Source organism: Syngnathus acus, chromosome 8 (genome assembly GCF_901709675.1).
Source record: "Syngnathus acus chromosome 8, fSynAcu1.2, whole genome shotgun sequence".
NCBI classification, from domain to species: Eukaryota; Metazoa; Chordata; class Actinopteri; order Syngnathiformes; family Syngnathidae; genus Syngnathus; species Syngnathus acus.
Window position 1 is genome coordinate 4,473,116 of NC_051093.1, and position 104,303 is coordinate 4,577,418.

A 104,303-nucleotide genomic window follows, 5' to 3' on the forward strand; every position below is an offset into this window, starting at 1 on the left:
GCTGCGGGCAGGCACCAAAGCGAAGCAGCGCGTGTGTGTGTGTGTCTCTGTGTGTGTGTGTGTGTGTATAATGTCACTTCCCATTCTCACTTTCAAAGCCAGCAGGTGGAATTAAAGCAATTCCGAGTTGGTTTTGTGTGTTTGCGTCCACATCGTTCGTGTGTGTGTGTGTGTGTGTGTGTGTGTGCTGGCGCATTAGCTGCGTCGTGACGGAGCTAAAATCTATTTAGATATATTAACTGCGGGCCCGAGTCGCTGGTCAGTTATTGCAGCCCCGTTTGTTTTGTTTGCTCATTTTGAGCAGTCCTCCCTCATCTGGCTTGTCGTCGGCATTTGCGGCCTAAGTGTCACTTATCCTCGGCCCTTTTGTTCGCTTCTTCTGCTTTCATTACATTTGTGTCCTCGGCTGCACGTGTTGCTGGAAAGTGCATGCGCAAAATACATCGTCAGTGTCATCCCTGCATTCTCTCTTCAGTTTGTTGGCCCGGATACAAAATTAAAGTCACGTGTGTCACAATAAGATTCGTTATTAGTTTTGCTGAAAGTTGCTGAAAGTGGGAAAAAAAAAACTGCCCCCCTCCCCTCCGCCACAGTAATGATACTCATTGAAGCCCGTCCTTCCTCCATGCTTCTGTTCATCCCCCCCCCCCCCCCCCATCATGCCAAAATGAAAAACACCCTTTGAGTAGATAGAGAACTGACATCTGTATTAGTTCTAAAAGTTAGACAAAGCGCATTCATCACCACTTTGCCGTCGATTTGTATTCCGCACGGCTCTCCGAAGGGGAATTAATCATAGTACGCCTGCGAGTCATCTCGCCTTGCAGAAACTATAGTGCCATTATGTTGTTTGTCTATTATGAGCCATAAGGAACGTCTGTCACGGTGACTGCGTAATGCCGCGCGGCACGGACAAGCGCGAGCGGCGCGCTAGCTTAGCTCCCCTTTTTTCGCCAAGTTTGGAGGAGGCGCGCCCACACACACAGCGCACGTGCAACTCTCGCACGCTAGTTGTGCTAATATGTTTTTAATGTCTTTGGGAGGCTGTCGACATCTCTAATTTGTTTTTGTCTAAAGCCGTGTGCTTATGTGCATAGGGGACATCAAAGCGGTAAAAATAGCATTTCTCATTACCGAGCCTTTCCTTCTCATTTATTTCCTCACAAGCCAGTTTGTCCATACCAGTTGCCCCCCCCCCCGCCCTTAACTCCGAGAAGTATCCAGAAGTTTCCGCGGGAACGATAACAGTCCAAAGCTGGGTCGCTGCCGGGCTGCTTGTTGTCGGTCCTGATCATTTGCTTGAGGTCAACCGAAAACGAGGTCTGCAAATGAGCCATCGGATACCTTTTAAATGGCGCAAATGAGGCCCAAGAGAAATAGTGGACATGTTTTGCTACTCTCACCCCACCATCATTACATTTTTCTATCACATAGCAGGCGAGGTAAGATCCCCCCCCCCCCCAAAAAAAGGTCAATTTTCCAAATATTTGATTTAATGTGAATACGTTTGCAAACTGTGCTCTTTTATTGAGGCTTCTTGCCTCACAATCTTTGTAATTTGTTTTCCCCCAATGGCAAATTTAAATCTGCCATTAAATCTTAAAGATTCACCTCTTTGATTGTTTTTTTTTCTTTTGGGGGGGGGGGGGGCTTTAGCAGTTCTGTAGTGAGTGCTTCATCCTCACAGGCCGCATTTGTAATTCATTTAAATTTAATTGCCCTCGTCGGCTTTCAACTACTGTGAAACACGTTTTTCGTCTTTAATCAAACACGATGGAACATTTTTGTCATGGGTCTTCCGCCCGTTTGATCTCCATCCGTATGATGCATGATTTAAATTCCACGCTAAAAATATTCCACCTGGTCGAAAGCATTGCTCAACATACACATGTTGAGCATACAATGGCTGAAGTTGAACGACGAGTTTATCTAAGATGCTGGACATCACCAAACCTTTTGCAGTCCAATTAAAGACACTTATAGACTGCTTTTTTTTTTAGTTTTGCAGTTTACTTTCCATGTTATGTGTTTGTGCATGCAGTAAAATACAAATAAATAAAACATAAAATAGCAAAGAGCAAAATTTGAAGAAGCAATATATTTCAAAATCCTCGGCCCTACCTGCCACCCCCCCAAAAATGTGCTGAGCCGGAATGAATGGGCACCACTGCTATAGAAAATGGATTATGGGTGTTACAGTGTGACTATTTTGCAGCCAATGAGTGCCGAATGCCAGAATTGGTATGTTTGAGAGATATCAGCTTGGCCTAAATTTCTGAATTGCACTCCGCATTCTGTTTCCATAGTAATGGCCAGAGACGAGTCCAGAGAACAGCGCTTTCTGATTACTGTTTTCAGCCGATCGGGATAGTTTTCTATCCTCCTGAGCATCTCTCCCTCCAATAACTGTTGCATCAATTCCCTCCCCCCCCGACACCGGCAGGGAATTTTGTCTCTCTGGTTCGCTGGCCAGTTTTCAAGTCAATTTGGACGTGGCTCTTTTTAAAACGATTACGCCGCCGGATGAGAAGAAAGCGAGCGGGGCGATGCAAATCATCCCTCGCCATAACGGAATACATTACCGTCGGCCACTTCACGTTGCTGTGGAAACTGTTTAAGAGTCAGCAGGTCTGCCAAGGGCGTGCTGATAAATGTATGTGAGCGTGTGGGCGTGTTGCCTTTCCTACGTTTTGTCAATTGACAAGCCGGGCGCGATTCGTTTAAGGGAAGCTGGTGAAAATAATGGACAGATGATGAATTGTGTTGTATGCACTTACCGGACACTTTATTCGGCGCTAATGAGCTTTTGTCAGTGCGTTGGATAATTCCTTCGAAACAATGCTCAGGTTGGATTGACACTGAGTGTGGTTACGTAACGAAACTGTCATGCTAGCTACTTAGCAAAAATAATGGCGGTACGCACATTAGCATAACTAAAGACAAGAAAACAAGAGAGTGTCGGGATAAAATGTGGCATATTTCTGCTAGCGAGGTAGCTAACTAACCAGCTAACTAATTAAACCGCTAGCTCATGTTTTCCCTCCATAACATTATTTTGTTTTGTATTGTTTGTTAGCATCAAGCTAAACGTTCTTCACGAAGGCAAATACAAAATTGTTTACGTTCTGCCAAACTGCTGCCGAGTTGAGTTGACTCCACAAAAATTTGGCTCACAATCGTGACTCTTATCTGGAAACTCAAACAAATCTTTAGTATCTCAACGCCCGCCGTATTTTGAACCGCATATTTAGCAGTCGCAGTCCAAACTAATTACGTTTTAATAGCTTTTGCGACTGTTCCTAATATTGTGGCTGCTGGGTGCCGTAATAGAGTGAGCTTTAAATTCCTCTCTGTGAAGTACGATTAATTGACTACGTTAATGAAAGTGTGAGGCGCGTGGTCACTGATGCAACACACACGCACACACACACGCAGCGTGCACATATGCGCTGTCCTCCTTCTGGAGGCTCATATCATTACCCACCATTACACCCCCCATTTGGCATCCGCCGGCCAGATCGATGGAGGCCGATAACTCTGTCTCACTCCGGGCCGGCCCATCTATCTCTATCTCGCCAATCCTCATACCTCGCCTTCCTTGTATCTTTTTCACAGCGCGCTCCCCTTTCCCCACCCCGCCACGACGCCCTCCCGCCTGCAAACTGTATCAAAATGACTCTCCGCCCCGCGTCTTTGTCACTTGCGCTCGGCACCAAAGTGTCTCTTCATCTCCCGGCGACCAAACGCGGCCATCTAACGCTCGCTAATCTCCCGAACGGTCCCTTGTTTCCAAGACATATTTCCCTAAGTCGGAGTGTGATGACGGGCATATCAATCACCTCGTATTTCCATTTTGCTTCTGACCGGCTTTCGGCTTCACTTGAATCCACCTCCTCGTCCTCCCGAGGTCTTTCATCTTCCTCGCAGTCTGTCACCCATCTTCTCACAGTCGCCGCAGCTGCGTCTTTGCACGCCGCTCGTCCGCCACCGCTGCCGTTGTGTAATATTCAATGTGATTCTTTGTCGATGGAGTCAATCAACAAAACTTTGGTTGCAACTCTGACCAGCTAGGATACAAATTAGAATTGACTCCGCCCCCTCTATTATACAAACCGGATTCGGTTGAAGTTGGGAAATTGTGTAAAATGTAAATCAAAACAAAATACAACGATTTGAAAATCCTTCTCGACCCGTATTCAATTGAATACACTACAAAGACAACATATTTAATGTTCAAACTGATCAACTATATAAGAATTAACTTAGAATTTCACGCCCTTTCCCAACTACTACTGCGCGTGTTGCAGCCATGAAATTCTAAGTTCATTATTATTTGAAAAATAAAATAAAGTCTGAGTTTGAGCATTAAATATGTTGTCTTTGTCGTGTATTCAATTGAATATAGGTTGAAAAGGATTTTCAAATCATTGTATTTAGTTTTTTTTACATTTTACACAATTTCCAACTTCAACCGAATCCGGTTTGTCCTTGACATGATCAAATGTTATGCCATGGAAACAGGAGGACATAAAATTCCCATCATCGTGATGCTTAAGAGAAGTCTGAAAAAGACGCAAGGCACACAACTCCGACCGTCTCTGTTGCGCCGACTCTCCTTCCCTTTACTCACTCTGCAGAGCGATCTAATGACGCTCTTGCCTCAACTGCGCCATTCTCTGATTCTAATTTCATTTGGATGGAGCGAGTCTTTCAGACGTCTACAGTCCGGCTCCCCTTCCATGGATTTTTAGCTTGGCCGGTCGCCGATTTAATGGCAGGAGGCTGCGCCGCGGGGTCGACCAGAGCAACAATAAACACATCTGTCACCGCGTGTGCTCACGGACAAAAAGCCATGATGAAGGGAGAGTACGGCAGATTTTTAGGGGAGGAAAACACGGCGGTCAAAATAGTCTCTTGCAACATACGGGCACATTTGATAATGTTCTGCGGCGTGTTGTAATCAAATCTAAATTTAAGTGCGATATGATTGTTGACACTCACGAGGGTATTAGACTTAGTACATCTTTGAGACTCCGCCTTTGACGCACACGAGAGACAAAATGCCCCTTTGTGCGTCACATCAAGTAAAACTGTCCTTCCATTTTTATTTTTTTTTTAACGCAGTGGCTCCTGTAACTGATTATCGCTTTGGGAGGAGCCCGCCGCAGTGGCGAGAGCCTGAGTTCCTCCTGAAGAAAACTTTCCACATTAAACGAGATGAAACTGTTTGCGTACTTTAGTTAATGAGAACAAATGTGGTCACTTGAAGAGAGACGACCCAAGCATCTTTCGAATTCATCTGGACAAAATGTCCTCCAGCTAGCGTTGAATACTTCGGCCAACGGAAAAAAAACAAATCGCTTCAACCATACAGCAAGAATAATGATTCACTGGTCTTGAAAGATAACGAGCATTGTGGAGGTAGTAAAAGGCCCGAGGGACCTTGTCTACGACTTCCCCTGTATCGGGAACTGTCTGTTCTAGTTTTTGAGCAGAAAAGCGAAATTGGTGCGTTAACTAAAGAGCCTTGAGATAGAAAAGGATCGTACGGAGGCTGGAACGCTAGTTGGTAAACACTTATCGCTATTATTTCGAATTCCAAAAATGTTCTCGTATTTTGGAACTTCATCACCGCGCTGTAGAGAGCTAGTTATTTTTAGCACCGAGCCAACGATTTGACTTCAAGGAAGGACTTGGCCTGCTCAGCTGTTTTGGCTTTGTTACGCTGCAGAAAGAATATTTTACAAAGCTGTGCGGCTACAGTTCCATATGTCCAACCAGGAGACAAATCACTCGCTTTGATGCCAAGGCCTGAAATAAAGCCACGGAAAAGGCCATAGATCTCGACACAGAGATAAAGGTAATCGGGATCTCCAGATTAAAGGCCTGCGAAATTTATTGAGAGCTTCGGGTGTAGCACTCCAGTTGTTTCTTGGCGGCGGCTTCGGCATCGCCATTCAAATTTATATCGGTGGATGTTGAACGGAGTGAGATTCCCTCTGCTGACAGAATTCTCCCGAGATCCGGCTCCATCAGTATGTGCCAGGGGTACAGTGGGATCTAAAGGACGGATCCCATTTCAGCTGATCCAGCACTCTTGAGAGTCCGAAAGACCTGGACAAATCTATGAGTGTGATGTCATTGTTGAAAGTGAGAAATGAGAGCCGGCGGGATATATAGTGGAATCTACTTGGCCTGTTCACACCGATCTGTTTGTGTGGGAGTGCATTAACATGGATGTGGGCGGGAGGGGAGGCAAAATATGCAAAGCAGAGCGAGGAAAGGCGAGTAGCTCCTTAGCAGCTGCGCTAAAAGCACTAGGCGTTTCCTTGACTCTTGGTACCTCTCGGAGGAGGTTTCTATTATTTCCCACAAAGAGGGAGACAACCTGACGGGAGAATTTGAAGCTTCGTAACAATTGCCCAATTTATTACATTTCGTCGTCGAGTGAAGGAGGTGTAAAGAACACACAAAACGGCATCTGTGGTGAAAGTCTGCCGATACATAAATAAAGCAAAAGTGACAATTAGAGGGTGTCGGATTGCGTGATGCCAAAGATTAAGACAACAAATCAGGAGCCAATTAGTTATAAGCGTCTTATATGGCGAGATTTGAGGAAAGAGTTTGGAAAGGTTGGACAAAAACATTTTTTTTGATTTTTTTTTCTCCTGAACTTTAACAATATTAGTATTTGCTGCGGTTGACAAACTCATTAATCCCCCAAATCAAATAGCACCAGAGCTCCCCTCAACAAATAAATGCAATGAATGTGTTTGTTATTCAAGTGAAAAAGCGCAATCCGATCGACACAAAGTTTTCCAGGAACAACTCAATTACCACATTTTTGACACAGTTAATTAGAAAAAAATAACAACACAGCATTTTTGAAAAAATATGGGAGAGGTGTGCTCACTTTTGTGAGGTTGTTTATATACCGCATTTGTGCTACGCAGTACGTGTGTTAATTTCTATTCAATTATTCAGCTACTCAAATCTCACAAATGCTATTTATGTGCGAGTGCGCACTAAAAATTCTCTCGGCTGTCTCGCGTTGCGTAAGAGGCGGCTCGTCTTATCTCGTGATTCGAACGCCGGTTTTCGCGGGGTGGCGCGCAACGCTGCAAAAATAATGAGCTTGCGTGGCCAACCCGAGTTGAAGTGTACGTGTTGACGCGTGTGTATTTGTGTGTGTGTGTGTGACTGCCCGCTCGCTTCCTCCTCTCTGGCAGCGTTGGTTGGAGGCTTTCTGGCAGTAAAAAGCGGTTTTGAAATCCAAGATTTGAACGTCTTCATGTAAGAAGTCGGTTTGATCAATGTCTGCTGCGCATCTCGCTCGCTTTAGGGCACAGTGAACCGCTGATAGATGAAATCCTCTGAGCGTGTGTATGTGTGTGTCCATGTCTTAATGTGTAGGTGTAAAGCCAGTACAAAAAAACAAAAGTCTAAGTCCAAATGTGTGTGTTTGATTTCACACTCGCAGTAATAGCCGGTTCAGCTAGCGTATCGTGCGCGAGCGCTAATTGAATCGGCTCATTGCGAGTCTCTCATTAGGATTGTCTTACTCAAAGCTTGCATCAGCAGACCCCGGCGAGTCTGGACTCGATCGGCCGCCCCAGTCCCGGCGGTCGAGCCTCGTCAGGAGGCCCCTGAGCCCGGGTTAAAAAAAAACTTTTAATGGAGCCGGCAATCCGATTACAGTCGTCGCGCCGTGCTGTTGAGATAAGTGTTGGAGCGAGGATCAGCTCTGAAAGCACTCCTTCAAAAGACCCCAAAAAAAATCTGTCTTGTTTTCCGGTTTGTTCGTACGTCTTGAGGCGATAAAATGGCGAGGGGGGGGGGGGGTAAAAACGCGGACACGCTCGGCCGCAGCGGCGATGCGAAATAATGACGGCAGATAAAAGGCGCCGCCGCTTCTGCTGACAGACCGATTGGTGCTTGATGAATGAAGGTGCGCGAGTTTATTTTTACTCTTTTGATTCTCAGAAATATCTCAGCATGTTTGTTGATGTCTGCGCTTTTTTTCTTTTCTTCCCCAAAACAGGTAGCACTTGAAAAGCCTCCATATTTATACTCAGAGATTTCATGCAGCTAGGATGATGTCCTCACCGGGGGGGGGGGGTTAATTCTTTCAAGTTGCGGTTTAATGGCCAGACTCAAAAACAAAACGACTTTTAATGGACGTTCACGCTCGTCGAGAATTAACTGCAGGCTAAACGCACGCAACTTAAAAGACCATGACGGGGACTTCCGTGAATAAAGCACGACGACTAACAAGTACAGAACTTGCGCCTTCCTCCCACTTGGATGCTCAACGCGACCTTTAGGCTACGAGATGTTGCGGTTGCCTGACCTTGCATTTCGGGTTCTGTGTATTGCTGCGGGTGTATTTTGCAATAATGCAGAATTCTACTGCATCGTACAGAGCTGTTTGGTCCCTCGTGGATGCAGAGGTGAATTATTAGATTGGACTTTCAATAAGATGTTGTGCACTGCTACTAATCCAATACTGCCCGGAGACGGTATTATTTGTAGATACGGAATTTGGATCTCATCCCTAATGATTGGACAGGGCGCCAAATTGAGCGTCGACACGGATACATGTTAGCAATATGCGATGTCGGTAAATTGAGAATTTGCAAGAGGCGGTCGGAGGAACAAAGTGAGGGGAAACTGGAAGGTTGTCATTTGATTTGATGATCAATGTTGGAAAGTTTGTTTCGAGCTCATCCATCGAAACAAGGTTCCTCCCCCTCCTTATCCGATGGCGACGTCAACAACCTCTCTTCTCTTTAATTAGGAAGTGAGCTCAGCCAGAGGAGTCACTAAACAAGTACGCCGCTTTCCTCTGCCCTCCTTCATCCGGCTTTGACCTTTCCGACGTGGCCTTTCTCCTGTATAGTTGTCCTCGGGGCCTGAGGATGTGGGCAGAGCCGGACTAGATCGATGGAGCCGCTTTCAGACACACCCGCAGTACCCGGGGTGGCCTTTGTGACACGCAGATAAAGACAAACCTCTCCCCGGGCTGTGTCGGCCCATCTCCCCCCGAAGCCCGCACGGAACAAAACGGATAAATCAAAGACGGGATCCACGCGTGTGGGGACTCATACTAATATTTCCAATATGACAGTGACAATATCGTAAGTTAACCTTTTCTTAAAGGCAGAATAGAATCCTTCCATCCATCTGTGCTGAGACAGCCGAAAGAGCCGGAGGGGCGGGGTCCATGTATATTTACCAAAGCTTCGCTTCATCCATCATCGGACGCAGCGTGCCGCCTCCACCTGTCTTTCGGCATCCTCTCACATTCCCGTGCCACTTCCTCTCCTTTGGCTACATCACAAGACTGCCTTACACTTGATATGCGGGAGATACACCCCACTCCCCACCCACCCAGCCACTCGCCATCTTTTCTGACACCGGGCTTTAGCTGCTGACGCCGGTCTTTCACATTTTCTCGCTCGTCTTTATCCCTCCGTTCCACGTCCGGTCCCCGTAAAGCTTTTGCAACAGAGGGAGTGTGTCAACGTGCTGTCCAAGCAGGTTGAAGAGGGTAATTTGAGTCCCAGAAGCGGCCGTGGGGGCTTGAATGTAGTTTTGAAAAGGTGCACTGACAGTCAGAACTCTGCCGCTGATGGCAGCAAGATGGCTGAGATGTGTGAAAGTCCGGAGAGGCCAAGTGTAAATGAGCTCAGAAGAGAGTGAAGGCCGAGTGATTGGACGGACTCGACGGCTGATGGCACTTTCCACGTTTGACTACGTTTGGCCGACTTTGGCCCGCAGTCCATTTGCACCTGACAAAAGATGGCGACGAGTCTGCATTAAACAGAAAGGTGTCGAGAGTTTACACTAGGAAGCAAAAGCACCTTATTGATTGATACATGACACAACTTTTGCCATCATATTATTGTCGCGTGCACGGAAAAAAGTTTGCCAAGAACTGGCGCGCGCACGCCGCAATCCCGAAAAGTGAAGAGGCCTGGAGTTTGAGTGGAGTAGACAAGCGTCTGCTATAGAAGCCGTTTTAATATGTTAGCCCGTCTCCCTGCTGGCTCCCCCTCCCCCTCCCGGGGACGGCACTAATGCCATTAAGTGTGGGACAGATCTGTTCCATGTCTGCAGGCCTGCCAGTCTACTGGTCTGCCTTGAGACCACTCTCCATCTAATCCCATCCTCGCTCTCCCACTCTCATCCGCACCAGAGACAGGAAGAGGCGTCCGGGAGAGAGAGAGGGAGAAAGAGAGAGAGAAAAAAAATCTAATAAATAAATGAGAGGATGCAAGAGGAAGAAAAAAAATATATAAATGAAGTTCTCCATTCTCGTAAATCATGTTGCCAACTTCCAGTAGACAGGAGGGCGGAGCTTAAGGGCAGAGGGAGTATGAGAGGAAGGCATGAGAGCGTTGGAGGGAATACGGGAAGTGTTTCTCTTCCACTCCTCAACCTAAAGCCTTTCTCTGGAGACTTGGTGGCGAGGTGTTTTTAATTGATTTTTGATTAGGATGTTGTGTGTGTGTCGGGGGGGGGGCGTGTTGTCCATTAGCATCGATATGGAAGAGAGAGCAAGGCTGAGATACTCCCTCAAAGATGCTGCAACGCAAATGACAAGTAAATAAAAACGCATTTGATATGCACCAATGGGACAAAATATTATTCTTTCATTCGGCGCTGCTAAACGCTCGGCTTGAATTATGCACCTTTTTGCTTGTCTTTGTTTTCAGTATTTTAACATTGACGCTGATGTCTTTTTACCTCACCGTTCTTGGGAGCAATTTGCAAACTTCAGGAACACAAATGGTGCAGCAACTTATGGCGACAGACAAACTGCTTTATCCTCTGCAAAAAACGACGAATATTTTGGCTCTACTGACAAGCTCAGACTGTCCTACACTGCCCTCAGGTGGCCAAGGATTTGGAATTTCTGCTCCGCCCACATTCCGAAGACTTTAAATTGACCTTATTTCTACTGATCTTACATCTGTTGGGCTTTGCTTCCAGTCTGCTGCAGCTCCATTTAAAAAAACCAACTTTTCTTACATAAAGAATTTCTCTTTGACAGTGTCAAATGAAGATAACTAATGAGGTGGCATTAATATTCAATTCCTTCCCGATAGTTTTCATCTTATTGCAAAGTAGATTGTGCTGGTGTACCTAATAATAAGAACAAGAATCTTTGACGAGACCTCAAGATACTCTTTTGTTCATAGATGATAGCAGGAAGTGGCTTGTACAGTGGGTGTATAACAAGGGAGGGGAGAGAGGGAGGGGGGGGTCAACTAAATCGCCGCCAGGGACTGTTCAATTCCCATCTCCCATCTTTTCACGCAACTTTTCTTTCAATCTCTTTTCCTCTCTCTCTCTAATTCAGTCCTCTTTCCAGTAGATCATTTACGTGTGTTTTGGTGCAATCCATTGCTGCGCCTATTCCTGCACGATCCTGAACTCTCCATCACCCCATTACGCAGCCAACATTGCTCCACGCGCGCCAACAGCCTCATGTTCTCAGCTTCCCAGAATGTGTTGTTTTATTTTCCGACACACTCCACCCCCCCCCACCACCCTAACCACACCCGTTGCTTTTATTCTTGTGTTGTTTTTCTCATCTGTATTATCAATCTGTCATGGAAGGTGAGAGAAAGCGAGAGTCCTTTACTCTTAAGTCACACACACGCACGCACACACATTTTTGCTTGCACAATGACTTGAAACATCCCCAAAAAGGCTTTCATTGGAACCAGATGTTCCCAGCATTCCGCCAGGATTCTCAGCCAGATGACAAGTCTCCAGTACCGCCGCACAGTGCACATATTTACCCGGATACAGGACCATAATGAGTCTCAAGTGCAGTTTTTCCCATTTTACGATATTTTTTCCCGCCTACGATCTTGTCGCGCTCATGAATAATACAGACGATTTTTACCTTTGGCTTTTCAAAACAACACCCCGTTCCCGGTTATGAAAAAAAAGCTCAGGGTTAATAGCGTAACCATGACGACAGAAGACACACACACTTAAGTGCCACTGCTCTTTTGTAATGAAGCTATCTATCTATTTTCTTTGCTACTTAAACTTTCTTGTTCAAGGTTGAGGCAAGCTGAAGCCGGTCCCGGCTGAGTTAATGCGTGATGCAGGCTAAACCCTGATTGGTCGCCGATCAATCACAGGCTATGTGCCGTGGGTATTGTCGTTTAGTATTTGTTTAACTGTACAACAAAGAAGAATCCGCATTTTCTTGCAATTTTGTTTGGTATTTTTTGCGGGTTTTGTTTGTGTGTGGATTTATTTCACATTCTTTGCATATTTTGGCATTTTTGTGGGCAGTCCGCTAATGTTTTAATTTAATTATCTTTAATTTAATTATCTTATGCTGTAATGCGTGTTAAGAAAATCGGCACGTCAGCAAATTTTAAAAGAACTAATCAGCTGATTAAATCGATTAATCGGTTGGACTTGCTCGGCAGAAACGTTTTTGGGCAGATTTGCTCATTTGTCTTTATAATTTAAATTTGGCTTTATATAGTGATCTCATAAAACGTAACTTAACTAATAATAATAATAATAATAATAAATAAAATAATAATAATAAAAAAATTTTTGTCATATGTACTTTTCTAATAAACTGAGAAATTCCATTGTGTTCATGAATTTGAGCGGAAGCAACCTAGGACAATTCTAAGGGCGCTTACTTTAATGAGCCAAAGTAAAAGAGTGCAAGGAGCGCTTCATTTTGATGGCGCAAAGTGATTCTAAGTAAAGAGTCAGTGATGACTTTGAACGTGTCATTTGCGAGGCGACAAACGCGCCTCTCAGCATTTAGATGGGCTCACAATTGCGCCGGCGCAGATCACAACCAGAGTGTTTCTCTCCTATCTGGTAATTAGTTCTCCCTCGGTCCCGGCGCAGCCATTTGATGTTATTTGGAGACGGAGTGCCATCATTCCGCCGCTCCTAAATTAAACCGTAATTGTTCCGCAGTTTCAATGAAGCGCGGCGTGCGCTCCGGCTGACAACAAACATCTGAGCCGGGCGCCCGAGCTAACGCCTGATCACACTGTTTCACGCATCTCGTGGGAATCCACTGGGGTTTTGTGCAAAAAAGTGCGATGCACTGTAATTGCGAGAGCACATGCCGCTTTTTGGACGACTTGTAAAAGACTCACACATCTTGAAAAGTACGAGGATCTAACACCATCAAAGTGGCTGGATTTGCGTCACATATGAACAAGAACCCATTTGGTATCAAAATACGTACAATTGAATAATGCATCGAAAAAAAAGTCATTTAAAAAAAAAAAAAGATACGGAAAAATTCAAATATAGTCAATTGTTCTGATCCGCTGTTCTTGCTAGGTCATTCTAATCATGCTCATCGAATCACATGCCGCAAATAAATGTCAGCTTCCAAAAGGTCAAAACAGTAATGGATGGAATATCGGCGAGAGTCATTTTCCTCGATTACACGCTAAATATTTGACTTGACTGTAGATGTTGTTCAGCCTGTCATCTCAAGACGATACGAAAAGGGAAAAAATAAAGAATTATAGATTGCGTTTATTGCCACGGTGGAAATATAACTGACCGTGGCACCCCCCAAAAAAAGACACTGATAAATGACCTCCCACGTATTGATTGCCTCACGCAGAATAATAACAAGCAACGCCGAGGTCTTGATATTTGCTGCGCCAAGGCTTTTCTTTTTTTTCCTCCCCGTTCTTTCATTTTATTTCCTATTTGTCCTCAGGTTTAGTTTTAATGGCGGCGCAAATCAAGGCTAGAAACACAACACGCTCTCCTCTCAAACCATAAATTACATTTGCACCTCCAGCTAACTTTCACTTTGCTGCTCGCTAACTTTATCCCACTCCTCATAAGTTTTCTCATCTCCACACATCCCGGTCAGCGAAAGCGGTCCCAGCTGTACTTCAAAAACCCGGCGCTAGCCAGGTAGACACATTTGCCGTGTTCTCGCAGCTTGGAGTAATATCCAAAGTGCAGGTGGGACCAAAACTAGCCAAGTGCGCCCGGGCCAAGTTTGGAGTGATGATCACTGCATAGATTGAACAATCATTTTGGGGGTGGGGGGGGCTGCGGACTTGGGGTACTTCCACTGTAATTGGTAAATTAGCGAAAGCCTATTTCCGAGCGCCAGGCCCGGCTTTGGGGGACACCCACAGCTCATTATAGACTCATATTGTGGGTAGAGGAGGAGAAAAAAAATACAGGAAATGATACAATTGCTCAGGTGAGGATGGCAATTAAGCGAGTGCTTAAGAAGAACAGGAAATGATGCCTCATAGAAGCCTAATTTACTGTTTTGTCTCTTGTGTCTGCCTTTAAATCACTGCTGGTCCACGGCATTTTTTTTTTTTTTGTCAGAGGCAAGGGGGGCAATTACTGTTGTTTACTCATTGCATGCATCTTTATATATAGCTTTTTACTGCATGTGTCACTTCATTAGTTACACCCCCACAATCTAACGAGTTCCAATACCGCAGCTGGATGGTAATTGATGCCCTCGCACGGGTAATAGAATAACATTTTGACTGCCATTTAGCAAAATATGCTGTTGTATTTTGACCACAGTGCATCATCAAAATCGAGTTACTTCCGATTTAAATTATAGTTATTTTCCAATCTGGACTGGTTGCTAGCCAATTGAAACACGATGAAACAGATTTCTACTTCAGCCATTCGACTAAATTGTACTTTTTTTTTTTTTTTTAATTAGAGATTTGATTAAATCATGTCGTGTTACGGGAATGAGTATTCGTTTTACGATTGTCTGCAAGGCAGCGAAGGTGTTTGGATGTGAAAGGAAAAGCAATGATTGGAGGAATAAGTCAGGGGGCGGAGCTTATGCAACCTAGCATGATGGGTGAGCCAGCGAGCTTGAAAAAATATCAATCACGTCTTTGATCAAATGTCGACTAGACTGTCGTCACGTTATCGTTGACTGCAAAAAAATAAAAAATTCGGCCATTAATACATTATGAATTTTGTTTGAACAGCGCAGCAGGTTTGAATCCATTTTTTCCAAATGGCTCAATCCGGGCCAGTTAGCTGCACGTGTCATTAAACCCCAAATATTTGAAGCGCCTACACGGATGAGAAGCCCGCCGCTCGGCTTTCCCAGCTTTGAGCGTCGGCTCGTTGCGTTTCTCTAATATTGATTGACCGCCCGTCGACCGCACAAATTACACTGCAAATTTGGTTTAAGAAGATTTTCACCCGCTCGCTCATGAGAAATGGAAGGTAGAAAAGAAAAAAAAATTCCGAAATACACAAAAGCACCGTGAGGCTCAAATGGGCACAATCAATGGAACCAAAGCCACGTTGTTGCTCTAATGCACGGCACTAATTGTCGTAATGGTGCCTCGTGCTCTTCACCTTTACTCGCAGCTCGCCGCAAGGACGCCACTGATCCTTTAGCGCCCCCCCCGTATCAACGCCCCCACTCCCTCCACATTTTCCGCCAATTTGCCAGCAGTAAAACTAATACTAATCGCCTTCCAATTACAACTCATTAAGACTCTAATGCCATTAAGGGAAGTCACAAGGAAGCACCGCCCAGGTAGCTAACCTCCCCACCAACAGGACAAATTTATTCCGTCTTTCCCCCTCCAAAATATTCCGACATATTCTGTTTTGATCAGCATCACTCGCCGGCTACAAAAACCCGAGCTATCTGATTTTCTTCTTTTACACTCGAACAAAGACGCATTTATTGTACAGTAATTGCGGTTGTTGGAGAACAGAGCCTCCCCCCCCTCCCCTCGTCCATCGCTTCTTTCGCTCGGCTGAAGAAGGACTACGCGCATTGATCTAATCAGCTTGTTTGGAGCTTCAAATGGTATCTTTCAATGCCGCATAAGTGAAGAGCTCGCTGATTGGCATCGAGAACAATCGGTTGAAAATTGCAACGCGTCGAGTGCCGATAGGGGGAACGATAAACATTGGACGACCTGTGGCCCAACCTTGCTTCAAGCTTGGATACTATTCGCATAATCAATAGGGCTACTCCACTGACAAAACAATATCAATAAGTTTGAAGAAGGCGGATTGGATCAAGTGCTGGAGAGTGGCTTGTCGCTAAAAATAGACATCCATTCCGAATCCATAGGCGAACGTTATGGTAGATATCCTTCAGAATTTTCTTGATGATATGGAACGGTAGCACTCGGTCGGTTGATGACGGGAAAACCACGCCGGCCATGTTCGGCGGCCATGTTGTGTTTGTTGTTTTGTTGAAAAATGTTTTAACAAGACTCATTTGGATTAGCTCGTCTCTCGATTAAGCTCCAGAGCAGTTCCTCATTGATTCCTGCGCCTGCTGCTGTGGAGTTGTTTTTTCTTTCTCCCCACCTCAAAACCTGAAGTGAGAGCACGCTACCTTGAAATAAATGTGCTAAAGGCGCACAGACATGGCACCCTTGATGGATTCAAGCGCTCTCTTTGAACGCTCGCACCCTTTTCTCCAGGCGGATGAAGAAAATCTTTGAGCTTGGAATGTTAGGAATCTGAAAACTTTCAAGTGCACCCTCGCGCTCATAAGGCCCCGTCGAGTCAAACATGAGTCGGCGAACGATTTTCTGACGCCAATCGGCGGTGATTAACATTTGAGGGGGTTTTGGTTTTTCCCCTTCCTCTTCTAATTAGCCTTTGCCGTCAATCAACAAGTGAATTCGATGGCGGCAGAAGCGGCGGTGGCGCCACTATTGGAAATAATCGAGTAAATTAACGTATTTGAGAAGTTGGCTGCGCGGGCGCCGGCAGGGGCGGAATGCGAGCGCACCGAGCAAGGACGGAGAAAAACGGAGCTTAATGGTAATAAACAAAACACCCAGCCTTCGTTCTGTTCCGCCCTCCGGGATGAATCCGCTTATCTGAATAATCAGCCCGCAGACTCGTCGCTGTCACATGATGCGAATGCGCCTTCTGATCCGCGCGTCACCAAGCAGTCGCCTGCGAGGCACGCATCCGGACCCCCCTGCAGCGCGGCCAACGTGCACCTGTGCTCCCGTCGCTGCATATCATTACGTGCGCGTGGATTCATTGCTTCATTGCATGTGATGAGAATAAAGCAGAGCTCTGCTCCATCCCTTAACGGCGACATATTATGGGAAATTGCCTTTTAAATGTCTTGCATACAAATAGTTGAGTCTGTGGACTTCCTGCCCATAAATCAGACATTACATAAATGAGTCATATTTTGCCAGCTACCTCTTTACAAAATTGAGCTGTCACCATAGAATATTTTTAAACTCGATTATTCGATTACCGTATTACCCGGACTATAAGGCGCACCTTTTCTCAAAAGCCGACAGTGCGCCTTATAATCCGGTGTGCCTTATATATGGACCAAATTCCTAAATTTAAACTGGCTCAAAGCATTGTGTCATGAAATCAATTATAAGTGGCCCGCTGAAGACTATGAATCATGAATCAAAAAGACTATGGATCATTATTTTGTGATTATAAAGTAATTTGTTGCGTCTGAAGTTGAAATAAAAAAGATAAAATGGAGAATGATTTGATTTGGATTAAAAATCTGACAGGATGCATTATAGTCCGGTGGACCTTATATAAGGACAAAGTTTTAAAATAGGCCATTCATTGAAGGTGCGCCTTATAATCTGGTGCGCCTTATAGTTCGGAAAATACGGTAATCGAATAATTGTTTAAAGAATTTATTTGTTGAGTTTAATTAAATAATGTTCCACGATTACTGTTTATTCCTTATAGTAGAATATGAAATCACCCCCACAGTATATCAAAATGATCACATTAGTTATTATATTAAGTAGATCCTGTGCATGATGTACAGAAATAGTTGCGCTGGCAGGCGGGGCATGCTGGAGGTGGAGATCAGTGGTGGGCTGTTATTTATTCCACTTGCCTGAGGTGCCGCGGACCAGCCTCCTCGCATTTGCGTTCGGCCGAGGTAATTAGAGAACGTCCATTTGTGCAACAGTTTTAATGACTCGCGGAAATGTAATGTGTAAATGTGTGCTACTTGAGGCACGAACTTTATTGGGGGGCCTCCTGGTGTGTGCGCGCACATCTCTCTAACTAAATCAACGTAATCCGACAAAAAGTTCACCCGTGGGTGGCTTTGTGCTTCACTTTCTTGCTTTTCTTCAGCTTCAAAACTGCTTCAAATCAAAATGGCTGACTGATTCCGTTTTTGCTGGGCACCCTTAAAATACATTTTCACCAGGACACGTGCCTGACAAAATTGGCAAGATTGATGACATTTCAAGGCCTTGGAAAAGCTATTAACTTGTCAAAAAAAAAAAGGGATAAACAGCGATTCCAGTCGTGCTTTCATAGTTGTGCCCTGCCCCTCCCCTTCCAGTTCTTAAGCACTTGTGCAGCTGAAAAGATTTACCTTGTCCTCCTCTCGTCGGTCTGCAGAGTCACGCTGCCCCCCCGGAGCCTCACTCCCACCCTCTCTCATTCATTCTGTATCCCCCTTCTCCCCCCCCCCCCCCCGCTCTGGCTGTGTCACCCACAGCATGGCGTTAATACACCAATTAGTGCTAAAAGCAGATAATGGACTATGTTGGACCGCAGAAGTGGGAAAAAAAAGACACGGAGAACGGCGTAGAGAAAAGGAGGCCGATCGAGGCGGCGACGGCGGAGGTGTCTTTATCGTGCACGTGTGGTGTGAAAACGATGAAAGTGCATGATGGGAAGGAGCGCTTCAGCGGTCGCGGGGTTGCCGCATAAAAGCCGAGATGTTACACCGACGCTTTGCCGGCTCCCGTTGCCGAAATCTATTTGGCTTTGTTGGACCCTTAAACTCTTTTTCAGCTGCTTCCTTCCCATTGCACTCCTGGAAATGCCATGCAGGTTGTTCTTTTTTTTTTTTTTTTTTCCCTTTTCTTCTTCTTTCTCATATCTACGCCTACAGGCCTCCTTCAACGGCGAATATAAAGGGCATGCATGAAAGCCCCCCGAAAAGACTTCCTCCAGGGATGCTGAGTGCGCACCAAAGTGTTTTCATGTTTCTCCAACAGCCAACACAAATAGGATATTGATCCTTTTATTATGAAAATATGTCTTTGGTTATGCTTTTAGAAAACATCAGCATGCCCAGCACAATGCGGGGATTCGTACAAAGGGCTGCGTTGGACAACAGACCGAGCCCCGCCGCTAATAGCTAATTTACGCAAATCAGGAAGTACAAATAATTAAGAGATACATTTTTAATGCTAATTGAAATCTATTGCAGTTAACACAAATAAAAATATCAGATTATAGATGTTTCAGATTCACACAGGAGTTTAAACTGAGTATTGTTATCATTATTTCCCCCCCGAATGAAGCGAAGCTAAACAAAGCTAGCTAAACATATTGCTAGTGACTATTTTTAGCATGGAGTTTACGTGTGCCAATAACAGCCACTATTTCCACGAGTATTCTCGACAACTGTGATCATTTCTGTAAACAGTTTGAGAATTTGTAACCCCAGAAAGCCTCTAACAAGCACAACATATCTGCCGTTTTGTGCTACAGGAGATAATTTTCCAATCATTGCTAAATAAGAAAGCTGTCTGCTGGTAAAAATAGAAGGCGCTTGCAAACAGGCTAAAGGTGTCGCGTAAACAGCCGTGCTGCTTCAACGTGAACCCTGACTCGGAGAAATTGACATTCACCAAACATGAGGGGGGACAAATAAAAAAATGGCAGCCGGCCTTAATATACTTTAAAAGACAAAAACAACCGACGCTCGGCTAAAGAAGATGGAAAACGGGCGAATGAGAATAATTAGTTTTAACAAAGCCGAGATTGCGCGATAAAACCGCCACAATGAGAAACAACGGTGACTTTCTTATCTTTAGATTTGCTTTCATTTTGCCTGCGCCGCTTGTATATTTTTTTTCTTTATCAAGTGACATCTGCACGAAAGCAGCAAAACCTATTATGATGTGACAATCGGAGGTCATTTTGAATGCGACTGTGATTCAGGGCCGCGTCTATCAATGCCAAAGCCCGTTTGTACAAGGAGTCGCGAAATATAATATCCTCTACAATATTAATATTGGAGAGTCGCCATAATAGTTGTGTGCTTACTGTAGATGACAATCGGAATGTTGTGGATGGATAGATGATGATATTTGAAGCCGCTGACCTTTGCTTTGCAAAAGGTTTTGTTAGCCGGTTTAAAAATGTCAACAATCAATTTATTTCGGGGATCGATCCCGATCGTCTCCCCTTCAGCAAAAGACTTTTCAGAACTATAAAGAAACGTAGCTTAATTTGACCATTTTTTTTTCCCAATTTGCCGATGATGAGAGTCGAGTCGCATTCGATTAAACGGTGACTTCATTGTATATCTATGTGTATGTATGTATAGCATGTATAGAATAGTTTATCTGTGTTTTGGGTTAAAACGACAACATGATGCACATTTTTTTTTTAAAATACATTTAAAAAAAATAGGGCGTGACTGGATGACAGAAAGGAGGAGCAACGCGCTCAACTGTGCGTAAGCGAGTCACGACTGGTAGCCGTCACGTACCCCGCCGCCGACATCTGTCACTTAGACTTGTTACGCCTCGCAAGGAATACAAACATCTTCAGCACCGAATGTGTCCTACATGATATTGTATAGATTTACTGTCAGCTGCCTGAATGCTGGCAATCCGGCTTTCTACTACGTCGGCAGAGAATAGACACCGAGCAAGGGTTGCAATTGTGTACTATTTAATCGTGGCGACGGAACAATAGTGTTGGCATTGTGTCGTCACTGTTGTTGTTGCTAAGAGACCAGAGGGTGGGATGTACAACCTACTGTGGGTACACACTGGAAATGTGTTCACGTTTTGCTTGGGAGTGGGAAACCAGTCCGCGGGGGCTTACCCTGGAGTCTCGTCTGATCTCACACACAAGTGCATTCATGCTCTCTCTCTCTCTCACACACACATACACACACATCATTTATCGTTCAAGTATTTCTCATGTGTGTGCTGCAGAGTACATTGTTGCCCGTGAAGGTCAGTTGAGAGGATTGGAGATACACAGACTCAAGACGTATCAAGTCCAATCCGGTTATTTCAGCGTTCCGTTTGCAGTCCTAATAGAACCCGACAAATAAAAAAAAAACGCCGACGATACTTCAATTGGATAAATCCATTTGGCAGCGTAACCTATCTTGTGTTTAGAAAGCAAATACTGCTGTTTATCCGAATGTATGAGCTTGGCAAGGTTATTGTCGTTTAATTCAGTCCTTTGCTGTCGTCCCCGCTGCGTATAAACGTAGTGGCAGTTGTAATGTATGACCCCGCGTTAAAGTGCTGAGTAAGAGCAAGAGAGCGCATGCGGCAGCTTTTGCATGCACGCAAACACGCGCAAGGGGCCGCTGAGTAGCTTCCCTCGTCACCCGCTGACTCACAAGCGCGCCGGTTCCACCACCTACCCAAACAGTACAGCGAAAGGACTCTGGACTTTTTGTTTGCCCTGCAGACATCAAGTGCCGAGCTAAATTATGATAACACTTGCTTCGCAGTATTTGAATAGGAGGGTTGACTTTTTTTTTTTTTTGGTGCACATTTATTTGACTAAAACTATTATATTAAAACTATTAGGTCAATCCTGCACAATGCACATGAACAGTTTGACAGGCGGAAGTGTCATCTACGTTTTCCTTTTTTGGACATTGGGGGGCGTTTCACAACTGGAAATGAGACGACGAGAAGGCGCCACCAGCTTCGAATGTCAGCCCGACGAAGAAGTGCACTGGTGCAAAAGGAGCTTGAGAATTTCTTCTTTTTTTTTTTAGTGCAAGTGTGTATGTGTGAGGCAGCTTGTGTGTGTCAGCTGTCTGTTGACTAACCGCGGGAGGGGGGGAAAGAATCCCGCGAGTGTGTGCGTCAGTGCGCAGCGTTTCGGCGCATGCAAGAGCGAGAGAGAGCGCACACGCTGCGTCCTTCCTTCCCCTCCTGCTCGCTTTGCCTCTTCATCGCCTCTCATTTGAGGCTGCGAGCGGTCGAGGAGACCGCACACACTCTCCGGAATCAAGGACATTTCAACCCAAAGAAAAAACAAGACTTATTATTGTGTTGTTGCGTATGACGCTAACTTGCGTGCCCACTGCGCGTCCTTCCCGAAGCGGGACGATGCGGTCGTTGTTTATTTTTGATGCCCGCACGGGCGCGTTTTTATCAGTGAGGAGCCAAACCTCCCTTCCCTAAACTACCTATTTTTTGACTTTTTACCTTTTTTTTTTTTTGGGTGGAGGGGGCAATTTTGTTTTGCCTTTAAGACATCAGGCTGCCGTTCATTTTTCATTCGTATGCATCCGCACGAAGGTGGCATCCAGAGAGGAGGAGAGAGCAAGGAAGAAGCTGCAAGAAAGTGAGGCGGGACGCCAGAATGAATGAATGAACGAACGAATGAATGAGCCACACTGAGCTTCCCCAGCAAGAGCACATTGCACGACCACAGGTAGGACGCTTTTCATTCTTGTGATTTTTTTCATGTGACGTATGTGCATCGACTTCTCCGACTGGGCTTGTGTTACGTTTATACATTATTAATATAGATGGACTCCGATATGCAAAAGATGGGCTTTCTTTTAATGCAGCCAACAAGGGCAAGCGTGCACAGAATATTTCACCGTAGCGCCCCCCCCCCCCCCCCATACTCCCTAGAAGTGTTTTTGAATTTACAGTGCAGAGCCACAAAGTGAACTACTCTCAACATCCCGTACAGAGTACACCATTAATCCTCCACCTTGTCAAATCATGACCTGTGGGCCGCTTGCCCTCGGCAGGAGGAGGAGGAGGAGGAGAGATGGAAAAGGGAGAGAGAGAGGGAGAAAGAGAAGGGCCACAAGAGTCCTTGACAAACGTCCCCATGGCAAATTGAGTTGTACTTTAATTTCCCTTTTAACTTTGGCAAAGTAGTCTAAAAATGGAGGTGAGGTTGACAAATGTCTTGTTTGGCTGCAGAATAAGCCTGGAAAAAAAGACCCCCCCCACCCCACACACACACCAGCTCCTTCTTCTTCCGCGCAGTAATTAAACATTTCATCTCGGGGTTCACATGGTGAAGCTATGCTGATCTAATTCCCCTGCATAATAAAATATGTAATAAAAATATGAAGGAAAAAAAGAGAGGCACGGGCGGCCCACGGAAGAAATTAAACCTTTTGTCTTGGTGTTGTTGTGATAAAATTGAAGCGGTAGGTAGGTAGGAAAACAGAAAGAGAGCAAGCCAGGCATGTTATTTCCTTTTACTCATTTCACCAGGCTACATTGTGTCGGTTCTGACAATTGGCGTGTCTATTCCAAGGTGGGAGGGGGGGGGGGTTGTTAAATGAAATTCAAATTCTTCAGGTGCTAGAAAAGAAGAAAAGAAAAAAAATAGCAATATTGGAGCTGTCTGATGGCGTTATCTGGCCGTTCAAGAAGCCAGACTCGGAATTGGTTTACTGCCAAACCCGCCCTCCCTAGGAAGACAGAGGGATTTATTCCCCCCCCCCCCCCCCACCTCTCTCCCTGCCTCCCCACCTTCTTGTCTGTGCGTCACATCACTATCAGAAAAATTATTCTCGCTTCTCTCTGGCTGAATAATATTCATACATTAGCATGGCATTAATGGCCGTCAGACTTTTAATAAGTCACCGGCCGTAATTAGATTTATTGCCGTTCACGATCGAAACACTGCCCTGGTCCGATTGGCCGACTCTGTTGCCAGAGGATGGAGCAAATATAGACGGCCTATATCATTTTTTTTGCTCGTATGCTAAATTCATTTGCCGCCTTTGCGCTCACGCGCGGGTGAGCGAGCAGCCGTGCAAAAGGCAGATGTGCGCACACACATTTCTACATTTTTAATTTAGACGCATACATAAATGGAGGTGAAATGTCCCAAAAGTGAATCCTCTTGTTTCCTTCCACGTCTTTTAATATGCATGCGCTCCCCCTACAGCTCTTTTAACAAGGCTTCCTCGATGAATATGTTAATAGGAAATCATCAGAAAGACAGCCACTAATATGAATTTCAGAAATTGACCCACGACACTGAATTTCCTTCATGTCCTCAGGACAGCTACGTTGTTATTTTTTTTTTGTCCCCCTCCACGTGAATCCGAGTGATGCAAGGCTTCTAAAATCCAGGCCAGGCTTAAAATTCTGAAAAGAATAATCATCATTTATTGGAGGCACACAAAAAAAAAAAAAGCTTTTTAGTCAGACTTTTGTCAGTGAGCTTTCACGGACGCATTGAAAAAGTTTTCAAGTCACGTTGGCCTTTGAGCTCGCCGAACAGTTTTAATTAAAAACATAATAACGTCTTGCGGCGATGCAACAATTCCACAAATATGCGGACCATCTGGGCAGCGTTTTGATTTTCAAATCTCACAGTCTGACTCACAAACATGTCACTTAAGTCATAAAATTTCCATCAGTACTCTTTGTGCCTTCTAAAAACACTGCCGTGTTTTTATGTTTCATTTTATGCTAGCTCCCTTTTAGGCCAATAGCCCAAAGTTAATAAAAAAAAAATAAAAAAATATATATATGTAAAATTTCATGCCTCTGTCCAGCTGACCTCCGAGGAAGTTATTTTCGTGCTAATCACGTCCGTGCTCTGTATTGATTCTCTGTAATTCTGACGATTGTTTGCAATTATAATCTATTCATAACAATCCTTGTGCAAATTGGATTTTTTTTTAATTTCTATTCTCCGCTGCCCAAATAAATAACCAAGTCATTTTGTCTTCGTAGCGAACCGGGTTTTCATGATATTTGTCGGCGATTTCTTTTCAGAAGCGTTAATGATTTAAGTGTTTTAATTGCGAGAAGTGATTAGGGAGTTTTCCACCAGCAATTCCTTCCAATTAGACTGCAGGCGTCTGTGATGGATGCCGTGCGGCGTATTGTGAGCTGTTGTGTGCATTTTCTCCGCTACAGTCTGTCTCCAGATAGTTTGGGAACAAAGAGCAGCTATCGGTTTGTCTTCTCGTATTGGCGAGCGGCGTCTCTGGTGAGGCAGGACGGGAAGGCCGTTGCCATCGGATCAACGGTTTATTGCGCTTCAGTGTTGAACAAAAACAGCTTACGCCACAAGTCATTGCTAGCTAAAATGGCTAATTGTGCTTTTGTAATGTGTTCCTTTTTGTTTTGTTTTATTTTTGTCATTTGGGGCCAGTAGTGGATGGTTTGTCCACCTCACTGGATTCAGGCTTTGAATCTCCTGTACATCGTCTTACCCGTGCTTGTGTAGTTTTATTTGTTGAATATGAATATTTACTCTATTATGTTTATTGAAGTCAAGTCAAGGATATTTGATACCACTTTTTTTCCCAGACCGATACGATACGAGTACTTAGTTCTCAAGAAGTCACTGATACCAAAAAACGATACCACTAGTAATTTTGATACATCATTTTTGACCTTATTAGCACACAAATTTTCCTTAAAATTGCATAATATTAACAGCAATCTAATATTCTTCTAATTTCTAAATTCTTGTTCCTGATTGCAAAACAACCTCAATAGGGCGGTCGATACTGTTATGCTTGTCAGAATAGTTCTAATGCAAAAATCCTTTTACTCAACTACAGTATTACTCCTACTCATATAATTATTTCGATGATTCATTTTGACTCGGATCACAGTGATTGTCGTGTCGCCGTGCACACGACAAGCCGCAGTTGAAAGCTGGAGGTTTAGGTTCCGAGTGATCAGTTTTCCTGGAACCCATTTCACGTGCTAATTCAATTCCACGGCTGCCGGCCTTCCGCGCACTGGCGCCAGCGTTGGCGAAAATAAGCGTCGACAACAGGAGAGCACGGACACGCGCACATTAAAAAAAAAAAAAGAATCGATAGGGACTGTTTTTCATAAATTGAGTGGGTGTTAAATTAGCCAAACGGGGCTGGCGGGCAACACGTGGGATTGAGTGAGCGGTATATTTGGGTGGTGTCTATTGACTGCCACACCGGCTGAAAAGACCCCAACCCTGATGCTCGATCAATAAGGAACAATCAGGCCTGCCGCCATTTGTGTTTGGACTTCTTTCAGAGTGAAAGCCGGTGCAATTTTCACCAGCAAATACTTGCAATGTTACTGTAATCTTGTAATGGCCACTTCTGATTGCCCCTTTGTCGCCCGCCTGATTTTCACTATTCATCTCCAAAGCGCTATTCGGATCGCTATGTTTTCTCACACGTTGAATGGGCTTTAAAGGCACCGTGCAAATATTCTTTCTGACGCCACTAGAGAAAACGCCCCCCCCCCCCCCCCCTCTTCCCTGACGGCCCACCCCACCTCGAATCAATATAACCTTGCCCTACTGGTTGTTTGGCATTTCAGCGAAGTCGGTCACGGCTGCTCCTGCCAAAGCTTTAGAAGGGCAACAGCGCTCTTAAAGCTGCAGGATCGATTGCCATGCTGTTGCTCTAATAGCAAACCGTATTGAATATTGCCGCGCAGGAAGCCAACAGCAAAAAAAAAGACCAACCAATATGAATGTTTGGGAAAGTCGACCGCTTCTGTGCCATTTTTTGGTTTTCCGTGGTTGCCGCTTGAGCAACAAATGCACAATTGACATCAGTCAAAGCAGCTTCCCCCATGTCCCCTTTAAAAAGAGGAGTCACCTGCAAATGAAAGCAAAGGCTGATCAATTGACCTAATAGCTCGCCCCGATCAATCTCCATGTTTTTCTGACGGCCCGACACGAGGGCGCCGGCGTAATTGGCTTGAACACGGGAGAGGCACTGTTAATGGCAGGAGTCCACTCCTTCCTTCCACCTCCTCCCGAGCTCGGCGGTCCTCGCAGCTCTTGCGGGCGGCGTCAATACTGTCACCTCTTTGTCCTCGCAACCGTCTTCTTAATAGCGTGTACGACCCCTTTTAAAGTCTAACGCTCAACATCGACACGTTCAGTCAGGCTGTAAAATTAGGAGAGACAGTGTATTAACAGTGTGTGTGTGTTGTGTGTGTGCTTTTGACTACCTGTCTGTTCTCTACAGGCAACAGATGTTCAGAGTTGTTTTGTAGAATGGAGGTTCTCAGAAGTTTTTTGTCCAGCATTAGCAAACCTTTCCTTAAACACATCATTGTCAAAGTGTAGTGCGTGTAGCACTGGAGGTACATGAGCTCCCTCTAGTGGTACGCAAAAATAAATCACGGAATTAAATTTTCGAACTACGCGTCACGTTACAGTGGCTTCATCTTTGTTTTCATCCGGTGCAGTACAGTTCAGTTGTATACAATTTTAGAGTTGCATTTCAAACAGTTTTGCATATTTATTTATAAAGTTTGTACTTACGAACGTGTATGTATTATTTGTGCATATAAATAAATAAATAAATGCAAACAGGACTTAAATATCAAATGAAATATTTGCATATTAAATTGCAAATATAGTAGTGAGGGAGGAAAAAAAAATAGCACTTGGTTGATGGACTACTACATAAGTGTGTGTGTGTTATGTGTGTGTGTGCTGGGGGTAAAAAGAAAGAGCAGAGCACCAGAAGAGGCCGCGTGATGGAAAGTGAGCTCAACGAGCAGGAGAGCACATCACATCCGGGGTGGATTAATTAAGGATTATAATTACATTGGGACCGTGCGGGCCTCACCTGAGACTGCCCCTTTGCCGCCGACGCTTGGCTCCTGGTGCCCTGTGTTAACCCCGCCCGCCGTTCTCTCCCGCTTCATAACAATGAGATGAAAACACGAGCCTCACTTGCGGTGCCGCACGTTCACCTCTTGTTGACCACCGCCGCGCTCGAATTGTATCTAAAAGCCTCTCCGCTGCCTTTTACAATCTGCTTCAGCATATGTTGCGCTTGCGAATGCTTCTCTCCCGTCCATATGTCCATTTTGTTGCCGGCCGGCCGGCCGACTGCATTATTAATACATCTACTTGATCTTCTTAATTCAATTCACTGGGATTTACAAGCTGCTGTAGGTCCTATAAAGCGCAAACCTCCAATTGTTGGTCGCTAACTGGCTAATATCCTAGCACAAAAAAAATGTAGGCTAATAATAATTTATTACAGAAATTGGTTGTGTCATATAATGTTTAGCAAAATGATGCTAACTTTTTATTTTGAGGCTGATTTGATACATGAATGCACATGTTTGCAAGCATGACAAACTATGTTATATTTTCCACATTACTGCCTGTTTACCCAGTAAATGCCTGACTTTTTACACGTCTCTGCTGGATATTGAACGACAAAATAATAGGAATAATAAAAAAAAAAAAATCATTCCAGCTTTCCCACAGCTGCACTTTAACCCTGGAGCACACAGAAGCCGCGGTAATGAGCTCTGGACAAACAGGCGGAAGTAGCCTGTTTTTTTTTTTTTTTTTTCCACCTCCACCCCTCAGGAGCAAGTCTTTCCAAGTACAAAGATAGCACTGAGGCTGCAGTAGTCCTTTTGTGACGTTTAAAAAAAAAAAAGATTGTCAGGTTGTTAAAGCTGCTGTATCGATTTATTACACACTCAGATGCATTCAAACAACCATTCGCATGATATTTTACTTTAGCATGGGTTGTTAGCGGAAATTCCAGAGAGTGTACTCCAGAAAATATCGTTAACATTAACGCAGTAAATCTGAACAGGTCGCAGTTGAAGACGTATTGCTCCTTCACGCACGGCCGACTGGCGTTATTGACGAACCGGCGTGTTTTTTATTATGACGCGCGGCTCGCTTATTGTTTAATTGATGAATCCCTTTCATTCCAAATGGCAAAAAACAAGTGCGTTATTCCCTTGGGGAACGGCAGCGAGGAGAATTCTAATGTCTTCTCGCTGACCGCTTGGCTGGAATGGTCGGTGCGACTTGATTTATTAGAAAATCTTATTGATTGGCTGAATTAATGCGGTGCCAGTTTAATCAGTGCGCAATGGGAACCGCGCCGCGCGTCTCTGAACTCGGAATGAATTGAGTGTACGCTATCGATCGTTTATCCGCAGTATTTATACAGCTATTTGTCCACTCCTTCATTAATTCGCTGTGTACAAAACAATGTCGCCAAGGCGTCGTGGGGTTAAGTGAGTGTTGGTGTTCCGTGTCTGCATGCGATATGAGCGACAGATTCTGCAACCTAAACATTTTTTTTTGTTTATTCAAAAGGTAATGAAATGACAATCAAAACCGTAGAAGACTGCGCCCATAAATATTTGCTACGATTTTTTAAAACGTTGTAACTAATAGAAGATTTACTTTTAATTGAAAAAACGTATTTTTGATTATTTAAAGATTGTTGTCCTCAGAATATTTTTACTCCAAACAAGTTGTTTTAATAAGGTTAGCCTGTTTAAAAAAATATTTTTATGTAGCCGCCTAAGCGCCTCTTTCTATTCAAACCTGCTTCAATAATTTAATACTCAATACTCAATGTTAATTACCCTTGCTAATGCTAGTTAGCTTAGCCGGTATACAAGTTAGTTAGCATTCAGAGTTCAGTTATTTTCTATATTTCTATCAGGTTCCAGTCCTCTTTTTGGCAGGTTGAAACTTTTCTTTTGTTGTTAAAAATTCCTGTTTTAAATCCCTAGTTAATCAACAATGGCAAACTTTGCAGCCACCTAATTATACTCCTCGCAGAATGAACCGTTCTTCCTGTCAGCGCACTTTGGTGTGTGCCAAATGCAGGAAATGGCCAAACCCTTAATGATGAGGCTTTTCCCATCTATTTTGCAAAATAAGCAGGCGTTGGCGCACAGCGTGAGCGCTCCCGCCCGCTTGTGCGCGCGGCGAGAGGTGTCATTGTGTAACAGCGGTGGGGGCCCCGACGTAGCACCGAGGCGGCGATTGAGCGGTACCTGTCAAAGGCGGGAAAGTAGCGGCCTAATTAGAACTAACTGTGGACGGATGATGCTTTCTGACAGCTGTCTCATCTGATTCCGCCGCCTGCTGATGGGGAACATTTATTTGGAGGTGTTTGTTTAGGCTCATTACAGTTCTAAAAGGAGAGGCTTCACTCGTCTGGCTCCCCCGTGTTGCGTGGGAAACCGCGGGGCCATTGATATTACTCTTCCGGACCTCGGAATCTGAACTTTCAGTGATTTTCTGCACTTTGCTATGACTCGTGTCACTCTGATTAGCAAAACAGCTCGTACTGGAGCAGTATATATATCATCATTTATAGACTTGAAATCTTTTTTTGTCGGGAAACTACTTTGAAAGTTTTGCTCGAGGAGAAAGCAGATGATGTGGCCGGCCTTGAGTTGGATATCTGCGCGATGTGATTTTATGTGCATTAGCTTCCCACTTGAACAAACTCTCCTATATGATACGTATATACAGGGAGAGTGCAGTTTATGAATACCTTCCATAAGTGTGTGAAAGAAAGAAATCATTGCGCTCCATTTGGCATTGTGTGCTTTTTCAGAAAGGCTTTTATTATGATCGTAGATTGCGGATGCTTCTTTAATTCACCTTCAACTCCCTCGAAGCTTTTTCGCTTGGGCTCAGGTAACGCAATCTTAAAGCCACGCTTCGACCGCAGCCGCACGCTAACAAGATTAGCTCGTTAGAAATTAGCCAAACTCATTTGCATAACCTTCAAATCGATCTTTGTCTGCGAGGCGCTTCGTCTCGAGGTGTCATCGCAAACAAAGCCCGACAGCGCGTTTCGGCGCCGCTTTCGTGTTCCGCCCTTCGAGGACGCCGTAAAATGATTATCACAACAAAAACATTGTCGCAACCCCTCCCTTTCTCCATTGTTCGAGCGAGAATAAAAAAAAAAAAATCACCCGGCCGTTCAGTATCAAACAAATCATGTTTGTCTCCGGCAGCTGCACGCTCCCAATCGAGTTACTGCGAACTGCGGTTGCCTTGATTTGTTCCCAGTAAACAGGTTAAAGGTTTTCTAATTCACACAAATCTTCTCCGTTTGGTCCTACAAGGCTTACATTTGACTTGTTCCATTCCATAAACATGCATTTTCCCGCCCCCGCCCTCTCGTGTTCCTTTTCATCCAAAAACAATTTGCTCTGCCCTCGCTTGCGACACGGAATAATCACGCTACTTCAGCCCACATCCGCTCGACGACCATTTACATTTCACACGAACTAAACATGTGCCGTTTGCTCCAAAAGTGCGTTTGTTTACACCGCAAGTCGTCCACCGCTCCACCCCGGCGCCCGGCATGATACGGATGAAAATATAAATGACCTCTGATGAAACTCCATATTGAGCCGTTTTAAAGCTGGGAGGCTTTAGATCGTATCCCGTTCACCCTGGTTCAGGTGTGGGAGGGGCGAGCGGCTCCTTGCTCGAGCGGGGCTAGAAATCTGTGAGACCCTTCCGGAAAATATTAACAAACACTTGCTAAGTGTGCTATGTTTTAACCACAGACCGCCATATAGTGGAGGAAGACAAAGACATCTTGCTTTTACGGGATTTATGACCCCTGTCTGGAGCCGCTATCGCTCCCTGCGCTTGCACTCGTTAGCCGGGTAGGACAAACAAATTAAAACGGAACAAACGCGCCGGCTAATAAGCGGCTAGTGACATCAGCGAGGGAGAAAGAAAGAAAATGAAGAGAAGGCCAAGGTCAGAATCGTCCCTCCGAGCTCGCCGTTTCTCGCCGCGCCAATTCGGCTCTCCCGCAGGAGATCATCTCCGAGCGATGGCTGCCCGAGACAGATGGGCGGATGATGGATCTGACGTGATAGACAGCGGGGTGACGGATGGATGGATGGATGGATGGATGGATGCTTTGGCTGATAGCGGATTAATGCAGTGCGGGGGCCACGGAGGCGCACTGGATAGCTTAGCGATAGATAAAACCGGACGAGCAGATAAACAAGAGAGTGCTAATCCAAGAACCCCCTCCCCCCCTTGATGGACAGAAAATCAAAGCCAGGCAAAGGAACCACAGAGGGAGGAACAGTCGACCCTTTTTAGATTACCCTGGTGGGGTTGAAGAGCTTTTAATGCGAGGGAGAGTGGAGTCGGACCACTGCGGGGCGACGGCGTCTTGGCGTGGGGTCAGCGATAGCGCACATCTGTCCGTCCAGGCTTGAGGCTGGATCTATTGGACAAGAAAGTACGACGGCGCTTAGCGATATGACACCGCAGGCGACAGTCAGGGACGGCGATGGGCTATTTTGAGTGATGTCCAAGCGTGAGATCGGGCGATGCGGCAAATTGGCAGTGGCGGGAAGCGATGAGATGATGGCGACGGTCGGGGATTGCAGGAAGATGACGGCCATGATTGCCGTGTCGATTCCCCTTGGCTTGTGCGACGGCGTCACGTCGCGCGTCAACAAAAGCGAACGCTTTGGCCCGCCGCTTTATGTTGATGCCGCTCGCTTGAAAAAGAACCCGTCACGAAACGAGCGAGGAAGAGGGGACGCGGGAGGACGAGCCCGCTGAGAGTTCATCTGAAAATAGGGAGCGAGCCGCCCGTCCTCGTGCTATTATCGAGCGCTAAACTTTGTCTGGGTTCATCGTTTCAGGGGGACCCCCGGGGGCCTCTGGCATCGATCCGCCGTGCTCAGAATGCACTCCGGTGTCACCTATTTAAGCGCAGCGAGCTGCCAGCCAGCACAGAGGAGCCTTTATTTATCCGGCCTCTGATTTTGGCCTGCACGGATGACAACCTGATTAGCACTTAAAGGAGCTTCTAAATCTTTTATTGAAAGCAATCGCTATGAAGAGAAGAGAAAGACGGCGAGTTTGAGGAGATGAGGTGAGCTGAGGGTCTGTGTCATCCTTGGAGGAGGCTTAATGAAGCAACGGAGCGGCTGAGAGGCGTGTGACGGAGAGAAAGGAGAGTGCCCGCGGGAACAATGGCTGAGAAACCCAGATTTGGGGGAGTAGCAAACAACAGGACAAGTAGAATCATGTGGAATGACTGGGGAGCTCATCCCAGATCATCGTCACTGTCCCGTAACAATTACACGGCCGCTGGACGGATTTCGTTCCCAAAGTATATTGAACATGCTCAGCCTGAACTGTGTGCTAGTGTGCCGCTAATCGATGCTAACACGGTAGTAAAAACATAACTACAGTCAATATTTGTATGTAAAACACTTTGAGGCCGTAAATGTAAAACAAGCGAGCAATCAATCCGTTTTTATGTTCTTCTCTGTAGCCGTTTGCTGCTACATGAAGATCAGCATAATCCAAAGGCTAATAGCTAATTTGGCTAGGCGATTTTTAACCTGAATATATCAGTCCGGCAGGAAATTTGACTTTCAGCAACTCTAAAAATGTCTTCAGTATCCATTGTCGTTGACTCCCGTTCAGCTCGAGTGCGCCCGCATGCCGCCTGTTGCTTAACGGCAAAGTCAGGGCACGGGCGGGCCAACCCGAGCGAGCAAGTAATCGGGGTTAGAGACGGATGTGTTGACAGACCGCGTCAGCTTTAACCGCGTTGACCCGCCAATCTGGTCGGCATGCGCAAGTGGCGGGATTCGAGTGCCACCCCGGACGTGCGGCAACTGCAAAATCGGACGTGTGTTTCGTCGGCTTGGATGTGAAATGAATGCAAATAGGCGAAAGTGCGAGAGAGGTGTGTGCGGCGGGTGTTTGCACATCCATCTCCATGTGTCAGTCCGCGAGCGCGCCGGCATCATTTTTGATGAGCCCAGGGGAGGGAGAGATTCTGTGCATTCTCGGCGCCACATAATTGTTGCCGCATCTGAGCGCCCCCATTTCATCTTCTCTATAATTCCAGCCAATTTGTTTCATCTGCTTTTTGTTTTCTCCTCGCTCTTTTTTTTTGCCTCGCCTAGACACCCAAATGACGTCTTGCATTTTTAAAATGGTCGATATTAAACCCTAAACAGCCAACAGAATCTATTTATTTTAGTTTACTTAATGAGGAGTCGTGACTCTCTGCTGAATTACACAAATGAGCATGTGGAATGCTAATGAATGATATTGAAAAATATGAATTGTTGAACAAGATATTTAATTGGACAAAGTGGAACTTGTACTGGTATCAGAGTTGAGATACAAAGCTCGACTTCCCATTTCGCCACCAACTGAGCTCCGGTCAACTACTGTATGTACTTAGAAATACGCAACTAACATGCTAAGCTAACGTTAGCCTCATAGCATAGTTAAATTAAGTCACACATAGCACTTGCCTCTTTGGCTGCCCACAATTAAAAAACACCATAGGATATGCACTTCTACTGTATCATAAAGTAGCGTCAGAGATTAATTGATTTTTGATCCCCCCCGTAGTCGATCATGACAATCGCGTTCGGTACCTGCAAATCAATCCGCTAACGAGCTACCGTTGCGCGTTCCATCATGATGACAAAGTCAGGTGATGCTCGGGTCAATATCGTGGAGTAGAACCCCGCGCGTCTGCTTGATTGAAACTCTTTGTACTATAAATCAGCGGGAGCCGTTTCATTTTTCATGTAATCACTTGTTTACTGGTGCGACTCCCGCCGCAGCTCTTATTAGAGAGCGGCGAGATACAGTCGTTGATCCATATTCAACGCAAACATGCGCATACATGAGTGTCACCGCAGATACACTCTGTTGGGGGGAGGGGGGGGTCGTCCCGTAACAAAAGCTTATTGTGCTTCCTAATCAAATGCTTTCCCCCTCTGTCATCTTGTGTGTGTGTGATGGCAGTGCTAGTGTAAAATGTCAAGAGAATTAGCATGGCATTAATGCACACACTCTGTTTTCCGTCTCCCTCTCTTTTGGCCTTTCACTTCGCTCTGCTCGCTTGTCTTCCTCGCCCTCCTCGGCGCCCTCCCGTTGCCAAACGCTTGTCCGACCCGTCCCGTTCCCCTCAAGGGTGGCGGGATATTTGATGGTGGTTGTGGTGAGGTGGGGGGGGGGGGTCACACCTCTCGGTGATCAAACTCGATTTTTCACGCTTTCGCTATCAATTGGTGCGACGGGACAATCGAGACGGATTTGGCCGACTGTCGCGAAAGCAGCGAGACTCCTTCTGCCGAGGTCCGGGCAATGGGATTAGCTTTAAATGGAATTTAATTCCCGCTATTGTTAATGTCTGAAGCCTGTCCACCTCCCAGACGGCGTGACGCGTCGCGCCACGCTGCCGCTTTCACCAGTCACTGCTCGCTAAATCACTCGGAATTTAATCGGGCTCAACTTTTTGGTCTTTGGCTGACAATTAGCTGTCTAAACGTGAGATGTCAATGTCACAATGCTGACACGCTCGATGCTATTACAGTAGACGATGGGGGAAATATGTTTGTTAATGCACTTTAATTTAGGTCCAATTGAAATCGTTTCTTGTTTTTCTTCATTTTAATTGGAAGAAATTACACAATTGCAGCGCAGCAGTGAACTCATTGGGACCAACAATTTCTACAATAACAAAATGGTGGAAAATAAGTCAATTTGTAGAAAATGTATATGGGGGTTAAAAAAAATGACAAAAGCTTTTTGAGTGCAGCGTCATTGAAAGGTTCCGCACTCTGGGGAAATAGAATAAGATCACAATAAACTTGAAGGATGTTTTGTAAGGACAAAAATAAATTAGTCAAGATATTTTTGTGCTTGTTTTGTCGTGAGGTAAAAACAGGAAATGGTGCACCAAAAACAAAGGATTTGATTGATTGATTGATTGATTTTTATTTTGTACAATTCGTGCATTGGATAAAGAATTTTCTTCAATAATAATAGCTTGACAAGAGTTTAATTTGTAGAGCAGTGACATGCAGAAATTGAGGGTTCGGACAAAGAAAAACAAAAAAGACAATGGTGAACTTTTCAAACTACGGAAGAAAACGGAATAGCAGCTCTTTAATGAAATCAATGTGAAGAAAATTCGGTACCACAACTGCTTTGAGTTTGTGGAAATAAAGTTGTCAGTGCAACTTTTTTTTTTTTTTTTGTATCAACTTCTGCAAAACACTCACGACATAATGTTGAATTGGCATAGGAGGACGAAAATTGTTGAAAATCCAATAAATACAAAAGCCGTCCGTTTTAGCCACAGAGGCCGATTCTTTTTTGGAGGAGAAACACATAAGTGAACGAATGAGTAAATAGATAAACGAGTAAGAGCCGCTGAAGCGTGAATCGATGTTTATAGATCGACACCCAAAGACTTGCTGTGCCGCTGATGAAATGAATGCGGGGAGAGTGTGTGTTTGTGTGTGTGCGCAACTTTTGAAGCTTGCGGTGATGCCGTGGTCTCGCTTATCCATTTGAATGACGCCATCAGCATTTTATATTGCCTCGCGTGTCTTTTAGTATATTTCATCAATTTCTTTTAAAGCTCAAACACAACCTTGATCAATACTTGAATTAAAATGCGTGTCAAATGCTGCCGTTACTTTTTTTTCATGAATTCATAAATGTCAACTCGCATCTCAAAGTTAAAGACACATTTCAACTTTATTTTTAGAATTACATGGCCCATATTTCCGTTTGAACTCATTCACTCCCATTGACGGCTAAAGACGTCAAAGTTAAATTTTTAACTGGGCTGCCATTGAATGAGTTAAAAATCAATGTAGCCCTTGAGTACGAAGTTTCTAGTTTTTGAGAATAACGGGCTTGTCTAATGAACACAAAATGGGGGTCAATTAGTCAATTTAGCTTTTTGGTCCTTTTTTTCAGCTTCCATTTTAATTATTCGTGAGAACATAATTAGATCTCATTGCACGGGTGAATGGATGCGAGAGATGAATAGGCTCCACTGTCAAATGACATTCGTGTATGATTTTGAAAGGATTTGCATTTGTGTAATCTTCTCGAATCAAAAACTGCGACACTAAGTCCCACCTTTTTATGTTTTTAGTCCGCGCCGCTTTGTGCTTCCAAGCCTCTTTATTTTCCTCTCCACTGCAGTGCGAGTCTGCTTTGCTGCAGAGGCGAAAGATTGAGATAGAGTCTTGAAAGAGTTAGATGGATGGGCTAAAATGGCGTCGGCGAAAACACACCGGAGGAAAGCGGCCGAGGCTTTGCTGCATCCTAATGTGCCATCAAATAGTGTTGTCCCACTGTGCAGACACACACACACAGGTCGCGAGTGCTCGTGTTTGTTTGCAGCCAGAGCTGGGTGGAGCTTGGCACAGCAAATTGGGGGGCCTAACAAGTGCGGCATCTGTCTCAGCAGCAGGAGCGTCCCGCCTCCCCACCCGCCAATGACCCGTCCCGCTTTTTAGTCACGAGCTCAAGATGGGTCTCCACCTCCGCCGCTGGCCGCCGCATCCTTTCATCCCGCTCCTCGCCACCCTGCCAAACACTACCTCTGCTTCTGGCCCTCCTCCTCTATAAGCAGCAACCGGGTTCTTACCGATATGGGTCGGTGCAAAACTGCTGAACAGTATTAGAGCAGCAGATCTAAGTGCAACTAAGTCTGCTGCCATCTAGTGGTGATTACTGAGATTGCAACTCAAACTACATTCAACTCATACTGTCAGTTCCGCCATATGGTTTCGTAACAGTTTTAAGGAAAGGCGGAATGGTTCAAAGATTTTGTTTTTAATTTACACACTTGATGGGTGCGCTTGCACTTGAGAAGTCTTCAATTGTCATTTGAAACCAAATTTCCGCTCCTCAGCGGAATACAATCCCAATCCGTCGGTGAAAAAGATGTCTTAATACACACCCTCATCCTTTGTCTTCAGCCTCCCCTCAGTCAAGGCCAACCACTTTGAACTGCATTGCAAGCCCCCCCCCCCCCCCCCCCCGGGGAGAGCCGGGGGTCGTGCAAACTAGCACGCATGCTAACTACACGCTGATGATGAGCCGTATGGTGGCCTCTGAAGCGAGGTGAAAGTTGGATCTCTCACAGGAAGCCAGGATACACATCCGGGGGCCCCCTCGCCACTCTCATCCCTTCGTTATAACTCCCTATCCTTCTCTCGCTTAATGAAAACCCTCCCTCATCTTCTCCCCTCTGTCAATCTTGTCTTTCATTGAGCCTTCCCCTCTCTGCCTTTATCTCCGCCCGGCGCTCCTCTCATCACGGAGGCCGCCCGCCAACTCAGAGCCTCGCATACGGCCATTGTAGCTCCTGATTATTTCTCGTGGGGGGGGATCTCCTATACGCGCTCGCTACCACGCTGAGTTATCTCGCTCATCAAGTGGGCTTGAAGTGGATCAGGGTGGGCGGGGTCGAGCCTTGGCGGAGGAGCGGGTACAAAGCTCGACGGGTTGTGGGAACTTTAAGTCTAATTAGCATGGGAATCGTCGGCCGTCACTCATATTGAAAGAAAGAAAAAAAATCGGTGAAGTTGTTAAAAAAAAATCCTTTTTTGTGTACCCATCTTAAGACATCACATGGCCCACGTGCCTCAATGTGGGTCGATAACGCCGCGTTGCGTACTCCTCTTAACAGCTTGTCTTTTCTCCGCTTCGGCTTTGTGTTTGTGTTTTCCTCCCACATAACGCCGGTGCCTTTGTGTCAATCACACACAGAAGTGTCTTAGAATGCAAAACGCTCCCTTTCTCAACACAATCGCACTCATTGTCTCACGTCGTTGCGGACGGTAACGACGGCGAGCGACGACTTGTTTCCTTCCCGCGGCGGTCGATGCTTTGTAAATCAACCTGACGATGCTTTGTCAATATCATAAACTCTCCAAGTATAACAACCGTCGGCTGGATAAGATAGCGACAGGAAATAAAACACGAATGAAGGAATTTGAACCTTTATCCCCGAATAATCCGTTCTATGGACAAAAGTATCGCTGCGACGTTTGACCCCATTGGCTAATACTTTAATAAGCATATAAGGTTAGTTCTGTCCTTTAGCGGCTAAAACAACTTTCACCCTTATTGATGAAATACTACTGGATGTGTCTGACTATGCTAACCAATTAGCCATTAGGGGCCCGTCTCAAACTCCACATTGATTAATGAGGTTATTAAAAGGTTTGTCTGAGTTCAATATAGTCATCCAACATTAGCTTGCCTTTATTAGCTTGTGTTTATAATTTTGGGGGCCGGCGTGCCCCGTGCCCCCCTCGCCACCACCACCACCACCGCTTCTTAAATGGCAAAGCTTGTCGTCCAAAAGGAACGGGAGTATGAAAAACACGGAGCCCTTATTAAAGCTGTCCTCCAAAGGCTGCCCGCTGACTGATCCCCCTTGTAAAGCTCCCCATTAATTGGGAGGACACGGCGGCGGAAAAGGTGGATTCTCCGTCTTGCCGAATGGACGGACAGACGGCTGGAGAAGGATGGCGACGACCTGAGCCAGCGAGCGAGGCGGGCGTGGAGCTCGCAAGTCACAGATATAAGCATGATAAAGGGTAAAGAGGTGAGAAGATGAACAGGTAGCCGAGTAATGGAGAGCCGTGGGCAGACGGGTTTATGCCGAGGATGCTGCAAAGGAGAGCAGAAAATCTACAAGGGTCGAGGAATGGGAAGGAATGGAGGGAGACAAAGAAATGGGTGAAAGAAAAAGAAGGTGTGTCAGTGGATAGAGAGAGAGAGAGAGAGGAAGAGGCTGATTTTCACCAGAGTTGCAGCCTGGAGTGGCTCCCTTAATGGGGTTGCCATGACAACAGTGTATAAGAGAGTCAGACTCCTGCAGGAGGGTGCGCGTGTGTGTGTGTGTGTGTGTGTGTGTGTGTGTGTGTGTGTGTGTGTGTGTGTGTGTGTGTGTGTGTGTGTGTGTGTGTGTGTGTGTGTGTGTGTGTGTGTGTGTGTGTGTGTGTGTGTGTGTGTGTGTGTGTGTGTGTGTGTGTGTGTGTGTGTGTGTGTGTGTGTGTGTGTGTGTGTGTGTGTGTGTGTGTACGTGCTCCGCTGCCCGAGTGATTGATTGCGTGTGAGATAACAAACAGCACAATGCTGCAACGCCAGCCAACTCAGGGGCATGAGGGGAACGGCCAGTTTGTTTCTTCTCCCCCTTTTGTTGTTCAAGTTAAACAGACCGACGGCGAAGGCCGCCGCGGCCCCGCCCCGCCCTCACCGAGGTGATGTCACAGCGGGCCCAGCTGTCACGGAGCTGGTCCCACAGGAGCGCTAATCTGTCATCATTATATTAATGACAAGCTTTGCACGACTCGCAATGTCATCGCTTGTGTGTGCCGCGGCTAACGAGCGCCGGCCTCATTGTGGAGTTAATTGAAAAACATTTTGATTAAGGCCCGTTTTTTGTTTTTTTCTCACCCCACTCCAACTTCGTATTTTTAAAGCGCTTAAGCGTTTGGGCCCCAGGTTGGAAGGTACAATACAGTTTTTTTCATTGACACCCACGTCACTCACCACACCAGGCTCCACCTTTCAAAGTCTCCCTCAGCCATCTGAGACAGACTCAAGCTTGCCCACGACCCGAAAGACTTAACGAGTCATAAAAAGTGACGGAAGTTTGGTTATTGCCTCAATATTTCCCAGCCCGCCAATTTTCGGACTATTTCCCGCCGAACACGCTCGTTTGCGACCGGCTGTCACTTTGGTTAAGCAAATTACTCGTAAGAGCCCGATCCTCTCACCTCTTGGCCCGTTTTCCTCCTCCTTTTTGTCTTTTCCCATCAAGCCTCCCCACTGTGACGCCGTCTCTCTCATCTTCTCTCCTCTCGTCTCCAGAATTTCCCTCGTGATGACTTTACACTGTAATTTGACTTTACAGTCGGTCAAAACATATTCCGCTGAGATTAATTTGGATTTCAAAATATTGGAATTTGATCGGTTTCATACGCGCATGTCCATTAGGTCGCTTTACAGAGTGATTTTAAAAACGCAGCATGTACGAGAGTCTGTGAACGATAATGGGAAGCGTGGAGCTCGATAATCCCATTCATCGCCATGATGATACAGACAAGAGGAGACATTGATCACCGGCGATCAATAATGGGCCCTATTGATCAGGACAGCGGCTTGTCACCATGCAGATCGCATTCCCCGGAGGAGTCCCGCCTCCCGGGGTGCAGTCCCGCCGCTTCATCATCGACTTCGTGCGGCAACAGACGACAGGAACTCTGATGAATGCATAACAAAGAATTGTTTAAGCTGTGATGAACGGTCCTTTGCCGCTTTTTCTCGGTGTATACTCGAAATAATCATCGGACTTTGATGACACGTTCCCATTTTAGAAAAGCTTAGCTGTTCCGTGTTGCCCATCTGTCTCGAATACCCGCTCGCAATTACGGCTCGTTCGGGCAACTCGTCCCAGCGCGATCCCGGCTATTCTTGGAACTCACCCAAAATGGCCGCCTCCTTTTTGGATACTTGCAACTTTTCAGTTGGCGTGCAATAATTCAGAAGACTAGGACTTTAGGACTAAAACCTTTTTGATTTGTGTTTAATGAACACTAAGCTATTGAATTTTAACATTTGACTGTCCAAGTATTTCTCCAGTAGCACTTAGTGTCAAAAAAGTTTGAGAAACACAGATTTAGCACATTGGTCTCTGCGCCTTTTACAGTACACACGCACTGACAGCAAACTGTAACACAGCGAGTGTTGCCGTAGAAACGCAATTGGCACCATCGCCTGTGTCATGATCACCACATTGGCGGCGAGAGAAGGCAACAGATGTGATGGAGCGTTTTCCTTAAATATTAGCGAGGAGAAAAGAAAAGAAAAAATGGAATCATCCGGTTAGTACAAGATGTTGACTGTGTGTCGTCTGGTTTGGACAGACCAACGGACAGCTGCTTGCGAAAACACTTGCTCGCTTTTATCCATGACGCACTTGGCGTCCGGTACCAGCCGATTCTCTCCAACAGCTACATTTCTGGATGATTATTGCTTTATTTAATTATGTTCATGAACAGTCAAGAGTGCTGGTAACAGTCGGGCAAATTTATTTTGGCCCCGCAGTGAAACTGTTAGTGTTTAAGTCAATAAAAGGCTTTCAAGAATCGTTTTTTAATGGGCAAAAGTGAATTTTAATACTCACTACTACAGAGTCAATCGGGAAATCAATTCTGCCTAGCAACTCGTGGCAAAGGCGGGAAAAGAGCACTTATATTGCTGCAATTGTTTACTTTGCAAGTTTTTATTATATTGAATTAGAATGGTGTAATATTTTGGGTGTTGAATTACCGAAACAATGTCCCCAGGGGGTTTTGGAAGCACCCTGCTCCAAAGTGATCTGCTCAAACATGCACAGGTGCAGCAGGGGTGGGAAGGGGGCGGGGCTAATGTTCTTCTCCGCTCGCCTCGAGGCTCTGTGGCAAGGGCGGCCAAGAGTTCTCCTTTTTGCTTGTGGAGGATTTAACAAGAGGAAAAAGGTGCAGCTGCAAGTGTTTGATCAGCCTGCCAATACAACTCGAAAACGGGCCAAGCCCGAAGATAAAACGGAAACAAATGGAAGAAATAGAGGGCGGGGAAGAAGAAGCTGTAATGAGTATTTTTGCCAGAATGAGTTAGAACGAGGATTCTTTTCAGTATTTTTTCTTGCAATATTTCCGCGTACACTTTAAGGTTGCAAATGTCTCGATCGGGGAAACTTTCCAAAGTGCCATCCGTCATTCCTTTGCTGTATTTAAAAAGAAAAACCTCCGTAAGCCTTCCACTGAACCTCACAGCAGCGTTAGCACAGTAGCAGCTTCTAACCTCCCACATCCCCCCCTGTGCCCTTGCTTTCTCATTGGCTTTATGTCTCCCAGGACAGTGCTCAGAAATGTTGAAACGGGGCCTGGCCCGCCGAGCAAAGAGGCGAGAGTCGTGGAAGCCAAGTTAAACAAGGGCGCTTCCGTTTTTAAAGAGTGATCAGCTTCAGAACGGAGCACTTTAAAATCTATTGACAAGAAATAGAAAAGATAAAATTATTGAGAGCAGTTGTCGGACATTAAGTGGCTTTATTTTGACCAACGAGCGTGTGTAATTAATTCATGTGTGTGTTTGTTGAATTAAACAGGTGCGGACCGATTCGTTCAAATCAAAATGGCCGACTTTTAGTTCCAGTCTTTGAGATTTGGGATGCGTCTTATGATACAAATGTCCACCCAAATTTGTGTCAACGGACCTCGCCAATCTTACTACTGAGTGAGTTCGGGAAAATTAAAATAAAACAATTCCGAGCTAAATAAGTGAAAAATCCAGGATTTGATAGTTGCTCCCGCAGCCAGCCGCACCGACATTGATTGTGATTGCAGCCTTTGAGGGCATCAGTCATAACGTCTGAGGCCGAGAGAGATGATAGATTTCGAGGGTGCGCGAGCCTGTGTGCGTCTTTTAATGAAACCAGAGCGAGAAAGGAAATTCTTATCGCACCGCTCCGGTGAGGGCAAACGTTTCTAATTATCTGCCGGTCTGGCGGCAAAGAAGAAAACACCTGGTGTCAGTGGTGCGAGCACACGCGTCCAACTATTGTACACGTGAGCGATTACTCCCACACACTTTCTCTCTCGGCGGGTCGTCTTGTGCTGACTCTTTGTTGCAGCCGCGCCTCACGCAATGCTGTGAAGTGTGTGTGTCGTCTGTGTGCGTGCCTCCTGTTCTCTTACGTAGAAGGTGATGTCGACGCCGCGGGGCACTTGTGTCCTTACCTGCATTTTTTTCTCGTCTTTGTTCTATTATTATTACGATCAAACATCGTCATACTTTGAGGGACTTTTACTTTCGATTCTGGGTTTGAATCTCAATGTTAGTATCGGTACTAAAGGTAATAAGGTATCGGCACTCTTTACGAAGATTCAAGCCTGAGTCGTGGTATCGGTGGATCCAGAGTTGCTGTTGATGTTCCCGCCTCCCCGCATGCGTGACCACGTCTACCGCATAAGAGCTTGCGTGCTCCGTAGCGTGCCGCCGCCACCGCCGCCGATGTTTGTTCTTGTCATGCCAATTGAACACGGCTTATGTCCCGGGTTTGATATTAAATCCCGACGCCGAGGGGCTAGCTTGCTTTGCTGCGCTGATCAGATAAGCGCCAGAGGGAAGGAGGGTGGATTTAAATGCTTTTAGTAATCACAATCCAAACAATCCAACCCCCCCACCCGCGCTACGTTACAATCCGCGGGGGCTCTACTCCGCATCCCAACTTGGGGATTTCCATTAATACCATTCGGGGCCTCGCTACTACTGAAAAATTTCTTCAGCAAGTACGGCGGCGGCGGCGTGGCCGACCTGCTATATTCGACAAGTCGCTCAAGGCGTGATGAAATATTCACAAGGTTGAGTGTTACGGCGTTATGTGGCGCTGGGAAGCTTTTTAAGGTCAACCTTCACCGAAAAAAAGTCTCACTTGCCGAGCTTGTCCTCTTTCCCCTCTGCTGATCTCGCATGGAAGGGGAGGGCGGCGGTTGTGACAGTCGCTATTCTCCTGTGACTTCCTTCTGTGTGTCACCAACTCATACGCCCCACCCTCCCCCTCGCTAAGGGCGTGAAAGTTGGAAGAGTTTCCACAGAGACGGTCTCGGGTCGCCGTGTGTGTATTTGTGAGTCATGTGGGATTGGCGCTCGCCTTCCCTCACCCCGACTGTTTTACATTAGCGAGGCACGCGGAGGAGTCTTGCAATATTCATCACGTCGGAATTAACAGAGCTGTCAGTCACAGCGGTTAGCGCGTGTCCTCCAGCCCTTCTCACGTCGCATCCTGGGCCGCCGCCATCTTCTCCCGCTTCCAACGCTAAACTGGTTCATTTAATCGCGACACTTTGTCACTTTCGAATGAATGTGGAGAATCTAAAATAGCGAGGTCGATTGCCACTGGAGTACTTTTAATAAAACAAGTATAGTGACAGTGGATTCTTTGGAAATCATAATGTCCCGTTACTAGCGAGTTAGTTCGGGCACGTTTTCCATGAAATTCTTTTCCTTCCAAAACACGGTGTGACAATCTGCGGGGCGGCACGGGGCGATAATGAAACTTCCTCCCGTCGCCTTCATTAGGGATAATCTCACTTTGGAAGACGCCACGGAAACAGCGAGAAACCCCGACACCTTCCTACCTTTATCTCACTTCCTCCCGTCGTTTTTCACACCTCGGAACTTTGCGGGTTAGCGGCGGGTCAAGGCGAAGGCGGGTCTGAAGGGGTCTCCTGCGGGCATCTAATTGAGCGCTGTCTAGTTAATTGTTTGTGCGTGGGAGGGGGAGCAATCAATCTGTTTTTTTTTACTGCCATCACTTGAGGGGACGTGGTGGGTGGCGTCGGGGAAAAGGGGGCGGCTGACAATGAAGTTGGCAGACGCTCGAGACGCAACACGCAGCAGCTTTGCCAAATCCTGCCTCGCAGACACACACACACACACACGTGTAGACCCTGGTCCTGCCAAAACACCACGGCCAGACGCTCCTGGGAGGGCTCGGTGAGTCGGCCCCGAGTCAGAGGCCAACTATCGATCGGAGGCGGCAACGTGAGAGCGGCTCGGGTCATGCGGGGCCGGCAGGCAGACAGATGAGAATGCCGACAACGAAGACCCCCCCCCCCCACTTCACTGCTCATCCTCACCCTTTGCAACACACAGCCGCCTCTTTATACATTTATTTTTTTATTTTTCATAACTGACTGTCTCTGCTCACAAAAGGATCAGCGAGCCGCATTTGACACATCAATGGCAACCCGAAATGAATCCTGACTAATGGTATCTAATTGTCGTCTTCATCTTTTCATCTGGATCCACTGGTTCAGATTATTACGCGCTTAATATATAATATATATAATTAATGTGAGGCGCGCAACTGGCGTGACAATTAACATATTAATGGCGTCTATGAATAATAATACCATTTGCATATTGGGCTAATCAGCTCATTTGCATGTGTTTGCTTGTCTTTAAGGCTGTTTCGCTCCACGACGAAGTGTTGCAAGTCAGTGAGAGCTGATTTGCATTGTAAATCTGTCGTCCCCCCCCTTCCCCCTGCGGAGAGTGCCAGAGAGGTTCCTGTGTGGTTTTCAGAGTGGGGAATTTCGCAGCAAAAACTCACCTGAATAATTTAGTCCTGCTTTTAAGGGGATCATACGCGCTCGTGATCTCATTTGCCCGCCTACCACCAGCGTATTTTCGAAAAATGTTGCCATTATTGAGCCGGAGATCTAATGACCAAATATGGATATAAAAAAAAGAACTTATTTGGTGGAATGTGAGCTCGGACTATTCTTCCAACCGTGAGGTCTTGTGGGGTCCTTCCACTTTTTTTCTGCACTCGTCTAGCGACCTTTTTATAAGCGAACAATGGCCGACCGGGCCGAGCGATTCAGAGTGACCAGACGCCTGAGACTCGCGGGATAAAGGCGGAGAAAGGTCACTTGAAACGGGAGGATCCGCAGAGACCGCCGCTGTGTCCGTGTACTCGGCCCTCCAGAGACGGGAGACCGAACGGCAGATGAATGCCCACTCATTGGAAACTGTTTGAAAAAAATAGTGTGCTTGTAAAAAGAGAGCTGTAGCTTTTGTGGAACTATTGTCATTGTACGTACACCTGATAACACATAAAGGTTTGTTGAAAAGCATGTAGGGCAAAGCCGTGGGCTCATTTGGAAAGAAATAGAATCGTGTCGCAAGCTAAAGCTAGCCCATTCGCCTCTAATTGTCATAACAGCAGCAGCCGGACAACAAAATGGCGGCGGGGAGCAAAGGCAGCAATACAAAGTGTAATTTTATCACCAGATCATTAAATCCAATAATGAGCCAACACCAACTATGTTCTAATCAGAATTTAGACGACACTTTTTAGAAAATCGCTGATGCCAATATAGCTAATATAGTGGTGATATATTCAATTTTCAAAATATGTCTTCACATGAAAATAGGTCCTTTATAAAAAAAATAATACTAATTAATAATTTTATAATCGAGTTATCAAGGGAATAATTTTAAATTGTGTTGAAAAAATGTACATTTTTTGCTCCCTGCGCGGTTGGAAGAAGCTCACAGCTCGTAACTAGCCGTTATCGTAAGCCGTTAGTTGGCGTGCTTGTAAGTCCGCTTGTAAACATTTTAAAGCATTGATTGATGGAGCTCTGTTGTTGAATCCGTCCAATCTTGTCAGTCGTTTGTAGTCTTTTTTTTTTTTTTTTTCATATGCCGTCAAACGCTTTTTATCTTGGCCCCAATTAAAACAATAATTTCTCCTTGGACGCTGACAAAAAGCTCGTGTTTTCGGCAAGGCTTGTGTTCTCTAGCGTGTGTTCCCCAAGTCAAGCGACTTTGGTCAGGCGGACCCTCTGGATCCTCTCCAGGCGCCGATGGCTGTTCACCTGGCTCGGCGTTTGGCTTTGGTAATTAACAGAAGCAAGCAGTGGAAAGTCCCACCTGTTCCTGCCTGACTAACCCGAAGCCTCCAACCACCCGGCTCGAGCTCCCCTTTGATAATCCGAGCGCCCCGACTCGTGGGACCTAACGGCACTCAAGTGTGCACTTGTGCTGATTTACCATCCGAAAAAAAATAGAACAGGAGGAGCATTAGCAAGAGATGAAGACAAAGGAAAGACTTGCCCTTGCATGATGTATTGTAGTAATTACCTCCTCCAAGGACGAGACGTTATATATTTTTTCTGAGATCATGCACCAATTTGGATTTCGTAAGATATCAATTACTGCTGTACTTATTGTTCAATCGAATCATTTTGACTCCTCTAGTTCAAACTTTGACTCAGGGCCTCCCGTGTGAAGTTTAGCTCCTTGCAACCATAATGAGGACAATGCTATTGCTAATCGACTGATATATGGTTGAATGACAGGAGACATCTGTTTTATATATGCCTGGCCCGAGGCTCTGATGTGAAAATATTTATTTTTCCAAATGCCAGTCGAGTTTGGGGGATTCCAAATATTTTAGCCTTGGCAGTTATTTTACCTTCCGAGCTTGAAGGCCGCTACCACGAAGCCGCTGTATGTAGGCCAAAGTCGGCGCACCTTCAACTCTCGTCTCGTCGCATATGTGCGTGCTTGACCGAGGTAGACGAGAGAGGAGGTAGGCGAGTGACAGGCGCGTTTTGGAAATTGGGACGTGGCAGCCGGGCCTGCTGTGTCAGGATCTCCCGATGACCACTCGGCCCATCCCGGAGCCGGGGAACCTTGGCAGGCAGATTGGGGTCACTACCATCCGATTGGATACATCACAAAAGGCACACCGTTGCACAATGCTTCACGTTCCCTTGTTTTATTTATGAAACGACGCTTCGTGACAAAAGTTACTCCAAAGCACTTTGAATTTGGGACCGTGTTCTTTTTTCTGATGTAGAAACCAGAATCCAAAAATGAATAGTATCAACAAGCCTTCTAATGTGACAAATGGAGTTGCGGAGCCCCCGACTGCATTATCCACAATGTGTGCATCTCCGCAAAACATCTTAACACGCCGCGTGTAATCAAACCTCGTGAATAACAGCAGACGGGCACCGAGCTTCAAAGGAGCCGCGGAAAGTTGGGTTGCCTTGCGAAAATGGCCCTAAATTAGGATCTTTACAGTCAAGGCCTGTCTTGTTGGGGGGCGCGGGGGGAGTACGCCGCGTTGATAAGCCCCAGTGCGCTCGTTGTCGGCCTAATTTATGTACGCGCACATTAAAGGCTGGAAGCTGCCCGAGCCGGAGTTACGAGTGCAAACTCGACTACGCCCGTGTGGGTCATTTACATGCGAGCGTGAAGGGAGTGGCACCGACACACAGCAAGTTCGATAACGATATTGTAGATTATTTTGTGATGTGATACCTGAGGTGGATTAAGTCCCCACGAGTCTACCTGACAAATAACTTGAAATGACGTCCCATCGGCTGCTGTCCAAGTGGCCCGCTGAAGATGTGACAGAATAACGAGATGAAGTTCTCAATGACACAAAAGATGGATACTTCCATTGTGCGGCGTGTGGAAGGGATGAAAAGAAACCCCAGCCTATTTTTAAATGTCACTCTCTCTTTTTTATGTTCTGGATCCCTGCTCTACTTTGTGCCACACATCTAAAGTGGGTCAACATCACATGTGGCACCCCTGTGGGCTGCTCTGTGTGCATATGAGAACGCGTGTGCGTGTCTGTGACAATCAACTCACGATCATGTGTTCATTTCCTGAACACACACACAGACACACTCAGTTACAGCTTGTCTTTAGTTTACGAGCGATTCCCAAAGGTGACTCAACAATTATGAATCCATTTCATTTAATCACCTTTTATCTTGGCCAGTTAGGAGTGAACACGCGTTATCTGCGAAGGGGTTTAACTCTATTGAGACCCTTTTTAATGGAAAGTGATCTATGGATGGGCTGCCGTAAAGTTCACATTAAAAGTCACCGATAACATTCGAGTCAATGCGCTTCGTTCTTGAGCTAATCTGGCAGTGAAGGACAGAAGGAAAAAAAAAATGCATAAAAGTTTGTGTAGCCAGCAGAGGCAGTAGAAATTATCGTGAATCAACACAACAATAATTCAGTCTATGTCCCGATAAAAAAATGATAAAACCCCTTCCATTGAGATTGAAATTGTGTAATGAAAATGTGTTTCCCTAAAATGTCTTCTAAGTATGTTCAATTCTTTACATTTCACTAAACTGGCAAAAAAAAAAAAACGTGTCATATTTATGTGCGTATGGTATTCCACAGGGTTCTATGTTGGGGCCCCTGCTATGAAAGTTATATTTCGTTTCACTGCTGTTATGTGGCTAGGGCGACAAATTCAATAGATTCTCCCTTCTTAATCAAATATCACAGAAATGGGTTGTGTAGTCTTTGCGAAACCTTGCATACCGTTTGGCGAAAATGTGTCCCGTGGGGATGGATGGGGTGTGGGGTGCAACTCAAATCATCAAAACAATCCCTTGTGCTTTTGCCTCGGGGGAGGTTATAAGGATCGGATCAAGCAGAACCTGCCAGTCGCAGCCGCCGGATAACGCGGGAGCCGCGATCCGACCGAAGCGTAGGCGGAGTTCCATTTCATAACATTAGCATAATCACGCTATCGTCGCTGGCTCGCCGTCTTGTAAGTTATCACTCACTCTTGTTGTTTAGCCCTCACAGTTAGGGTGAATTATTCATTTGCCTCTATCGATTTGCGAGGCTGACGACATTGACGACGCAGGAAGACTGATAATTCACCCGTGTCTAATTTGACCCTGGCTGCTTTGGAACTTCCAATTTGTTGGAAATACATGTCCGTCATTCCAACCTCTATGATATCAACTCTACAGCAGGCGTTAGTGTGATAGCGCAGGTGGACCGCCGAGGTCACTTCCCGGCGGGGCGTCACGGGGCCGAGCGTTGATGGGTGACGCTCGCCGCCTCCTGTCCCAGCAGACGTAATAAGCGCTGACAAGGTCGGCGCTTGCCACGAGAGATCACAGGACCGCGCCGGAGAAGGCCGAGCCATATAGAGAAAACAATCTGACCGACTGCCGCCGCTGCCACTACGGAATATTCACACGCTTTGCAAACCTGACAACCTGTGTGCGTGTTCGCCTGAAGATCCAATTTGTCACCCTGAAAGTGACAAAAAAAATTCACACTGACGCTTTTGCCGGAATTCTGCTCGATGCAGGAAATACGATTTCCACCCCAAGTCGACACAAAAGCCATAAACTTCAACATCTGGTCTTCTTTTATTGTGCCCAATTGAATTTGGACCAATTCACCGTGGATGGCCGCTCGGTTGCTCTTTCCACAAACTTCTTTGCGAAGGTTAATGGGATGTGTAGAAAGTTCACCTTGTAAAGTGGCTTTAATTCAAGCTTAAACCTTAATAAAGTTAGCGCACCGTGACGTAAGGAGAAAGCTTCTATTTATCTCACCATTAAAGTTGGAGAGGCTACTCTTATTTAATAGTTACTTGGCATGTTCATATGATTGCATTCCTGAACAAAACTACAACGTATACAGCAGTGCAGTATGTCATCCATACGATCGTATTGGCTCCTTGTTTTTTCAAAGTGACGAATCGGTTGTCGGCACGCACGCGCGAGTGCGTGTGTGTCTCTCCGTTGAATAAAGTGAGAGGTCTCTCTTCTCCTCCTCTTTCCCTTTCGCGTTTACCTCTTTGACAACCTCACCAGTCCTGTTTGATATCCTCACACAGCTCTGCACATTCCCTTGTCTCATTTACATTCCCTTAAAGCACACGTCCATTAAAGTCGCTCCGTCCCCCCCACCATCTCGCCCCCTCATTCCCTCATGCTGCTGTCGGATAGCCGACTCGTCTTTTATTCCCTATTGCCGCAGCTTAAAAAAAAAAAGATTCAAATATGCATGTAGTGTTAGTACGTGGCAAAAACAAGGGATTTCACCGATTGTTGTCTTTCGTGGCAGAATATTTATTCTATTTCTGCGAGTGTTGTGAGTCTACGTGTTGCTCCACCTTTTGTGTTCAAATTTCAGTTGCTTAATTAAAGTGGTGCAACAGCATAGTGATGCTAATGCTAATATAAGACAACAAGCTAACAATTACGTTGTTGTCTTATGTTAGCATTGTTAGCGGACTCTAAATCAAAGCTATTTGGCTAACACAAGGTGCAAGTCTGTTTATTTTTTTTTCGTCTTTAATTTGTCAGTAAACTCCAACTGACTGTGCAAAGAAACAGCTTGAAGCCTTGATAATTTTGTTTTCAACAATGACTAATTCTACCTGACAGACTGCTGCTTACTGTGAGTTGCTTGAGTTCAGGATCTCAAATCACAACAAAATGGCCTCCAGTGATGTAATTTGCCCAATCAGTATTCAACCCTTTACAAGCCTTTAAAGCCCTCGTTTATTGAAGTCTGTCTGTTCTTTCACTCCTCGCTGCCTCACGCCGCTGCCAGATCGCCGACTCGGAGGGAGTCTTATATTCCCGGTCGACGCCGCAGCCTCTCCTCGCCGCTCACGACTCGGTAATCAAACACACGAGTCCTCATACGCGGGCCATTACAAGAGCGCGGATGTTCCGTCTACACGGGGCCCAGCTTGATGGTGTCATTATATAAACAGCCTTGACTAACACATTCGAGTAAAATGGAGACGCGTTAGGATGGTCTGACCCCCCTCAAACTTGCCAGATGAGCGGCATTATCCGTCCAGGCGATTGGTTCTCGCCGCCGAGTGTCAATGCAAATGTAAAAGAATCGGTTTGTTTTGAAGCAACGATATCTAATGCTATTATGTTGCCTTTGCTAGCGATAGCGTCATCGAAAAGGATTTGGGAGATTAGAGATATGGACCCGACGGGAAGATAACAGAAAAAGGGCGGGGGGAGACAGGAGGGTGCCGCTTTATATGAGATGCTATCATATTCTATGCGGTGGTATTGATTCAGGCTTTCTACTGCAGCTGTCCACTGTACAGATGGAGGATTTGAAAGGGGAGGGGTTACACAATAGTGCTTCCTTTTTTAAAGTTTAAGGGTGCATACAACTTCGACTCCAATGCTTTGGCCCAATTTACGATAAGCGCTGCTAATTTGGTAGTTTTGTTTTGTAGCTGAACTATAATGGCCTTGGAACTTTAGATCAAAATAACTTCAGTAGCAGAAACGTTTCAGGTCCCATAAGCAGAAGCTGCATTAAAGTTCGGTTGCGAGGACTAAAAGATTCCCTGAATCAAAAGTATGTGGCCTTCCGCACTAAGGTGGGGAAAACGGCGCTTTATTGCTTTAGTGTGATAGTCATTTTTTTGGTTTCGTTTTCTTGGTAGAGCTTATTAAAACATTAAAACACATTCACAGTTAGATACCAGCATGCTTGTTTTTAATACCAGATTTTGAAAGACTTTGCAAAGTGAATTCAGAGATTTGTTTCTTTTTCGTTTTCTGAATTTTTTTTTCTCTTCACCTTAATCCGTGCTCAGTGACACACTTTGTGGTCTGGCAATGAGCCTCCTTCGCTCACTAAATAATTTCTACCATCGCGCATGCAATTTGCCAGCTTGGTATGCCTGTTAGCTAGCTTGCTAGCTGGTAGCTAGCTGCCCATATTAAGCTGATACATTTTTTCTTTATGTACGTTGTTAGTCAAAGCTTCCTTCTATTTCCTTGGTTTGTTTCCAGGTTTGTTTACATTTCTCTCATTTTACAGGGACTCACGGTAAATGTTTAATCTGGCACCATATTAATTTGCATGTTCATGTTGTGGTCCAAATAATCCTTGCGTCTGTTGTGCCAAGAAATTCTGCATTCTTCTCTCTAATGTCAAAAGTGGGATGACAGGCAAACTTTTATCCTCCTGCTAACCGCCGCCTGCCATCGACCAAAACAAAGGCCGATGATAATTGGATTTTCTTGGCGGAGTTTATGAAACCATTAAATCAAATTGGCGTCAGACGTCAACTTTTTGACAGCCGACACTCGACGAGACCGGATGGCCTCGCTTGGAGTGGTGATGAGGATTACCGCATCACTCAGACGATTATATCCGTTTAAGAAAGTGATTAGTTTTATGGCTAAGGTGTAATTAATGCTTTCCTTTCTGCTTTTATTGCACCACCTCCTTGTATTGCTCCCTGTAGTCCAAAGGCGGGTCGGTGGAAGGGGGTGGGGCTCGGGGTTGAGTACAAATTGTGACAAAGTTTCAGCAGCGATGCGTCACGGGCAGAATTAAAGCCCCCTCGGCGACGTGTACCTCTTCTGTCATCCTCAGCGGTCCCATCAAACTGCGATAATCGTCGCCGTGTCTGAAAATAAAAAAAGAGAATTGTGTCTCCGTCTTGATTTATTCCAATTTGCGTCCGAATCGCCGCATTATTTTTCGCCGTGATTACTAATATTTCATGCGGCACCGCTCTGTGATTTGTAAGGAAAAAGTGATTGTGCCGTTTGCTCGCCGCCTGTTGCTAGGAACCAAATCATTGCCTCCCTTTTTACTGTCATCTTTGGCACAAACAGGAAATGGAAAAGACGTGATGGAAACATTCGGGGTGACCGCCGGGCTAATCTGTCGACTATTTCCTAAACAAATGCGTTTCCACGTTTTCGTTCCACTTGCCACTTTGCCTCCCTCAGGTCTTCGTTCACGCCGAGACAGAGCCGGTCTTGAAATGTGTTGAGATGCCGGCGGGCTTTGTGTGCGCGACGTCTTTGGCACCCCTAAATTGTGAAACCCAAACTGCAATCAGCAGCAGTGCGCAGGAGAAATGACTGACACACTCTTAAATTTTTTTTAGCGCCTAACGTCGTTTGCTTTTGTCCACGCAGCCTGTCCGTCCGTCTCTCCGTAGCTCAAAGACCCCAAGCCGAACTTCACCGGATTTTCCTCATTGTTCAGCAAAACGCTTCGACGCGAGCCCTTTGTTCCTTTTCCATTCGCGTCGGGTAATGTTCCGAAAAGCTTCTTCTTTTTTTGTGTGATGGAAAAATGGCCCTCGTCAGCCGCCCTGCATTAAGAGACACCCTGTTCTGGATGGAAAGCAAACTGATCTTAATGATCGCGGTGATTATCAAAATGATCCAGCGCAAGAGGATAATGAGGCTATTTGCTTTGGATCAAGGCCACCCCACCCGCAAATGAAGAGCGGCTGGCGGGCGGGCGGCGGGAAAAAAGATAACGCCGGCCGGTCGGCGATGCCACTGACACTTTCCGTCTCCTCGCCTGCGAACGTTCCCGATGGCGGCGTGAAATCGCTCATCTTGTGGCCAGTGCTCTCGTGGGGATGTCGTGTTTTCTGCTCTATTAAAATAGCGCCGCATGCATTCTGGGGCCAAAGGTCAGTGTGCGGCCTCGGGCTCATTGTATCTCGCTACATTGGAAGTTGGTTCAGATGCACGCAGACGTAGGCTGTTTTTTTTTTTTATCTCCTTTGAGACTTGTTTTTCCTATAAAATAAAGTAAATCATTTGATTAATAAAATATATATATATAATTATATTTCATATTATATCGTCATATTATTTATATAATTATATTATAATTTCCTGTCAAATAAAATATAAAAAATTATTTAATCAATTCCATTTTCGAACCCAGTTTATAGTGCACTAAAATGGTATTTTCCGCCAGAAGAAAACATTTTTCCAGAATGCTTTTCACCGAAACAAATCTCCCCCGGTTCATTTGTCCGAGAAAAACACTTCCTGAGCTCATTTGTTGCTGGCTTTCTTGCGTTTGCTATTAACTGGGCTTGCCCTCCTTTTCTCTGCTTTCCTCGTCCTGTCGCGCCGTTGTTTCCCGCAATCCGTCATTCCTTCCTACTACATTAAAAGCGCACCTTGCTCACTTTCCTGCTTTTTTGGGTCACAAAATAGAAACCATTTTTCCACCTCGCACTTTTCCCTCCATCGCTGTCATTATGACCTCCCTCCCTACTCTCCTCATCTACTGAGGCCACAGGAGAGCTATTGTCCAAAGGTACAGACTGAAGCAGTTACCAAGGAGAGAGGGGGGGAAGACTGATTTTTCTTATTAAGAGCTCAAAAGTTTAAGAGAGGAAAAGAAACAAGGGGCCTTGGCTCGACGGGGTACGGCCGATTTCTGAGCGTTAAATTGCAGAGAGGAGGGGAGCCGCCATCCTCGGGCACATCTATTACCAGTTATTACTGTCTCTTTACTCTTGTTTTTCCTCTTGTCTTCACTCCCTCCGGGCTTGTCCTTTTCTTTCGGCTGCTGGTCAACCTCGCCGCCGACACAAACACCTGATTTAAAGCCTGAACACACGTCGAGTACGTTCGGAAAGATGCGGCTTCCGTCTCCCGTTTTTTTCCCCCCTTCCTCGCCCTCTTCATTGCATCGGTGCTCGTCGCCGGCACACTAATCCGCCCGGCGACACCCAGCAGGTCGCAGCTTTGGGCCGGGCAGTGCCACCGGGGAGATGGGTAAATATCAGAGAAGGTCAGCGCCAGGAGGGGTGCGAGGAAGAGGAAGAGGAGGGAAAGCCAAATGAGGGATGATGAAGGGATGGCAGAGCGATGAGCACATGGCAACTTGAAACCAAATAAAACCGGCTAATTCCCGAAAATATTGAAGGTCTTTTCTGTCGGCTATTTTAGTTTTTTAGTTCTGTTTTGTTGGTTTGTCAATTCATTAATTATTGATCGAGAGGTGACTTTCAGGGGTGTCAAACTCGTCTTTTTCGCGGGCCGCATTGTAGTCATAGCTTCTTTCGAAGGGCCATTATGACTGTCAACCCAAATAAATGTATGAGCACCTCATATTATATACAGTAAAAGCTACAAAACAAACTGACAAATAACTCGTTTTCAAATCAGATGAGTAAAAACTGGTCAAATTAAAAAAAAAAAAAAAAGATATTAAAAGTGAAGACAATTTGCAATTCTAGTAATGACACACGAATTTGTCTTCGCGGGCCACATAAAATGATGTGGTGGGCCGTATCTGGCCCCCGGGCCTTGAGTTTGACACCTGTGGCACAGTATACTTGTATTAACAATTTATAAAGATGTCGGTGGCGTCCATGAAATAAACAGGATCGAGGTTGGCGGGGATGAAAGCAATCCTCCGAAATCCGTCCAATCCGGAAAAGACGAGCGGCGCAGACGGTGGCGGCGAGCTCAGCAGGAGCGAGCCTCGGCACTCACGTCTCGACTGTTTACGCTCTTTAAGCCCCCAGAGGGCCGGAGCGGGCTTTACTGTCAAAAATCAAGAGCTAAAGTTCCAGATTGTGCTTTATTTCATTAGGCAAATGAGATGTGCGAGTCCTGCGGCACTGCCGACTCACACACACAGACACACACGATGAGTATTTTTCATAGCGCACATGTTGAATATGGCCGCATTAACGGCCCCGCGACATATGTCGCATGTCTGATTCAATCAAGCATCCAATCGTAGCGGAGTGACGAACCGCTCGTGGTGACAGCTGTCGCCGCGGCGGGCCGCACGCCACCGCCTCCATCTCCATCAATCTACCTGAGCGTCGCGGCTACGCCACGCCGAGCTGTAAACCAACAACGCTGACATATTCTCTTCTCTCTTCCCTTTTAGGTTGTCCCCCAGAGAGGGTGTAAGCTGAGCCCGCCCATCGCCTTCCGCCGCTCCCCCTTCACCGACCGCCATCCATCATGGCTCTCGCAGTCTGGATTTGGTTGACGTGCGCCGTGGCTCTCAGCAACGTCGCGCCGTCCTCTCAAGGTACCTCAGAACGATTATTAGCGGTTAATACGGAAGCCGATATCAGTTGCCGTACCAAGACTGACCTGTGGGCGGCAGTCATGTTGCTGTAATACACAGCAAAGAAGAAAAAGTAGATTTGAAGGAAGCTAGGCTAAATGTTAGCTTATACACGAGTACATTTGTGTGCTTTGACATTTGCGACTTTTTCACTTCACAATAACTCATATTTTCACTCTCAACACAAAGCAAAAGAAAATTGGACCCAGCTTGTAACTTTCAAAACTAACCGGCTAATTAGAGCACGCCAAAGTACATTAAAGAGGAATAATACGGGTTTTTTTTTATAGTTGTGTGTTTATATTGCTAATTTGTTCGAAGCCACAGCTTCAGAACTGTGTGGCAGACATGCTGGTACAATCGCAAAAAAAATAAATTTGGACTCTTCTTCATAGTGCTGGCTAGCTAAGCTTGTGGGGGCTTGTGTTACATTTTGGCTGTGTTCCACAATGTTTATGTGAGGCTTCCAAAAAAGTGTCACTTGAATTTCCTCAATGAGGACCATGGTTTTTTTTTTCTCTCATGAATGGATTTTTCCCCCCCCCTTCCTTGACGTAACGGACATATTGCAAAGATGACAATGCCAGGATTCATCAGGCTCAAATTATGAAAGACAGACATACTTTTTTTCAGTCCGGCCCATAACCACATTAGGATGTTTTTGGGAATGGTCCAACACAACCCGACATCAATCAGATATTGGCCCAAAAATGAAAGAGAATCTTGATGAAAATGAATCGAGTGACACGCCAAGGCAAACGAATGCTGTAATCAAGGCGAAGAGTGGCTGAATGAAACGATGTCATTTTTTTTACTCGCCTCCTGCCGGACAGCATACTCTACATTCAATATTGTTTATTTATAAACTGCAAGCCGCATAATTCGTTGCTTCCTTGACCCACTGCGACTCGCCCCGCCATGCGTTCAGACGAAGGTTATCGCAAACGAGCATGTAATATTTACACGTGAGCCGCGCCGTGTAGCTTGTAAGCGTATCGACTTGCTGACCAGGCTAGAAAGCAAACGCGGTGCAAGCTTGTGGAGGGAGGGGGGGTCTGCGTGTGAATGTCAAAAACGTTTGCCGACGAGTCGGAGCGTGGCCGAGGTAGAGGAGCGCAATCCGTGCGTGTAATGATAGCAGATGCGCAGCTCATCGCGTGCCCTGCACCGTAATGCAATTTCATTTCATGATTGTGTGACTGCGGAAGAGCATTTTTCTTCATGTTTATTATTTTTTAGGTCATTGCAGCCGTGTCTTGATCAGAAAAGGAGTGTACAGCAAAACAGTTTTTGCTTCATTTTAATGGAAGTCGTGCTGCTCCTTCTGGTATTTGTCACACATCTAAAATCCCCAACGATTATTAACCGATTGACTCGATTCCAACCAATTCCCATCCTCCCCATGATTTTGTATTCACCGGTAAAAAATCCCATTGAGGGACATGCTTTTTCAGATTTTCAAGTTTTACATTCTAATCATTTCAAAATGCATTCCACATCCTTCCCGCATTTTTGAGACCAGCTGCACTTTCTAATGTGTGTGAGTGTACGCGATGCTTTTTCACGCCTGGCAGCAGGTGACCCGGTTAGGCAGCGTGACGCTGGAGGAGGAGGAGGAGGGGCTGCTGGGTGTCCTGCAAGTGGCCTGACACACAGACGGCAGCTCACCATCTGCTGCAACGCTCCCAGTCAGCGCCGTGCCAACTAGCCTCTGGGTGACGGACATTTAGCAAGCAGAGGGGGCGTTGGGGGGAGGGAGGGGGGGAGCGGTCGCCATGGTGCGATGCCAGTTGATGAAGCCGTAGCGGAGCTAAAGTAGGAGGGAGTGGGGCCGGGATGTAAATATTTGTTGTTTGTGCTTGTGTCAGCGGCGCGATTAGCATTCCCCGCCGTGTTCGTTGACCACCAAGTCGAGTAGCAGCCGCTTTGTTTTGGTTCTGCTCCTTTTGTGGCGTTACACACGTTCGCCCTCTGTCACATTTGCCCTTTGGCGCTGTTTTGTTCTGCAGTGGAAGCTCATTAACAGACTGCTTGGATTTCCGTATGTGACGTACGTTGAATTCTTTCATTCTAGATGCCCAACAATAAAATCTTCAACAGAAAATGTTTAAAGGGGACAATTATGGAAAATGGACTTTAGAGAGCTGTGCATACAAATCGTTGTGTCTGGAGTGGCTGCCCACTCATCAAGTGTGAAATTAACAAACTTTGGGAATCTTTTGTTCTTTGCTTATTTCTGAAATTGTGAAAATGCCAGCCGTTTTGACCCTTTCGTTACATAACATTGCGATTATTCATATGAAATCTGCGCCTACGCCAAGTTTTTTTTTTGCTGTGCGTGACTTGGCAGCTAGGTGAAGCTAGAGAACTCTTTTCAAGTGATGGCTATAATCCGAAACTCGACTGAGACGTAAGCAGAGCTGCGCTGATTTTAATTGGCTGCAAAAAGGGTGATCTGTTTTTGGCAGGAGGGTAGGAACTCCATCTTTGTTATTTTCTGCACTATCAATATGCAATAATATTTAAAATAGGGCTGGCGATTAAAACTTTTTAATCCAATGCATCAAATTATGCTAGCAAGTGATGGCGCGCGTATACCGCAGCGGCTAGCGAGGTCATGCGTCTTGCCTGTCCATATACAGCGCATTTGAGAGGGTACAAGGCATCCGGCTATGCGAGCCGACCCCTCAGACAGCATTAATAATGCATTCCTAATCAATTCAACGTGTACCCAGGCCTGAGGCGCTAGCGCAAATCTTTTCTCCACGCTAATGGACTCCGGCACACGTGTATGTAAAAAGATCCACGCTCGCCCCCGCAGCACCGTGCTGCTCATTTGGGCCGCACAGTTTTAATTAATTTATTTAATTTCCTTTTATTGCCATGACCCGAGGATCGGGAGGAGAGAGGAGGAAGAACAACAGAGATGGAATTTAGCCGAATAGGCCTTTTTGTGATGGGACGAGAACCTTTTAAGACGGCTAATGAGAACCTATTTCGGAGGCGGCAGGTTCATTGCACTTGGCTTCACCGTATAATGCGCACGCCTGCCCCTCTTGTCTCTTCAAACCTAATATTATAGCCGATTATCATTCGATAATATAGGGGTAACTCAAGCGTGACCGTAATCGGCATTTTGCTTTGAGATCAATTCAATTTGAATTAAAAAAAATAATCAACCTAGCGTCTTTTTTATATTTCATAACCAGAAACAAACAGTAAAGTTGTGTGCGGCCTAAGTGCAAGCTAGCTCCCTCCAACCTGCCCCACAAGCGTCCTAACAGAATGACACGTTACCTGACAAATGTGGAACGTACCATCGATTGTTCATGACGTCGAGCCCCCCAAACGCACACCAACCTCCCTCTGAAAGTCCATTAGGCCGGCCTAATGCGGCAAACATGGCAGGCCCGCCGCGGCGTATGTGATGGAGCCCCCCCGACGCCCCGGCTTTCATTTAGCACGCCGCTAACCTCGCCGCCGTGCGCTATTTCACGGCGGTGGCAGCACGGCCATTATAAGGCTATTTGTAAGTCATTTCGCCACATAATGCTTGTGACATGTTTCAATTTGCAAATGCGCTCACGTAGCCTCATGCGTCTTACTTGTGTTCCACGCCAGGGCGGGGACTGGCTTACTAGTTTAATCTCGTATAATATAACCGTCCTCCCCTTCTCGTCCCTGTTTTTTTTTTTTTTCTTTTCAATTACATTTTCTGTTATTCACGTGCGTCCGCATTCTATCTATGATATATGGACTCACTAGACACTTGATTAGCTACACTTGCACAGGCCTACGGGATGTCGGCATCAAAATCATGCTGTACATAAACCGACCATATTATTAGACACAACTCTACAATAGTAAATATACATTTCATCCCCTGCGCAATATGTACGACTCACAATTTGGAACCAAATTAAAAATACGCAAGTGACTAATTCTCAAACATAATGACATGTGACGATGAAAGTGTTTAGTCAAGATAAATGGTTAACAAAATAGCAGTGCTAGCTAAGATGCTAAGTTAGCATTAGCTCTGTGAACAAGCCGACGTTCGCTTCAGTTGCGATAGCGATAACGCAATAACGCGACTTATATAATGTAGAGTGTTACTGTAACACGTTTTTGCAATGTAGGAACAATTTAAAAACTAGTGGAAGTGATAAATGTACCTGTTGATTTGCTAATTCCAGGTAGCATCTAAATCCCCTCAGGTCCATTTGCTCACCTTTTGTTTTATTTTTATTTGTTGCTTGGTTATAGTTTTCAGTGATTTATTTTTATTTTTAATTGCAGTGTCCCTCCAAGTCAAACATTTCTATCCATGGCAATCCATGACCACATCTGTGGCCTTCACTTCAGTATAGAAATATACAGAAAAGTGAAAGTCAAAACAATATCCATTACTGAGCAACACACATTACTGTGGCGATCGGATTGAAATTGCAATTGCACCGACTCTCTTAATTCATAACACAATTGATTTCCTGGCAGTCGAGTAAATAACATTAAGAGAGGCGACGCCGCTAACCCCGCTATTGTTATTGTTTCTGTAGATTTCATAATTCGCTGTGGCGCCGCATTGCCTTCATATTTTTGTTCTTTGTACATTTGCGTCACTTTTGTCCATAGTTGTCGACATCTTTTGAGTAAATGTATACACGCGCACTTACTTTCATCAGTTCCTAATGCATTTCACAACTCTTAAGGCGGCGGGCTCGTTAAAAGCGCCACCGTCTGATAGAAGACTCGACCTTCCCCGGCGCACTTTCAAATTTCAAAAAAGCTTTTGTTTGCACGTAATATATTCAGCGTAGCGCACCATGTAGAAAGTGTTACACATATGTACATCTCCCTATTTTCAACTGGCACTAACAAAGCAACAAAGACGCACTTAAGTTTTATTTTAATCTTCGTGCTAATGTGTGTAAATGACAGCTTGGCGTGGGAATAATGTATAGTTGTGCATATGTTTATGGCTGACTTGACTTTAGCATACAAAAAGAAGGTAAACATCGCAGTACAAAGAAGTTACTTAGAATAGTTATGCATTAGATTAGTCGTTACTGCAAAAAAAAAAAAATGGCACAAATATATTCGAGTAGCTTGTTAGCGGCGTCACTGGTTGTCAACAACTGGAGGATCCTCTAGAAGCAAACATTTTGAGTTGAATTGGACACGGCACACTCATAATTAATTTTACAAGTTAATATTTACCTTTCTTGTGTTGTTAAAATTTCGAATGCCTCCTGGGTGTCAGATGAACCAATTCTGAACCGCAAAATCAATGCCAACGTTTGCTGAACGTTTGAAGCTTGCTAAAACATTGAGACGATTGTTTGCTTTGTGTCTGTATGTATTATTAAATGAGCAGGCTTTCGTTTGACTACTTTATTTATTCATTTATTTGGCGCTGTTCAAGTTTGAGGCACCTCGGGCTGCCAAATTTGTTATCTCGAGTTCCCGGTTGTCTCGTACTCTTATTAGCAAGAGCGGCGGCAGTCTGGTCTCTTCTTGGATGATGTATCCATTTCCTCTTTTCTCACCTCGGTCGTGACTACGTGATGATGTGACAGCTCTCGCCCAAAACACTTTCCTGTCGCCCTGTCCTCACCTTCCGGCGCTTTCCTGTAAACGCACGTCTCTCACGGTTGTCGGAGGTCCGACGCACGTGTTTTTCGCCGTCACTTACTAGCGGCCCCCGCTCCGTGCGGGGGCTTTCAAAGTCCTGGGCCGAGAGCGGCGGATCACACGGCGGGCCCGTGCTTGCCAAAGGTTAATGGACGGCCTTTGAACATGAATCGCGAGTCGGGGGAGGCGGCGGCGGCGGAGGAGCCGCGTCCTTTTTTGAAGATGACACTCTGCTCTCCCGTGTGTCCCACGTTTGTGTATGCTTCTATTTTTTTTTTTTTGGTTTCTGTGTTTACGGTATCAACGCGTGGCAATGTTTGTGTGTTTTGATGTTTGTGTTTGGATGTATGTCGGCTCGTGCACTTTGATTCAAACACTTCAAACATGGCTCGTACAAAAAGCCTGCCGGGCTGTTTGTGCTGTTGTGTGATATTTGAACACATTTACACGCGACTAGATACTACTACTACGTTGCTCTAAATTGTCTGGCACTAAGTAAATTCTCTTTTTAAAAATGGCTGGCATTGAAAGATGTTGCATGGATAGACTGAGCTGATAGAATCGTGTGGCGGACGCATCAAAAGAAGTGTGAAAGTATTAATGGATTTTCTTCCGAGTAAAATTTAATCAGGCATTTAGTTTTAAGTGAAGAAAACAGGGTTAAGTAAGACGGCAAGCAAAGATGGGAGCGTTCAACAAGCGTTATACTGCTAAGTGTCTTTTATCGGTGCCAGCGTAAATTTGAGGTCAGGAGCGCGGCGGCCATTACTGCACAGTCAAGTCGCATCCATATTGCAAAAAGGGATCGGCTTACTGGTAGACACCCGATTGCGGGAGGCCAAATATTAGCACGGTTAAGGCTTTGGCCCGCTGCCGTCTAAGGAGGTTAATTAAGTGTCTAATGCGGAGGCAGGCCCGAGCTTTGACACTCATCTTCCCTAACAGGTCTCTGGATACGATTTGCAACTCTTCGGAATGCGCGGGCATTTTTCTGACAGGGAGCCTCGCCCTCGCTCGCCTCCGCACTTTGCCTCTCGGCTGCTGGCCTCTCTTCTTTCCTACCCGCTCTTGACTTTCACACTAGCACGTCTCGCTCAGGCAGAGGTCGCTCGTTGCGAGCTGGATCTACTCGGTTACTTAAGTAACGTTTGAATCGATATCGAGTTGAATCTAGTCTGCAATGTTTGGCTCCTCCCTTCAGGTTCTGACCCACTGGAGTTTGAAGCCCACAGGGAGATTGTTAAGGCCCTTGTTTTGATTCCTCCCTGAACTTGACAATAGGAAATAAAATGTACAGTAGCAAAGTTAACCAGGCTTGATTATTTCTTCGTTACCGCCAGCGTTGTCGATGTGTGATGCAAGTCGCCAGTAGGACAGCTTCTCTCTCCCTTGGGGGAAAATATTTTACAGCTCATACATGGATGAGCTGATTTTTATTTTGAGGCTAAGTCTTCTACCCTCCCCTCCTGGAGTTCTTTTTTTTTTTTTTTATTGCATAATTAGGCACCAGAGCTAGCGACGAAGCGCTTTGACAGTATGAGCACGTCCCGTCTCGCCTTCGCTCCTCAACTGTGTGTGTGTGTGTGTGTGTATGTGTGTGTGTGTGTGTGTGTGTGTGTGTGTGTCGGCATCCCAGTGGCTGTCTTAATCTCCCCCGCCATGCCTGCTAGGTCTCCCTAAAGCAAAGTTTGTCAACAAGCGGGAGTTCTGGAGGTCGAATCCGGATGAGGTTTTTTCGGCTGTTTGCCTATGAGACTATGTTTTGGTATTTTTGCAAATATGAGACAGGACTTGTTTATGTCCTTTCCAATTGAGGCTTGTTTGATTCTCCCTTGACTGATGTAATGTCATGGATTGCTCTGTAATGCCGTTTATTTGGCGAGGATGTTATTCGAGCCTCTCTTGTGATCACATTTCATCATTGTCAGTATTTTTTTTGTGTGTCTTCTGACCCTGGTAAGGAGAAGGCGGCTGGTGAATCGCCTACACGGTCACTCCTCATCTCATCTCAGTTGGCTATCCGACAATTAGCTTGTAGATGGTATGGACAAAAGTATTGGGACACCTCCTAATCAATTCAAGACGGCGAATTTAGAAATGTGTTTCTTAATGTATGTATGTGTATATCAAAAAGATGCCTCTGGACTTCTTTTTGTAGAGCTCATGCACCTGAAAACACAATTCCAGAGTAGAAATTTACATACTGTAACAGAAGAGAGAGAGAGAGAGAGAGAGAGAGAGAGAGAAAGAAAATCTTCTTAGCTCGCTGACTGACAGTTTTGGCTGTCACTGCAGCCTTCGTGAGAGCTGTCACTGCTTCCTTTTGTATCGTTTTGAAGGCGGTAGGCAGCACGAAGCCGTGTCTCACTGAGGTGCCGATTGAACAGATTTGGCATGATGGATACAAGAAGAACCATGACCTCAACCCTGTCCAACACTGGGCAGAAATTCCCACTCCAAAAGCAGTAGCGGTTAAAACTCCAAAATGGGGCACTCGCTCCATATTTTCTTGCATTTTCTCATCAGTTTAATGGGCGGCTGTCCCAATACTTTTGCCCACATCATGTAGCTCGCCAAAGCCTTTAGGTTTGTCTCGGAATGTCGCAGCCCCTCAACCCGAAGGCGATTGCGCGAATGTGGCAGTCGTAGCCGCGGCCGGCGTTGACAGGCCGAGCTCTAGCGACTCATTAGGCTAACTTAGCGCGCTAAGTGAGTGGCGAAGATCCGAGCCCGCTAAACTGATGAATTGCCAGAGACGCTTCTCGGCTGCGTCGAGATCCCCCCCCCCCATCGCTGTCCCCCGTGAATGCAGGATGAGTTGTGTTCCTGGCATGGAGGCCAGTCGAAGGACAAAGAAGATAGAAGACAAAGCGGGACTTTGCCTTCCGCAATTTCCCGGCACTTCTTCGCTTTGACTTTTCTTTGGCGCTATGCTTGAGTGCAATGCTAATGAGCAGCATTAAGAGATAAGTGCTGGAGCAGACAGGAGGTCTTAGCGTGGCTCGTCACATTACGGGTCCAGAAAGCCAACAAGTTGGCGGGCGAGCGCCACAAGTCGGATGTCCTGATGAAGACATGCCACCCGTGACATTCCTCGTTTTTTTAATACTTTACAGTGTGATGATTTTCTTTGATTAAACTAAGTGCTTTTCAGGGACTAGATTGAATTAATCACATTTCACTTCACGGACAGCTATTGACCAGATATGTGTTACTAGACATGTTCAGGGGTTCTGCACAGGTTGTCAGAAATGTCAACGCTAACATCCCACCGTCAGATTTGGGCGGGAAGAAAAAAATTGGACAAATCCCAAAAGCTGAAGCTTCCAAAACGTCCAAAAAAGCTGACAGCTCCGCGTGGATACGACGGGATCAAGTTGTGCACCGCATGTGAAATAGTTCTCTGGGAATGTCAAGGGGAATTTAGCCGGACTGGGAAAAACTTGCGTAACTTTTATTGTTATGACAGTTTGAATGTGTAGCATAATTTAAGATGAATGTTGTTGAAATTTGCCACCTTAATTGAAACCAATGGGGAGGATGAATCAGTGTTTACCAATGTCCCAACTTGTGTTTACATGGTTTTGTATTGTTTACATCTGACTTGTTTCCTGTGTCCAGTAAAAAAAGTAGCTCTTCAGACGCATTACTTGATCTGCCGTGTAAACGCAGCCTTTTGTTGAAGACGGAACTTTTTATCCTTCCGTTTCATTGTGCGTCGAGCGTCGTTAATGGCTAAGAGTCCTTGTCTTGCCGGCGCATTGAGTCTGGCGCAACAAAAGAAAAGCGGCCGCCGAGTGCCGTAATAGGTGGAAAAAAGAGCAAACTCGAGAGAGAGGGGATGGAAAAGAAAAATTCTTGTCAGACGGTCCAAACATCCATTCACCCTCAGGCATTAATTACTGTGCGAGGATAATGATTCAAATCCAATCATCTTTCTCTCTTGCTCTTAATTTGTAGCTTCCATTATAAAGGCAAGCACTTCAGCCCCACATGCCCGTCGCCCTGGAGTAATACCGGGCGTGCCGTCCTCCATGCAGATCAGCCCATAGAATCAGAGAATTTGAATTTAACACCAAGAACCACCTCCAAAAATCTGCCTGGTACTGCCATCATGCCCACGTTAACTCGTTCACTGCCGTGATGCTAGCATGTGGGAAGTTGGACGGAGCGTGTGTAGGGGTATGACCGAAACAAATGTATTGAAATGAGAATTGGACCACAATTTGAGATTCACTGCCATAGGAGATGAGTCATAATCTTCTGCTGAGGACGACACTTTGTCATCCGGTTGTTGTGACACGCACGACTCAATGCTGAATGCGTGTTTGTGTTTGCGCTAGCTGGCCGCGGCGACCCTGAAAGCGTAATGGATTCCCGCGCAGTGAAGGACAATCGTAGCTCATGGCCGGTCCAAACTCATCCTTTGCTCATCTCGTCTCAGCTCAGTTCCTCTCCAGCGAGGCCTCCAGCCATCTGGCTGCATGCACACATCAGTAAAGTTGCACTCCATTCAAACGCAAATGCAAAGTACAGCCTGATGTGCTGATGTCAGCGCAAAAAAAACTTCCCAACTTTGTGAGTTTCAGCAGCGAATGACTTCAAGAGGAATAATGGCTGTAATCTCGTCGTACACTCACAGTCTAATGAGACCCCATGCAACTGCCCCAAATCAGACCCCCGGCAAGCACTAACGGTCCTGAAAATGTCCTTTTCAATGGTTATCCAACTTTTTAAAATAAGAACCACCTCAAAATTCCAACTCTTGTAAGAAAAAAAATAATATTGACGAAAACCGCACTGCCCAAGTCAGATGGCGTAAGCATAAAAAAAAAAGCTTGGCAACTAAGGCTCTCACATCTGCTTCCGATTGGAACCTATTTGGACCAATTTCCCAGTTGCAGTCTGGCAAAGTATTAAGCCTGGATAGTGCCCAGAATGGCTACTTCAGACCAAAATGGCCGACTTCCTGTTCAATTTCAAGTAAGGGCTCTTGAGATATTTTCATGGGTCCGGTCATGATGGACTTGTCCACCCAGTTTAGTGACGATCTGTAGAATTGCTGTCAGGTGTATTCGGGCGTGTTGAGCCCCCAAAAATGAAATTCCACCACAATATTAGGAACAGCCTCAAACACTGAACATACCGTAATTTTCGGACTATAAGTCGCACCGGAGTATAAGTCGCACCAGCCATAAAATGCCCAAAAAAGTGAAAAAAAACATATATATGTATATAAGTCGCTCCTGAGTATAAGTCGCCCCCCCACCCAAACTATGAAAAAAAACGCGACTTATAGTCCGAAAATTACGGTAGTTCCTTTGTGATAATGTTTTGAATTTGATTGTGCAAGTGTCCCTAATGTTGTGACCTGCTAGCAGCAGCACTAATGATAAATTACCTGAAGCAACTAATGGCTTTTGTCTTCATTCATGCCATTCTGTATGAAATTAGAACGCGGCCTCGGTGTGTGACAAAGTAAACACTTGAGCGTCAAAACGGGATGATAGACGGCGCCGTGCAGGCGCGCAGATATTAAGCCAAAAGTAATTACACAAAGACAAGAAGATAAGCATATGCGGCAGTAATGAAACAACCCGCTATCAATCACAAACAGCGCAGGAATTTCTTTTTTTTTTTTATTTCTTTTTTTTACCGACCCAGTAATGTAATAGAAAGAAATTGTGCCTTGACTTGTCATAGTTAGCAATTGCGCTTCAAGATTGTTATGCAATGCCGAAAAAACAAAATTTCACCCTCCCTCCAGTGCGTGCGGAGTTCTCGTATGAGTGGGATCACTCACCTATGCCATTGACTCTCTCAGTGTGAGCTTCTAATCATTGTCCAGCTGCGGTGTGCTTTCACCACGGGCTTGTTAAGAGAACAAGGCCACACACTGACATCACACACCGCTGTGCACTCTACCAATTGTGTCTCACAAAGTGTTTTTGCACTCTTTTTTTTTTGCATTCACATAGGGGTGGTTGTTATTTTTGCCTCGCCTGCTGTTTGCATCTCTGCGCCTCTTAATGAGTATGCGTTTTTGCATCTCGGTCTTTGTGATTTGGCGCTGCATGCTGGCGAGGCAGAAAAGATACCGTGTGTGTGCGTGCGTGTGAGTCATTCAGCCCTGATGGGAGTTAGTTACACAACTCCCCCACCAACACACACACACATACCCCGCCGCATCAATGGGTGGCATTTAGAAATACGAGCAAGTCAATTGGCAGTGAATCATGTAGCACACGGCTACGGAGCACGTGGGGGGAAGGGGGGGCGGGGCGGAGTGACTGATGTCGACATTGACCCAAATGGGCACTGTGCCAGTACAATCTGAGGTGGCAAAAGCACTCACACTCCAACTTAAGCGCAGAGAGTCCGTAACGAAATTCTTGTTCTGCCAGTCTAACAAGTCTTGTTAGTTCAGCACCATGGACAGCGACTCAAGCTGGCATTGACAGGATATCTGATCGGCAGCGCACTGGCACATTTTTGATACATTTCACTTTTTTGGGGGCATATTTAGAGGAGACCTGTGTCTGTGTGTTTTTATTTTTATATTTTCATTCGAGAGAGGCGGTGTCAAGGTGTGCGGTGGAGGAGTGTGCTGGAGAGACAACAAGTAACTCTCCAAGCACCTCTCCAAGCCCTCATTCATGCCTCTCAGCCTAGCTGGCCGATTAACCCCACGCACCCCCCTGCTCCCTGTTGGCTCCACACCGAAGCCCCTCACTCGCTCGCCGACCACCGCGCATGTCAAATAGCTGCAACCAAACACACGCACAGAGCAGAAACAAAAGTGCAGACTGACAATTTGATTTTTACCATCCTTCACGTCTGCGTTTCTGACACGAGGTTCCAGCGCAGGACCCCCCGCCTCCTCCCCCGCCGTGAGCTCCGAGTGTAGGAGTCTGTTAACATTTGACACTGTCACAGTTTGTCTCACAAGAGTCCCGTCTGCCAGTACGCGATCACAAGCAGAGCGCCAGTTTTTGTTTGCATGTCATAGGAGAAACTGTCAAATTGTTAAGCCTTGGAGATCTAACCATCCAAGTGTTTGTGTAGAAATTAAACTCATAATTAAATAATAATAATAATTTTGGCTTTCCTAGCATGACTTATGCTAGCCGTGGTCAGCTTGCTACCTGACTCATGTCGCTAAGTGATAGCTTAGCCACCACCCTATTGTGGATGAGCTCCATAGATATCCCTAAAGTTCATTTATTTTCACTTGGCTATGCTTTAGTATCTCCTTTATGTGCTCCAAGAGGATAAGAACCCTGGTCGACACCTCATCTCATATTTACAGCGTGGCCCGGTAGTAAAGCGTCTCCTTTAAGAGAATCAAGGTCTGTCGATTTATCAATAATTTTTGCTCCCCCTCCCGCCATCTTCCCCCATCCAGCGCTGAGCCGGTCGATGATGCCCTTTGGCTTGATGCGCCGAGAACTGGCGTGCGAAGGCTACCCCATCGAGCTGCGCTGCCCGGGGAGCGACGTCATCATGATCGAGACGGCCAACTACGGACGCACGGATGACAAGATCTGCGACGCCGACCCCTTCCAGATGGAGAACGTGCAGTGCTACCTGCCCGACGCCATCAAGATCATGTCACAAAGGTCCGTCTGCACCGTGTTCATATACACTCACTGGCCACGTCATTAGGTACACCTTCACATTCGAGCGATATGGCCTTTTTAGGTGTTGAGTACTTGAGGAAGCTGCCGATACCAGTTTCCGGTACAGCTAACTTAAGGCAAAGAAAATCCTTACATTAATGCCTCTTCGGCAGGAGTTGATGCCTAACTAACTAGCTAGTTAGCTAGACAGTTAAGTCCTCTTTGGCAGGAGTTGATGCGTAACTAGCTAGATAGTTAGCTGGCTAGAAAGGAGAGGTACTTGGTGTAAAAAGTTTGCGAACCACTGACCTTGAATGTCTTACATGTCTGCTTTGAGCCGTTTGGTTCCATCCTCTGTGAGCAAATCACTCAAGTCAGCATCCTTGTGCAAGTGTGTCTCGCTACGAATGCACATGTATATATATTTTTATTTTTTTTCTAGTGTGTTGTTTCAAGTGCCTTTGTAAGACTTCTCGCCGATGCTCTCTGCGTTTGCGTTCCGCACCCGCTTCCTCTGAGCCGGGCTCGGATCAATGCGAAGCCTCTCCCCGCTATCCATCACGCATGTAATGGAGGCGCGAGGGTGGGTGGGTGTGGGGTGTAAAGGTAAGCTCTCTCTCGGAGGAAAAAAACGAGCGGGCAAAGCAAGGAGAACTAGCACTAAACATGACGGCGAGATGGTGTGAATGCACCGGAGGTTTAGGAGACAACACGGCCGAAATGCTTAAACACAGGATTATGTGTGCGTGTGTGTGAGAAGGCATGAAGCCGTGCGCTTTAGACGGAGGTGTCGTGTGCATACGAATGGTTCCCCCCCCCTCTCCCTCTTTCTCCCCCCTCCCCGTTCACATGCGGCGAGGAGTGTTTGCCTTCGTCCTTCCATGTTCTCTCACCTCTAATTGCTCCCACTCACGATGCCCCACGAGAGGGAGGCTCTGACGTCACCCCCCCTCCCATCTGGTGCGGCTGTCACATGATCTAGTCCAGTGTGAAAGTGCTTCCTCCCCTCATCTTCCTATCATCTTTTTGGGACACAGGTGTTAGTGTAGTTATTTATAATTGCTATTATTTATTTATTTTATTTATTATTATTATTCCACTGTTCCTGCTTTTTCTATTCAGTTTTATCATTCCTCTCTTCTCCCATCCAGGTGTAACAACCGCACTCAGTGTGTGGTGGTGGCCGGGTCCGACGTGTTCCCAGACCCCTGCCCCGGCACCTACAAGTACTTGGAGATCCAATACGAGTGCGTCCCCTACAGTGAGTACACTCGCTTTTTCACAAGCGTTTCACAAGAGCATCCCGCTTGAGTTTCTCACCCCCCACCGCCCCCTTTGCCGCTCTTGCGCCAACCCTTCAAAGTCCTCATGATGCTCAGACACGCGCATTGTGTGGATGGCGCACACAAAACACACCAACACACACACGCTGTAAAAGGTTTCGCACTCATTCTACAGCCATCGGCTCTAACCAGAATTATTTTTAATGTGAATGGCTGTATAAGTCTTGTTTCTTTAAAAAAGTTATTTTTGAATTCTAAGGTACAGCAGAACCTCAAGTTACAAACTTAATTGGTTCCGAGTTCAATTTGAAATGTTCCTAAATTGAGGTAATGCTTGCCTATTTTTTGACATTCCACACAAAATCTGCAAAACAGTAGATAAATACTAAAGAGCAAAGCAAACCAGTAATTCATATTTTTGGGGACCAAAAAAGTAGTTCTTTTATTCATTATACTTTCTTTGAAATTCATCAATCAATTAATCGATTATTGAAATTTTATTCTACCAAATAAAAAAAAAAATCCATCTCGGGCCCTAGTGTAGAGTTTTATTTTTCTCTATGTGGATCAAGATGACAGGAAAAAAAACATGTTGACTGCAAGACATTTTCTCGTGTTGCCTAAGAGCCGCTTTGCTGTTGTGCTAATTTCCCAATCAAAACAAGAACTGAAAAGGCAGGAGGGAACACTAACACAAACACGCCATACGATAGCACACCGTCACTTAACGTCGCCATGGAAACACCCCATCACACACACATCTTTTTTTTTTTTGCATAGACAGGCAAAAGGATTTATAGGCTTTGTGTTGAACCTCCCTCATGTGAAAATGTGCTCTAACACACACTTTGGTGTTACTCCACTCAATCGATCCCTCCACTATGCAGGATCGCCTGACGGCGGGGGGAGGAGCCTCGGCCCGGATGTGTGGGTGCAAGTGGTGTTAAAGTGAGGGGTGGTTTGGGAGTCGGTCGGGTTGTCTTTGTTTTTTTTATTCCCCCCCTCAGGTGCCAGCGAAGCATGAGGATGACGCCGCTAACCTGCTTGGCTTTCTTCTACTTCCTCCTCATGGCCTCACTCTCAGGTCTCCGCTCGATTTCATTAGTGCTCGCCTACCCTGTTTATCCTCCGAGCTCCTCAAATCCGACCTCCCCGCCGCCCCGCCCTCATCATTCTTCCATTCCAAACGCTCCCTCCATCGGCGTACTCTCTCTTCTCTTTCTTCTTTGCAGGTGAAACGCTTTCAGGGAGGCTCAAAGAAACTCAGGGAGTTGCAAGCGCTTGCTTTTATGCCCCGCCCCTTCCTCTGCTCACTGCTTTCGCACCTTTCAGTTTACCTTGTGAGGGAATGATAGAGCGGCCGCCGATAAGAAAACATGTTTTCATGCTTGGGAAGTGTAAATGTCCTCTCCAGTGTCCTCCGCCCCTCGCGCTCTTCTCCTGTGATGTTGTGCAACACAAAACAGAAAAGTCCGTTTTTTGATCGCTGGATTTGTCGTTGTCGGGCTGCGTTCAAGGCAGCTGGGGGAATATTTTTGTCGATCCACACAAACTTCGGTGGATGTGTCTAGCATAACGGGATGTGCAAAAAAAGTCCAGGAGTTGAACAGGAAGGCCGCCATTTTGGTTTGGAGCAGCCATCTTGGGCAAATTCCCATACTCTTATTGTGATAAGATCCTACTGGGGTCCACTAACCATATTTTTTCGGTATTGTTTTTTTTTTAACGCGTTCTCGGATCTTTCAAAGAGGTCGCAGAAACGCGCCTAGCTTTGTTGTACTCGGCTTCCCGTCTTTGTGCATGCTCACCTTGTCCTCTTCCCGCCGGCTGGCTGCTTGTTCTATTGCCGTAAAGCAATCAAGCGGATAATTAAAGAGCTGCTGACTTGCATTTTTTTTTTTTTTTTTTTTGCTCCTTGCATTCTGGGTTGTCAGGGCGAAGAGAAGAAAGAAAAAAAAGGAGACAAACTTTGTCGATTGAATCTGAAGAACGGCACGGCTTAGAAAATTGGAAGCTGATCCCCTTCTGTGATGAGAGGTCTGTCTGGAATGAGAAAGAGGAGTCAATTACTCCCGTCCTCTAACAAAAAAAAAAAAAAAAACAGAGACCAAACCTGAACTGACTCGCGCATTCCGAAGCGCTCATCCCAAACACTTCAAGTCGGTCACCCGCCACTCAACTCGGTCACTTTTAATTACCAGCGAGGGGGAGGGGCGATGAGCGGCTCCTTTCCGTTCTGCCTCAGCAGAGATTTGTCAAGATTAATTGAATTTGCTGCTTCTAATCGCTCCGGTGTTGCCCCCGTCGTTCACTCACCGTCTGGCAAACGCTTTTTGTTTTGGTGACTCATGTCGGCGAGATGTTTACCAGTCACCTGAAAACGGGGACGTGACAGCAGGAAATGACACGCACATCTCTGACAGGACACGCTTGTTTAGCTGCCGTGCGATCGCCTTGACAACACCAGCTGTGTGAGCCTAATTACCGATAAGACGGTTTCACGCAAAACTATTTCGATTTCTTTTGCGTGTTTGACCGAGCGGCAGGTCTGATGAATACAAAAGCATTCATGAAATTGTCCATTTGTGAATTGCATTGCTTAGCGATATTGAACACATTCATTTCAAGCCTGACAGAACTTTTAATTATTTAACCACAATGGCTTTTCCATTTATTAGCAGTATTATTGACATTGAACCTTAACCACACAGTAGAAACAATTCCACAGAAAGTGACTGCCGTCCCAAAACTTTTGTCCACCTTTATCCGTCTCGGTTTCACGCTACTGTAAACGCTCCCGCGTTCCATTAAGACATCGCCGATCAATCGGTATGTTGCTACCGCTGCGCCATTAACACACACGTACACAAAGTCAAAGTAAATCTACCTCACGAGAGGTCGCCACCTGTCCTCCCCGCCGCCCCGGAGCGCGGCACTTTATCATTATCGATCCCCCCCCCTCCCACCCCCCAGCACCTCGCTCTCCGGTGGGGCTATCCGCTGCGGCCGGGTCCGAGCCATTAGACCATTTCACCGGCTGTGATTTATCTTGTTAATATGCATCCAGTTAGCCGCGGTTTTAAAAGTGTCTACACGAGCTTTAAAAGTGGTGGATCGCCACTCGGCCTCACACTTTCCAACTTTTATGTTCATATTTGCATCCGTACATCGATTGTGGCCCGAATACAAAAAGGCTAGAATAGGGAATAATAACCTGGGGAGAGGCCTTATATAGCCACGGCAACAGTAATATTGTTCTCTGCGGAGGATAAAGAAGATGTGCCTGTGAGTTATATTACTCGTCAAAATGTATTGCACATGTTTAAATATCCTTTGATGAAAGGGTTAAGGGAAAAAAATGTGTCTGACGATTTGGTAGTCCAATGAAGATTATTTTTTAAAGCGTCGTCATTAAGCTACAATTGTACCGATCCAACTCACTTGACATTAAAATTAAAAGAGTCTGTGGGTGGCCCCTGAACCCCTCCCCCACCCCACTTTCGGCTCTAATACGACACATTTTCAACAAACTGTATTAATTAGCATTTAAGTATCTTCCTTCGATGTTTGTGCGAATGAGACGCTTTTGTTAAGGAGCGAGAGGCTGAAGAAACTGGAGAGGACACATAAGGGCGGCACAATGTGTGTGCGCGTGTGCGTGTGTGTTTTGCTGTTGCTCATTAGAGTAGGAGTAATTGATAGGCTTGTAGAAAGCATTGAGCAGAGTGATTAAAGAGAGCGAGGGCCGCGGCTTATTTCTCAAAAGGGCTCTGAAAAGACGAGGAAGCCCGAAGCAATCACGCAAGCGACCGAGGTGGCCTTAAACTCGCCTGGTGTCTTTCGTGAATAGTCTGCATCGCTGTTTGTCCTCAGGTAGCCACATGTGCTGAATCTCTCTCTGTGTGCTCTCCGTCTTCTTCTGTTTTTTCTCCTCAGGACGAGCGGCAGAAAAGAAAATCAAGTAAACAGACGTCAATCACCTCTTCTACCCTTTTCTTCTTTTTTTCCCTCTTTTGCCATCATGCCACCTTCACGCCATGATTGAAATCATTTAGAAAGATTTTAGTCGGGTGGACAAAAACATAGGTGATAATAATATTGATGATGATAATAATAATAATAATTTAGCATTAATATTGAAGCACAGCTATTATAACCAGCTAACCCATTTCTTGCTAGCGCTAACTTGCTAGTTATTACTCTTTGTTGGATGGAAATCCGTACACAACATCAAATACTCGCTGAACCAAATTCTTAGCATAAAATGCTATCCTACTCTTTAGCCCCAACTGAGTGAGCCCCTTTGAGTGCCTCTTGGGGGAAAAAGATGAGCTAGCGCCAATATGGAACTGAAAATGAGTCAAGTTGACATCAAGCAGTGCACTTCAGTGAATTCAGCACACAAATGTTTCCCAGATTTGGTAGTTTTTAATGTTCATCCTCCAACTTGAACTTGTTTCATTGTTCGGCCCAAAATATGCAGTTCGGCGTTTTTCACTTTATTCCCCAATGGCGACCCCCGACCGTTTACTGGGAACCCAAACGATTTTCGGTGTTCCGTTGCACCCCCAGTGGAGACAACAAACATATTGACAGGCTTAGCCTTCCAAATGGATTGTTCCCCCGGCCGAGCCGTCCCGTATTGTTCGGTGTCAGCTCGCTCGATGTATGCTGCGACGAGCGTGACCTCACCCCTCGCCCGTAACGTTTAATAGAAAAGGAGCGATTGCGTTGCCATCAAGGCAGTAATTGAGAGCCAGCGTGGTGGCTGACACTTTTACTCGTCACGCCTCCGAATGTGGAAAGCCCGCACCCCGGAGCGGCATTATGGCGGCTTTCTTCGTTTCGAGCTCAATGGATAAAGATGGCCCCCGATCATGGCTGCCATTAATGGCAGTATAGTGGGGTCTCTGTATTGTGGGTGGAAGGAGACCCCTCAGTCATGCCCTTCCCTTTTTTTTAATTTGCCCTCGCTTGTTTGTTCTCCTCTGTGACGAGCCAGCAACGTTTAGGCGAGCCAAAGATGAGGCGCTCGTGTTTTCTTTGGCGCCGCTTTGGCGTGTCGCACGCCCGCCAAAAAGCACCGCTGCTTTTATATGAGTGAGAGGGATGGGAAAGGAGGGGGGGGGGGTCATCGATGTCGACGCCAACTGTACTTGGAGTGAAAAGGCGAGGATTCCATCTCCACCTGTACAATCAGCCGGGCTCTGTCTAGTCTTTACTGTTAATATAGAATTATATTGTACATTCAATTTAATAATATTTTTTTAATCAACTAAAAATGTGCCCATTCCTGATCTTGCATTTCCATTTCTTCTTCATTCTTTTTTCCTGTCTTCTTTTGCCTCCACAGCTGAAGAGGACTTCGCGATGAATTGTTTTTCCCTCCAGCAGGTCTTGCAGGCGCCGGCCCTTCGGGAAGGGGTGTGGCAAAACCAGAGGGGTGGAGGTCGGGTCGAGAGTGTGTTGTGGGGGGGCTCGACATTATTGATGAAGTTGAACTGAATTTCCAAGCTAGCTCAGGCAATTCCTTCCCCTTCTCCTCATATTTCCGTCGCCTTGAGAAGCTAAAAGACAGACAAGATAAGTTAGATGAGAGAAAGGCCAGCCTTTTTTTTAATCTCTCTTTTCCCTCCCCCGCTCCTTTCGTTCTCCTTTCCCTCCCTCTCTCTCTCTCTCCCTCCGCTGTCTGTCTATTTTTATCTCTCTGTCTCCCTCTTTTTTCCGACGCTTGAATAGAAGTGGATCAAAAAGGTAACGACCGCTATGAACATAACAACCACAGCTCGCCCCTTCCTCCTCCTCCCCCCCTCCCCTCCCCCATAATCCTTCCTACAACCCAGCACCTTGTGTTGTGTGCTCATGACGTCCAGATCCTCCTCCCCACCCCTCCGCCGTCTTCTTCTTTCTGTCTCTCTGGAGTTTATAACCAAAAAGTCTAAAGTCCTTCTAGATGTCCACGTGATGGCAGCGAGCTGAAAATCGCACACACTCTCTTGGCCCCCTTTCAAAATAATCAATGAGAGATAAACTGGACATGGGTTCATTTTTTTCCCCCTCTAATGAAAGCACTCGCACTGAATCATCTCATTCCCACATGCCAACGACGTCCGTTTTTTTTCCTACTCTGGGAATAAAAAGACATTTGTCTCATTTTGTTTGTCCAAGTGACATGCTAACCGGGCTAAGCTAGCTCCCATCTCCAGGTTCATCATGATCACCTCTCGTCCGTCATCACCTTTCTTTTTCCTCTCATCTTTCCTTGGTCGGTTTATCTCTCAGACCGTCGGCCGTTCAAGCGGCGTCAATTTGCACACTCCCCCCCCCCCCCTCCTCCTCTTTTCTTCTTTCTACAGTGTGCCAGCGCCTTGGCTTTGCTTTCTTCTTCTTTTACTGCGAGCCCACCCGACCCTTTCTCAAGCCCCGCGCCCGGGGGTCCGGAGAGGACGGGAAAAGCGGTATGCGGTCACCGCGTGAGGAGCACTCAGAGCTCCTTGTAATGCAGCCGGGGCCTCCTAAAGAGCCCCAATCAGCCTCAATCACGAGCGGCTCCAAAAAAATCGGCCCTGACCGCCACTCTTTGAGGCGAACGGCAAAGAGTTGCCATCAGCGCTTGTCCTCCAGGGTCAAAAATGTCGGCAAAAACTTTTGAAATGTACTGATTAGAAGAGACCAAATGGGAGGAGAGATGAGCTAATGAAATACTAATGTTTTTTTTCTTTCTTCTTTTTAATCATCTCAGAGGAGATTTGAAAGGAATGGAAATATGTTAACAATGTAACGCAAGTTTAAAAGGGCGAAATCCACTTGTGGAAAGCAATGTTTCATTTCTTGTATTATTAATTTTGGCCAAATTATGCGGCCGAAAAATGCAGCGATGATAAATCAGAATATAGCATAGTAGCATAGCATAATATGTAAGATGACAGCCCAGCTTAGCGATTCGTCTGCCTCAAGCTTTAAACGTCAATTCGCAGTAGTAAAGTCGATTCAACCTCCAGTGTAGGTCAACATAGGCTTTGCGCTAAAGAAATTCTCATGTCCGATATAAAAAAAAACTCCAATTAAAAAAAATTAAACTAAACGAACCATTTTAGGAAAAGTCAAAACGAATCCAATTGAACAAACCCCTGGTGGACAAAAAGTATTCACTGAGACTGAGGACATCCATTTTAGATATTTTTGATTGAGGTCGCGCACCTTTTTTCTCATGACAATGTTTTTCCCATCGATCCCTGTCTGGCCCCCGTGCCTTTTGGGGGGGGCGGTGGGGTATCAGCTGTTAGACCATCAACTGGTCAAAGGAACCCTTTGTCTGTCCATGAACGTGTCCCACATTTCTTTCCCAGCACCAGCAGCCATCTTAGCTCTTCATGCAGAGGCATCGCACGACACCAACCCTTCCTTCCTCCCTTCCTCCTTCCTCCTCCTCCTCACTCGACCGGTTGTTGTTTACTCCTCTTCCTCCCACTAACACTAAGAGGAAAACAGCGTTTTTCCTCTGTTAGCTCACCTCTATGTGATTTTAACATTCCAGACCCTTCTTGCACGCAAATGTCCAATTAATGGCGTCTGTTTGGGATCGGGATGACGTGTGGGACGGCGTCGGTGTGGTGACTTGAAATGCATTTGCCGTGTTTGGACCTGCCGTCTATTTTAAGAGCGAGTGTCACGCACCTCTGCTTCTCGCCATCGCTTCTTTTCACCTCCATACGCTTGACAGTCGCACGGGGCGCCCTTCCCTCGTCATCATGCGTTCCCTTTATTTTTTTTTTCCCCTGTCATGACCGACCGAACCTCCACGCTGTAATTTTTCTTCTCGAGACGGAAAAAAACAGGAGTGGGCGCGTAAATCGCGCTCGAGTCGCCACCTGTGATTTGTAAAAGTGAATGGCAAAGGAGTGAAGAGGTGCACCGTTGCATTGTGAGATCAAGGCACAACCGTCGCTATGGAGACGGCGGGCTCCGAGCCTCATTAGGATTGACCCTCGGCATTTTAACGTGCTCGTGACGGCGATGGCGACAGAGTGAAGGACAGGTGGAGATATTGATTCAATTGCAAGTGCTCGACCTTTTCAGAGACATTTTCCCACGTCGTCATAACGTCAATTAATATCACCAGCCCGTTTGCCTGTGAATGAGAATTATTTTGTCGACTGTTTCCCGTTCAAATATTCATGACCTATTTAATAAAAAGGAACGCGACCAAATTCATTTGAATTCAATTCAATATTTGTTCACCGAGCAGGGTCAGTGTGTGTTTTAGCTAATCATTTTGGCTCGCAAGTTGGATTTGGTTCAGCTCCTGACAGATGATAGTCTTTGTAACTCAGTAGATTTTATTTTTAGTGTGGCTAGTTTTTACCCCTTCTTGGATAAAAATTTTGATCCGGCATGTTTTGTTGAGAGATTGAGCTATTGAGTGAACTGCAAGTGTGTTATTTACGTCAAAGCTCTCGCTCTCTTCGAATCTGCCGCCACTTGAGCCTTTAGTCTGTCAAGGCACAGAATGGCCTTCTGTCATCTGTAGTCCGAGTAGACGCATCCCAGCCAACATGGTTGTCATCCGGCGTCGCCCGGAGGCCGATAAGGCTCGCTGGCAAACGGCCGCTATCTGCTCTCGGCGAAAAGTATTCTCCGGGGTGGACGTTTGACTCGATAAAGGCTCCGATTTGACACCTGCCTCCTACCGCCGTCTGAAAAGCGCATGCGTTGTGTGTGTGGGTGTGAGAAAGCGTCTTTGTGTGTTTTCAATCCATTGAGTCCGTCCCCTTGTAGTCTGAAGGAAACAGAAGAAGCGCACTCAGCATTTCTCTTGTCACTTTGTTGCTCCTCAGCAGGTTAACTTTAACTCTAAATTCTCATTTTACAGGAAATAACCCATTTATCACTTCTTACTCCACTTTGCTCTCGCTTGCTTTCTCTCTTCCTTTTTCCATCATGCAGAACACACTCCAGAGCTCCGCACTGATGTTTTTATTTATACTAAATTTTAGTCGCATAATTCGTCCGCAACAAAAATTCTATTTTACAAAATATTGCCGTATTGTTCTTTTTGTCCCTGTGGTTTTGCCATACAACCAACAGTGTACACTGGACCCTTACAGCCTTAGTTTGTAATTTTTTTATCTTTTATAAATAATGTCACATACATTTAACCATTTATTCATGGAGCACTTTTTGTTTTCCCCAAGTCCAAACTATTTAGTACCACTACCTCAGAGAATTAGACACACAGATTGGACTATTGGAAATCACATTCTCCTACTCGCCGACTGTAACCCCTTTTCATGCCCATTAACTTTTCAGCATGTGGCTCGGGGTAGCGTGTCGCGCTCCATTCTGCCCCCTGCTGCCCATGCACCGTATCTGCCAGTAACAGGTGCAGGATTCAATTAAAGCAGCAGGCGCTCCGCAGTAGGTCAGAAGGGGCGGGAAGGCAAACTGGGCAAAGTGGTGCCTTTCAGATTAAAAGAAAACATACCACACTAAACTCACTGGTTAGACTGGTTAAATTGTTGTACAATACATTAATCAATCCATTGAGTATAATTCACACCCACAATTCCAATTCAATGTAGTGCTAAAGCTGTTGTATTTGTTTATTCTGTACTGGCTGCATCATTGAGGATCCAAAATGAAAATCCTCAATTTACCCCCAGGCAACTCACCTTTTAATTGTTTTACAAGTCATTTAGAAAATGACTCCTTCTCACTCAGGGGAGCCTGCATATTTCCCCCTCCAAAATCCATTTTTACAGTCGACTCATATTGACAAGTAGCGGGCTGACCTGTGCCTGCGCAAAGGATTATGGAGATGAATAGTCAATTATTACAGCAACATTTTCCCCGTCTGCACCGCGCTAATAGCCGTGCAAGAGTGTGATAGCAAAAAAAAAAAAGTCTGTCTTTTTAATCCCTGATAAGGTGAATTTCATTCGCCATCTGGCTAGTTTGGAGGCTAAAGAAGTGCCGGCCGTCACAAACAACAAGATTGCCACTCTAACAAGAATTAATCGATTTAATCTAACTGCCTGGCGTAAATCCGCGTGGTTTTTCCCCTGGCTAACCTGCTCTAACCAGACCCGCATAATACCTAATCTGAAGATTTATGCTTAATACCCAATGCCTGTTACTTAATACCTCATTCATACTGTGACCATAATAGCGTCGTGTACTATAAGATCGCTGCTGGGTTTTCCCGCTGCTGCAATCATCATTTAGTTAGAGGGCGAGAGAGGGAAGTGTGGTAAACAGGAAATGTGTCTAAGGTAATGTCCATTTGCTTGATGCTACCGCTAATAAGAAACAACGGGCTAACAAAACTAGCATCAATATCTTGATGTGACGGTGCATAGTCAGATCATGTGATTAGACTTGAATTTTAAAAATACAAGCCATCTATTAGTGCTTTTGCTTTGTCTTGACTTAAGAGCAAATATTCAACATACAAGCGCTACATGACTCAATTTATCTGATAACAAGCAGCAGTGTGGCAGATTCTAAACAGTTGATCACGAAAGAGGCTCGATGTCATTTCCATTCATTTCAATGGCGAAAAATGATTTGAGATACAAGCGACTTCACTCGCTCGTGCAGTCTCTAATGTTATTGCTCTCAGTCCCATAAAATGGAGGCCGGCACCAATTTAGGACAAGGCTATTTGAGGGGGGTCAGGTGCAGTAATGGACTGATTTTGGCCAGTACGTTGATGTTTTGTGTCGTGCATAATAAAACCGCTCTCGGCCAAGTGCATTGGCTTCAATCGGTCTAATGTAATGACAAGAGAGCACCCACTCGGGCTGCTTTTGATCGACTTTCAGCGTCGTTAAATCACTCACGGCTATGCTCTTTGGACGCTTCATTAGGTACTGTACACCAGCAAAATTTGATTGAGATTTGAAATATAAAAATCTTCTGTTAGAACTCGGTTAAATTTAAAACACAGTATTTGAACTGTCAACATGGATCAGTCATTTTCATTTAACATATTAAATGACATTTTAAAGTGTTATTTGATTTACAAACTGATTTAAATTACTTAATTTGGGGGGAAATATTGTAAACTTCAAGAGGAGACTTACTATACGTTTAGCTAACGCTAATTTTTGCTAACATGGCCGCTCTGCTTCTTAGCTAGACTAGCTGCTGAACAGAGTAGTTAAGAGTAGTAGTATTAGTAACTAATTAACCAAATTGTGACATCACAATTCATGAAATCCACAAGGACATGTTTATAGGCACATATTCAGAGAAATAGGAAGATAAGAAAAATTTGACTTAGTTGTTTAATTTCACACTTGGGTGATATTGGGATGGTTTGGCAGGCACTCCAGAGAGCCAATTATTTGCAGACAAGCAATTAAAATGTCATTTTTTTTGGTAACATCTCCCTTGAATGTTTGTTATTGTGGTTTTAGTTTGCAGTGCTGTGTTCCATCATACTGATTTGTCTTAGGCATAGTGCAAACCATAACCACAATAATAAGCATATTGTTCCTTAAATACTTCTCGAACAGGATCTGTATTGAATCAAGGGCTGGTGGCCAGTTGGCGGTTTTTTGTTTTTTTTTCCCGATTTATGCTCACGTGGCAAAAATAATTCCGTTCTCCTACGAAATGAAATTGTCGTCAGCGCGCATGTTAATGCTTACATTTTTTACAACACGTTAGCGCTTTTTTGTGAGCGATGGCATACTTGTTTTTGTCCTTAATTCTACCTTGAGTATTCCCAGCTTTGTTTATGGGTCACCTACATGGACCCGCTAAGTCCATCGCCTTGTGCGTGCTGTTTATTTCTCCTTTTTACACCAGCATTATACTTTTATGACGCTGTCCTACTTTTATCGGCCGACTCCCTCGCACTGCAGCATTTCAGTTCTGATAACATCTCGCCCTTCACGGTGCTTACAACGGTTTTTTTTTTTGGTTTTTTTATTTATTTCCGCCTTCATGTGTGTTACTCCCCTACTGCGTCTGGATCGATGAAGATGTCGTTTGATTGTAGCGCGCGGGAGTCGGAGTTGCCGTTAGTGGGAGAGATTCTCGGCCTGATTTAACTCCGACGGTTATTTTGCATATTTCAGTCACCCACGTTTGAGTTTGCAGTGCAAACACCGGAGGCTTCCATTGTGGCTTGACAATTGTGCATGTCAAGTATAAGGAGTCTCTTAAGTGTTTGTTTATGCTCATGTTTGATTTAATTCCTGTTTTAGCTGCCAGTTTCAATCCCCGCTGCAAGGTAACTCGTTGGATTAACGCGGCGCTACAGTAATGCTGCTGGGTTTTAAAATAAAATCTCAATGTCTTTTTCCCCCACAACTAGTAATGTGATTTTAGGTGGGGTCTTTTTCATACATATATATATATTTATATTTAATTAAAAACAATATCCCACGTTATCACATACTCGTCACTCATCCATTATTATTTCAAATTAGCTTTAATTGTACTCGACTGTTAGCATCTTTTCCACTGATGCCTTCAATGCGGCTTGTTTTTTTCCAGCTTCCCCAAGCACGATATTGACGTGAAAATTCGCCCGCGCAGTAGAAAAGACAGAACTAGCTCATTGCGTAGTGACCCACGGCAGACGCCGTGTTAGCAATCTCCTGCTGCACCAGACTCCATGCAATATTCAACACGTTTTGAGCCCAGACTCATCCATCACGGTGTGACAGACGTTTTTCGTGGCCCTGTTCGCGAGTGTACACACAGCATGTGCGCGCTCCGTGCACTCGCCACGTGTGTGTGCTTGGATGTCATGCACTGTGTCCCGTGTGTCCAAATCTCCCCCGCAGTGTCCAATTAGTTCAGAGATGCGTTCAATCACAAGGTGACCAGCAGGTGTCTGATACCTCAAGCCAGAGCGCCACATTACTAAACTGGCACTGTATTGAAGGTGGGGTGAGGGGGCCGGGGGGGGGGGGGGGGGGGGGGTCTCAGCTGTTTTGTCCTGTAGTGACTCCAACTCCTAATAAGTCATTATATGAGGTAGTGTTGGTTTTACCTTGAGGGACAGAAGTTGAGTCCTCGTGTACCCCTTTTTAGATATTGCGCCACTTTTTGGCACTACCAAAAGCAACGGTGCCATCCAGATCATGTATCTTGGCGACCTTCCCAACTTTTTGGCATCGTTTTATGGAGGAAACCTGTCTTCTGACGCTCGGCTGAGCGCCAAATTGGGTCGTAATAAAACAAGCTCCGCGTTGACTGTTTTTCCACGACGAGGCCTTTGAGGTAAAATTGCGCAATCAAATAAAAAAAAAGTAGGCCGAGATGAATGCGATTAGAGACTACACCTAAGCGGGGAGCGAGTGTCAGCCGGAGCGCTCCCCATTTATCAAGCCCCGACGAGCACGACGCTGATGTCCTACAAATGAGCTGATAATGCATCTCATCTCACTCTGCTGCTGCCCATTATCATCCTATCCTTTGTGTCCTTATTTTAAATTCCCAACTAACTTTTATCGACCCTGATCTTTTTTTTTTTTTTTCAACCTCCCCTCCCCGTCCCCCGCTCCCCCTCCCCATCTCCGCCATAGCTTTTAATGATGACAATGATGACACTCTGTGTCCGCTTTCTCCACTGCGCTTCCTTCCCTTCCGCTGCAGTCTTCGTGTGCCCGGGGACGCTGCTGCGCGTGCAAGCGCCCAGCTCTTTGCAGGAGGCCGAGCACCAGGCGGGCGCCTGGTGCAAGGACCCGCTCCAGTCCGGAGACCGCCTATACGTCATGCCCTGGACCCCCTACCGCACCGACATGCTCTTTGAGTACGCCTCCTGGGAAGACTTCAAACAGAGCCGAGCCACCACCACCTACAAGTGAGCAGATTGGCAAACAGCAGCTGTTTTGATTTCACGCCTCGAGGGCGTGTTCACACATCCACGCATTTTTTCACAATTTAAAACAGTTCGCAGGTTTCTTCGTAATAGGTGGAAGGCGGTTTAGATTTGAAGAAATAAGTTAAATAAAATGAATATTTTAAAATAAAATGTGGAAATGTATTGTACTGTATTTAAAAGTTAAATACAACCGAACTTTACTCAATAAACTTAATGTACTGCATTTAAAGGAAAGTTTCTTTTTTGCTAATTTCCAAACTAGGTTATAAGAGCCTCGGGTTATAAAGAGCTTTATAGCACATTAAGGTTAAAAATCTAATCCCTATGTGCCTCAGAGTAAGGCAAAAGTTTCCAAACTTTTTCTGCTCAAGAACTTGTGGCTTCAGATGTGCTTATAATTGGTGAAATCCCACTGCGCCCCCCCGATGTTGGCTCACCATCAGATCCTCTTGTAGCAGGGCCTCGACTGATCTGCTCGCCCCCTCCCCAGGTTGCCCAACCGAGTGGACGGCACGGGCTTCGTGGTGTACGACGGCGCCGTGTTTTACAACAAGGAGCGCACGCGCAACATCGTCAAGTACGACTTGCGCACACGCATCAAGAGCGGCGAGGCCATCGTCGCCAACGCCAACTTCCACGACACGTCGCCGTACCGCTGGGGCGGCAAGTCGGACATTGACCTGGCCGTGGACGAGAACGGCTTGTGGGTGATCTATGCCACAGAGTTCAACAATGGGCGGCTGGTGGTCAGCCAGGTGGGTTTGTTTGTTTGACCTTTTCATTCCAACCTCAGATTTGAATAAAAAGATAGTACGGCTCAAAGTGATGGCACTCATCATCAACAAATTGTTTGTTTTCTGCTGACTTTGATTATTCGTCACGCTCATTTCGATGTCGGCTTTGTGCCGACGTGAGCGCTTTGACGCGACATTAAACAGCAGCGAGAGCACAACAGCACGTCTGACGGCCAACGTGAAGGTTTAATACCTTTGAAAATACGTTCTTTGGCTTTGTTGTTGTCATTTACAGGCAGAAATGAATCAGCATACGTCGATCAATAAGTGCTGTTGGTGCAAACGTCTTCAAACTTCCTTTCAAATGATGATTTACATTCACATTCCAATATGTTCTTTTTATCGTATTGCCAGCAAAGTGAAATGGGTCTTATTCAGCTTCATAAGATTCACAATGCTAATGCTAATTAGCATTATATTGTAGCTGAGGAAAAAACAGCCCACTTCTAAATTGATCTCCGCTGATGGAAAAAGAGCCGAAAATTGGCAGGAGACTGAAATTGGGTCTCTTGTTTGATTTCGCCCAGGTGAATCCTTACACGCTGCGCTTCGAGGGCACCTGGGAGACCAGCTTCGACAAGCGGGTGGCGTCCAACGCCTTCATGGCGTGCGGCGTGCTCTACGCTGTGCGCTCCGTCTACCAGGACGACGACAGCGAGGCGGGCGGCGATCTGCTCATGTACGCCTACAACACCAACCACGGGCGCGAGGAACCCGTCAACATCGCCTTCCCCAACCCGTACCAGTACATCTCCTCCGTGGACTACAACCCTCGCGACAACCAGCTCTACGTGTGGAACAACTACAACGTGCTACGCTACCCGCTAGAGTTCGGGCCGCCGGACCCCACCACAGGTTGGCGCCACACTTACATGGCGTGATAAAGTCTGAAAAGTTGCAAATTACCAAGCTAAACCTCAGCGAGACCCGTCCAAGTCGTGAAATCAATCTGAAAGCGACAGGCGACTATTAAAAGTTGACACTGCAAATGAAATGAAACCTTTTTGCTCTCGACTGTGACGGCAAATATTATAAATGAGACGAAGCTCTCTGCAGTTGACTCGGGGGTCGGATTTATTGAGCGTGCTCGCTTTTTATTTGAATTAAAAACGTATTTAAGTGTCATCAGTCAGAATGGCTGTTCCCACATCCTTTGGCTATTTTCTTTCTATCTAAAGATAATTTCACTTGATTTCTTCTTTTTTTTTTAATCGTTGGCATTATACTGAGTAAGTATATATATATTTTTTTGTGATTTCCCAATTTCTTGACATTTTATTTCACGGTCAGAGTTGAGCTGTAGTGTATGTGTAAATGTGTATAATAATTTAAAAAGTCATTTTTTCATAATCCGTCCCTGCTAGATGAACACCGCTCCCTCATGTTGCTACATCTATTCCATTGAAGATCTCATCAGATAAATGTTCACGCTGCCTTCAAATTAGCATTCTGTTTCACTCCAGATTGACTGTTTTGATTGGTCAACCCTCAGAACCTCTCCTCGCCGCTTCTCCCGTCGACATCTGTTTGCAGCAAGCGCCAACAGGCCGCTTTTAAAATCTCCAGCTGTTGTCGCAGCGGCGATGGGGAAGGCGCGCCTCAACCGCTCCGTGTCGTAGATAATGAAAAAGTCACCGCAAAGTGATAAAGCAAGTGGGGTGGGGGGGGAAGCGGAGGATGAGATGAGCATCTTGGCAGCGCGTCAGTGGAACATGCTAGCTTCGGAGGAGCCGCAGCCACATGAAGGTCTTGCTTGAGCGATGCGCAGATGTGAGCCGCCGCGTTTGATCACTCAGGATTCCGCCGTTGTGTTGCACGACTTTTATCTTCCCATTAAATCTTGTTGTTGGTGATGGAGACTTCTCCTGTACATTTGATCAATTATTTACTTCTGCCTGACTTGTGATGAGGGTTCCACCCCAGGCACAATCTCCGGGGGTGACGCTTTGAAGGGCCCCCGAAAAGTATTTGTAACCCCAATTATTGCCAGGGCTGCCTTTCCGAAGCGCCATTTTATATTCCCTTTTGAACCTCGGGAAGAAGCCGTATTTGGTATTCACATACATATGTCGTGCTTGATTTTATTTGGAGCTTTTTGTTGCCATCATTTGACAAAAGTAGTGATCCTCTTAAGTGTCATTCAGACGTTTTTTGTTTCTTTTACATTTTAGTTTGGTGGCAGCAAACCCAAGAGAATTATTTTATTATTGATCCTAAATAGTATGATAACATTAAATTTTAACATTATATTATTTCCTCATAACTATAATATTATAATATGATATTAAAATATTATATTATTATAATATTATATTAGAACATAATATTTTAGTATATTTTAATTATCAATATTATATCAATATTAGAATATTGATACTAAAATCAACCCTATAACTTGCCTGCTGTCTTAATGTTAACATAAAATGCCATCGAAACAATCCCTGAATGTATTTCTGTATTGTTCCCTCAGGTCCTCTGACCACCACACAGGTGACCACCACCATCCCGGCCCGGCCCTTCACCTCCAGCGCCAGCCCCTCCACCGCCCGTCCAGTGGCCCCGACGTTGCGGCCCATCAGCTCCATCAACAAGCACCCTGACCTCCGGGCCATCACGGCCACCGTGCCCGTCACCCGCTGGACGCCGCCGTCCTCGCAGGGCCCCCACGTCTGCGAGAGCAAGTTGGTGCGGGGCGTCCAGTGGCCCAGCACGCTGAGAGGGGAGACGGTGGACCGCCCCTGTCCCAAAGGATCTCTCGGTAAGGGGAAATCTTCTATACTTTCATTTCAATAAAGAAAGATTTTTTTTCTGGGGTTTTGTGGTACTGGAACAAATAAAAGCTATTTAAAAATGCAATATTTTATATTTTGAGTGCAGCACGGTGTACTGTAAAAAAAAAAAGAGTTTTTCTGATACTGATATATCCACCATGCACGTGATGTGGGGAAAAAAAAAATCTATCTATAGTTTTGGTCTTGTCGCATCGTCCTGGCCAGCAGGCAAACGTCCCCGAGGACTCTCAGATGAAAACGGCTCCTCCACAAATGAAAGGCTCATCGCCCACAGAAAGCGAGCTGATTGAAAGTGGCGAATAATGAAATGAAAGCCGAGGCAACACTGGCCTCATCTCCTTTTTTTTTTTTTGTGCTACCTTCTATTCTTCCAAACGGGCAAACTGTTCTTTCTTGCTCGCTTAGCGTTGTTGTTTGCTGCGTGTGCAAGATGTTTTTGCTCGGTGGGAATACATTAACGTTACATTAGCCGCACTAAATTAGCTCTCGAAGCCAATCTGCATGCGATGGACAAGAGCAGGAAACAGGCCGTTTAAATGCACCAGCGCATCCTCTCTGATCCCTCCGCTCGCTGTGTTGTCTTTAATCGCTTCCCCTCTTCTTCCTTCTTTTCTTCGCCCTTGTGTTTGCATCTCGACGCCGCTTGTTTGTACGCCTAGCGGGACGGACGCTTCTCTGGGCTCATCCTAGAGTGCTGTCCTCTCTGTGAACCTGCTCCGTTAAACACAACACGCTTGCTGGAAATGACAGCCCGGCTAGAAGAAGACGACGCTTCCCTTCAGGGGTGGGGGGGAAGCTTTTATAAGATATTGAGGGATCATGGGCGATGTATTTTTATCATGCTTTGCGTTCGGGTGCATTTTAAATGCTTGCTTTTGTTAACAGCGTAAAAGCTTGTTTCCGAACCCGACGTCTCCACCGAGGTCCCCACGTGACCCTACTTAGCCCTTCTAGCGGTCAACTGTATCTACATAGTTGCTACAAAGAATGCCTAAACCGAGGGGAGAAAATACAGTTGCTAGTATTAAAATGCTAGCTACAATATAGAAGCTTAAGAAATTCTTAATTGTTGATGTAAAGAAAAAAGCTTAGGACTGAGCACGGATCCTTGAGGCACACCAGATATAATATTAGCAATATGGCACATATTTTAAAAGAGCTTTTCAAAATGGCTGTTGCTGTAACATACCTTTCTAGATGAACAACTTTAACTTTCTCGACCAAACATTAACTTCACTTAAAACATACACACACACTTTCTGTCCTTTAATTGCACACACCTAATGCATCTTATCTTCCCACTGCTGGTCTCCAGGCATCGCTTCCTTCCAGTGTTTGACCGAGCAGGTCATGTGGAACCCGCGCGGTCCTGACCTGAGCAACTGCACGTCCCCGTGGGTCAACCAGGTAGCCCAGAAGGTGAGACCCCGGAGCCCGCTCCTCTTGGCCTCCTTGTGGCCTCCATGCTCCCTCGCGCACCTCCTCGTGTATTTACATATCTCCATGGCTGCTCTTATTAATATACACACTCATTTAAGCTGGCCCTTCATTACCACCCATCTGCTCTTAATACTTAATTAACTCACTCTCATGTACTTCCAGTCAAGTAAAGTTCCATTACTTTTGAGGAAGCGGGTCACACGCTCGCTGCCGAGCAAAAAGTAAAATGTATTAGAATTATTTATGCACCTGTTGATTTCAGCGAGACGTCCGTGTTGTTCGTGCCAAAACACGCGAGTGTGAGCTCTAATCATTATCGTACGGTGAATTTCACCCCGAGAGTGTATCCCCGCCGCTTTTTTTTCCCTATTTAAGGCACGACTAACTGTCTGCTCACGTTCCTGTCGGAGAATGGAAAAGTTTCACGCCGTGAGTAATCTCTTGCTTTTGGCAACGATCGATAGCGGCGGTGCAAAAGCAGTCGCTCAGGGTGTGATTTGTGAACTGAGCTTCCATTTGACAGTGTGTACTACAAGGTTTGTTTACAAGAAGAGCTGTGATGAAGATCCCGTTCTGAGGGTCTGGGGAAAAATGATAACTCGAGAGAGAGATTTTTTTTTTTTATGGAGATACAAAATGCACGTAGTTTTCTTTTTACTTCTGCTCGACGTGTGAAGCCACACAGTTTGAAATGGGCGGAATCAAAGCCTGTTGTTCGCGCCGGCTGGCTCTTGAATAAAAACACGCGTTTGTGTGCTTTTTCTCCAAAAAGATCAAAAGCGGAGAGAATGCGGCGAACATCGCCGGCGAACTGGCCAACCACACGCGAGGGCGGATTCAGGCCGGGGACATCAGCTCGTCGGTGCGACTGATCGAGCAGCTCCTGGACATCCTGGATGCCCAGCTGCAGTCCCTCAGGCCCGGCAACAAGGAGTCGGCTGCACGCAACTACAATAAGGTGCACGCAAAAAGTCGGATTTATCGATTTTGTTTTTTTTTCCTTTTCGTCTTGACTTATTTTTTCTGTCCACCCAGTTCCAGAAGCGCGAGCGGACGTGTCGGGCCTACATCCAGGTACGTGTTCTCTTTTGTCTGCCAGCTTTTCACACTTGTGAAGCAAATTTGAATCCTCAAGGGAGCCTCGTTCCTGTTTTCTAATTAGTGTTTCTCTTACAAGTGGCAGCTCCAATTAGAATAGGATGAAAGAATAAAATAAGAATAAAATTGTAATATTTGATAAAACAATTATGGGCTTTTATATTAATTTTCCCAACCTTAGCCGTTAGCATGTGAGGCGTTTTGTCATACCAAGCTGCACCTTTTCAATATTTCAGCAATATCTGCGAAAGCGGTAACGTAATATCATAAAAACTGGTACACGCGTGTGTTTGTCCTTGTAATGATGAAAGGAGCCTTTCTTTTCTCCATGACCTTTTCGCAGTGCAGTTACATGACACCTCATAAGCTGTTGTTGCAAGAAGAATAGCTCCTACACGCTATTTTGGAGAGTCGACTATTTGGCAATGATGGAGCCAATTTGAATGCCATGTAGATTTTATGAGCAGAAAAGACTCTGACTGCCTGCCATGGCACGAGCGACCGAGTCAATCTTTCATTCCGAGAGGCCTCTAGAAGAGAATTACATGATTCATCAAACAGGCTACTCAAATAAAATTGCCATTTAAATGAATTTTATTTGGAGGGAATAGAATGTGTAATGTGGCTGTCATGGAGTAGATACAAAATGCGAGGAAGTGAAGACAAGATCAAGAATAAATCCCGAGATGTCCCGGCTTGACTGTTTTTACATTATTAATTGACTGACTGCATTCTTTTGACAATAAAGTGAAAATGTTGCACAGGCGGTGGTGCAGACGGTGGACAACCTCCTCCGCCCCGATTCGCTGGACTCGTGGCAGGACATGAACAGCACGGAGCAGGCTCACACAGCCACCATGCTGCTGGACATCCTGGAGAAAGGAGCCTTCCTTCTGGCCAACAACATGTACGGGACTCGATTCTCCGACCGAGCGGCCAACATTGGTGAGCGAGAACAACACTCAACTACTCAAAAAGGATCAGCCGTGTCTTATATTGTGTGTTTTTTTTTTTCCACCACCGCAAGATCTGGAGGTGCACGTCCTGAACACAGAGATGGAACTGCAGGACTTGTCCTTCCCTCTCAACCACGCCAACGACAGCACCATCCATCTGTCAGCGTCCACCATCAAGCAGTACAGTCGCAACGGTCGGCAATATAAAAATTCAGCGGACCGCATTTCAAAACATAGCCGACCTTAAGTGTCCCACGGGCCATACTTTGCTCACCCTGCTCTACCTTAACTTCCCCGCTCACTCAGTCCATTTGCATTTTTATGCCAGCCTAAAGCATCGACTGAGTTAGAGCTTCGTAATAACGGGCTAATCAGATTAACAAAAAGCGCTGAGACCATTTATTTTTTTTCCCGCCGCTCCGCGACGGTTTGGAGTCTTAATAGAATGGCCGGGCAGGCATGTCGATCACAATCGGGCTCGCCGCCGGTCGCGCCCGGCGATCTCAGCAATCTTTTGCTCTCATCCCAATCCCTCCTCTGTTGTCTGTCTGCGCTCGGCAACCAGATTAGAATGATTGAAACAAACGCGCATGAAATATTCATACGGAATAATAAGAGATCTGTGAATGCTTGAGGGATGAATGTTCCATTGGCCTCCGCATTAAATCTCGCTCGCCGCTACCCGTTAAAATGAAACGCTCTTTCCCATCATTCTAACCTTCACTAACTCCCTCTCTTTGTCTCCCGCTCTCTCGCCCCTTCACTCCCCGCCCTTCCATAGCTCACTCTTAGCGCCATTAGCATATTACGGCCCCGTTTTGCTTCGATTTGCGCTCCCGTTTTTACTTTCCCCCTCTCTGGTTGTGTCTCGCAGGGCAAGTGAAGGTGGTGTTCATCATGTATAAAAACCTGGGCTCCTTCCTGTCAACCGAGAACGCCACGGTCAAGATGGACGCGCAGCCAGCCCACGGCCGGAGGCGCCTAGCGGTCAACTCCCATGTCATCTCGGCCTCCATCAACAAGGAGTCCAGCCGCGTGTTTCTCACCGAGCCGGTGGTGTTCACGCTCAAACATCTACAGGTGGGTGTCTCACTCACTTCAAAGGTGCACGGGAAGTTTTCAGTGAGCGCTAGCTAACAGTAGCCAACGTCACAAAAAGTTTCAAGCTACTGAAAAACAAAACAAAAACATCAGTTGTGTATTTAACCAATCATTTTGTCTGCTAGCTTAATGCTACACACAATGCAAAACAACATGGACGATTGATGACGTTGTGTTGTAGACTTAGACTTAGACTTAGACTTAGACACTTAGACTTAGACAGAACTTTATTGTCATTTTGTCAACACTAGGTGTGTACAAAACGAAATTTCGTTGCATACGGCTTTCAACAATGTAGAGGTATTTCGGCTGGTTAAAAAAGTGACATTCCATATAAAAATATGAAATAAGATAATTATAAAGTACAAAGTGCAGCAGTGATAAAGTATGTGAACAGTGCAGGAGACAAAAGCAGTATTTACAAGTGTGCAGAGGAATGCTACGTTTGGATGTTCAACAGTCTGACGACAGCAGGGAAAAAACTATTGCAGAACCTGGTGGACCTGCAGCGGATGCTGCGGAACCTCTTCCCAGAGGGCAGCAGGGAGAACAGTCCATGGTGGGGGTGTGATGGGTCACTGATAATATTTCGGGCTCGGGACACGCAGCGCTGGGATGACAAGTCCTGAATGGAGGGAAGACTCCTTCAACACTCCTTTACGTATTGTTAACTTTTCTTCTCCCAGTTGGAGAACTACTACAGTCCAAACTGCTCCTTTTGGAACTACTCGGAGCGCTCCATGACGGGCCAGTGGTCCACGCAGGGCTGCAGGCTGCTGGACACCAACGACACACACACCACCTGCTCCTGCAGCCACCTCACCAACTTCGCCGTGCTCATGACGCATCACGACACCGACGTGAGTACATGGGAAACCCTCGTTCGGCTTGGAACTAACTGATATACTTTTAGGTTATGCTAATGAGTTGGCATTGGATAAGAGTCAATAACTTCCACTAACAACCCAGGTTAAACCTAGCCGCTCCCCAACATACAAAGATCTTACAAAAGTCGAGATGTATCGCTCCAACATACTTCCTTGACACCAATTACTACCTTGCTATTTATTAGTCTGGGCTTGGGCGCCATCTTGTGGCGTCCTCGGGGATTCAAAAAACGCAGAAAAATTGTTGCGGGTTTTGAAATAAATAGCTGAATATTAAGACTTTCTGTGTGGAAGAAGTCATTTTGTTCCACGTTTTCTGCCCTTATAATGAGTCTAATCATATTACGAATGAAGGGATAATTGATTGTTAATTTTCCCGATCAGTGATGAAGGAAATGCGTGGTGGTGCCCGCCTCTAATGGCCATGCGGTCCAGCAGTGGGAGTAATTAATGCGGCCGCATTAATGCACGCTCTGAAAGTTGACAGCCTCTTTGTTTGGAAATATTTCCTTCTGTCCATCTTTCAAGCCGACCGACACTTGCGGAGGCTTACAAATTCCTGTCTTCCAATTTCCAGCTGACATTCACATTTTTTTTTTACACCCAGGACGTCTTGTCTCTTGTCTTCACACGTTAGCTCTTTGCATATATTTACAAATATTAAATGGAGCACCGTTGCCTTTTCTCTGCCTTCTCCTTTTGTGCTGTCGCTCGGCACGCTCGTTTCTCATCTCGCCGTCGTCCTCGCACTTTGTCTCATGTGGTTGCCACCTCAATTTGTCTCATTTGTCCTCCCGTCCCCCTCTCGGGTTGTTTTTTCTCCGCCTCCCGGGGGCCTCAGTTCCAGGGCAGAATGCAGGAGCTGATCCTGTTTGTGATCACCTGGGTGGGCATCGTCATCTCGCTGGTGTGCCTGGCCATCTGCATCTCAACCTTCTGCTTCCTGCGCGGCCTCCAGACGGACCGCAACACCATCCACAAGAACCTGTGCGTCAACCTGTTTGTCGCCGAGCTGCTCTTCCTCGTCGGCATCGACAAGACGGACTACCAGGTGAGCTTTACGGTGAAATTTCTTGGAAACTTGCTCATTTGTAGGACTGCGTAGATTGAGAAGAGCTTAGCATGGGACACTTCATTAGGTACACCTGCACATGAAATTTGGGCAACCACATTACTTCAGCTGCTTTTTGATTTTTTTAATTGAGTCTTGATTTGATTGTTTTTTTATCCCCCCAAAAAAATAACATTTGAACTTGGGTGTGTAGACTTTTGATAACCTCTTCAAGTCAGCCAGTTGTCTCCCTCCCTCCTTCATCCAAACCGAACAACTACACTAGCTGATAGTTTTGCTTCTCTTCTGTCCTCTCCACTTGAATTTCCTCCCTGCTCCTCAATCTCCCCCCTCGCTTCAGATCGCCTGTCCCATTTTCGCCGGACTGCTGCATTTCTTCTTCTTGGCCGCCTTCTCGTGGATGTGTCTGGAGGGCGTGCAGCTCTATCTCATGCTGGTGGAGGTGTTTGAGAGCGAGTACTCCCGTAAAAAGTACTACTACCTGTGCGGCTACTGCTTCCCCGCGCTGGTGGTGGGCATCTCGGCGGCCATTGACTACAGGAGCTACGGGACCAAGAAAGCGTACGTGCCGAGGCGGACTCTCTTTTTTTTTTTTTTTTTGGCACCTGCTGATTGAGAAGTAGCCCCGGCAGGGAGCGTAATATCCCGCGCCTCCCCGCAGACCGGCCTCCGCGAACACACTTTAGCCAAAAGCTCGATGATTAGCCCTCGCGTAATAATCCGCCGAGACAACCAAATTGTGTGTGACTGTGTTTGAGCTCACTTCGGTCTAATTCCCTTCTCCTCTGTGTGCCACTCCAGATGCTGGCTGCGGGTGGATAACTACTTCATCTGGAGCTTCATTGGACCCGTTTCATTTGTTATTATGGTATTAGCTTTACTGTCTGCCAGCGTGATGGCTCTTTTGTCTCTCCCTGGCGTGCGCTTTCGATATTGCGCAGTCAAACCTGGAGAGTATCGCGTGGTACTTGGGTTGAGGTTATGGAAAGTGCAAAGGCGGGCGTTTTGCTCCACGCTCCGCTGCACTTTTATTTCATTGCTCGCGCTCTCTCTCTCTTCCTTATCTTAGCTCAACCTCGTTCTGCTGATGATCACCTTACACAAGATGGTTCGAAACTCGTCGGCGCTCAAGCCTGACTCCAGCCGTCTGGATAGCATCAAGTGAGATGGACTTTGCAAGTTTTTGATTTTTTTTTTTTTTTTTAACATGAAGTTATACAGTGGAACCTTTCAGCATGAACACAAGCTGAAGTCTTCAAATTGGTTGAGGATTTAAAATAGTTTTTCAATTTGTCCTCTGGACTCTAAATTGCCTCTAGGCTGGCAAAATAACAATGCGTCATCTCAATTGTCTGCCTAAACAAATGAAAGGATATAGCGACAGAGAGCTCCACTCAACTCAAAGTTCACAACAACAAGCAGCGGTTTGACAGATAGTAAACAAATCTTTCTGAGCTGTTTATTAACACTCACTGAAGTGTTTGCCTTCACCTGTGATTCAAATTGCGTGTTTATTAAGGCTGCTACTGGAATCATTGTGATGTGATGACATGCTGTCTTGCAGGTCGTGGGTGTTGGGCGCCATCACTCTGTTGTTCCTCTTGGGGCTGACCTGGGCGTTCGGCCTACTGTTCATCAACGAGAATTCCCTCATCATGGCGTACCTCTTCACCACCTTCAACGCCTTCCAGGGCATGTTCATCTTCATTTTCCACTGCGCTCTTCAGAAAAAGGTCTCTGGTCTCTTCTGGCCTCCAACTTATGTTACGTCCCATGATGACTGCGTGTTGAAGCGCTCCAGCTTTCTTGTCCGCACCAGGGCTGCTGTGACAAATGTGTTTTTTGCCCGTACGTTGCAGGTCCACAAGGAGTACAGCAAGTGCCTGCGTCATTCCTATTGCTGCAACCGCACGTCCACCAGCAGCTCCCACGGCGCCATGAAGAACTCTGGCCTGCGTGCCAACAACCGTTACTACAGCGGCAGTCAAGCGCGACATGCGGCGGCCCACAGACAGGTGCAGGCAAGATGGATGCGTTGTGCTTTTTGCATGACACACGCGATTTATTTAATCATTTGTTTTGTTATTTTTTGTTTTATTATTTTTTTACATTTTTTAATCCATCCATTTTCTGTCTTTTTTTTTTTTAATTTATGCATTTATTTTTGTCACGTCCGCCGCGCGTCATTCTTCTCTCGCTGAGCTCGGAAATTGTGTGCAAATGACAAATGGTTCTTACCGGTATGATTGAGTTTCACCCAAAATGGGATGGATTGGCCGCACTTTATTTTTGCGAGCAAATTTGAGTCATAACAAAATAAATAGCCCTGTAAATCAGGAAAAATATACACAGACTTTTTTTTTTTTTGCTTGTAGAGGGGTGTTCGGTAAACTGAAGCCACTTAGCTTAAAAGCTTGTATTGTCGAGTTCACACAATAGCCACGAATTTAGGTGCATTTGCACACTCAGTGAGCTAATATACTATATTTTGTATTGTTTCTCATTCGATACCAATGTGCAATTTTACATACTTTAAGGCCAGTCGTTAAATGTGTGCGTGACTAAGACGTTTTTCTCGAAAAACACATTTTTGGTCTGTTTTATGTGTTAAACAGCAATCAAGCAACACGCAGCATCGGAAACAATTCTTGCAGGCAATAAAGAATGTTTTTCATAATGGGACAACATCAACTGCTGCAATCATGTCTGGCACATCTCGTCGTTATTTGGCCCTTTCGTGATGACAAGACATTGTCTCCTAGTTGTCTCTTTGTGTCTCTTGTTTTCTTTGTGGCTTATAGCAAACGCCGCAGTTGTGATTACAGCATCCCCGCAGAGCTATAAAACTCCCCCACTCCTCACCCATGCCCGCCACCACACGTTTTTTTTTTTTTTTCCTCACCCTCCGCTGCTCCTTCCCTCAGAGCCGGATCCGCCGCATGTGGAATGACACGGTTCGGAAGCAGACGGAATCTTCCTTCATGGCGGGGGATATCAACAGCACGCCCACGCTCAACCGCGGTGAGTTTGCCTTCTATTGCACCCCACCGTACGCTGAAGGAAATTTAGTAGCGTGTCACCAAAGCTGTTTAACTGGAACCAATTCAGAAACTGAGACCATACATCTTTCCACCATGACGTCACGCGTACTTCCGAGCGGTACCGAGAGTAAATAGATTTTATTTGAGAGAAAGATGTCACGTGAGGTTAATTGCATACAATAGAGACCAGACGCCGGCTGTAATTACAATTACAATATGTTAATTGATTCAAGAATAAACGGGGTGGACGTCATAGCTGACATGAACATTGAGGCTAATTAATGGATTTATCATTTGCGCAGATCAATGGCACCGATGAAATTTTGAGCGTGAAATACGTAGCATGTTACAGCGCTAACGTCAGCTAGCAGGCTAGCAATCGTGTTTTGATCAATTATTCAAACGCCTTCCACAATCCAGGATGCAGGTTTGCTTTCCAGTCAAAGGAATTAAAACAACGGCTCAAAACAAAAAGAAGATGCTTCTTTATTTCTTTAAAATTTCCACTAGACTGTGTCACGATGTTGCACAATAATTTCTGGCGGGTCCTGGAAGCAAGGTGCTCATGACACGCTTGCACAAATGATTTCCTTTGCCCTACTTTACCTCTTCACTTCAATCTGGTAGCTCGAATATTCCTAAAAGGAGCGTATCCACATTAATTTGGTGGCGTTTGCCTCTTTGTGGAGGGGGGTGGGGGGGTGTCTGGCGACAGGAAGTGTAAAAAAAAATGGTTGAAGCGATATAAGAGAACAAGCCAAAGTAGAAAGCAGGCAACACGCTTTGCCAGAGGCTTCGAGGGAGGAGGGGAAATGATGGATAAATAGCCGTCTTTTTATTTTCCAGGTGATGAAGGCGAGGGCAGGCCCGGGCCGTACCTGCAGCTCGCACTTGGCGTCTGCGCGCTCTCCGTCATGCTGTCCTGTTTTTAATTTCATGGCATTTCTGCTCGCGGTTGCCTCGGGCCTTTTATGCCACATCCTCCGTACGCTTTCACTTCTATTTGTCTTTTTGGTGGCATTCACATTTTGAGTGTAAAATTAACTGTGTTTCAATGGCTGCACTCTGGGACTACGTACATAATGGCATGCATTACTGATCCTCCCTCTCTCCCTCTCTCGCTCTCTCTCTCTCTCTCTTCTTGAGAGCCAAAGGGAAACAAATGGCAATAACAGCAAACAGTGACTTTGCCTTCCAATTGTGTTTTTTTACTCAAAGGTTACAATCAGGAGGCAACGAAATGACTCCATAAAACACCGCTGTAACAAAAACAGCCCCGTTTGGAGCAACTGTAAACATTGGTGTCATTTCAGGTGTTATTACTGGGCTTTATTTGCCTGGAATGCAAAGTGCCAGTTTCTCAATATGTATGTGGATGTTTTATTTTGCTATATCACAGCGGCCATGGGCAACCACCTTTTAGCCAACCCGGTGCTGCAGACTCGCAGCGGCACGTCTCCTTACAACACGCTGCTGGCGGAGAGCTTCACCCCACCCTCGCCCGGCGTCTTCAACTCCACAGGTTAGTTTATGTGTGCGTGTGTGTGTGTTGTACATCTACAGTTGAGAAAACTAACACTGCCTTTCCTGCGTTAACTGTCAAACGGATCTAACCAGGCTGCGCAAAACAAACAGCCTGACTTTGCCATCTGGCCTCATCTCGAATGATGAGTTCAGTTTCGCTGCGACTTTGACTGCCAGAAATCACAAGGCGGACAATTGTTCCGTCGCTAAGCAGGATAATGAATGGGCGTGAATACAAAGAATGGAGTTGGGAAATAATCAGTAATAATTGGCACATCATCGCAGTCACCGGAAAACGTGACTCCGGGTGACCATCAAAAACTGCTCCGAACTCGGACTTTCTGCCTTCGTTGCCATCTCGGCCATCGTCCGGCCGCTGAAATGTGAGGCGGCGTCGCTGTTAAATATTTCAACGCTCCGCCCGACAGACACGTCAAGGGCTGACAGCCGCAGACATTTTTTAGAGAGCCAGTAAAGAGGAGAAAGCGCTTCAGTCGAATGTCTAATTACACCGTAGTGGCACTGCCTGAATGAAAGGCTGCTGCTCCAGAATGAGCAGAATGAGACATTTCTGTTCAGACGGGACTCTTGAATTGATTCAAGGAAGAGCAAATAAAATCACTCAACTGTATTCACATGCTGTCAAAAGAATCCCAAAGAGGAAGGTTGCATTAAATTTGCGTTTTAAATGACAAGTCAGTGCCTGAATTGGGATGTTGATTCCCGAGAAGGAGACGCAAAGATGGCGAAAGAGGCTGGATAGATTTTTTCATTCCATTAATGGTGGCCATTTAAAAATCTTTAAAAATGAATTGATCAAGTTAATGTTGCATTAAATGACACTTCCCGTCTTTCATTATATCGCCTTCGCACGGCATTCTCTCGGATGGACAGGAACTTTCCGAGATCCAAGTAAGTGTCTTCGGTCGTTACGTTTGTGCTTTGATTTTACAGACTTCAAAGTCCAAACTGGTTTCTCTCTCTGTTTTTGGATGCAGAGATCACATCCAAGGCCCGTGACCCCTGCGGAATGGAAACGCTGCCACTGAACGGCAACTTCAACAATAGCTACTCCCTGCGTGCCGGTCCAGGGGGAGGAGGCGGTGGCAGCTGTGACTTCCTTAGCGGTAGCGGCGGCAGCGGGGGTGGCGACAGCACCCCGCCGCTGCTCAACCCACGCGGCTCGGAGACGCTGGGCAGCGGCCGGCGGAATCTCTCCGACGCGGCCGCCTTCGAGAAGATGATCATCTCTGAGCTGGTGCACAACAACCTGCGAGGCGGAGGGAACATGGCAGGGGGCGACGCCGGGGACAGGGTCTGCGGAGGCCTCGCCGGGGGGCACCCTCGAGCAGCCGTCGGGCCCGAGTCGGGAGACCAAGACGAAGACTTTCTGAGGGATGGCAGGCAACGCACGCCGCAGGATGTGGAGCTGCTGTACAAAGCTCTGGAGGAGCCCCTGCTCCTACAGCGAGCCCAGTCTGTCCTCTACCAGAGCGACCCGGAGGAGTCAGAGAGTTACACCGCCGACCTCACAGAGAGTCTCGGCCACAGCGGTCAGAGTTCCAGTGGGCAGACGGGCAACAGAGCGCCGGACTCACCCGCCAGGGAATCTCTGTACACCAGCATCAGCAACCTGCGAGACTCTCCCTACCCGGACAGCAGTCCCGAACCCCTGGAGGTGGTGCCCCGATCGGCCCAGCCCCCCGAAGAACTTTATTATAGCTCCGGGAGGCCCGCCTTGGGCTCTCGCGGCGCCCCCATGCAGACCTTCTACCAGGCCCAGTCCAAGAGGCCGAGCGGGGACCCTCCGCACCAGGCTCAGGAGTCCTCCCATAACGAGGGCGATGGACAAATGCAGCTGGTCACCAGCCTGTGACCGGAGCCCCGAGAGGGAAGTTCGGGGACCCGAGTTAGGGCCAGAGTTGCCACCTAGCCTACGGCGCCCTCGCGCCGGTCCACTTCCTGCTTGTTTGGTTGCCTTTCTTTCTCTTAACTTTGACTGAACCAATAGAAGAGACAAAACAGAGTGACCTTCAGAAAAGAAGCCTTTGACTTTTTAAGAAACATCGATCCAAGCCTACCCGGTTCCTTTGGACCAAGTCCAGCACTCTGAATGTACCGACCCCCGGCCACCCCCTCTCCCCTTTTAGGATCTCTCAATCCTTTGCTCTAACAAAAGCTCTGTAAAATGTTTCCGGAGACGAGACTATCATTTTGTATTTGCTCACTTATTTACCCTTTCGTACCGGCAATCGTTTGCTAGTCAGCTATGGAGACGAGCGGCGTCTTGTAGCAGCAGAAAAAAAAAAGTCTCACAGAAAAGCTCTTCATTGTTGCCAAAAAATCTCTATTGTTGAGCCAGAACAACAGAAAGTACACACACACATACACTCACACACATGTCCAGAAGTGCTCATTATTGAAGATTACAAGTGAAACCAGTTGTCCATCTTCAGTTGAAGACGTTTCAGAGGAGTTTGCCTTCTTTTCCTGGATCAGAGGTGGAGGTGCTTTCCCATTTCCTCTCCCAGAACATTTTCACCCGCTGCCCCTCTCTGCCTGTTTTGCTTTTTAGGCATTCCAAGACATGACTGCCTTGCTATGTTTTTATTCTTTTTGTTGACTTTGGATTTGTATCCCCGGGAGAGTTTGGGGCTCTCTCCCCGCTCCGCCTCCTGGTACTTTCTGTGTTAGAGCCTAGCCAGCCCAAGTGGACTTTTGTCTCCTGTGTGTGGTTGTGAACGACAACACTATAAACAAAACGTGTACATACGAGAACCGCAGCGTGATTCCGCTTTATTCCTACCGTGTAAATAAATAGGGACAACGGGCCGGATGATCAAAAGCAACAAAGGTAAAATGCGCAATGAGAAATGGACTTCTTGTACTTGCAACAAAAGAGAAAAATAAAATGTTTCTTTTTTGGGGAATTTGTGACTGGAAAGTTTTTATTTTTTTCCAAGTACAAAACTTTTGACCCCTCATACAGGTGTAGAATAAATTTCATTCATTTTCCTCATTTTAGGGAGATATTTTAAAATGGCCGACACATTCGGATCGGTCGCTGCGGTGCATTCATGTGCAAGGTGAAAGGGTAGGAAAGACAGGAGCTGGCGCAAGATAAGAGCTCAGGGAGTGCACTTGTGTGATACATTTGAGAGAAATGAGTTGTCAGGAGAGAGGCGAAAGAACAAGCAGTCCAACCGCAATCTCCCTGACCTTTAGGAGCCGACTTCTTACTTTCCTTTATCTCCCTTTTGCCATGCTTTATTTATTTCTTGTATGTTTTCTCTCTTTAAAATATTTATTCACATTTGATTCATTCTTACCATTGCGGCTCTTTTTTTTTTAACTCACATCCTGTTCTTTTTTTTTTTCCGAAGAGGAAGATGCAGCTCTGTGGCTGGAACGTGAGCAGGAAATAGAGGCATCCGCTGCTGTGCGACATTTGCCCGCCGCACTCAAGAGAGAGCCCACTGGGGGGGGGGGGGGGTCATAGGTAGGATTAAAAACAGGAAAACAAAAGGGGAATTCTACTGATAATGTATATTTGCATTGAGAACTCCCTGAGTAGAACTTTAAGGCCAAATAATAGGAAATATAGTACACAAAAACACAATCTTTATTTATTTATCTATTTATTTATGAATAAATTTACTTCTCTACTTATTTATTTATTCTTATGAGACTTTATTCTTTTTCATGTGTTTTCAATTTCAGGGGAATTTACTTACAGTAATGTTTTTCCTTTTTTAAAATAATCCATCATAGGTGCTTTAAAATGCATCATTACTAGTATGGTATGTTTAATATTAATAATAATATGCTGCCCAAACCTGAGAAACTTGTAAATTATTCCAAAATGAAGCTCTTGGCATAATATCACATTGCAGCTGCCTAGCTTGTTTGTTTTTTTTTGCTAAAAAAAAATCGTAAATATTATAGCAAATAGTGCAGTGCATACAAAAAAAAACCCATCTGAATTATTCATCTCACCAAAGGGTACGTGTGCAATAGATCTTGGATTTGCAAACGAGCCCTCGATATGCAGAGCAAATGCGGTCGTGGTCAGTTGACAGCAAATGAATGCGTATTATCAGACGGGGCTGCAAACAGCTTTCCTCATCCGCAGCCTAATTACCAACATAATCACCACAATTAGCTCCTCTGTTATGATCTGCTGATGCTGATCTCCAGAGCTCGGGGTGAAACACCGTTTAGGCACCTTGGGCCTGATTTTGCCTTTCCCAGCACCTTCCCGAGCTCCCCTTTCTCCTCCCGTCTCATCCGCTTTTTTAATATCAGTCTCGGTAGGCTCCATTAGCACGGCGCTTTCTATTGAGGGATGTTAATTTGTTTTGTCAAAAGCTTTGTTTATCCC

The 104,303-nt window shown here is 45.8% G+C and overlaps 1 protein-coding gene across 4 annotated transcripts; it reads left to right on the forward strand.

The window, feature by feature from the left end:
* The first annotated feature begins 21,644 nt into the window (after nucleotides 1–21,644).
* adgrl1a (adhesion G protein-coupled receptor L1a) lies at nucleotides 21,645–102,852 on the forward strand. Of its 4 annotated transcripts, XM_037256688.1 has the most exons (26): nucleotides 21,646–22,446; nucleotides 56,653–56,799; nucleotides 69,878–70,091; nucleotides 71,243–71,352; nucleotides 77,114–77,128; nucleotides 84,989–85,196; nucleotides 85,708–85,972; nucleotides 86,539–86,866; nucleotides 88,482–88,769; nucleotides 90,119–90,222; nucleotides 91,016–91,201; nucleotides 91,279–91,317; nucleotides 92,106–92,286; nucleotides 92,369–92,491; nucleotides 93,172–93,377; nucleotides 94,085–94,258; nucleotides 95,127–95,336; nucleotides 95,698–95,918; nucleotides 96,159–96,225; nucleotides 96,427–96,518; nucleotides 96,922–97,090; nucleotides 97,217–97,372; nucleotides 98,282–98,378; nucleotides 99,798–99,920; nucleotides 100,817–100,834; nucleotides 100,921–102,852. In XM_037256688.1, the coding sequence occupies exons 2-26, from the start codon at nucleotides 56,730–56,732 to the stop codon at nucleotides 101,796–101,798; spliced, it is 4,542 nt and encodes a 1,513-aa protein (XP_037112583.1). In that variant the 5' UTR covers nucleotides 21,646–22,446; nucleotides 56,653–56,729; the 3' UTR covers nucleotides 101,799–102,852. The 4 variants fall into 4 exon arrangements, with proteins under 4 accessions (XP_037112585.1, XP_037112583.1, XP_037112584.1 ...); XM_037256690.1 differs by lacking the exon at nucleotides 100,817–100,834 and having other exon boundaries at nucleotides 21,645–22,446; XM_037256689.1 differs by lacking the exon at nucleotides 77,114–77,128 and having other exon boundaries at nucleotides 100,921–101,798.
* The last annotated feature ends 1,451 nt before the right edge of the window (nucleotides 102,853–104,303 follow it).

What these genes read in the sequence shown, in the direction of transcription:
- adgrl1a (XM_037256688.1), top strand. Translation starts at nt 56,730, where the DNA reads ATGGCTCTCGCAGTCTGGATTTGGTTGACGTGCGCCGTGGCTCTCAGC. An exon ending in CGAGCCACCACCACCTACAA is followed by an intron (nt 85,197 to 85,707) that starts GTGAGCAGATTG and finishes CCCCCTCCCCAG; the next exon opens with GTTGCCCAACCGAGTGGACG. An exon ending in CAAGCAGTACAGTCGCAACG is followed by an intron (nt 92,492 to 93,171) that starts GTCGGCAATATA and finishes TGTGTCTCGCAG; the next exon opens with GGCAAGTGAAGGTGGTGTTC.